At 39.6% G+C, this 144179-nt stretch overlaps 1 protein-coding gene across 1 annotated transcript; it reads left to right on the top strand.

Annotated features, from left to right (window-relative positions):
- The first annotated feature begins 47027 nt into the window (after window positions 1-47027).
- Window positions 47028-130748, top strand: LOC128617568 (cadherin-12). The gene is made up of 11 exons (XM_053640751.1): window positions 47028-47279; window positions 65599-65893; window positions 75218-75337; window positions 80384-80551; window positions 86156-86343; window positions 105584-105837; window positions 110977-111113; window positions 116015-116136; window positions 119073-119190; window positions 125877-126128; window positions 129378-130748. The coding sequence occupies exons 1-11, from the start codon at window positions 47028-47030 to the stop codon at window positions 129899-129901; spliced, it is 2430 nt and encodes an 809-aa protein (XP_053496726.1). The 3' UTR covers window positions 129902-130748.
- Window positions 130749-144179: the final 13431 nt, after the last annotated feature.

The raw sequence follows: 144179 nt of genomic DNA, 5'->3' as shown, positions 1-144179 counted from the left end.
ATCTAGTGGCCACATTCACAAGTTCATATGGAGCCATGCATAAGCAATGCATGTGCAAAACAAACGTAAGCTATTGCACACGTAATAATGTCCATAAAGTATTTGCATCCTCCAGGTTATATTGAGATTTGTGAAGATTTAATAGTATGGAAACCATTCTGTGTATGTATCCATGAATCACTTGTACAACCTCCAGCCACTAGATAAATCCCCTCAGAAAATCTCTTGTGACTACCGAATGTCCTTTCAACCAGACAGCTATCATTGTAGTGATCCTGGCTCAACACGCCAGTGGCATTTATCAGAAGAGCCGCAAAGCTAAAGGACTCCCCTGAGGAATAATTGAGGAGAGAAACAGAAGTGATGGCTTTCTAACCTTAAACATAACCCAGATAGCCCCCATTGGAACAGAACAGATTCCCTGTCAGACAGGTGAATGACTTGGTTTACGGACAGTATGGGAGATAAAAGACAAGAAGCGACAATGTATAATAGTGTTGAGGTGGGCTTCAAGTCTGAGCTTTTCATTTCCTCTCTACTGTACCTCTCTTTCTCCTATACACAGATTTTTTTTTTTTTATTTCTCCTGTGCTGTCTGACTCAGACTTAGTCTTACAGAGTTCACAACTTTGTTTCTATCTCTGAATGCTGGATAATGACAAATGGATTAAGGACACACTTGGAAGGAGTGAGTCGACTGGACAAATATAATGTAAGAAAGACGATGTTGATTCATGATGGTCAGAATGTAGACCGAGGGGCGGTGACAAGAAGTACAGAAAAGTTTGATGAGGGGAGAGTATGAAGACTCCGCTTCTAGATATTTGTAGCAAAAATACAAGACCTTGAAGAAGTCCTTCAAATGTCAATAGTCTGTGGAAGATTCTGAAGAAAGAATTATTCCTGACCCTTAGTATGTGACATACATGTGATGTTTTCAGATGAATGCGTGTGAACAAACGATTTTGTCTATTGATTTGGAAGAAAGGCTATCAAACACATGAACAGAAAATCAATATCAATGTTTTATCTGGCATTTTTAAGTATAGAAGTATGTATGGCAGTATAGAAGACCCATACTGTTTTATAAATGCTAAAAAAATATATTTGAAAAGCCTTCCCAAACATGTATGTCCTAGAATTTAATCTTAGGTATCTGCCTTTGTAAAGTATAACTCTAAAATTGTACGATTTTCCTCACCCACCTCCATCATATTCCTGCAAATTATTAGTCTTAATATTTATAATGTACTGCTGAATATCACCAAGAATTTTAAGTCATATTCATCTGAGCAGTATGTGGATTTCATTTTATTATGTAGCTGAAGAAAAGAGGTTTCTGAAATTCTGAAGTCATTACCCAGTCCAGTGAGTCATGATTTTCAATTGTAGGGTCATACTTGCACCATCAAACATTTTACAGCAAAACAGTATTAACTGAGCAAATACTAGGGCTCACAGTACTGGGCACAGAGCCCACAGTAATTTGGCTTTCATTCAGCTATGTTTATTTAATTATGGCAAGATTTAAACCCTATTTGTGTAAGATATAGTAATGTGCATACAACTATCTTCTTGTCTCTTGGCAGACAATATATAAGGGCTTTCACTCTTGTACTCCCACAGTATCAAGTCTGAATTACAAACATCAAGATGGACAGAGAGAAAAGGAGAAAAAAGACAGACAGATAATAAATTGCACTTACTATTCAGTAGTAAATTATATGTACACTTCTCCAAGTCCAATGGTTAATAATGTGTCTAACAATGCCTAACAGTAATACTTCCTTTTAAAATATTACAAGAGAAAGATGCATCTGGGGAACTAGACATAACCTGCCAACACATTTTTTCTTCTCTCTTATCTCACTGTTTGCCCTCTTCCTCCTCCACCTGGCTTATAGCTCTTGGTCCTTGGATAAGTATTATTCAATCTTACCAGGCTATATTACATGATTGCAGCTTTTTCTAGGTAGGGTGAATAGTGAGGTGGATCTGGATGTGATCCATGATGTGCAACAGTTCTGTCACCTTTCTGGGCTTCTATACTCAGTTTGTCCTGTAGAATTTTCTCCATCATTCTCCTCAAGTCATTATTCTCATTCTTTGTCCTATTCACCTGGAAAGGTTACAATACTGTTCCATTTCACAAATTCATTCCTGAGTTTAAAAACTGCCCATTCTACCCTGGAGGACCTGGGCTCTGATTGGCTTTATTATTTCACACAGATTATGGAAGGAGATTATGAATCTGAATCATTCTTTAAGAATTTATTGGATTAGAAAGATGTATCTTCAATATATTGTGACCTTAGTATTATAAGGTTATATCTACTATTCATTATTAATTCATATAGAACCTTATAATTCTTAGGAAACCGTATTGCATGAATGGTTTAGATTATTTTTATGAATTGATTAGGTTAAATCACCAGTATTTTTTTTTTCCAGATCTTGAAAAATCCAACACTCCAATAAAAACGGTGAATAATGCTTAGAAATACTCTAACACTTTAACACCTTTAACATCTTGGCACATAGTCAAGCATACTAGATTTGAAAAGCTCTAGAGTGCACTAAAAAGTCTCTTTTGTGTATGAATCTTTTCAGGCTAATTTAAGTGTCTATTGTGGCACTATAGTAATATGAGCAGTGTGATGAGTGGCATGTGCAGCAGGTAACTAGGTCTCAACATCCTGTCCACACCTTGTCAGCTCTGACCCAAAATCCATTCCAACATCACTGTTGTCTTGTCACAAACCTTCTAGCTCAAGAGCGAAAAACTCTCATTCCCATAAGTCCTCTTAAGCAAGGACACAGGTACCCTTCTTGCTTATCTAAGCTTATGGCTCTCATAAAAAAGAAAAGCAGAAAAAGAGGCACTGAGTAGATAGCACAATCATCATCTGTTTCTTTCTCAATTATTCAGAAAGCTGACAATTTACCATAAAATGACCCATCTTCACACAGCACTCCTCTAAATCACAATGACTGCAAAGGACATCTTCTGTCTTGCATTGTACTTTGAGTAAACAACTTCAAGTAAGAATCATCCCCCACATACTGCCACTGCTTCCTTTATAAACCATGAACCTAACGAAGAGACAAAGTGCTGTACTCCTACCATAAAAAAGGAATAAGAAATCATCCTGACACAGCCATGCACCTTGAGCCTGAAGAGACAGGGAATAGTGAGAAGAGAGTTTCTGAAGGTCATTGCGTGCCAGCCACTTCCTTAGCCGTAATCACCCAGGGCCAAGATAAATTTGAAAGGGTTGCTATAGGTGGAGGTTAATCCATTTGGTTCGGTGGGAAATAGGTGGCAGAGAAGTGTGAATGGTGTGTGATAGTTCAGAGTGAGAATTGTAAAAGTGAAATTCATGAAAGCCAACAGAGGCTGTAACTGAAGTGAGAATTCTATGTTAATTCTCCATGTAAAAAAAAGGCCAATAAAGAACATACCTGCCTCTTTTGGCATCTATCTTAAGATCATCTTGATGTCAGAATTTTTTGCCCTTTTTTCTGCCTTTGCTAGTCAGGGGATTTTAATGTGTGCTCTGTTGCTGATGATACACTGCAGGTGAAGGAAAAAAGTCATTATTCTCCTGGTACACATTCAGACTTTTCTTCTCCATCAAACATGGGTCAGAGAGAAAGCAAGGAAGCACAAGCAAGCAAACAAACAACCAAAACAAACAAACAAGTAAATAAATAAATAAGTCCATGCCCTGTGATTGATTGGCACCCCATCCAGGGTGCACCCCACCTTTTGCCCCATGCTCCCTGGGATAGGCTCCACGGTCTCCGCAACCCACTAGGGTAAGCGGTACAGAAAATGGATGGATGGATAAATAAGTCCACATTCCTATCTGATGGTGAAGAGTTTATTTATTTGTCTGGATCAATGCATACACCAACATAAAAAAAATTCTCTTAGGCTCATTTATGTCCACTCTTCATCCTAACTTGGAATTCTCTGAAATAGGTAAATAGAGTTCATGCACGTGACGTCGCGGTAGGCGGAACTCTCCGTGGTCACGCCAACTGAATGACAAAAAGACTGAGTGGCAGCATTGGTGTACAGCATGAATTCTGCGAAAACACAGATAAACACATCTAAAATGGGAAAAAGCTGTTGTGCGATCGACTATGCTAAGAGATTTAACAAGAATTCAGAGCTGTCTTTTTACAGCGTGCCAAAAAACCATTCACTTATTTTTTATTAAGTTAAGCAGTGTAAGTGTAAGTTGTTTTGGTATTCATTTTGTACAATGATGAATAATTTGCTACATATTTCTTTTTAAATGCTGCCTATTTCCACTGATGAATAATGGGGGCTCATTCATTCTCTGACTGTGTTTTACCTTCACAAATATATAACGTTAGTAAGTGGAAGCAGTGTTTGCTACAGACAAATTAGGACTAGCTAACTTACGGTTTACCAGATAAAATTATGTATTAAAATAAAAAAAAATTGTACATACCTGTCCACATACTGTCACACATCGTGACGGAGCAGAGATAAGGCGGATGCAAGTGCAGGATAACAGTTGTTTATTTAAAGAGACAGGCAGGCAGACAAATCCTAAACGTGATCCAAAACGTAATCCATAAACATGCAAGAGGTCAGGCGATTGGCAAACAGGCATACATGGGGCAAGGCAGGAATCTAGGTCGTTAAACAAAACAAGACACGAACTAAGGCGAGGGACTGGGAGCGGATAATCCAGCGCGAACTAACTTATGACTATGACTATGACGCGAACTAAACTAACGCTAAACATTTACTTACGACTTATTAATCTTCCGCGTTGTGTGCTGGGAAGCGCGCGGTATATATGCGGATATGATTAGCGTGTAAACTGCTATCAGCTGGGAGCAATACAGACCCACGTGAATTCCCAGCCAATGACGGAACAGGGAGGAGACATGACAAACATAAACAAAACACACGTGTCCCAATGTCACTACGGTCGACAGCGGAAAAGCAGGTGCTCGCGCATTTGCGCTTAGAGCACACTGCTTCAAGGGGGAATCGTGACAGAACCCCCCCCAAGGGCACTCCTCCCGGAGTGCCATGAGTCATCCCACTTCATTGGCGGCCCCAGCCCCCCGGGCTGAATGTCCCAAGCAGAGACATGAAACTGCACGGTGTTCTTGGCGACGTAGGGAAGCAGAGTGAAGACCTCAGCTGGACAGGGAGGCTGAGCGACGACCTCAGCTGGACAGGGGGGCTGAGCGACGACCTCAGCTGGACAGGGGGGCAGAGCGACGACCTCAGCTGGACGGGGGGCAGAGCGACGACCTCAGCTGGACAGGGGGGCAGAGCGACGACCTCAGCTGGGCATGAGGGCAGAGCGACGTCCTCGGCGGAGCAGGGAAACAGAGCACTGTACTCGGCGGAGCAGGGAAACAGAGCACTGTACTCGGCGGAGCAGGGAAGCAGGGCGACGTCCTCGTCGGAGCAGGGAAACAGAGCACTGTACTCGGCAGAGCAGGGAAACAGAGCACTGTACTCGGTGGAGCAAGGAAGCAGGGTGACGTCCTCGTCGGAGCATGAAAGCGGAGTGACGTCCCCAGCTGAACTGGGAGGCAGAGCGAAGTCCCCTGTAAGGCCAGGGAGAGGAGCGTGGGTTTCCTCAAAGCAGAAGGGGGGAAAGCTATTTGCCATGGAGCAGGGGGACTGAGCGACGACCTCAGCTGAACAGGCGGGCTGAGCGACGACCTCAGCTGAACAGGCGGGCTGAGCGACGACCTCAGCTGAACAGGCGGGCTGAGCGACGACCTCAGCTGAACAGGCGGGCTGAGCGACGACCTCAGCTGAACAGGCGGGCTGAGCGACGACCTCAGCTGAACAGGCGGGCTGAGCGACGACCTCAGCTGAACAGGGAGGCTGAGCGACGTCCACAGCTGAGCAGGGAGGCTGAGCGACGTCCACAGCTGAGCAGGGAGGCTGAGCGACGTCCACAGCTGAACAGGGAGGCTGAGCGACGTCCACAGCTGAGCAGGGAGGCTGAGCGACGTCCACAGCTGAGCAGGGAGGCTGAGCGACGTCCACAGCTGAGCAGGGAGGCTGAGCGACGTCCACAGCTGAACAGGGAGGCTGAGCGACGTCCACAGCTGAACAGGGAGGCTGAGCGACGTCCACAGCTGAACAAGGAGGCTGAGCGACGTCCACAGCTGCACAGGGAGGCTGACCGACGTCCACAGCTGCACAGGGAGACTGAGGCTCTGAGGTCACTAGGTGAACAGACTGGGGCGTGAGCGGAGCTCGGCGGTGCGTGGCAGCAGACTGGGGCGTGAGCGGAGCTCGGCGGTGCGTGTCAGCAGACTGGGGCGTGAGCGGAGCTCGGCGGTGCGTGTCAGCAGACTGGGGCGTGAGCGGAGCTCGGCGTTGCGTGTCAGCAGACTGTGGCGTGAGCAGAGCTTGGCGGTGTGTGTCAGCAGACTGTGGCATGCGCAGAGCTTGGCGGTGCGTGTCAGTGGGTTGAACTGGGGCAACCGGGTCGGTAGACTTGGGCGTGAGCAGCATTTGGTCCTTAGGCTGAGATATTAGCAGAGCTTGGGCCTCTGAGCCTGGAGGCTTGGCTTGGGCGTCAGAGCCTGGAGGCTTGGCTTGGGCGTCAGAGCCTGGAGGCTTGGCTTGGGCGTCAGGGACGTGAGACTTGACCTGGACCTTCCTGACTGGAGGCTGGACCTGGAGCTCAGGGACTGGAGGGTGGACCTGGAGCTCAGGGACTGGAGGGTGGACCTGGAGCTCAGGGACTGGAGGGTGGACCTGGAGCTCAGGGACTGGAGGCTGGACCTGGAGCTCAGGGACTGGAGGCTGGACCTGGAGCTCAGGGACTGGAGGCTGGACCTGGTTCTCAGGGACTGGAGGCTTGACTTGGATCTCAGGGACTGGAGGCTTGACTTGGAGCTCAGGGACTGGAGGCTGGACCTGGATCTCAGGGACTGGAGGCTTGACTTGGATCTCAGGGAATGGAGGCTGGACCTGGAGCTCAGGGACTGGAGGCTGGACCTGGAGCTCAGGGACTGGAGGCTGGACCTGGAGCTCAGGGACTGGAGGCTGGACCTGGAGCTCAGGGACGTGAGACTTGACTTGGAGCTCAGGGACGTGAGACTTGACTTGGATCTCAGGGACGTGAGACTTGACTTGGATCTCAGGGACGTGAGACTTGACTTGGATATCAGGGACGTGAGACTTGACTTGGACTTGGACCTTTTGTTGGAGCTCGGCGGGTGAGCCCACCTCGTGGGGCTCAGGTTCAAGCTCTGAGGTCACCCTGTCGGTCCCGGGCTGGGTCTCTGCATGGGCTCTCCGGTGGAGTTTCTTATGCTCCCGCCAGCTGCTCTTGAAGCATTCCTGAGAGCAGAAGAAAGCTTCCTGGAGGCCCAGCTTCCTGCAAGTGGGACATTGAAGCGGAGTCTCTCTCCCGCAGCCCTTGGTCATACATCTCGGGGATTTCGCCCCCGTGTTGACCGGAAACTGAAGTGGATCGCTGGTTACTGCCCTGTCCATCTCCTCATAATAGAGGTTGAATGGTGGGTCCACCTGGGGCTGTCCATTGACTCTCCACCCCAGTAAATCAAGACCACGAAGTTGTCCAGGCTGTGAAAACTCCTCCATAAACAGCTCTGTAAACTGAGTTACATCATGGAGGGCTGGCGACCCAGCACTCACCAGTAGCTCCGCCCAGTCACGGGCCGGGCCGCAAAACCTGGACACCAGGAACCCGATCCACTCTCTCTTAGTAGGCTTGGGAACCGCCAAGCTGCAGAAATACTCCTGGCAGCTGAAGAGAAACTCCAGCAGGTAGCTCCCCAATCCCGCTGTCTCTGGCGGCAATTCAATGGCGTACCTTTGGGGAAATTGCACGCATGAAAAATGCGGCCAGTAATCCGAGCGTTCCCCGATGCGGTATTGTCCTACGATTTTCCTGGTTGCTGTGGCGTGCCTTCTCTCTAGTCCTCCTGCTGCATCCATGTTAAGGCGGAAGATTCTATCCTATGACTATGACGCGAACTAAACTAACGCTAAACATTTACTTACAACTTATTAATCTTCCGCGTTGTGTGCTGGGAAGCGCATGGTATATATGCGGACATGATTAGCGTGTAAACTGCTATCAGCTGGGAGCAATACAGACCCATGTGAATTCCCAGCCAATGACGGAACAGGGAGGAGACATGACAAACATAAACAAAACACACGTGTCCCAATGTCACTACGGTCGACAGTGGAAAAGCAGGTGCTCGCGCATTTGCGCTTAGAGCACACTGCTTCAAGGGGGAATCGTGACACATACAACCAGAAAGTTTATTGGTGTTATTGTCACTTTCATTTCTCCAAAAAATCTCACCTTGAAGTATTTCCAAGCATCAAGGCTCTTGTACATCTTCAAGCTTCAGGTGTCGGGGAAAACCGATTTCTGGCCACATGCCAACGTCAATGGACCACAGGTTCTTGGGCAAGTTGTAAGGGTCACTGTCAAGTCCAACTGCCTTTAATTTAAGCTGATAATTGTTAGTTATACTATTTTTTTTTGCAGATTCCCCTATTAAAACCAGCCATTTTGCTGGATGTTTTGCCACTCGGTCTGGCCAATGGAGGGTGTTCCGGCGAAAAAGTGACGTCAATGCGTACGCTCTATACAATATTGAAAGAGCATGAAAGAATGACAAACTGACTGAGTTCTGTTTCAGAACAACAAATCAATGAAGCAAAAGATTTTCTATATTCTATACAGCCATCAATCATTATACAGAGAGAATACAGCAAACAAAATACTGCTGCTCATATTTAGGCTGTGAGTTGGGTGGCTTGTGTTTGTGGAGGTAATCAATGCATGAGCCAATCAATTAGTCAACACTTGTACAAAGAAATTCACATGGAAAGACTGCAAAAGGCTTGGGTCTTCACATTGCTTGTTACTATACAGCCAATGGGGTTCATGCTCAAATTCAATTTAAAACTAACCAGCCAATTAATGATGATAAGGAATAAAGCAAAACATTATTAAGCAATATTTCATTGAGGCAGTAAGAACCATCAATAAGAAATTGCTCTAATTTTACCAAATTCGCAATATGCATACTATAAGGTTGCTTTTCGCTGACTTTAACCATAATAGCAAATAATCTCAAGCTGAAAATCCTATATTTTTCAACTAGAAAATGAATCCTTAAAGTAAAGGGAAATATATGACTGAGGAAATGTGTAAATGAATGTTAAACTAGCCAGCCTGACTTGGTACAGCAGGAAAAAAGTGAGGGATAAGATATTTAAGATATTATATCCAATATAGACATTAACAATCATACATAGACAATAGAACAGATGAAATACAGCTGTACATATTTAGTCTGAGCTGGGTGGCTGGTGGTAATGGTTCAGTAATGGTAATGGCCTAGTTCAGTACCGTGAAATTGTCTATGCTTTCATTCCATTATTGTATCAGGATATATACAGTGGGGGAAATTAGTATTGAAGGCATCAACATTTTTTTCAGTAAATATATTTCCAATGAGGCTATTCACATGAAATGTTCACTAGACTTTGGTATTAACTCAAGAAATCCACACGTATAAAGAAATCTAAACATTAAAGTCCATAAATGAAATTATGTGTAATAATGACAAAGAAAAAAATTATTGAACACGCTAACTGAAGTTTATTTAATACTTAGTTGAGAAGCTTTTGTTTGTAATGACAGCTTCAAGGTGCTTCCTGTGTGAAGAAATTTATCGGCTGCAGTATTCAGGTGTGATTTTTGGCTCATTCTTCTAAACATTGTCTTTAAATCTTGTTCAATTGGATTCAAGTCAGGTGATTGACTGGACCATTCTAACACCTTGATTTTTTTCTTTGAAACCAATTGAGAGTGTCCCTTGCAGTATGCTTTCGATCGCTGTCCTGCTGGAAGGTCCACCCATGTCTCATCTTCATCATCCTGGTGGATGGCAGCAGATTCTTCTCAAGTATCTCCCGGTAAAGGGCTCCATTCATCGTTCCTTCATTTATATGAAGTCTGCGAGTACCATGTGATGGAAAACATCCCCACACCATGATGCTTCCACCTCCAAACTTCACTGTCGGTATAGTGTTTTAAGGGTGATGTGCAGTGCTATTTCTTCTCCACACATGGTGTGTAGTATAACAGCTAAAAAGATCAATGTTGCTCTCATCTGACCAGGCTACACTATCCCAGTATTTCATAGGCTTGTCCAAATGAGTTGTAGCAAACTTTAAACGAGCTTCGACATGCCTTCTCTTTAGTAATGGAGTTTTGCGAGGTGAGCGTGCATAGGGGCCATGGCGGTGGAGAGCATTGCCTATTGTTTTCTCTGTGACTGTGGTACCTGCTGCCTCCAATTGATTCTGGAGCTCTTTCTGAGTGGTCCTTGGCTCTTGCGCTACTCTTCTGACTATTCTTCTGACTTCCTGGTCAGAAATCTTGCAAGGAGCTCCTGTGCATGGCCGGTTGATGATGGAGTGATTTTGCTTCAACTTGTGGATATTGGCCCCAATGGTGCTTACTGGAAGATTCTGTTTTTTTTTTAAATATGCCTGTATCCGATTCCATCAATATGTTTTGCAACAATAAGGTTGTGAAGGTCTTGGGAGAGCTCTTTGCTTTTACCCATCATGAGATGTTTCTTGTGTGACACCTTGGTAATGAAAAGCCTTTTCATAGACCATCAATGTACTAACCCAGCTCATATTAATTTGCACAGATAGGAGGTATAATTATTTTCTAAGTACTTACAGATTTCAGCTGGTTCCTTGCCTTGGAGAGATTCCTTTTTTATTAGCGAGTTCCATACTTTTTCCTGTGTCATTCCACTTTACACATTATTACACAAACTTTATTTATGGACTTTAATGTTGTGAATTCTTTATATTTGCATTTGCAGTATTAACTTGAGTTAAAACTGATGTCTGGTGAAAAGTTCATGTGAATAACCTCACTGGAAATATATTCACTGAAAAAAAATGTTGATGGGTTCAATACTTAATTCCCCCACCTTGTATATAACTAACAATTATATATATATGCATGTGTGTGTGTGTGTGTGTGTGTGTGTGTGTGTGTGTGTATATATATATATATATATATATATATATATATGCAAATGTAGATTGTGGTTTTATAACAAAAGAAAAGAATATTGGGACAGGCAAACGATTCCAAAAGCCAAGGCAATATTAAGAATGGCTAGGGAACGGGGTACATGTTCTATGGCCCCTTTGTCCAAGAGGGATTTTACTTCCTGCACTAATGTCGGGTTCTGCTCTGTGCTGACTACTGTGGTGAGCACACCTCTGAACCTGGGGGGGATCGAGCTCTGAACTGGACCTGGTAACCCTTTTCTATGGTAGACAGAACCCATGGAGACACATTTGGCAGTAGTTTCCTCGCTGCCAGATGGTCTTTTAGCGACATTATCTTTTTCATATTCTGTTGGAGGTAAAGCATCAGATTTTCATTTCCCTGTGAGAAGACTGAAAACTAGGGGAGGTCTTGGGGGCTATCTGCCCTAACAATCTCATGTCCCCTGATATGTCCCTCCATGGCCCATCAGGATCGCTCCTTCTTTCTCTGCTTGGCCTTTATGATCATTGTCAGATCAGGCCTGTTAGCAGGCTGCGACTGCAGCTGCCCAGGACCCCTGGCTCTCTGTGGGGGGAGGCAGGCTACCACACTTGCCTTCTGTGCCTCCCTCGCACTAGCGCTGGCCTGTGCTCCACCCATGGATGCCTGGGCGAACTTCACACGATGGGGAATGTACTGGTTGACCACCGCCATTTGCTGTTTTGCTTCACGAAACCTCTCGTGATGGCATTAACCATGCTGCCGAAGGGGCATGGTTGAACAGGGACGTCCAGCAAGGAGACCTTATTTTTGTCCCCCATAGATGAGCCATAGGTGCCTGTCCACCGCAACCAAGCTACCCACTGAACGGCCAATATGATGCCAAATCCATGGCACGGTGCAGCTCTGCCACTGCTTCAGGCCCAGTTTCCTCCCCAGTGTTGAGCACACTCAGCAGGTCTGCTTAGTAGGCCTGTAACACTGCCATTGTATGCAGTGACCCACAAGTGAGACTCGCTGCTGCATAGGCCTTGCCTGCCAACTCCAAGGTGGCCTTACATGGCTTGGAAGGCAAAACCGACCCCCCTAAATTACCTGCTGTCAATGGAGAGAGGTAGCTCGCAAGCGCCTCCACCACCTTCAGCATACTGAAAAAAATGTTGAGGTGTTCAATACTTATTTCCCCCACTGTGAATATATATATATATATCAGAATGAGCTTTAGAGAGTTCAGAAAGTGGGTTACTCCCTGCTGTCATGTTATTACAGAGGGGGAGAGACATTTGCTTGCTTTCTCTCCAACAAAATGTGGAAAGTTAATGTTAAAGACCATCTGGCAGCGTGGAAACTAGTTCCTTGGAAACTACATCTCCATTGGTTCTGTCCTAGAAAGGTCTTCCAGGTCCAGTTCATAGCTCGACCCCCATCCACCCAGCTCACAACAATAGTCAGCACAATGCAGAGCCTGATGTTAGCCTGGGAAGTAGATCTCTCTTGGACAAAGGAGACATAGAACATGTACCTCTTTCTCTGAGGGAGGGGGCTTTACAGCCATTAATGCCTGGTCCACTGGTTCTGTCCAAAAAGGTCAGAGCTGAATGCCATTGTGAATGCCGATTGCTCTGCTCCCACAGGTGCTAGCGAGAGTTTGCCAAGATCGTGCTACACCTGCTGCTAGTAGCACCGAATTGGCCTGCTCAAATTTGCTTCTCTGAGATAATATATCCGAGAAACAAATAATGTTGTCTCCAAATGATATAGTCTCAAGCCAGAAGGCTGATTTATCACCCTCATCCAGAACTAGGAAACTGTGAGTCTGGCACCTTAGGGGCACCAGCTCATAGATTCTAGTCCCTCAACCGAGGTTGTAGATACCATGTTTAACGCTAAGAACGTCAGTGAGACCCAGTAAACTGCACAGTGGTGGCAGTCCTGGAGTTATTACAGGAACGTTTCTTGGCAAGGTTGGCTTCTTCTACAATTAGGGTCTATGTGGCCACCATTTCAGCTAGTCATGTCCCTATTGATAGAGCCTCTGTGACAGGCCATACCTTTAGTATGACAGAGTGGGTATACTCATTCCCACAACGTGAAGCTCACGCAATGTTGAGTTCCCTTTGAAAGGGAACATCTGGGTTATACATGTAACCCTGTTCCCTGAGAAGGGAATGAGGCATTGTGTAGCTTTGTCATACTGGGGTATGCCTGTAAATTGTGTCTGCGCTTCAGACAGAGAGACGCTGAGGATGTGGTTTACAGGTACTGTTTTATCGTCACGAGACGTGTGTTATGCCACATCACCTGATCACAACAGGCCTATAAATAGGCATGATTTTACCAGACTTCAGATGCCAAACGTGAGGGCGCTTCCCACAGTGTCTCGTTCCACAGTCTTGTTCCCTTCTCAGGAAACAGGGTTACATGCGTAACCCAGACGTTTTTGTGTTTATGTGGGTTTCCTCTGGGTTCTCAGGTTTCCTCTCATTATCCAAAGCCTGCAGATTATGTGGATTGGCTATGCTAATTTGCCCATAGGTGTGAATGTGTGTGTGCATGGTCCTCTGCAATGAACAGTTGAATTCTTCTGCCTTGTGCCGTGTTACCAAGTGGGTCTGGATCCAACACAACCCTGACCAGGATAAAGCAGTTAGTGGTTGCTGTAGTAATTTGATTAAAAGTAACAGTAACTAAATATATTATATATTTTGGTCAAAACACTAAGACTAAAACTAAATAAACAAATTATCTGTTAAAATGAACAATGGCAAAGCCAGTCCAATTTTCCTGTAAAATTGAGTATCAACCTTTGGGTGTAATATAATACATAAATACCATACTGTATATTGCAAGCAAAATTATATTGCAACTAGCTTTCACCATAAATGACCCCAAAGTAGTAATGTAATACATGTGATTAATGTCTCTGTAACTCCTGTGTCTCTTACACATTTTCAGGCAGTGCTACTTATATTTTAATCTTGCACACATCTACACAAAGAAAGCCCATTTCCATTTCTCCTTGGGCTGAATCAGTGCTGCTGGTTTTATAAGAAGTAGAGCTCTGCTCCTTGCCACAATTCGGTATAACATTACAGTACAGGAAAGAAGGAAACAGGGGAGGGTAGAGAGTATAGGTCTCTGTATGTCATCCCAGGGGTGTTTGGATGAATGTATTCATGAATGTTGCAGAAGTTGCTGGTATGCATGTCATTATCCCTTGATCGTAGTGGTGGTGGTGGTGTGTGTGTGTATGTGTGTGTGTGTGTGTGTATGTCTGTGTAGTTTCTGGTATACCTACACTATGGCTTCTGCCACCAGTGTTGCCCCATTTTTCACACACAGTCACACACTGAGAACTATTATTATAATAATGCAAAGCAATGACTACTATGAAGCATCATGAACACTAAAGTAACCAAAATGATTCAGTAGTCAAACTGAGAAAGAACAAATATAGTTTAGCTAAACAGGTAAAAAAAAATAAATAAAATGTGGCAAAAATCACATGGGGAATCACTGTTGTGTGTGTGTGTGTGTGTGTGTGTGCGCGTGTGTGTGTTTGAGAGACTGAGACAGAGAGATTCTTTTCCATTCCATTTTTTTTTCCATTTTTAATCAATGCCTTTTCATCAATCCGCAATAATTATCACATATGCACACATCATACACACGTAAGAGAGCGTGCTAACAATTAGAATTTTACAAGACAGATTCCAATTTTTCATCTAATTGTTCCATTGAAGAGTGAACTTGGTTTACTGTTTAGCATCTATGGCAGCTATTAAAATGACCTGCACACCATGGTATCATTGCCAAATGTAGCTGTGAGAAATCTTAATCATTTTGGAATATTATTTGGAATAAACCTTAGATAGATTTAGTATGAGCTGTAAATGCATTAGGTATGCTTATATACTATGTAATAAACATTAAAAATGTATAGTATAGATTTTCTCATTTGTGGTGTGAAAGTGAACCTACCTTCTAATTTCAAGATTATTTTTAGCAAGATAGATTTCACTTACTTTTTTATACAACACTGTGAGAGCATCTTTGTGTACTTCACTGCCATTATTTGAGAGTTTCCTTTCTTACTAAGTCATACCTGAGTGAAGATGTCTTAATAGAGCTGAGATATCAGAATAGAACTTTGCCAAAAAGCCTTTTAACGCTATTGTAAGAATTCCAACTGAGCTACTCGATATTTCAATAGGACTCTCTGAAGTGAAGAATGTAGCAAAAAGGATGAGAGAGATATTGACCTTCTCTGAATAACAGAATGCAGGACTCACCAAAATGCAGATTAACACAAGCTAAAATCAATGGTGGGAAGAAGAACCCGGCTCTTGTCTGAATTGTGACATAGACAACACATAGAAGTGGGAAAAGTGTGGCCTCTTTTCCCAAGCATCCACCTTCAGTACAAAGGCTTCTGAGAAATGGAATCACTTCAGTAGGACTCCCCACATTGCAAAATATGCAAATTTGTAGCAATACACAAATCCCACATGATGTGAAAACTGTCAATCAAATAAATGAGTTTCCTCCAAAGAGTTCACATATGACGGGCTGTGTCCAGAACTGTCATGAATGTTCATGTTAAACAATTTAAAGGCAAAACCCCAGGTCTCTCTGCACCTGTCCTCAGCCCCAGACTGGGCTTTATGATTTTCTCCTTCTGTAATATGCCTGACTAATTTCACTACGCGCCTGATAATTAACTGACCTTCATGCTGGCATATCAAAGTATGCAAACTGTAAAAGTATGTATTTTTCTAAATGCATCTGACCTACTTCCCATTCAAAAGGACACCATCATTTTTAATCAGGAAAATGTCATTGCAAGTATTACAAATAATCTCATATTTGACAGGGATCTTGAAAGGCCAATTCATTGACAAAGGCATTTTCATGGTTATTAAGGGATTTGCATGGGTCTTGGAGTTCTCTCTGTGTGATTAAGGTAGTTATGTCATATTATCGCCTGAATTATTTTGGCTTTAATAAGTAGCAGTATGATTACAATTGAATGGCCTCAGGCTAATGTGCTACTTGATTATTGTACTTAGAGGACCGAGGGGGGGGGATGACCCAAAGTGTCTTCAGTTTGCATATATTTCCATATCACAGGAAATCAATTACCTTGCAATAATTTTGAGATGCAAAGCATTAAACTATATATTGGATGTGCCAGGAAAAAAGAAATAGATATGGCATATATGAATTCCTGTAGTGCTAGCAGTGTTAGAAACTTAGTAGTAAAGGAAGTGAAAATGCTCAAAAAATGAGCTATGGTTAATGGAGCAGAGACATCAGAATTGATACCATTTCATTATTTTGCAACTGAGCAAATTGAGAGCTGTGATGCACACTAATCAGTTCTTAGTTATTAAACAAATAATAAGATAAACAGCAGTCCAGGAAGCACACCTTAAGGAGCCTTGATTTGCCAGATATCGAGTATCATTAAAGAGCATGACTGTTATCTTGGGGCAGGTTTTAATGGATGAAATGTAAGAAGAACTTCCTGTTAATTGAAAACACAATCCCCACAAAACCATGATGCTTGCTGTCACCTCTGCGGCAAGGTTGTATTTCAGTAGTCAGTAGTGTACAGTATGTATCACACATCTGCTCAGTCAAATTGAAGCAGCCAAGCTGAGCCATAAATATTCACAATGTGACAATAAGTCACTTCCCCAAGCCAAAAGGTCTTAAACACTGATGTCTCATTCCCATACATAGACACATACTTAATGGATAATGAGCTATCATCTAAGCAAATATGTCCAATGACCAGACAAACAAATTAAATTGGTTTAAATTGTCTGTATTTATAAACAGCTCTCTTGGCAACATAATTTCATAGCAGATTTACACTAATTTTAATTATAGACTAGTGTTTGATGACGATTATCGATAGTTTTTTTTCTTGGTAAGTTATCTGGAACCAATCAAACATGAGCAGGGAAAACATAAACTTCTGCCTACAGGAATTTAATTAGTACATAAAGGATGGGGTAGGATGCCATTACTTTGTTTGTGATGCTCACATTTCAATACAATAACATGAAACTAATTCAGAAACATCCTCCCTGCCTTCCTTTCGGTCAATATCAGTATGCTTAACAGCCTATAAAGCACAAGAGAAAATATTTGTTGTTCCAATGTCTGTTCAAGTTACATAAAGGAAATTTCATTAGAAGGAGGGATAGAGGGATATTTCAAGAACATAAAATCAGATGTTAGAGAAAAATATAAATACAGATGGCAGATATACAGGTGGTTGACTCCCTATCTCAAAATAGCAACACTTTACTTAGCTTGAAGAAAGAAAAAAGTCTAAGTATGTGCTTATGGATCTGCTGTGTATATGACCCTAAATATAACATGGTTCTATGAGATTCAGAAATACAGTATATGTTCACAACTGTCCACTTAATGTTTGTCTTCCTTTTCTCTTGCCATTTTACCTAGGTTCACCTCTGTCTACACATTTACACATACCACATCCAGCCACATTAAGTCTTCTATGATTCACTGCTTGGCACAGACCTACTTACTAAAGTGGCCACTTAGATATAACTTGTGAATTATGTATTTAAATTGATCAATAAAATGGGTTTGTGTTAAGTGTACAGACATGCATGATTTGAAATATAATGTAACCTGGATGAATTTACAGTATGCTGTATCTGTCTATGTCATCAATGACAGGCGAAGAGCTAAAAGCATGATCAGTTGACAAGGTCTGTGGTACAGTATAAGGACAGTTCATAGATGAATTAATATGGATTGATTTCAGTACTTGGACCTGCTGGTAAGTCCAGTAGAGTATAGCTAAAAGATATGCTTGGGTAGATTTTAGAGCCATAATACACTGGGCCCCAATTTTTATGCATTAGTGTCCCTTGGGCCCTAGGAAAATATATCTTTACTGGATCTGTGAGGTGGTAATGCTACCCACTGCACCACCATGCCTCATGCACCATGTTTGTGACAGAAGATCATACAGCATCATCATTTTTTTATCATAAAAATCAGGAAACCAATTTCTTGCACAGCTCAATCCATGTTTCTAGTGCTTGTCCAAAGTACCATTTCTTTGAAAAAAGATGACTATTTAAAATATTTGAGAGAGAGACAGGGAGAGAGAGAGAGAGAGAGAGAGAGAGAGAGAGAGAGAGAGAAGCTTGCCAAGGTCTATTTTCAAATCAAACCTATGTTTAACAACCAGTGGAAAATGGCTGATTCATGCTCATCCCAAATTCCCTGCAAATCCAAGGTCAACTGGTCCACTTTAGGCTCACTGGGTGTGTGAGACCAACTATTTAATGCAATCAGGAGTGAATGCAACTGTCCTTGCATATAGAGTACTCAAGGACAGAGCTGGTGCAACAAGGATCTATTTGGTTCAAAGCATCAAAACTTTCTTTCATTGTCAATATTTAAGTTAGTGCCTGGATAAGTTATAGCGTTTTAGTACATTATAAAAAAAAAAAATCAGCTTTGTGTTTAATTTTTGAAATGAATATTTAAAAAAATATATAAACATGAGGGAAAATTATATTTAACAAACACAAACACAGTCAAATGATCAACAAACTGTTTTGGTGTTATAGGTATCCACTGAGCTTAGTTCTCCATTACAGTACACACAAGCTTCATATAAATATACAATCAACATTTTAATTAAAACAGAAAGTCCTCGTTTGAATAACCAACTAACCATATTTTCCAAGAAACCAGATTATTTTTGTAATTTTTTTAAAACAAAAGATGAAAAGGTTAAAAAATAAAGACAATTTTCCAGCCTTCATTGCTCATATTTTCCAAGGGTGCCAATATTAGTTGAGGGAACTGTATACTACCCAGGCTGTGAAGAACCTGCACGCGTGATAGCTCAATACGGACAAAACTCATTCAAATATGCTTACAACACAACAGAAAATTAGTAGAATAAGTAGTAAATTTTGTCATAAAATACACACAATTACAGAAGTTGTCATAGAGGACAGACTATTATAGAAGTTAACTGAGTTATATAAATTATAAAGTTTCATTTATATATACAGTGAGGGGAAAAAAGTATTTGATCCCCTGCTGATTTTGTACGTTTGCCCACTGACAAAGAAATGATCATTCTATAATTTTAATGGTAGATTTATTTGAACAGTGAGAGACAGAATGACAACAACAACAACAAAAAAAATCCAGAAAAACACACGTCAAAAATGTTATAAATTGATTTGCATTTTAATGAGGGAAATATGTATTTGACCCCTCTGCAAAACATGACTTAGTACTTGGTGGCAAAACCCTTGTTGGCAATCACACAGGTCAGACGTTTCTTGTAGTTGTTTACCAGGTTTGCACACATCTCAGGAGGGATTTTGTCCCACTCCTCTTTGCAGATCTTCTCCAAGTCATTAAGGTTTCGAGGCTGATGTTTGGCAACTCGAACCTTCAGCTCCCTCCACAGATTTTGTATGGGATTAAGGTCTGGAGACTGGCTAGGCCACTCCAGGACCTTAATGTGTTTCTTCTTGAGCTACTCCTTTGTTGCCTTGGCCGTGTGTTTTGGGTCATTGTCATGCTGGAATACCCATCCACGACCCATTTTCAATGCCCTGGCTGAGGGAAGGAGGTTCTCACCCAAGATTTGACGATACTTGGCCCCGTCCATCGTCCCTTTGATGCGGTGAAGTTGTCCTGTCCCCTTAGCAGAAAAACACCCCCAAAGCATAATGTTTCCACCTCCATGTTTGACGGTGGGGATGGTGTTCTTGGGGTCATAGGCAGCATTCCTCCTCCTCCAAACACGGCGAGTTGAGTTGATGCCAAAGAGCTCCATTTTGGTCTCATCTGACCACAACACTTTCACCCAGTTGTCCTCTGAATCATTCAGATGTTCATTGGGAAACTTCAGACGGGCATGTATATGTGCTTTCTTGAGCAGGGGGACCTTGCGGGCGCTGCAGGATTTCAGTCCTTCACGGCGTAGTGTGTTACCAATTGTTTTCTTGGTGACTATGGTCCCAGCTGCCTTGAGATCATTGACAAGATCCTCCCGTGTAGTTCTGGGCTGATTCCTCACTGTTCTCATGATCATTGCAACTCCACGAGGTGAGATCTTGCATGGAGCCCCAGGCCGAGGGAGATTGACAGTTCTTTTGTGTTTCTTCCATTTGCGAATAATCGCACCAACTGTTGTCACCTTCTCACCAAGCTGCTTGGCAATGGTCTTGTAGCCCATTCCAGACTTGTGTAGGTCTACAATCTTGTCCCTGACATCCTTGGAGAGCTCTTTGGTCTTGGCCATGGTGGAGAGTTTGGAATCTGATTGATTGATTGCTTCTGTGGACAGGTGTCTTTTATACGGGTAACAAGGTGAGATTAGGAGCACTCCCTTTAAGAGTGTGCTCCTAATCTCAGCTCGTTACCTGTATAACAGACACCTGGGAGCCAGAAATCTTTCTGATTGAGAGGGGGTCAAATACTTATTTCCCTCATTAAAATGCAAATCAATTTATAACATTTTTGACATGCGTTTTTCTGGATTTTCTTGTTGTTATTCTGTCTCTCACTGTTCAAATAAATCTACCATTAAAATTATAGACCGATCATTTCTTTGTCAGTGGGCAAACGTACAAAATCAGCAGGGGATCAAATACTTTTTTCCCTCACTGTATATATATAAAAAATATTCTGCAAAAAATGCAAGTCATCCATTGCTCACTTCATAGTATGCCACATTTTCATTTCAGCCTTCAAAGCTGGTCTGAACTGGAAAAGAATGACTGAAGAAAGTAAAATTGGTTGATGAAATATGGTATAAATTTTTATATGGTGACTATCACACGGCGCAGGTGACAAATCTTCAGTGACATATTACTGGGCAGAAAAAGTACTCTTATCATAAGCTGACATCTCTGGCCACCACTGTGTTGGTAGTCTAGTTGAATCCTTGAAGAAAATTATTTATTAATGGCATATTGTGCTATAGACATTTCCACAGTCCTGCTCGTGTTCCGAATGAGTGGAAACATTTACAAGAACCAGACTGTGGGTTTAAGGATCCTTAGAGCCTGTTTGTTTTCTTTACTTTAGAATATATGGTATTTTAAACACTATAAGAGTTGAATTATTAAAGGAAATTAAAAACATAAATAAGAACTATGAGGTTTGTCTCTGGAAAAAAATACAATATAGTATTGGTGTGTGTTATTAAAAAAAAAATCTATGGTGGAATTAAAATGTGTTCAGTTCCCTTTGGAAACTCAATGTTGCGAGAGCTTCATGCTGTGGGAATGCCTCTGTGCGTGATCGTTATCTGACGTCTGTATAAAATCACACCAAATTATGACGCCTGTAAACCACGTCATCAGCTTCGAGCTACCTCTCTCTATTGACAGCAGCAAAATTAGGGGGTCCAGCTTTGCTATTCAAGCCATGTAAAACCTCGGCGTTGGTTGGCAAAGCCTATGCGGCAGTGGGTCTTGCTTGTGGGTCTCTGCATACAATGGCAGTGTTGCAGGCCTACCAGGCAGACCTGCTGAATTGTGAGGGAGGCTAGTAGCACCTTATTGACCAGCTCAAATATGGTTCTCTGAGATAATATCTCTGCTGGACAGTACTCCCTGGGGGATTCCCCTTCACCGGGATCTATTGTCTCAAACCAGAGGGCTGATTTATCACCCTCAGCCAGAACTATGGAAACTGTGAGTCTGGCCCGTGAGGGGCAACAGTTCATAGATTCTCGTCTCTCAACTGAGATTGTAGAGACCATGCTAAATGCTAGAGCAACTTCTTGTATTGTCGTGTGAGGAATGTCAGTTAGACCCAGTAAACTGTGCAATAGCTACAGTCCTGGAGTTCTTACAGGAACGTTTCTCAACAGGGTTGGCTCCTTCTACAATTAGGGTATACATAGCCACCATTTTGGCCAGCCACACCCCTATAGATGGCGCCTCTGTGAGGCAACATCCTCTAACTTCAAGGTTTAGAAAGGTCAGAAAGGTCCCAGGAAAGTCCTCAGAGGGCTGAGGAGAATCTACAGACCACACATACATTCCTGGGACCTTTCTGTGGTCCTGGAAGGTCTGCCACATGCCCCATTTGAGCCTTTAGAGTCAACTTCGGAGAAGTTTCTGACCCTAAAGGTAGCTCTTTTTGCTGGCCATGACATCTCTGTTGCCCCTTCCTGCCTTGACTTTGTCTCTGGATTAGCCAAGGCCTCCCTATATCCTTGGCCATATTATTTCCTAAGTGCCGACGTCTGCTTCCCAGCCAGAAGTGTTGCAGGCTTTCTGCCCTCCTCCATTCCTAACACCAGAATGAGAAAGATTGCACCTACTGTGTTCAGTACAGGCTCTTTGTACTTGCGTTCACCAATCCGGCCAGCGGTATAAGTCAGAGCAGTTGCTGGTCTGCTTGGCAGTGACAGTAGTGGTGATGCTGTATCAAAGCAGCACATCTCTATTTGTATAGTGGAAGCAATGTCTATTGCTTATGAGGTGCTTGGTCTTGTTACATCTCTGGGCATTTGTTACCCAGATGAGGATGGGTTCCCGTCTGAGTCTGGTTCCTTTCAAGCTCATCCTCATATCATCTTAGGGAGTTTTTCCTTGCCACCATCACCACCGGCTTGCTGAATAGGGATAAATTCACACACTTAAAATCTGTATCCTGTGTTTATATGTTTCTGTAAAGCTGCTTTGAGACAATGTCCATTGTTAAAAGCGCTATACAAAAAAATAATAATTTAATTGAAAAAGGGCTCATTTCACTAGGGGTGTTACCTCCTCAAAGGCTTTATCTAAGGCGTACACTTACAGGATGTGTGTGCTGCGGCAAGGTGGTCTACGTCGCACACATTCATTCGGCATTACAGTTTGATTTAGGATCTTGAAGTGACCCACAGACACAGACCTTTTTGGACAGACCAAATCCTCAGCATGACGGAGTGGGTATATTCATTCCCACAGCATGAAGCTCATGCAATGTTGAGTTCCCTTTGAAAGGGACCATTTGGGTTATGCATGTAACCCTGTTCCCTGAGAAGGGAACGAGGTGTTGCGTAGCTTTGTCATACTGGGGTATGCATGTAATTGTGTCTTTGCTTCAGACAAAGAGAAGCTGATGACGTGGTTTACAGGTACCATTTTATAGTCACTTGATACGCAAAATGCCATGTCACCTGACCACAGCAAGCCATAAATTGGCATGATTTTACACAGACTTCAGATACCAGTCACGCGCAGAGGCATTCCCACAGTGTAAAGCTCATGCAACGTCTCGTTCCCTTCTCAGGGAACAGGGTTACATGCGGTAACCCAGACGTTACTCTGAGACCAATACTGCATGGTTATTACTGTTTGTAGGTTATAGAACACATTATGGTCTGTAAATAATGAAAGTTCAGTTTGGCTCTTGGAGATTCATTATCCCTTAGTGGAGACTTATTTTCTTTGTGGTGAAATTAAATCTTGCTTCTACCAAATGTAGTAAATATGTACATAATTTTTCCACCACTGCTTATCTTGCTTGACACAATATGCTATATTTTATCCGTTTTCAGTACTGTTAAGCTATCATTCATTTGTGGTAAAATGGTAAATCCATTTTGGAGTTTAAATAATTAATCAGGCCTTTCTCTAAGTTAAAATTCCACTCATTATTTATTCATAATGCTTATTGGACCATATCACATATAGAACACTACATAATTGCTCCTGGAGTTGCTAAAAGTGTTTACTTTGAATGGATTATATAAATTACAAAATAAACAATGTTCAAATGACTGGAATTTTTTCCCTTGTATTAAGTCTAGTCATACAGCAATTGTGTTAAACAGTGTACTTAATCAAAATTTGCTCATTTAATGGAAAAAAATCACATTTTTGTGCTTGTCTGCATCAACTCTTCCACTATTAATACAGTTAAAGAGAAAATACAAAATGTGTGTGTGAGTGCGTGTGTGTGTGTGTGTGTGTGTGTGTAAGTGGTTCAGCTGGAATTGAATGCTGTCTCATCTATTTTCAAACAGGTTCATATCAGTTCATATCAGTTGCTTAGGCTTGCACCATATATCTTAACTTAGAATTCATTCACATATATAGTGCATTGATGTTGTTGTTTCCAGGATTGTTCATGTTTCTGTTATGCTGTATTGATTCCATCCTACTTTGATCTAACAAATATTAAAGTTTATCTGGTGCAGAAGCACCACCTTAGGCAGTGTAGTATTCATTAAACTTTAATATTACATAGTGCAAAGTCAACCACCACAGTTGTGTTTTCAGCGTTGCTCGCTTCCCATTTTAAGTCACATTTGCTCCTGAAACTAACACACCATCTGGGCTTTAAGTAGCCATATAGATAGCATGCTTGCAAAAAAATTATGTTATAGAAGCAATGCAGAACCATAGAATGGGCAGCGTTCTTAAGAGTGAACACTGTCATATAATGGAGGCACTATTATAGCAAACAGCACAAGCAAAGCACTTAGCTTGTGGCATCACGAGTGAGTTCAAAATGTGCTAATTGGGCTCTCTCCCTGATACCCCTCTAATATGAATGTCCTAATGCAAATGAGACATGAATAATTGATCTAAATATAAATATTGGTGAATATCTTGCAAGTGTACTGTATGTGTGCATGTGCTTCCAGGTTGCCTGTAAAATACTATAAAAGACTCTGAATCAGTTAAACAATCCAAAGTTCAGACTGATACTACCTTATTTTTTATTCTACATAATAAATATTATGGTAGAAAGAAAACTGTGAATGTGAAATGACCAATACATTATCAAATACTGGAGATAAGTCAAATCCATATATGCTTATAACAGAGTGCTGTTGAATTCTTGAATCTGAGTGTTCAGAAGGTTTTGATTAATTTTCTATTAATCACCAGCTCAAACAGTAGTGCTGACTGCAAGGCAAATCACAGATTTATGTTACTGGGCTCATTTAATGCATTTCTATAGCAGTGACTTACACAGGGACATTTAAGGCAGGCGCTCCAGATAAACACGAGTGCTTAAAGATAAATATGTGTGTGTAATTGTTTATATGGTGTATTGATATTGTAAGGAGACAATCATTTGAAATGAGTCTCCAGTGTCTGTACTTTAAAACTGTCAGAAGTAAAGCAAATTGCTATGGTAAGAGGAATAAACCACTTTAGTGCTATTACAAGGAAAGAATCAACTTCATAATAGTAACAGTAACTCCACTTCATATTGGAAACACATCACAATGCCCAAATCATTAATTATTTGCTCATAACCGCATAGCCTGAAGTATTTAGTCTACAAAATACTTTGTAGAGTCTACATTTGAACCAACTGGAAAGAACAGGCTGTATTTTATTATTTATAAAAAACAAACAGAGAAAATGGATTGGGACGATAATTATAATTCAGAAATACATTATTTAAAGCTTAGGTTTTATGTGTTTGACAAATACTTGTATGAAACTGAAACTGAGCTGAAAAACCCACATATTTTATTTAAATGTAAAGAGATGCGCTTCCGACCACACAGTGCATTCTTTTCTTATAACTACTGCCTGATAACAGACCAGTTACTATGGTTCTGTGTGTGTTATGTTTTGGTATTGCTGCTTTTTTGTCAACTGAGAATTTAGCCTTTTAGTATACAGTGCCCTCCACTAATATTGGCACCATTGGTAAATATGAGCAAAGAAGGCTGTGAAAAATTGTCTTTATTGTTTAACCTTTTGATCTTTTGTTTAAAAAAAATCACAGAAATACTCTGCTCTAATGAATATCAAACAACACAGGTTTTTCAAAAATATCTTTGTTAAATATAGTACAATAGCACAAGCATTGAAAATACCCATTCTACCATCAGGGCAATAATTTAGAAGTTCCAGTCTTCTGGAAATGTTATGAATCAACCTGGAATCGGACACGTGTCTATATTGTCTCTATGCACTGTGAAGAGGATGTTTCAAGTGGCCAAAAAATCTCCAAGGATCACAGCTGGAGAATTGCAGAAGTGAGTTGCATCTTCGGGTCAGAAAGTCTCCAAAACTACAATCCGAAGTCACCTACATCACCACAGGTTGTTTGGAAGGATTTTCTAGAAAAAAGCCTCTACTCTCATCCAAAAACAAACTCAAGCATCTTCACTTTGCCAGACACTACTGCACCTTCAAATGGGATTGGGTTCTATGGTTAGATGAAACCAAAATAGAGCTTTTTGGCAATAAACACCAGAGGTGGTTTTGGTGCACACAGAGAGGTAGCCATATGAAAAAGTACCTAATGCCCACGGTTAAATATGGTGGTGGCTCTTTAAGGCCAAAGGACTTGGGCATTTTGTTAGGATACATCGTATCATGGACTCTATCAAATATAAACAGATATTAAATGAAAACCTGACTGCCCCTGCCAGAAAGCTTAAAACGGGCCATGGTTGGAACTTACAGCATTACAATTATCCAAAACAAGCATCAATATTAACCTGAAAAATGGTTTACTGACCACAAAATCAAGGTCCTGCTATGGCCATCCCAGTCCCCTGACTTGAAACCCATGGAAAACCTGTGGGGTGAACTGAATAGGAGAGTCCACCAGCATGGACCTCTAAATTTTAAGGATCTGGAGAGAATCTGTATGGAAGAATGATCTCGGATCCCTTGCCATGTATTCTCCAACCTCATCAGGCATTATAGGAGAATACTCCTATAGAGCTGTTATCTTGGCAAAGAGAGGTAGCACAAAGTAGTGACTAAAAGGGTGCCAATAATTGTTGCACACTTATATTTAACAAATATATATATATTTTTGATATGCCTGTGTTTTGTTTGCAATTGTTTGATATCCATGAGAGTAGAGTATTTTTGTGATTTTTTTAACAAAAGATCAAAAGGTTAAACAATTTTAAATAAGACAATTTTACACAGACTTTTTTTCTCATATTTAGCAAGGGTGCAAATATTAGTGGACAGCACTGTATATTCATAGCAAAGGTTAGATAAGCACACTACTACCATTCTCTGCATTAGGGATCTATCTCTGAAGACCAACTGAGTGTGTATGTGTTGGGAGGGATGTGTGGGTGGCACTCATACTATCAGGTGAGCAATGGAAAGATTGAGGGGTAGGCCAGCTGGAAGGAGAAAGGATGGACCCTTTTAGTGTGAAATGCCCATATCAGCACTATGCGAGAGCCTTCGCTGGCCAATATGAAATGCCAACATAGACAGGAACATGAGCATCAAGCAGACATCACATTTTTCAGCCTGACAAATGATACAAAGCAGTGAAGAACAAGAAACATGGCCAGAATTCCTGCAGTTAGATACGTTCGGGAGCCCTGCAGGCATCTTTTATTACAAGAAAGGAAGCAAGGTGCTGTTCTAGAAGATCAATATTCTGCCAGTGTTATGTGTCCACAAACTGTGTCCCATCACTGTGACTCCCTGCTCTTAAGTCATAACATCAATACTAACCATGTTTTAAACCTATTATGTGGTATTAACACTCACACACCTGCACACAAACACATATGCACAATAAGAATCATCCATATCCCAGAGGATGATTTCATAGATTGTGTCTCCTGCAAACCTTGTTTATGTAAAGGTGCATCTCATCATAAATGTTGCACTCATTTAACACTGGCCCTGGTCTCTAACTGGAAGTACTTCAACCGAATTCCACTGGCCCCATTTTAACACAACAGGCCACCTTCAGCCTTTATTGAATTTCTACAAAACAATAAAAGAAAGGAGGAGAGCAAAAAAAAAAAAAAAAAAAAAGCATCACTGGTATCTAATATCCACGAGCTGCTTCCAGACATCTTGGTTTAAATGGATAGTCAGTATTTGCATTTAGATTAGAGTTGAAATAAATGAGCCAGCGAATCTTGTGGCACTAAAACACACTACTATGCTTATTCACCTAATCAAAAAATGCAACTTAAACATTTGAACAGAATATATGTACAATATATAACAATTTGCTTTGCAGAAGTACATGGAAGCAATACGAGTATGCATTTCTTCAGCATATTGATGGAATAGTGGCAGTGAAAATGAGTGTAATTATATTAAGAGAAGATGAAGAAAATGTTCCAGAAAATTAGATATTTATTACCTGTAGAAATTAGATGGAATCATTTTAATGACCCTTAATATTCTCTTATAACTTCTCATTTTGGTGTCCTTCAAAGTGCATAATACAGCAGTTCACTGTGATTGAAACTAAGGGATTTGCAATATTCTCACCAGTACTTTAATGTAAGAAAAAGCAATAGACACCGACAATGACAATAAAAATTTACAATTAGCTTTACAATGTGACAAAAAGTTAGTTACTAACTAAACAGGATTTATTTAGAACTAAAACTGATAATGATGTTTGGTTGTGTGTTAGGAGACATTTACACATAACTGATACATAATTGCTGATAAATTACTCTTTCTCGCAATACACTGGCAATCACATTAAGATGGTGAAGTGGAAATTGACTTATTGAACATTTTCAATCGGTATAAACAAATGAATTTTGTTTATACCGATTGAAAATGTTCGATAAGTCGATTTCCATTCTGTCATCTTAATGGTGGAATTACAGGGTTGCTATTCCTTTGCTGGGCAAACAATTCACACCTATCCACAATTACATTGGTACAGAGATAAAAGGGACAGCACAACTAAAGCATTTTTGATAGTAAAACACTGTATACAACTGCCATAACAAAATTATAAAATTTTAAACTTGTAGGCTAGGTAAACAAAACAAAACAAAAAAGGAAATACTTAAGAAAACCACAAAGTCATAAAGTGCTGAGTGTCTTCTTTCATATGATCCATTAATCACTACTGTACACAGGCACCCCCAAAACAAGCAGAAATTCCATATTTTGGCCTCTGGTTAAAAAAAAAAAAAAAGTTAAACAGTGAATTTTAAGATCAACAGCTGTTAACAAACCACATTTTAACAAAAAAAAATTGCTAAAACAACCTTTTAATTGTTTATTTCTATCACATAGTAACTTAAAAGTATAAAACAACAGATTATCTATTATTAAATTTCACTTACCTACATGCACAAACTTTTAACAACAAAGCTAAATATGACTACACACCTTATCTCAAAGTCCTAAGTGCCAATCACCCACATGTCAGATAGCATCAGGGCACAGGCATCAAATGATTAAGATGCTCCCCTCTTTCTTCTTCGCCACCTCCTCCTCTAAAACTGCTCCACGAATAACACTACTGTTACGTTGAGCACTATTCAAGACGTATCATTAAGAGCTCTCAAATCAGTGCTCTGATGCCTTCATTTACTGCTGTAGCTTGAAAGTACAATTCAATCAACTTCTGTATCAGTTCCCTATGTATTAGCTTGCCCCCGCCAAATACCCTCCTGCCCCAATTATCATGAAAATGGAACCGGATCCGACTGAGACTTCAGTAGAAATGCAGGGTTTCTGACTAACACATTCATGTGTGTGTATTTTATGTTTGACAATGTAAGTTGAAGTAATAAGACAGATATATAGTAACATCACCAGGGTTTATCTTAATCACAGAAACAGAATGTCCTGTAAGAAGTGAAATACTTATGATTAACTGTGTCAGCTGACACACCACCATCATTAGTCAAGTGCTCAAAAAGCTACAGTGTGGTCTCCTTGAACATTTTTCCCAATCAACTACTTCATCTAATTCCTCTAAAGTGCTTTGAACGATATGGGAACTGACAATCGGTCAACACCTGAGGGCTATAAATTTAAAGCATTATAAAAAAGAAACGTCTGTGATCAGGCATGATTAATTGGAATGTTGTCTTTCCCTATCTGACAGGTTATGTGTGAATTTTAACCCAGCCTGACAAGTTTACCCAAGCTTCACATTTTGCCATTTACTAGTGTCCAATTATTCGCCAAACCAGTTACTGTTACTGTTACTCCTGCATAATAATGTCATTGTAATTGTTTATGAACTGTGTTCTTCACAGCAAGCAAATGGACTTGTTAAAATCACAGCTAATTAACAAAGTGGTCACATTGATAACTGGACCAAAAACAAGACCAAACATTTATTTATTTATTTACGTATCCATCCATCCATGCATATTCTGTACCGCTTATCCTACACAGGGTTGCAGGGAGCCTGGAGCCTATCTCAGGGGACTCAGGGCACAAGGCAGGGGACCCCCTGGACCATCGCAGGGCTCAATCACACACACACACTCACACACTCATTCACACACCCATTCGCACACTATAGACAATTTAGAAATGCCCATTTAGGGTTGGAAGGAAGGAAACCGGAGTACCTGGAGGAAACCCTTGAAGCACAGGGAGAACATGCATGAACATGAACTCCATGCACACAGGGCAGAGGTGGGCATCAAATCCCCAGCCCTGAAGGTACAAGGTATTACGTCACCATGCCCCCTATTTATTTATTCCTTTATTTATGTTTTATAAATGAAAATTAGTTGAAGTAATAATCATATTCTTATTTTTATACATGAAAAGATTGTTTCCTTTATTTTTGGTGGCAGCAGCAGTATTTCAAAATTGTGAATTATTGTCTAAACTTACCAAAACATTTTAACTCATTTTGAAAATAAAACTAAAATAAATCTCAATATTTTTTTTGATAAAATTTTTATTTATATTGAATATTTACTCTTTCCAAACTCCCAAATAATAGATTTAAAGAAACATTCATGATTGGTTAATAGTAGATGCTTGATCCCATATTCAGACACTCATCATTTTACTCTACCTTCCATTTACACAAGGAATGGGAGTGATGTAGCTAACTGAGAGTGTTTGTTTGTTGGATAGTATGTATAACGTGTATGTTTAACAAGAATAGCAGTTGTTGTGTACTATAAGTATTAATTTATGAAATGATGCATCATTTGAACAGCTATCTATGTTAGCTATCATACTAACAAAGCTAGTTACCTGCTGACAAAGCAAGATAATTTAGTTTCCTGCTAAACAGGTTTGCACTAGATAAGATTAATAAGGACACATTATTTGCATAGCCCTAACATAAGCTGTCAAAAGAATAAGAATTTTGAGGTAATAAGTCAGAATTTTGAGGTAACTTCTTAGTATTTTGAAATAATGTCAGAGGTTTGAGATAATAATTCAGAACTTTGAGACTGTCACGAATCGTGACGTCAGGAAGATAGGACGGATGCAAGTGCAGTTGGAACAGTTTTATTTAAGAGAGACACAGGCAGGTAAATCCAAAAACGTGATCCAAAAACGTAATCCAAAACATGCAAGAGGTCAGGTGATCGGCAAACAGGCATAAACTGGGCAAGGCAGGAAACTATGTCGTGGTCACGGAAAACAGGGTCGCGATACAAAACATGAAACATAAGCTATGGCTATGAACTGGGAGCGGAGAAACCAGTGTGAACTAAACAAACGAATCTAAACATGAAACGTGACATGAACTATGACTATGGTTATCTGTCGTAAGGAATCTAAACTAATCTACTATACTGTACTATATCTATAGTTAATCTAATTTAATATTCCGTGCCGTATGCTGGGAGGCACGCGGTATATATACAAACATAATCAGCCTCGTAATGGCTGACGGCTGAAGGCAATTTGGACACACGTGACACAATAGCCAATGATGGAACAGGGAGGAGACATAACAAAACATAACAAATGCACGTGTCCAAATGTCACAAATGTCAGAAACGAAAAAGTAGGTGTTCACGCACCTTGCACGGCAGCATGCATTCACATGCTCTTCAGCATGCTGCTTAAAGGGGAAGTCGTGACAGAACCCCCCCCAAGGGCACTCCTCCAGGAGTGCCATGAAACATCCATCTCCATTGGCGGCCCCGGCCCCCTGGGCAGAATGTCCCAAGCAGAGCCAGGAGACCGCACGGCATTCTTGGTGAAACAAAAAAACAGAGCGACGTACACGGCAGAGCAGGGAAGCAGAGCGACGTCCTCGGCGGAGCAGGGAAGCAGAGCGACATCCTCGGCGGAGCAGGAAAGCAGAGCAACGTCCTGGGTGGAGCAGGAAAGCAGAGCGACGTCCTGGGCGGAACAGGAAAGCAGAGCGATGTTCTCGGCTGAACAGGAAAGCATAGTGACGTCCTCAGCAGAACAGGAAAGCAGAGCGACATCCTCGGCGGAGCAGGAAAGCAGAGTGACATGCTCCGCTGAACAGGAAAGCAGAGCGACGTCCTCAGCTGAACAGGAAGGCAAAGTGACGTGCACAGCCGAGCAGGAAGGCAGAGCAACGTCCTCCGTGGAGCAGGAAAACAGAGCGCTGTACTCAGCAGAGCAGGAAGGCAGAGCGACAAAATCAGCTGAACAGGAAGGCAGAGTGACGTCCTCCGCTGAACAGGAAAGCAGAGCAATGTTCTCAGCAGAGCAGGAAAGTGGAGCGATGTCCTCGGCAGAACAGGAAAGCAGAGCGACATCCTCGGCGGAGCAGGAAGGCAGATTGACGTCCTCGGCGGAGCAGGGAAACAGAGCGACTTACTCAGCAGTGCAGGAAAGCGGAGAGATGTCCTCAGCTGAACAGGAAAGCAGAGCGACGTACTCAGCAGAGCCTGCAGGCTGAATTTGGTTGTCTGTTTCAGCAAACTCAGGTGTGAGCAGAACTTGGTCGAACAAGTTTTCTGACTCTGGCGTGAGCATAACTTGGTTGGTCAGATCAGCAGACATAGCCAGGAGTAGAGCTTGGTTGTCTGTTTCAGCAAACTTGGGTGTGAGCATAACGTGGTCGGCCGTGTTGGCAGACTCGGGCTTGAGCTGAACGTGGTCGGCCGTGTCGGCAGACTCGGGCTTGAGCAGAACTTGGTCGGCCGTGTCGGTAGACTCGGGCTTGAGCAGAACGTGGTCAGCCGTGTCGGTAGACTCGGGCTTGAGCAGAACGTGGTCAGCCGTGTCGGTAGACTCGGGCTTGAGCAGAACTTGGTCGGTCGTGTTAACAGACACTTGGGACAGTAACTGGGCTTTACAGTGGATCTGTGGAGCTGAGACCCCCCCCAAGCCCCCCCCCCCCCCCCCCCCCCAAGCCTCAGGCTGGAGCTCTGGTGCTGGGGCCTCCCTGTTGACCTCTAGCTGGAGCTCGGCAAGTGAGCCCACCTCGTGGGTCTCAGGTTCGAGCTCTGAGGTCGCCAGGTTAACCTCCGGCTGGGGCTCTGCATGAGTTTGCCTGTAGTAGTGGGTAAACGGTTCTAGCTTGACCCTCACCTCCGGACTCCCGAACCGCATCATGAACTCCCCCACAAACTGTTCTACACTGTCCAGGTTCCTACAGTGCTTATCCAGTAGGAGCTGCACCCACTGATGGGCCGGTCCAAAGAACCGGGACCACATGAATCGGAGCCATTGCTTCTCCTCTGGCTTCGGGTCAAACAGGCTGGAGAAATAGAACTGACAGTCTACTAGAAAATATTCCGGGGATCCAAAAATCCGTCAAATGGATCAGGAAGCTCCATAAATGTCCCTTGTGGGAATTGGATTGAGTCCATAGTGGGGACGGTTGTCGTTGACTTCCGGGTTCTGCATTTTCTCCGTTCTCCTGCTGCATCCATGTTTTGGCGGAATATTCTGTCACGTTTCGTGACGTAACTGAGATAGGACAGATGCAAACGCAGTTGGAACAGTTTTATTTAAGAGAGACACAGGCAGGTAAATCCAAAACATGCAAGAGGTCAGGCGATCGGCAAACAGGCATAAACTGGGCAAGGCAGGAAATTATGTCGTGGTCACGGAAAACAGGGTCAAGATACAAAACATGAAACATAAGCTATGACTATGAACTGGAGGCGGAGAAACCAGCGTGAACTAAACAAACGAATCTAAACATGAAACATGACATGAACAATGACTATGGTTATCTATTGTAAGGAATCTAAACTAATCTACTATACTGTACTATATCTATATTTAATCTAATCTAATATTCCGCGCCGTGTGCATGTTTTATATATATACAAACATAATCAGCCTTGTAATGGCTGACGGCTGAGGGCAATTTGGACACACGTGACACAATAGCCAATGATGGAACTGGGAGGAGACATAACAAAACATAACAAATGCACGTGTCCAAATGTCACAAATGTCAAAAATGAAAAAGCAGGTGCTTGCGCACCTTGCACGGCAGCGTGCATTCACATGCTCTTCAGCACTCTGTTTAAAGGGGAAGTCATGACAGAGACAAGTCACAATATTGAATTAAGTCAGAATTTTGAGATGTCAGAATTTTTGGAGTAATGTCAGGATTTTGTAATAATAAGTCAGAATTTTTAGATAATAAGTCATCATTTAAAAATGATTATGATCACATTATTTGCATAGCCCTAACGTCATCTGTCAGAAAAATAGGAATTTTGAGATAATTCAGAACTTTGAGACAAGTCAAGATATTGAATTAAGTCAGACTATTGAGATAAGTCAGATAAGTCATGTAAGATAATTAGTCAGAATCTTGAGATAAATCTTGAGTCAAAATTATGACATAATTCTGCTGAAAATAGAAAAGAAAAAGTGTTATGCATTTTTTCTGTTCTACCTACCAGAAATGTTCTTTCATAATATGGGGTATTATATGACTGACATTAAAATTGCCATAGTAGAATAGAGAGTAGAGCCATTTGCTTTTAAAAGTGTTTCCATTAGGCAACATGTCGTAAAATAGCACAATGGTCATTTATTTAGAGAATAATCCCATGAGGGACTGGTTGCTTTTAACACAGCCTAATGAAGCATTTCATTTAACAATAAGGAAATGTAGCAAATGAGAGAATTAGATAGGCAAGTGATTTATTGAGCCAGAAGTCTTCATTTCCTTCTTGCTAATGATTTCAGCAAGGGCCATATCACTCAAAGCTCGGTGGAAAATGTTAAAACTCGAATCATGATTTGGTGTGAAATATTAATATCTGTTGATAAAAGTTGTTGTAAAAGATCAGAACTTCAGTTGCCTTTGTTCAAAGTTTGTAAATCTAGTGCATACCTTCAAAGCACAAGTTCCACATAGAAGTGTCATATCATCAGCAGATTTTAATTGAAAGAGACATTTTGAAAGTTGCATTTTTTTTCTCTTGCTGCTGCATTAAGATGCTTCCAGTGCTGCCTATAAACTAATAACTTCATTTCCATATTCCAAGCCTGACTGGATACCTTATACGCCACAAAAATCACACTAGAATGCATGATTAGGTGCTGTATTCAAATTTTGTCTTCTCCTGTGCTTACTATTCTTCAATAAATAAAAAAGTAAATTAAACAGACATATATATATATATATATATATATATATATATATATATATATATATATATAGATAGATAGATAGATAGATAGATAGATATCGATATAGATATAGATATAGATAGATAGATAGTGAGAGAGAGAGATACATACATACATACATACATACATACATACAAAAAGTCCACCATATATCAATGCGTTTACTATTTTCCACAATGTAAGTTCAAGAATAAAGTCTCTTGTAAGAAGCTAGATAGTCCAAGTTGCAGAGCTCAGCACTTACTTAAAGGTTGTTCTTTTGTTTCACTTCCTCTGCTTTCCTTCTTTTTGTAAAAACATCCACAGCAGGAACTCTGAATCCACACATACTCCTCAAATGCTTTCAGAGTGACTTAACACACTCCCACACACACTTTTTTCCCCATATGGTGAATCCTGAAAAAGGTCTAGTCTTAAAAAATACTGACATATGACAAAGAAGAAAATACATAATTCAGATGACAAGAGTACTTTTTGAGCAGTCAAATAATTCTACTTGCACATAATCACCACGTTTGATTCATGCTTTGTCTGTTGCATCATAAGAGCTTGGTTTTCTGGCAGCAGAGCCAGATGAGTTCCCATCGGGGCTTGTAGGCTTAGAACTCATATACCCTCTTCTCTGCCTTAGGCGTTTTTTTGTCTGTGAGTTACTACTGGCTAACACAGGGGTAAAGGAGAGTTCACGTTCATTCACTTACAGACTTTTACTGTCGTTCAGTAGGCCAAGTGACTGAGAATTGAGAGTGAAAAAAGAAAGAAAAAGGAACAGATAAATATAGGGATATTTGTTGAAATCATTAAGAATCTTTAATGAATGACATAATTAATCTGCTTCTCAGTTTCCACCAGACTGTATTTGTAACCACATTTCAAAGAGCATTTGCATAATTTTAGTGGAAAGAGCATGTAATCAAATTTGGATGTGAATATTCCATCCATCCATCTTCTATACCACTTTATCCTTTTCAGGGTCACAGGGAAACCTGGAGCCTATCCCAGGGAGCAGATCTGAATATTCATGTTCAATAATGTCTATAGCTACCCCATATAAAATGGAAAAGTTTGTTTGACTTTTTCTTGTTCTGCTGGCATGACCTCAATGTCTGGCTTCATCTACTCCAAAATGGAAACTTAAATAAAGTTTATTTAAGTTAAACTTCAGTTTACAAAGACCCAATTTACAACTAACTTTGCAGCTCAATTTACATCTAACTTTGACTACATGATTGTAGAGAATATCACAATTTTTTTGGTGATTTGTCACTGCTGCCAAAAGTGTAAAACATTCAATCTGTACTTGAAAAGTCACACTAAAAATCACACAGAGAGTTTGACTGGTTGACAGTAAAAAAAAATAAATAAAAAGAACTGTTATTGCTTTTTTTCCCAAATATGTCACAATAATATGAGTTAAGATGGTTAACACTGACAACAGTATATGCCACTTGAAAAATCAATTGTCATTTTGACATTCAGAGGACTAAATCACCAATTTCACATGTTATCACCATGTGGGTTTTCTCCAAGTTCTCTGGTTACCAAGAACATGCTTGTAGGTTGACTGCCTCAATGTTTGTGTATGTGTGTGTGTGTGCATGTGTGTGCATGTGTGTGTGCATGATGCCCTGAAATGGACTGCCGTCCCATCCAATGTTCCTCAGTTAGGCTTCAGATCCTCCATCATGCTGAAAATGAATGACTGAATGGAATGTTAAAAAGTCAACAACAACAACAACAAAAAACACTTTGCATTCATTTTGAAATGTGCCATGGAACATTCTACAGTTATGCAAGAAAATGGGGGGGGGTGTCTTGAGGGGGGATAACAATAGGAAGATAACAATATACACATAAGTAGAGCAAAGTGTGGATTCATGGATACCATTTTAAAATCCAAATCTTTATCTAGAACATTGGTCATTATAAGTAGCAAAAAGGAATAATTAGTATAAGCAACAGCCATTTGCAGCTATTGTAGGAGGCATGTTGTTTAATTTCATTTTAATTTTCATTTGGTTCTCTCTGGGGATCAATTCCCTTCTAATAAAACAGTGTTAATACTGCAATACTTTAATGACAGTGCTATGACGCAGAAAGGTAAATACAATCAGTGTATGTAACCATTTAGCAAATATAGCCAAACATGCCTTTTCACATATGGAGACAGTGCTTCTGAGCCATTTTGAGAGTCATTTTGATTGCTTAAAGCTAGACTCCACGGAAACTTGCCAGCCTGTGTGCATCTGTTTCAGTGTTTAGTCTCTTTATAAACAGATGCACAACAGAACTGTAAAACTCAAAATCCATTTACCAAAACCTATATTTCATTGTTGTTAGACAAAATGCAATTCAGGGAAGTAAACCTTCCCTGAAGTAAATAACTGTATGCTTTACTTTAAATGATGATATACGGGTAGAAGACTTGTCCATTTAAAATTATTTTATTATCTTTTTTCATCAGGCCTCATAGCTGTGGAATAAAATATGCCTGAGCATGAGCCAAAAAAATCTGACAAAGTGTGTTGCAATATAAAATTTGCTAGGTGTGAACTGCAATGGTTAAATGAAAAGCTCAAGAGGATCTGGGATGTCTTCAGGGTAATCTTGGGAGAGCCTCTGTCCTAAGACTGGCACTGCCAGGGTGAAAGTAAAATCCACAGGGATGTAACTGTGAGAACCTTTGTGTGGGTTGTTCCTCTGAGGAAACAGTGTCCCTGCAGGGCCACAACCACTCTCAGAAACTATTTACCCACCCATCTTTTATTCATGAGTCTGCACTTGATTATTTATTAAGCTTGGTCCGGTCCACACTTGCTGTTAGTCTGATTTAGTTCCTTTCTATTTAATATTCCTTTGCATTCCTGTCCTCATGTATAGTACTTCTTTCATTCTTTCTTTCTTTCTTTCTTTTACAAACACTGAATCCACTCTGAAACGCTAAAATACTCCTATTACCTATTATTATTTTCTTTTGTTTGCTGATGTTAAGGTTGAGGTTTACTGTAGGTGTAGTAGGGCTGCACGATTATGGCTAAAATGATAATCCCGATTATTTTGAGCAATATTGAGATCTTGATTATTTTAGGGACAATATTTTTATTGCACTTTCACATTTAAAAAAACAGACCGCTGCTTTCACCTCCATGTTGTGCTATATTCCTGCTAATGTACAAAACTTTGGATGAAATTAGACTGATCCTTAAAGTACATCATCTCTTAGAAGCAAAATATAAATAAAATTGTACCCAAAATATAGGATAAGTAAAAAATAAAAATGCCATCAGCCAAATGAAAATATACATCAAATATAACAATATGCAACCAAATGAAAACAGTTCAGGCGTATGCAGAAAAGGTAATAATGTTTGCAGGAGGAGAGACGCAGACAAATCACCCAATAGAGCGGTACAGGGATGACGTCATTTTGTACCGAAACCCGGAAGTATCGTCACACCGGTTCCCTCGACAATAACCCAATAGGATTTTCACACAGACTTTTGAATTATCGCAAAAAAAACAAGCTCTGTGATCAACAAAAATTTACAACACTAACACGTTCTGTCCATCAAGATCATTTGCACAAATCAACACAACGCTTATGAAGTTTGAAGCCTAAATACAATCGCCAGAAATAAACATCTAACCGTACGCTATAAACGAACGACACCACGGTCGCTCGACTTCAACGTCACCATCACCGAGCTTCCCAAAACTTCTCGAAACTTTATTTAAAACATTTTCCACAATACAGATTTCTCTGTGGATGAATCTTCATCAACGTTTTTTTGGGGTGGAATTGTGAGAACCAGTTTCAGGGCTCTACGGTAATTATTTACAATTACAAAATTACAAAAATTTAGGAGCACGGTTGAAGTTTAGTTTATTATTATTATTATTATTATTATTATTTATTTTTTTAGAGATGGTAATGTTAATGTGCCACAATATAACACACAAATAGCATGAGAAAACTTGAGCTTGTCAATTATGACAGAATTTAGGAACATAGTGTGAGCCATGACACATTAATTTACCTTCTGATAAACTAGATTTTATATTTTCAGTTAATTTTACAGACTGTATGCAAAAAAAAAAAAAAAACCAACAACCATTGACCCGTTCCACATTGTAAACAAATACAATAAACATCAATGTTCAGTGTTTGAAGTCTGCTTCTCTTAAATATATTTAAAGTTACACTATTAGACATTTTCCAGTCTCATGATTCTGGGCTGGAGTCAGTTCTCGAACCGCTCTGCGAATATTGTGTATATATCTGAATAATCTCATATAGGATGTGATTGGGTAAGTTCATTTACCTGTCAGATGCAAAGCGATTTAGTTTTAATGGTGTTCATTAGAGATGCACCGATCAGGATTTTACAGCCGAAACCGATCCAGATACTAATCTTTTTGTTTAAGCTGTAATCAGGAGGTCTGTCATAAACAGTTAAATGTAAGCTCTCTGCTCATGGTCACTGTTAATTGAATTAAAATAATAGCAATGAGAAATACTGAGCATAAAATATTTATTTTTAAATATCTTAAACAATAAAGAGTCCTAATTAAAAGTAGACTAACACAAAAATTATACATATTAGAAAAAAGGCTAATAGCTTTCTAATGAAATAGCGAGCTAAGCTTAATGTCAAATTGATATTAAATGCAACCCATAGTAATTAAACATCATTTAATTTCTCATTTTATTTATATTTTATGAAGTTATTATAATATCTTTTTATATATTAAATGATTTATTTATAACTAAGCACATTTTCTGTCTTTACATTTTAGTAGTTTTTTTTAATATTTTTTTTATCAGTTGTTCCTTTTAGATCGGTTTCCCATTACAGTGTGGGGGGATTAAATCAGAACATGGAAACTGGAGTTGAATTTTCCAGTGATATCTGGCAACCCTGAGTTTAAATTAAGTCAATGCTCTAGTAGAGTTGGTGTAGGAGGAGAGCGGCAGTGTACTGTATGTTTACAGACCGAACAGTTGCTACTCTTGATTATGATTGGTGAGGAATTATTTAATAAAGAAGTTTGAATTAAACCCACCTTGTTGCGTTAGCATTATTATTAATTTACTCCTCCCGACGCCACTGTGTCTACACGAGCAGGTCACAGTTTGTGAGATTGGGAAGTTGAGAGAAGCAGATGATGTTTTGAGTTACTTGTCATCATAATGGCTTCTCTGCAGTATTTACACACTTGTTTGTTTGATGATATGATGAAAAGCAGTGTGAAAGTAACTGTTGCGCGGTGTAGATGCACTTTGGACTTCCTGTAGTTTTTATTCCGATTGTATTATACAACTCCGAACAGGTCACTCACACCGGTGCGAATAAATATTTATTCACAGTCGCACAAAGTACTTTTCAGTCGTAAATGCGAGTGAAATGGTCGCACTGTAGAGCCCTGAGTTTATCTGCAAAGTTTTTTCCTGTTCGGCATGATGAGGTTTAATGTCCCCGACAACCTCTGTAGTGTCATGATTTCCGAAGCAAAGCTAGCAGCTCGAGCGCTAAAATATTAACACTGTTTCCGGGTTTTGGCACTACAAAATGATGTGATCCCTGCGCCGCTGTATGCTGATTGGCTGTAAGTGTAGGAAGCGCTTGATTTGATCTGCAGCGAAGTTTTCTATGAGCGGAGGACGAACTTTAAACGGCAATACCACAGTCGATCATGTTCATTTAATCGTGGGCAGTGAAAATCGTAATCGCGATCGATATTCGATTAATTGTGCAGCCCTAAGGTGTAGGCATAAAATATGTTAGCTGCATTAATAAATATATATACATATATATATATCACACGGTTGCTTAGTGGTTAGCATGTTCACCTCACACCTCCAGGGTTGGGGGTTTGATTCCCGACATGTCCAAAGCAAAGACATGCATGGTAGGCTGATTGCCATGTCCAAAGTGTATGAATGGATGTGTGAATGTGTATTTGAATATGCCCTGTAATGGATTGGCACCCTGTCCAGGGTGTACTCCGCCTTGTGCCCCATGCTCCCTGGGATAGGCTCCAGGTTCCAATGTGACCCTGTAGGATAAGCGGTATAGAAAATGGATTCATGGATGTGTGTGTATATATATATATATATATATATATATATATACACACACACACACACACACACACACACACACACACACACACACATATATATATATATATATATATATATATATATATATATATATATATATATATATATATATAATTAATTAATTAGTTTTAAAAAGTCTGTTTTCTTCAACCAGCTATGAACAGCCACAAATATTTTCTCTCCTCTTGATGCAAAATTCTAAGTAGATCTTTCAACCAGATTAATCTCATCCTTCTTACCTTACTTCCCTGCAATCTCAACTGCTTATCTGTTAATCAAGTTTATGACAGGCCTGACAACGAATAACTTCCATATCCCTTTTAATCTGAGCTGGCAGCTTGGCAAGCCATATGCTTGCTGATTATTGAAGCTGATGAGTTGAGGGAACACAATACCAATGCTGGCACAATGCTCAGGGAATGCTGTCAGGCCACAGCTTCACATTATCAGAGGGCGACGTGTGGGTCAATGCAGCATACACTGACTCTGACATATGCTAATGAACCCCTCTCATCAGGTATTCAGTGCAATATATGCCCAGAAAAAAAAGACCATCAGACTGTTCAACACTGTCAGGAAACTATGGAAGAAGTAATGCTGCATTATATCAGAGTGGGAAAAACACTGACCCTCACCATCACACAGATGACCTATGCAATGACAACTTGTCTCGATTATGTATGCAGGTTAGGAGAGATGGGTGGAGGCTGATGAGTTTTGACTTTTAAGTAGCACTTGTGGGAATAAATGAAACAAGATATGCTGCGTAACCTTGATAATCTCTCGAGTCTGTGTTCCATGTGAATGAAATTAACCAAAGACAATGGTGTCAATGAGATTCTATAATCAAATTTGTTTACTGATGGTGTATATTATTACTCCAGTTGGGAGGTAAATGAGAACTTGAATATTAAACATACAACTCCAATTCCAACAAAGTTGGGGCAGTATGAAAAATGAAAAAAAAAAAAAAGGGTCATTTACAAATTCAATTTCACCCTCTACTATATTCAAAACACATTATTAACATATTATTTGATGTTTTACATTGTGAGTTTAATTTATTTTTGAAAATATACACTCATTTCAAATTTCAACTTGTTTCAAACAAGTTGGGACTGTCGACTGTCTAACATCACCTTTTCTTTTAATTACACTTATTAAGTGTTTGGGCACGGAAGACACCGGTTGGTTTCCTCTTTTTCTCGGAAAACACAACTGTTTTGTCCAAAAACTATTTGAAATATTGACTTGTCGGACCACAAAACACGATTCCACTGTGCTACTGTCCATCTCAGATGAGACCCAGCCCAGACAAGTTGGCGGCGCTTCTGGACAGTGTTGATGTCTGCTTTGCAAAGTAAAGCCTTTAACTTAATGTGGATGTAGTGGCGTATGGTGTTGTCTGACAAAGGTTTATGAGAGTATTCCCGATCCCATGTCAGGATACCCATTACAGAATCATGACTTTTTAAGACATTGATGTCTGAGGGATCAGAGATCACACACATTCAGACGTGGGTTTTGTCCTTGCCCTTTACGCACAGAGATTTGACAGATTTCTTGAATCTTTTGATTATATTGAGCACTGTAGAAGGTGAAATTTCAAAATAAATGTTTATCTTCAAAAAATTATGCAGTTGATTAGGTAAAATCAAATACCTTGTCTTGATGCATTTTGGTTTAAATACAAGTCAAAGTACATTTACAAATCACTCCTTTTTGTTTTTATTTTTATTTCCCATGCTTTCTTATTATTTTCCATACTTTTTCCATTTTATTTACTTTCCATACTTGTTTTTATGTGCATTTTCCATACAACTTTTCAGGAATTTGTATTATTGGAATTTGTATTATCATATTAACTGTTTAAATCAAGAAGTAAAATCAACCACAGTTCCATTATATACTGATCACTCCATTGACATCAAAAAGTCAAAAAGTCTACCTGCAATTTGAATTTGGCCTACTTGAAATAGTAGTGAACTTAGTGAATGACAACATAATTTAGAGAATGATCCTCAAATTAACACTTGAGAAGTTTCCAGTATTGCTGGGGTGATGAGCACTCTTAGATTAAGCCTCCTCAAAAATAAAGGGGAAACATCATATGCAATTGTGCTATTTCAGACTGACATTGAACAAATCAGCAACAGTGGCAGAAGAGACAGAATTGTACTGAGTAGATCAATCTTTCTGTCTGGAACAGTTCTTCACAGCTGCCAGTCTTAGACTCAACAATTCGTCCTGCTTCACGTTACTGATTCATGCAAATCATCTAATTATTTCCTTCACAAGTTCAGTCATTACATACTAAATGTCCAGATGTGGAGTAATAAATAATTCTGATACTGAGACACTCTGGTTCCAAACATGGTATTACCATTTGAATTACATTTGTTCAATTGGCTGATGTTTGCATCCAAAGAACCATAGAAATTATGTGTTTTTCAACATGCATTTGAAAATATAGATTGAGAACATACAACTGATAAGTTGAGGGTTTAGGGTCTTGATTGAGGATCCAGTAGTGGTGGTGCTCCTTGGATTTGAACTCATGACCTTCTGATCAGTAGCCAAAAAGCCTTATTTCCTGAGTCAATACTTATCACTGTGAGCACTGACCATTTTAACTGCTTCATACTTAACTGAAAATTAATCCATTTGAAAAGTGACACTTTTTTCTTTCTTTTTCCAATTATTTGTGTAGCCTGCAGATTAAAGTACTATAGCAACAGAGCCTATGTATTGTCATGACAAGCCAAGGGTACTGGTAGAGCCCTTATTTTGCTCTTTAGAAACTCTGTTAGCTACTATTTTTACCACTGCCCATTGAAATTTCACTGTTATGGAACTTGGAAGCCTTCCTATTTAATTGAGCGAACATCAGAACATGTGATTTACTCAGATGGCAGGGTAAATGTAATAAGATATATATTTCACCATCATTGGTGGAGTGAGATGAGTTCAGGTCATCTCCATCTATAATGAAGAGACATGGCATCGACATTTCTGACAAACCCACCCTCTCCCCCAAATGTCATTTGATAGACATTGTAAATATGAGCTTTCATTTCCATTTTGCCCAGTTAATGGAATATAGCATTATAGTTTGACCTGTGGGTTACCTTTTTATATTCAGGTGTAAGTGGTTATACAGTCAGTGTTATTCAGTGTGCTGTGAATAAATAGAATGGCTCTGAATTGCACTGAACCACAGAAGCTTTATGGTATGTTATCACAAGACATGCTAAGTCAAAGAGCAAAAGCACTGAATGGAATTCTGGGACAGAAACAATGTTATTGCCATTTTAAAAAACTGCTTACTGAAATCTAGTTCATGTTTTTATAAATAAATACAGTCATTGGTTTTGTTGCTGTATTGTTATTACCTAGTTATGGGAGCCAGAGTTCATGTGCTGGCACCAGTAACTAGATATTTTGTCACATCATTTTAGGGTGTATATAAGGGTGTATAGGGTATATAGGGTATAGTAGAGTGTATATAATTCAGTAATGCTGTCAAATATTTTATGGAATGATTTCTTGTTCATTGAAACTGCTGCATAAATTAGGTTCCTAATCTTTGCCGATTATAAACGTTCTTTATAAGGCTATTTGATATTGCTTGGCTGGAGCTTCCAGAAATCCAAGGTCAGATACACTTTTTGTGTCTACCTCTAAACCTGCAGGGATTTTTTTTTATAGCTTGGCATGTTTTGGAGGGCAGCTGAATTTGGGCCTCTGCAGGCCACTTTCTTAAATGCCAGCATCTCCAGCTATTGTGGTCTATTTGGGTTTCCTGGCAAGGCCATGTCAATGTGGGTGAACACTGCCAAATCAAGCACCATGCTGGAGCAGGTGCTCAACACAGGCTCAACAGAGGCCACCTGATAAGCACATTGACCCAGGCATGAAGAGCCAACGATCAATCATGCAGCCAATGAAACGAACGGGAGAAGTGTGGAGCACTGAGGCATAACAAAGCAATATTAGATTGGCATCTGGACAAGGTTGGAGGTGTGAGACGAGTAACTTTCACTGGTGGAAAATAACAAAACAGCACTGGAACTCACTAATGAGATTTAGTGAAAAGCTTCTTTACTGATTTGTTACCTGTGTTCATTTGCATTTTTACAAAAATGAATCAGAAGTCTCTTGGATAATATAACCTCACTCTACATTTGGAAATAAACATGTGTATACTGTATGTAATTGCACACAACTGTAAATGTATAAACATTTATATACCCCTATATGAACAGTAATGTGATGGTTGGGATGGGTTTAGCAGGTATAGCTTTACTAAGAATTTAATTGATATGCATTTAAAAGAAAATATTTGTATAGAGTTTTTTTTAGTAATTTTGTATGTGGCCAATAATAATATCAAGTTCATAAATTAGATTAGGTTGTTAATTTTGCAGATATGTATGTTGTAAATACATATTAACATGTTCACATCATGTTTGGGGAAATGTACAGCTGTTCCTTTGCTTATTTTTTCCCTCAACTCTTTTGACAACAGGTAATGAAGAAAGGATCTTTATTTTGGAACTAGCAGAATTTAAAACGTCTTATGTATTTTGTGAACGCTTATATGATATTTTTGATCTGTACTTCTCATAACTAGCATGTCACATTTCGGTTCTGTCTGACAAGGCCCAATTTTGACTTTGTTTATTTCTCTGTAATATAGTACTAAAGAAATTTGTCATTTTAGATATATTTTTTATGTATTTTAAGAAGAAAGCTATTTGACATATAATGATGTATATTCATTTTTAAAGCAACCTGGTGTGTAGTAAACAGGATCTGTCTGATCAAATCTCCTTATTTCCATTGATAGGCCTATGGTGCATCTAGAAAATTACTTTACAGCCGATGATGCTCAGCTGTATTTTATAACTGGGTGAGAATCCTGATGCATCAATTCTTTAAACTGATATCTATGACAACCAGTGACTTAAAATTAAGATGAAAGGAACACAGATTATTCCAGGACTGATGCAGTCATTTTGTGCTTTTTCTTATCACTATGTCATAAACGCTGGAGATACTGATAAAACCTGTCAATCACTAATATTTAATCATAAATTCTCTATCCTGAGGTGATAGGAATATACCCATTCAACTATATTTCAAAGCGAATAAACTTATCTAGGGTTGACATTGTTTTAAACTGTACAAGAGAAGAGTTGAATGTAAACAGTAGCTCTTCCACTGACTTTCAGTCACATCAATGCCATAACTCATTTATTTTTGTTTTATTGCAGGTGATGATTTCACAATCTGTTAACTGACTCACCAGCACTAAGACGAAGACTTGAGGAACACCAGGATTTTGGTTCATACCTGGTACCTTCTTCACTCTCCTCTCTAATTATCATTCATACACTTCATTGTTCAGCCATCCTCCTGTGCCCTGGCTCTCTCATTTTCACCTCCTACTCTTCTTCGGACTTTAAAAGAAGGACTGTTCCAGACTGCCCAATGCTGAAGAGCAACATTCTGCTGCTGTTCCTGTGCTTGCTGTTTGAGAAGAGCTCGCCTGCTCCTCTCCATTCTGTACAACCCGCTCAGAACCAGAGCCGACTGGGACTCAGTTGGCCCCACAGATCCATGTCTACAGCACGAAACAGAGGAGAGAATGGAAGCTTCCAGAGGGTTAAGAGGGGATGGGTATGGAACCAGTTCTTTGTTCTGGAGGAGTACATGGGATCTGACCCTCAGTATGTGGGCAAGGTAAGGAAAGATGCTATTTCTGAAATATCAAGTTGGGCTTGGATGGGGCTCCAGTAAAGTAGTAGTAAAGTGTTTCACTTTACATTTCCATTCCTGTTTCTCTCCAAAGGCTTTATACAGTTCAACAGTCATCAAGCATGGAAGTGACTATTTAACTGAATAATACCTTTAGAGAGGAAAAGGAAAGAAAAAGTGTAAGACAATGCAAAAAGGCAAAAAAAACAAAACAAAAAAACAAACAAAAAAAAAGCTGTATCCTGAGAGAGGTAGAATGACAGCCAGGCTGTAGAGTAGTAGAGGTTAATAGAGAGACAGATACACAAAGAAACACTATCTTCTCTGTTAATCACAGAAACATGTCACTTCCAGTTTCTAAAGAGTGATTATTTTAAATACAGACATTGTGTGTATGGGTGTGTGTGCATGTATTATTTTGTATTAATATTCTGGAAGCATAAAGACCAAAATCAATACATATGCTGGCTTCTTGACGACAATTTCACACTGACCTTGCATTATCATAGGGATGTTCCCTTGGGCTTTCTGGTGGGTGAACAAAAAATTTGCTCTTATATATATCTATATATATGAAGTCAGTGACTGCCGTTGACCCTAAACAGAGGGTGGGCATGTTTATAATTTTGATAGTAAAGAAAGGCATAGGCAGATTTAAACCAATAATCTGATTAGCTGTTAAAATGTCATCTCAAGCCTCTCACTTCCATCTATTCGTGAACCATATGGATATAGTGACTTGCATAATTATTCACCCCCCTTGAACTTTTCCACATTTTGAAATGTTACAACCTGTAAATGAAATAGACCTTATTGGGGCTATACACGCACTATCCATTTTATTAGGGATACCTGTACACTTGCACATTTGTGTAATTATCTAATCAGCCAAGCCCATGAGATCAGTAGTTTCTGAAACACTCAAACCAGCCCATCTGGCACCAACAACCATGCCATGGTTAAAGTCACATAGATCACACTTTTCCCCCATTCTGATGTTTGATGTGACCATGAGCTGAATTTCTTTATCTGTATCTGCATGATTTTATGCATTGTGCTGCTGCCACATGATTGGCTGATTAGATAACCACATGCATGTGCAGGTGTACAAGTGTTCCTTTTAAATTGATCAGTGAGTGTATGTCATGAATATACACAAACTTCCCTATAATACTGAGGGGAGGGGGATTATTATTTACCAAAGTACTGACCTCTGAAAATTACAAAAATGTATTCACCCTGTTGCCCTGCAGAGATTGTTACAATTGGCAGAACAAAACAGAAAAAAAGGTTTATAAGTAAACCTTGATATTTTTTTTTTGATAACTTTAAATTGTTTTGATATCTCTCTGCTTGTCATGATGTTGTTTGTTTCTGGATGTTTCTCATCAAAATCTGTTTTAGTTTACCTGTCAATCTCTAACTTAGTTTCACAGCAATAGGGGGTGTTTATACTTAATACTGCAGTAACGCTGTTTATGCTTTTTATTTGTAATTGATTTTTCAAACTACAATTGTTCTACTTCAGTGCCAGGGTGTAACACTACAAAATGTCTTCTGGGTCAAAAACTTCTGGGTGGATAAATTTTGTTCAGGGCACAGTATATGGCACGATATACAATATGTGAACTTTATAATATTACTTGTTCTGCCTGGCTTGTGGTCACTGTGGTCATCTTTAAAAAAGGAAAAAAGGAAACATCTAAGGAGGCTTACAAGTACTAACAGTATAATTTGGAGTGCTGTGGCTTTCCCAAGAATAATAGTTCCTCTGGCAGGTTTGCCCCTGTGCCACAGCAATCACTGTGAACACATGCCACTGTTTATGGCCAACTCTGTGACTGTGTGAAAGCAGTGGAAGGAGGACCGTTTTCTTTTTTATCCAAGTCACTTAATCCTAAGCCTTGGCCAGGATTTCATGGTAATGGACAGATTCCGGGCCATATACAAGAGAAAAAGAAATTCAGTCTCTGAGCCCTGTTTAAGACATCATAAATCATCTGTGGAAATTCCTGCCAATATAAGTAAAAACAAGTGAGAAGAGGATTTGGAACTCCAGAATGTACATGAGCATTCTCACAAGACACTGTGGTTACTACGGTAAGGTCTTGTGTAAATATATTAAGTATATTTCTTGAATAAAGTACCTCTGTGGAATGGTGGAAGGAGTAAAGCATACTGAACATGTTTATGACTAATTCATCATAACTTAATAAGAGCAACGCCAGTTGTCTTGCCAGGAACATAAGTGGAGAAAGCTGGCCATTATTCCCAATAATGACACTGCCATTGTGTAAATGATGTAATTTTTCTTCTCCTTTTGTATGCATTAAAACCCGCAATCATTGCCTTGACATAAGTGATAGCCTTGGCAATTAATATTTAACATTATAAAATAATGTCTTAGTGGCACTTTGCCTTTGAATGAATAGTTATGTACATATATGTTAACACCATTTGTTATCCATTTATTTAAACTTTTTCACATTACAGTGTGGTAATCTAATTCACCTTGTAAAAAACAACTGAGGTTAAATCCCTGGCTATAAATTTAAAATCTGGGACTTTATATAATTCCTTCTCCTGATAGTTGATCTTAAAAATGTATTATTAATCTACATACTGATTGTAGATTTGTTTCTTCTTTGTAGCTGCCACACACGTCTGCAAAGCTTTTTAGTTAAAACATTGCAAAGCATGCATTTGTTTCTCTGCTAATCACTTTTTCTAAATTCTTATACACACACATTTACTCTGCTATTTATTAATGTCTAATAATTCCAGTTTGAGTGCTGTATCTGCTTCAGGCAATACTCAGGGCAAGGTGGGCTGACAACAAATCAGCAAAATCTGTCACACCACCAAAGTTGATAATTGTGATGAGAAGTTCACTTTTTTCATGATTATTTATAAGCTTATCCAAATTCATATAATGCTGTATTCTGTTGTATATTAATTTCATATACAATAATCAATACTTTTTTTTATTAACATTTTGCTCTCAGCGTTGCTGGCTTCAAATTTACCATCAGGAATGTCATCTGAAATGTATTCATCAATCAATCAGTCGATCAATCAAAATAATGTTCTTTCCCAAGTATTTTTTACATGACAAACTAATGCTTAATTACACATTTTTAAGCCCCATGCCCCAGTGTTCAGTTTTCACACTGACAGCTTCAGGCAATGTGACACAACTAAGCTTGGCTTAATGCAACTGAGAATACAAGATTCAAATAATATGGAATGGTTTATGGGCTTTTTATATATATATTTTTTTTCTCCCATTGTAAAATGTTCTCCTTGTTTAAAGGTCCCACACATTCATTTCCAGTCCCAGCCAGTGATGCTTAACAAATAAGGCTGTGGACTGTCTGATGTACCTAAATAGAATGGCTCTGTGTTTACTGTGCAAATAGCCAAAAGCAATCATGAAAAGCAAAATTTAAATTTATTCAATTTATCACCAACACATTATTGAGTTTATACAAAAGCATTTCAATACTTCTGACAGAATGGTGATAATCATCATATAGAAGGTTAATATGATAGTAAGTTGTATATGATTTATTTTTTTTCTTGTGGGACTGGGTTGTGATGGTTTACCCTATGAGGTAGACACAAATCACACTCATTTAATCTAGCATGACGTATACCTATACTACTTGTTCACCAGTAATCACCAACCAAATCCCAAATAACCTTCAGAGAACCTCATACTACTTTCAGGTGTAGCATCATGTGATAAATTGATACACGTTCATTCATGCCATGCAAAGCTGTTCAGTGGAAATTCATTAACAGACAACTTTCCTGTGTCTGACAAACAAACAAACAAACAAAAATAAAACTATCTGCTTGAGTCAAAGACCCAACACATTCTTGGTTCACACTAAGCCACCTTTTTACCTGAAGATTTATTGATAGAATATAATGTATATGTTATATAATGTTATATAGTATGTCATAAGTATTAAACTTCGAATGTTGACATTAATGTATTATTTGTAATAGCCTTTTTTAAAACTGAGACATTTCTGCATATTTGCCTGTTTTACTCCCCTTACTTTGCTCTCTCTGGTCAAGGATTGAGTAAATAGTAACGACAGTTTGCATTTCCTTGTACCTAATATCAAGAAAGATGATTTTCACTCTGCTAAAGTATACTTTTTATCCATTAGTCCTTGTTCTTCACCTCTAAGCAAGGATGTGGAAAATGTGAATCTGGGCCTGTCATAATCTGCCATATTAACATGCTGATGGTCCATATGATGTTCTATATATATTTTAATTTGTTCACAATTTCTCACTGTCAGGTCTACCAAGCTGAGACAGCATGCAAATAAACCCTGACAACATAGACATGAAAGAGACAAAAAAAGGAGAATGCAATCTAAAGACACAAACAATAACTGAATCCAATGGACCAATAGCCTAATTATTGCTTAATAAGTAAATATTACTTTTTCAATTATTATTATATATATTACTTATGAGTTTTTGCCACTACTTTTGTCATTATTTACATGAGTCCATGAGTTCATGCATGCTGAGAGTTTAAATCTGGGAAAGTGAATAGATGACAGTGTTTATAGGTGGCTTTAGATATTTTGGATTAATAAATGCAAACTTTGGCAACATTTGTTTACTCCTCCATGAGACACTGAGCAAGCGGTGGGAAAAGTGCTCTCATGGCATGTTTCCCCATCAGGGTGTCAAAGGAGTAAACACAGTAGAAAAAGTAATATGTGCTTTGCTTTTATTCAACCTTCTTTTAGCCTTGCGATATTATTGTGCTCACACTTTTGAACCATTGTGACATAAAACAACCATTTCTCTCATGTCCATTTTCTTCAACATTTTGCATGGTCTTTTAGTGTGACAATCTCCCCCATTAAAATACTGTGTTCCATATCTGAGCTACAAGCCATAAGCAGACGTCTTAAAAATAAATATAGGCTGTCAGGATGAATAACTAAAGACTGTCCAGTACATTTTATCACAAGCTCATGATAGTCCATGAATAACATAAATAACAGTTTAACCATGGAACAACTTTAACTTTAATCATCCTTCAACAGAAATGGATCCACAACAAGAATGCCCTAATGCCTATGTATCGTATTCAGAGTTTATGACTAAGAACAGCTTGCATGTTCTTTACATCAGAAAAAAATTGATTAAAATGTGGACTAAAAACAAGATAGTTTTATTTTCCCTTTGCTGTCATCTGCAATGATGAAAAAACCCATAAAAATAAACAAATAGAAAGACTAAAGCTATGCTATAACAGTAAATGACATGATGAAAAGCATTCAAATAAACATCTAATAGGAGGTTAGTATATTACCAATATAATGCTGCATTGAATAACTCTGTCATGTATCAAGAAGGGAACTCTGAACTTCATTTCTCAGCAGCCACTGCACCATACTACATCATTGTCACATGACCACCTGCACCTGTATCACGTTTGTTTAACGAGCACTCCTATATATAGCCACTGTTTGTACTGCTTCCTCGTCTTACATATCGTCTATCTATGCTTTTGTCCACACTTCCATGTTTAGTTTTTGCCACAGTATTTTGCCTCGTGTTATTGTGTCTTTGTATTTTGTTTGCTTGTTTGTTTGTTTGTTAAATGTTAGAAGATCTGCGCTTGCTTCCATATCCATCTTTGTAACGTGACAGAAGGTAAGACCTAAAACTCGGAAACAGCAGATGAACATCTTCACTCTGCCACCTGTGTTCGTGGACAACTATGCTATGCTACGCCAACAGGAGGAGGAGTACCAAGCTGCGCTACGTAAGCAGCAGGAAGACATGGAGGAGTCCCGGTACAAGTGGGAGCCTGTTAACTGGGCTGGTACCATTATGGATCTAGTCCAGCAAACGGAGTCAGCAGAGAACGTAAGTCAGCCTCCATGCTCGTTTGAGAATGCCGCTCAGCCTTTCGGATCAGCTGAGGACGTCGCTCAGTTGCCCTTTTTGGCTGAAGATGTTGCTCCGTGTCCCGACATACCCAAGTGCTCCCCTCTGTTTGCCAACCCCACTCACAACGCTGCTTTGCTGGCCTGCGCCGCTGAGAAACTCACCCGCTGAGGGCATCGCTTGGCTTTACCGCTCCGCTGAGGAAGGCACTCCACTTTTCTGCCCGGCTGAGGACACCACTCAGCCTTTCTGTTCAGCTGAGGACGCCACTCAGCCTTCTTGCACGGCTGAGGACATTGCTCTGCCTTCCTGCTCGGCTGAGGACGTCACTCTGCCTTCCTGCTTGGCTAAGGATGTCGCTCTGCCTTCCTGCTCAGCTGAGGACGTCGCTCTGCCTTCCTGTTCGGCTGAGGACGTCGCTCTGCCTTACTGCTCGGCTGAGATTGTCGCTCTGCCATCCTGCTTCACTGAGGACGTCGCTCTGCCTCCATGTTCCGCTGAAGATGTCGTTCCTCTTCTTTGCTGTGCACTGTATGTCACTCCCCCTTACTGCTCCACGGAGGGCATCGTTTCCTCCTCGTGCTTCGTGGAGAGCATCATCCCTCCCTTTGGCCTCGCGGAGAACCTCGCTCCCCTCTCTCTCCTCGCGGAGAACCTTATTCCCCTCTATGGCCTCGCGGAAATCTTGGAGCTTCCCTCGGGCCTCGAGGAGAACCTCACTCCCCTCTCCTGTCCTGCTGAGGAAGTTGTCCCGCTGTCCTGCCCCGCAGAGGACGCCGCTCCGCTTACCTGTTCCGCTGAGGACACCGCTCTGCTTACCTGTTCCGCTGAGGACGCCGCTCTGCTTACCTGTTCCGCTGAGGACGCCGCTCTGCTTACCTGTTCCGCTGAGGACGCCGCTCTGCTTACCTCTTCCGCTGAGGATGTTGCGTTGCTTACTTTCTCCGCTGAGGACGCCACTCAGTCTCCTGGATCAGCTGGGGACATTTTCCCCAGGGGGCCAGGGCCGCTGAGGGAGGGAGTGCATTTTGGGTGCTACGGGAGAAGCGCCCTGGGGGGCACTGTTTGTACTGCTTCCTCTTCTTACGTATCATCTATCTATGCTTTTGTCCACGCTTCCATGTTTAATTTTTGCTACAGTATTTTGCCTCGTATTATTGTGTCTTTGTATTTTGTTTGTTTGTTTATTAAATGTTAGAAGATCTGCGTTACACTCTAGCTATAAATATCATATGGCGTTCACTCTCGTTATTCGACAGGTTTTAGGATATGATCTAGCACATTTTGTCACAAGTTCCCCTTTAAGCAGCGCGCTGTGGAGCATGTGAGCGCATGTGCACGAGCAGGTGCACAAGCACCTGCTTTTCCCTTGTGGACAATTGTGACATTTCCACACATGCATTTGTTTATGTTTCTGTCATGTCTCCTCCCCATTCTGTCATTGGTTGTAGTTTTACGTGTGTCTGAATTGCCCTCAGCCGTCAGCCATTACAACGCTGATTATCTCCGCATATATACCGCGCGCCTCCCAGCACACAACGCGGAATATTGAATGAGTTATAGTAGATTAGTTTAGAGTCCTTACGATAGATAACCACAGTCAGTCCATAGTTTCATGTTTTATGTTTCATGTTTAGATTCATAGTCATAGTTCATGTCATGTTTCATGTTTAGTTTCATTTGTTAAGTTCACACTGGTTTCTCCACTACCAGTTACTCGCTGTTGTTTATGTTTCATGTTTGGTATATCGACCCTGTATCCCGTGACCACGACTTTGATTCCTGCCTTGCCTCGTTTATGCCTGTTTGCCGATCGTCTGAACTTTGCATGTTACTGGATTACGTTTTTGGATCACGTTCTGGATTTACCTGCCTGTGTGTCTCTCAATAAAACTGTTCACACTGCGCTTGCATCCTACCTTATCACGATACGTGACACATTTTGCATGATGAACTAGAAATACAGCAACAGAAAACTTAATGCATGGGTGTAATATGCTGTATCAACTCAACTTTATGTATTTATTTATTTATGTTAATGTGGAGTTCATAATTTTATTGACAAACTGTTAGGTTTCGAGATGTCTCAGATCAAGATGCTGACTCCTTTGAACTTTACAGGGACAAAGAAGTTCATTTAAAATATTGCCTTTGAATACCATTAATTTTTTAAGACTGTATTTACAGACCAAAACAAAAATTTCACCAGGGCTTTGTGTACATCAAACTGTCAGTGGTTCAGTGGCACTAGACTTGATGCTGCACCTCAGTCAGTCAACCAAAGCTTAGCTAACTTTAAATGTTCAGAATGAGATTAAACTATTTATTTTATCTTATGCGCAAACCTAATTACGCACAACAGTTTCTTAAGATAATAGTAATGAGAAGCAATATTAATTTACTCAACTGCACTAACTAACACCTAACACATGAAAAAAGTTGCTTACTGTACTATATGTCACATGAAAATTTGGTACCATCTTCAGCCTGACAGCAAGGCAACTGATTAAAATAAAACACATTTCCCGGAAATTATATATGGATAACTTAAATGCAACGTAGTCTACTTTTATCCATGTGGTATTTCTGGAACTAGAGGAAATGAATGTACATTATGGTCCTGTGAATTGTGTAAGTAGTGAATCTCATCTGCATACATGTGCAAAGGGGACTCTAAAGGCAAATGATTCCTCACTGTTCATGAAGTAACATGCAAAGCAATGTTTACAAAGTGTTACAATTGTGTTAAAAAATTGTTTTGCTCTAGTGTAACATATGTGTAAAATTTTTATGAATAACCTTTGAATATTGCTTTGCAACCACTTCATTTACTGGACAGCAAATGGCACATGACAATAACAAAATATTGTCACATACGAGGCAACAGGGCAAAGTCAGGTCATTTCTGTCCAATCAAATATGGAGAGTTTATTTTTATATATATATATATATATATATATATATATATATATATATATATATATATATATATATTAGATAGATAGATAGATAGATAGATAGATAGATAGATATAGAGAGAGAGAGAGACAGAGAGATGCACAGATGTATTGGCCAATAATAGTTAGTTATTATAATAGATAGTTCAGAAACATCTGATGATCAGGGGTGATTATATCCTGTCAATCAAAAGAGGTCTCGTGTATGGAATGGTGACAAAACCGCACCGCTAAAATTTTACACCGGACGCTGCAGCAGTGAATCGGGAGTTTCGGCGTAGAGTCAAAATTGTTGGTTTTTGCTGCGCTGCTTGAGCTGCTCGCACTGAATTAACGCGCCAGTACACCGTTGAAAGATTTAAATGAAGATGAGTTGACAAAAAAGTATATATTGCACAGAAAAATATATTTGTAGAGTAGTATGTTTCATATCCAGTTAATGTTAGTATTTAAAAAAGTTTGTAATATATATTACCAATTTGATATTCAATGATAAAGTAGAAATGCTTTTGTTTGTGGTGAGTGAATGTGAGCCTAACAGGAGAATTTAGTTGATGTGTTAATTGAGTAATGTGTTTTCTGTTTATGAGACCAGTTACTGTGAAATGGCGAGAATAAAGTTTTTATTTGAATTTTTTTCAGAATTGTGGAATTAATTAGGCTATTATTAATTTAAAAGAAGGTACAAAAGGCAGAACTATCGGCATCGGCCGATATCACTTTGAATAATCGGTTATCGGTATTGGCTAAGAAATTTAGTACCGCTGCGTCTCTAATATATATATATATATATATATATATATATATATATATATATATATATATATATATATATATATATAATATATATATATATATATATATATAAAATGACATAGTGATTAGGATAGTGAAAAAGGCTACATCATGAATTTTAATATAAACGTTCACGAATATCCTATAAAGTGTTTATGTATGGTTTTATAAATTTGTTATAACTTTCTTATAAAGTATTACTGCAGACTGCTTTTTTTTGTGTGAGTGAGTGAGTGATTGAGTGAGAGAGAGAGAGAGAGAGAGATGAATTAATGTATATTGGACACCAGGAAACACAACCCTACACGTTCAAAATATATCATGTGAACTGATGTCTGTATGTGTCTTTCTCTTGATATTTATCACTCTGTGATCTCTCCATATTTGTTTATTGAATAAAAATTATTTTTTAAATATTTTTTTAAAAACTCGTATCAGAAAGGTCACTTTTTAAAATACAGTAGTCAATAAGACTTTTGTTGGAAAGGCCACTCCTCTGTCCCAGTACAGCATGTTTACTTGAGCACAACCTTACCACCAATTGTGCATACATTTTTTTCTCCCCTATTGCATCCATCTTGTCTTCCATGCTCATTTCTAAAGGCTCTGTAATTTACGCAGCCAGAGACACTTGTCATTAACATCCTGTGTCTTTTCAGCATCAGCTAAATCATGCAACACCACACTTGTAATAGGAACCTTGTCATGTAATGGAGGTGCAGACAGAAGCAAGTGCAGGTATGGCAGTTTAATGAAACAACAACAAATCCAAAGGATAAGGCAGAAGACAATAATCATGAACAGGCAGAGGTCAGGCAAACAGCACAAACAGGGCAGGGCAAAGAGACAATATTGTAAATGTAAGCAAAGTCAAAATACCAGAATAAACAGACACGATATAAGGCCTGGGAAGGTAAGTGTATCTAAGTGTATCTTGTAAGTACTAAGTGTCTCTTATATGTATGGTGTGATTATGAGTGTAATTGGGAACAGGTGTATCTGATTAGAACTCCAGAGAAGGTGAATGTATGTGTGTGTGTGTGTGTGTGTGTGTGTGTGTGTGTGTGTGTGTGTGGGAAGTGTAGTCCTCTTCAGCCATGTTTGTAGTTGTTGGTGTATTCTGGGAAATGGAGTTGCTGGTTTGCTGTGACATGACAAGCCTTTACATTTCATTCAAGGTTTTGTAAAATATATATAAGCAAGTAGTATATATGTGCCAGTATATTTCTTCCAGAGAATTCCCAAAATCTTACATACAGCAGCTTTAATATATCACTAAACATGAGTAAATGTATTGATTAACTTATTTAAAAGTAAATATTACAAAGGTTGGCAGTGATTCTCAACTGGAGTCCTGAGGATCTTGCAAGGAGTCTTTGCTCTTGCTCCCAGCACACCTGATCCAGCTCACAAAGTGCTTCTCATCTTATTATAAACATGATAAATGTTGGAACAGAGGAAGCTTGAAACTGTACAAGGTGTGCTATTTGACTTTAAAAATATATTATATTATTTATATTATTAAATGATAATATATACACACACACACACACACACACACACACAATATAGCCAGTAGTTTATACCCGTATTTAATCATTAGTATCTAATTAGTGGGTTATGTAGTAATTGTTTATAATTTATTACCAAAGCTTATAATTACAATTATATCTTTTATACTGTTGTCCTGTATAAAAGGTATTTAGTTCATACCAAAGAAAGTGTGATATCTAGGTGTGATTTAAAGTATTATGCAAAGGTAAATGCATGACACACTCCATAACCAAATGACCTACAAACTAACCAACCCATTAACTTGCGTAATACAATCACAGCTTCTATTCCATGCTAATTGGGCACAAATGACCAGAGAGAGAAATCTCTCAACTGACCTACACGATAATCAAGGTTACTGTGCCCATAGAAAGCCCGCAAAGCACATCACAATTATCCACTCGCTATTGCTCATGAAGCATGTCCAAAGCATTAGGTGAGATTGTGACTGTCATGGCCAAGTGCATGCTTCACCCTGCTGAGCTTTGAGCTGTTGACCACTCTGTTTTCCATGTGCAATGACCCTTAGATATGGATAGCATTATAAAGCCTGACCTAACATTGTGACTGCAAGTGCCATTACTGCTAAAGCCAGCTTGATACTCACACAAACAAGTAAATGAGTCAACACTAATAGATTTTAATTTATTTAATAGGCTGTGATTTGGCATAAGGTTTTCCTCACTGAACACTGATAAATTATAATATGCTCATAAAATATAACAGTTGCATCATTAGGGTCAAATCAGTCAACAGTGAAGTTTTATTCTTGCAATGTTAATATACAACTGCCATACAAACAACAATACTTACTGTGATATTTAAAGTCGAAGAATAGTCAAAGGCCACACACATTTGATATTTTCACTATTCTGTTGCATTTAGACTTGAAGCCAAACTAATTTTGGAGCTGCAGATGTGGAGTTGTTTGTAAGGATTACCCTGCCTCCAATTATGCATCTGACTTGCCAATAATCCAGTGAGCCATTATAATACGTTTAGGGAGCTGAAGACATTTACAATGGTAATGTATGTTGATGATGGAGCATGGAGCACACTGAAAAGATTATATTAAAACCTAAAGGATAATGATGTCATTTATCTGCAATGCCAATATAATATTTTTCTCCCCACATTTTGGATTGACCTACTATGTCTAACAATGGGATTTCTGCTTGAACTGCACTTCAGCATGTTACAGAACTGCTAATGCTTCAATCAGTATCACTTATCAGCCTTCTCCAAAACTCTGACACAAGAATTTAGAGCAAGGTGAATAGTGTTATGTGGCTAATGGTGGATTTTTATCTCTTTCCGTCTATTTTTCTCCTTCATTGTTATTAATGCAACCAGTGATCCTTAAAATAGACAGAGTAGCTAGATACCCAATATGTCACTTTTTAAATCGTTTCAGATATTGTGACATTAATTATAAACATTTGCTAATTAATGGGTAGCATTTTGCATGTTGGCAGACAGCCATCAATATTCTTGATCAGGGAATTAATTAGGCTGGTATCTAGCTGGATCTGTCAAACTAATAGATTGACAACATGGATCAATAAATATGAGCAATGTTTCCCTAAGACTTAAACTATTAAAATATTTTATGGCATGTCCAAAGAGAAATGTACCAAGGCATACATTTAAAGAGTAAAAATATCAGCATACTGTCAACTGAAATACACAAGCAAGATCTATAAAACTCCCACTTCACTAGTTAAATACTTGGTACTGCTCTTATTTTATTGGCATGCCCTTCTCATCTCTGCCACTTTTCATTTTTGAATGTTATTTTGGCTGCAGGATTCAATTCTGTAGGACAGCTTATTCCATATTTCTTGTTGGACACAGTGCATAGAAAATCAGTGTGATGCAATTCATGAAAAATGTTTTTTAAAGTTAGGAAAAAATGGGCCTCAATTATCATTTTATGTTTTCTAGGCCATATTGAACAAAAAAGTTCCACCAGATTTACAAAAGTTTTGGTAATGCTGCTTTTCTTTGTACTCAAGTGTGTATTTTGATAGGTGCCAAACAGCCATAAATAACAAAGTATGTTCACAGGACAGCTGATTTACATTTAATGATGCCCAAAAAATCCATAAAAGGCAAAGCTGAATAGGACAAAATGACAACTAAATGGTGAAATAACACCAAGGCTGTGCTAAATCTTCCAGTGATGCAGCTCGGCAATTACTGCATGTCAGCTATCACAGACAAACACTAACACTTCCTCCTTTCATGCCAAATATACGGTTGAAGCATATCAGTCGAGGTTCACATAACTGAGCCTCCTTATTTTTTAGATAATTTTAACAAAGATAAAATTAACAAAGATAATTTTCCTGAAAAGTTACTGATATTTTCTGAGATGAACACATTTGTATCAGAAACCTCTCCCAGATGCACCCCAGCTATTCAACGTATTTCATACTTTCTACAGCTAGCACATGTTATTCCACGCAAAAGACCATTCTGTGTGTGCTAGTAATGGACTTTAGAAAATATTGGATAGCAATTAGAAATACCAAGGCTGAGATAACAACAAAAAAAAAATGTTTGAAAATGGCTTACAGACCACATAGTTTTGTATTAACCAGGATTTTGTCAGCAAGCAATCTGGACTTTTGATATGTAAAGTTATTATTATACAAAAATCTGAAGAAACTGGCAAATTTGAGGGAAGGCATAAAGGGACAAAAAGAAAATCAGTCAAATGTTTGCTCAGCTTCTGGCATAGAAAGCTTCAAAATCAATTCTTTGATACTATGAAGTTTTCTTAAAAATAGTTGTAGAGGAGGTTGTTACAGCTAAGAATTTCCTTCTAGTAAGGTAACACTTCAGAGTTTATAAAACGGTAAATGGTCTGCACTTACAGTGAGGGGAAAAAAGTATTTGATCCCCTGCTGATTTTGTACTATTGCCCACTGACAAAGAAATGATCATTCTATAATTTTAATGGTAGATTTATTTGAACAGTGAGAGACAGAATAACAACAACAACAAAAAAATCCAGAAAAACGCATGTCAAAAATGTTATAAATTGATTTGCATTTTAATGAGGGAAATATGTATTTGACCCCTCTGCAAAACATGACTTAGTACTTGGTGGCAAAACCCTTGTTGGCAATCACACAGGTCAGACGTTTCTTGTAGTTGGCCACCAGGTTTGCACACATCTCAGGAGGGATTTTGTCCCACTCCTCTTTGCAGATCTTCTCCAAGTCATTAAGGTTTCGAGGCTGACGTTTGGCAACTCGAACCTTCAGCTCCCTCCACAGATTTTCTATGGGATTAAGGTCTGGAGACTGGCTAGGCCACTCCAGGACCTTAATGTGCTTCTTCTTGAGCCACTCCTTTGTTGCCTTGGTCATGTGTTTTGGGTCATTGTTATGCTGGAATACCCATCCACAACCCATTTTCAATGCCCTGGCTGAGGGAAGGAGGTTCCCACCCAAGATTTGATGGTACATGGCCCCGTCCATCGTCCCTTTGATGCGGTGAAGTTGTCCTGTCCTCTTAGCAGAAAAACACCCCCAAAGCATAATGTTTCCACCTCCATGTTTGACAGTGGGGATGGTGTTCTTGGGGTCATAGGCAGCATTCCTCCTCCTCCAAACACGGCGAGCTGAGTTGATGCCAAAGAGCTCCATTTTGGTCTCATCTGACCACAACACTTTCACCCAGTTGTCCTCTGAATCATTCAGATGTTCATTGGCAAACTTCAGACGGGCATGTATATGTGCTTTCTTGAGCAGGGGGACCTTGCGGGCGCTGCAGAATTTCAGTCCTTCACGGCGTAGTGTGTTACCAATTGTTTTATTGGTGACTATGGTCCCAGCTGCCTTGAGATCATTGACAAGATCCTCCCGTGTAGTTCTGGGCTGATTCCTCACTGTTCTCATGATCATTGCAACACCACGAGGTGAGATCTTCATGGAGCCCCAGGCTGAGGGAGATTGACAGTTCTTTTGTCTTTCTTCCATTTGCGAATAATCGCACCAACTGTTGTCACCTTCTCACCAAGCTGCTTGGTAATGGTCTTGTAGCCTATTCCAGACTTGTGTAGGTCTACAATCTTGTCCCTGACATCCTTGGAGAGCTCTTTGGTCTTGGCCATGGTGGAGAGTTTGGAATCTGATTGATTGATTGCTTCTGTGGACAGGTGTCTTTTATACAGGTAACAAGCTGAGATTAGGAGCACTCCCTTTAAGAGTGTGCTCCTAATCTCAGCTCGTTACCTGTATAAAAGACACCTGGGAGCCAGAAATCTTTCTGATTGAGAGGGGGTCAAATACTTATTTCCCTCATTAAAATGCAAATCAATTTATAACATTTTTGACATGCGTTTTTCTGATTTTTTTGTTATTTTGTTGTTATTCTGTCTCTCACTGTTCAAATAAATCCACCATTAAAATTATAGACTGATAATTTCTTTGTCAGTGGGCAAACGTACAAAATCAGCAGGGGATCAAATACTTTTTTCCCTCACTGTATATAGCACGATTCTAACCTTAGCAGCGCTTTACACGGTTTCTCAGGCACCCATTCAGACACACACTCACACACCAATGGTTGTAGAGCTGCCATGCAAGGCGCTAGCTTGCCATTGGGAGCAACTTGGGGGTTCAGTGTCTTGCCCAAGGACAATTTGGCATGTGGAGACATGTGGGCCAAAAATCGAACCGCCATCCCTATGATTAGTGGACAACCTGCTCTACCACCTGAGCTGCAGCTGCCCTATAAGTTTTGCCAAATAGCTTAAAGCATGGTCCTAGATGTAAGTAACCCAAATATAAGATTTTTAATCTATAATAATCACAAATATATAATTATATCAGAAGAAGAAGTGTTGAGAATCAGAATGATGCTTGACTGCTGTGTCTGAGCATCATGTACAGTAGGTGGCGCTATCTTTGATAAATTATCTGCTTTTAATGTGATAACAATTGAAACATGCTCTGAACTACTTCCTTTGTAACATTCTATGATTGGTAGTCCTATGCATTTTTTTTTTTTTTACCTATCGTGCAGTATAGCAATCTAGCTATCTATTTTTCAAAGACTATAGAATACATGAGATTTGACCTGGTTTGAACTATTTGACCTGGTCCCTTTAAAGGCATACATAGAGAAAATGTAGTATTGATTCGACCAGTACACTGCTGTCACCTTGCCCATTACTCAAAGGTAATTTAAATCTTTAAATTTAAAGCTGTTCCCCAGATCTGAAGTCAACATATCTTTCTGCATGGAGTGAGTGTATCAGCTTTCTCATAGTATTCCAACATGTCCCATTCCATGTACTGAAGTGTTTCACACTTTCAAATGCCCATGTGCTCATAATGGGACTTATTATTTCTGCATCTCATTACGTTCCCCCAGTTCCCCAGGCATCACAATGCAGTGCACTAATTGTTGCTGTTATAAGAAGGGCAAAGGATTTGATGTGCGAATTCCAGCACCTGTCTGCTTCCCCACAATGCACCCAGGCAAACAGATGCTGTCTAAAGGGATAGGAGTTTGATCCAATGCAAATTAAACAACAACAATTTCCTATCCAGTCGAGCTGTAAATGTGAGTGCTTATTATCTCAGAAAGTGAATGGCAAATTGCATGTGTGTTTTATTTTGTACAACACACACACACACACACACACACACACACACAGTTTACCTCTCACAATTGAGTCTTACTGCTCTCTTGCCCTCTCCCTTTCCCTGCCTCCCCTTTTCCAGTCTGTGTGTTTCAACAGTTCTCTTCTACTATTGTATTGAGTTTGCATGATAATAACTTGATTATTTCCTACTTTTAGTACTTTATGCCTGTTGTATGTCCTCACACTACCTTCCTTTGTGTTAATTCTTGTGCAAAAACTGAGAAAGATGTATTACTGATGAGAGTACCCTGACCATTTGGCCAAAATGCCTGCCCTTAGTTCATTTCTTTTCTTACACTTCTGGACTTTTTTTTTTTTTTCAATTCATTGTTAAGAAATATATGGAAATAGGAATAAAAAAAGGTTGTGAATATGAGCCTGCAACTACTGATGTGCTTATTCCCTGTACTCCGTAAGACCCAGCAGATGAGGAAACATTAAATAGAGCACTCTAGTGCTATTCCCTCATTAATGAATCTCTTTACACCATCGATTACTATTGTTAGCCTAGTGGAATTTTTAATTAGTATCACTTGACTTTTCCGCTACAATTTAATGAAAAAAAGTGCCATTTTCTGTCTGAAACACCTATTTTCTTTAAATATCTGCAATTGTTCAAATCCAAAGTGGAGACAACTGCAGGATTATTCCTTCTGTATTACCATCTAACTGGCCACACAGATTTTAATAAAATGCTCATAATATCAATATGAGTATAATTAAAAGGATTTAAATAGTGAAATGAATAGTTATACAGCAGAACCATACTTTAAAGTAAATGTACATACAATCAGCGAAAACTGAATTTCTATTATTCCAACATATGATCAATATCATAGTATGTTATTGTCTTTCAACAATCCTTGTGTTTGGACATTTGCACTGTAAGTAATCTAGTTGAATTACTGACATAACTCAGAATATGTAATATCAGAAGCACAAGGTATCAATGTCTTATGTTTAAACAAATGGAGGTGAGGGAGGTGGTGTAATAAGTGAGTAACTCTGAGTGAACATTTTATCCTTTTGGCTAAAAAACATCTATTGAAGAACAAAAGGAAAAGAAATCTCAAGCACAGACAGAATGAGGACACATGAACTTACCATTCAGATAACTCAGAATGATCTCATCATCAAAGTCAAAAACAAAATGAAAGGAAAAAAAAATATTTTTGTGTATATTTTATTTTAATTCTGCCTGCAATACTCCAACTGAGCTATGTGCAAAATTTTATGAAAAATCACATTCTGAGACTGAATATAAAATGTTTTATCCCCTAAACAACATACTGTTTTCATTAACTGACTTCATTAATGTCCAATGAATCACACAAAGAATAGACACATACACTGTTACTATAATGATCAGTAATCTCACTAACTTTTTCTATATTTCCGTTCTTAGCTGCACACAGATTTGGACAAAGGAGACAGTGAGGTGAAATACACTCTCTCAGGAGAGGGGGCCGGAACCATCTTCACCATTGATCAGACCACTGGAGACATCCATGCCTTACGCAGTCTGGACAGGGAGGAAAAGCCTTATTACACACTTCGAGCACAGGCTGTGGACATCAACACCAACCGGCCCCTGGAGCCAGAGTCTGAGTTCATCATCAAGGTTCAGGATATCAATGACAATGAGCCAAAATTTCTGGAGGGCCCTTATACAGCTAGCGTCCCTGAGATGTCACCTGTGGGTAAGTACATTCTAATACTAGTTTGACTTTGCAAATATGTTCATTAAGAAAGATTCAGAAGAACATGTGATTATATTCAATTCTTGGAGGATTGTATACAAAATGTCATTCTTTTATATTCCAAAATAGGCAAGGAGGCTGGGATAGAAAATGTAATTTTGTTGTATTCTTGGATTTTCATTGTCAAGGTCTTCCAAACTCCCATACTACATAATAACATATGTGATTCATCATACAATACTGCTTATATTATGTGAGGTGTAATAAACATTTAAACTTAATCAAGATCACACTCCTGAAAAAGTCGCCTCTTCTTTATCTTTTATCAGGAGAGGCTACAGGGTAATACTCTATTTTTCTTGAATTAATATGTGATCAGACTAACATACTAGTGTATTAGCTTGGGAAAAACAGCAGTGGCTTCAGTCAGCAGCAGTCAGCAGATAGAAGATTCCCCAAATCTTAAATCCTAGTGTATGGGAGCACTTTGGATTCCCACCAAGTAACAATGCTGTTGGCCAGTGAGTGGTGGACCAAACATTACAATGTGATGAATCCACAAAGTAAGCATACCATACATTGATGCAAATACAAACAAATCCACACATCTGTGCTGAAATCACCCTTTTGTTTCAGTCAGTAGAACTAGTACAAAACAAACATACACGTCTCTTTGCTTTAAGCAACTTTTTTTTTTCCAGCTGATTCAATCTGGGTTAAAAAATCACCACAGTGATTAGGAAGTTATTGCAATTATGAGACTCTAATTGGAAGTGGATAAGAATTCAAAAACATATATCAGGCTCCATAGATCTACCTGATTTTTAGAGCACAGCTAGCTAACAGCAGAATAGGAAATAAAAATCTCTTCAGAGTCTCCCCCTTGAGAGTCACACCAGTGAAAGCTTGGCTAGAGTGTAAATGTTTTCAAAGCCATCTTTAGTTTTGTTACATTCTAATTCACAGCTTTTGTTTTGCTATATGCTGCTAAAAATCTGAATGGATTGCTCACATTGTGTCATTATTAGGTTTCATTTGTACTTTTATAATGTGGAATACTTTAATCGATTGAAAATGGAAACCTTAATCTCTACTCGATGACGTGATTAAATGTCTTTGGGTAACTTCCTATTTTATTTCCATTCAGATCGGCCATGTCAGTGTTTTTCTCCATCATCTTCTGAGAAAATTATAGGTCAATTACCTGTTTTTCACCAAACTGAGTGGTTGTCTGTTAATTTATTCCAGTCCAGATGCATTTTTTCCATGATTGTCTATGCAGACTTTGCCTCATGTTGGGGAAAAAAAAAGATTGATGACTGATGCTTCTTGCCATATTTAATCTGCGCATCTAGTTAAAAAATAAACAAGAGTAGACAAAAGTGCCGAAGTTGCTTACCCAAGACAAAATAGATTTCTTTGTAGAACAGGCAGTGCTGATTGTCAGAACCCGTCTTCATGTTGTGTTTCAAGCTTTCACATACTTTCTCTTCAACTTTTCAATATGCTCTTTACACTTGATCCAGTCAAATCAAATTGCAGATGGACAGACACAAATCACAAAGACTTGACTCCCATACTTTATGATTATGAATTGTGTTTTCAAATTGTTGCTGGAACCTTGGTCAGCCCAAAATTGAAATAAAACTCCAGTGTCTCTTCTCGACTCCAGTACCACTTGGCTGTCATGTTGTGAAAGGAGCATGATCGTATGACCATGTGACTCAAACATCCAGGTTCATAGACAATACAACACAATAGAAACCTGTGCCTCCCGTGCTAATTTTATTGCTGTCTTAATATGAGAGTTTTATCACTGAGGAGCTGTGTAAAATATATTTTTAGAGACATCCCCCTGATAAACTAATCCGATCTGAATATGGCTAATGACACATATTCAGGCAAAGTTTATTTTTCCGGTATCAAAAATGTATCTTCTCGAGACACCACCATATCATATCAAATTTTAATTATGTTTATCATTGTGCCCCTATAAATTATGTTACAGAAAGAAAACAAAAATCAAATTTAGTCAAAACTTTTTTTCCCCATTGTTTTGGCTTATTGCCAGAATTTAGCTGCATTGACATGCGGCGGGTTTTTGCAGGCCATTTCAAATTTTAACCACTCAAGTCCCCACTCATGAAACATTTGTTCTTGACCCCTGAGTCTTATTAAACTTGTTTATCCAGGTGCTGTCTTTTGTAAAATGCTCTTGAGAAGGCGCTGTAGTATTTATGGTTGGTTTAACCATTTGAAAAGCTCCACTGTAGATCAAAGCACTGACCCACTTCCATGGGTTTGTTACTTTAAGTCACATACTGCATATGCTCTTTGGATATATAGGCATGCACATGACAGAGGTCTGTGATTAATTATATTTGTAAATGTTAAAACCCTTCACTGTTTTGTACAATTTTCCACTACATACACTGGATTCTGTATGTGTATTACTCACCATAATTTAGACCTACAGGGGCTACTGCGACATAGACTTGTCACCTTGAATATAATGTTTAATATGAATTTATGCAAACCACACAATTACACTAATCTTTTGATTCAGACAGGATTTTTCACTAAAGTCTACAGTGACTTGAAACTGCTTCAAAGGGGATTTGAAATTGCTATTTCACCATGTGTCTGTAATTACAATTTTCAAAAAATATCAGAAAGAATGCAAACAACTATGTCAAAATTAATAAAGCAGGCAGTAGTTACTGATGTATTATCTTAAACCAATCCTTTCAAGCCTTTTTAAACACACTGTAAAGTGTAACACAAAGGTTGTAAACCAGCAGTGGTTGTTTTTTAGTCCTCTCTCTCACTTTCATTCTGTGCCATGATTTAGTGTATGCAATCTCTTACAGCTAGCTTGTGAATCAGGCATTTATGGAGTGTAATTAAGTTTGGGATAATTCTGCTTGACTGCCCTTGGTTAAAGGGAGTGACAGCATAGTACATTATCACTCTTAAAGTCAGGTCCTGGTGTTATTGGCAAACAGCCATCTTTACTCTAACTTTAATTAAAGTTAGCAGGTATTCTGTCATTTGAGAGAGTTATGGATATGAGAGTGCAAGGAAACAAATAAGGAAGGAAGTAAATAAGAAAGTACCATTAAGTACCCTCAGGATATGTGAATATTGTTGCTGTAATAGGCTTTTCATTTTGTGACCTTATTATTATATTATAAGGTTCTATGTGGTTTATGAATGAATGGGAGAACCTTACAATTCTAAGTTCACAGTTTATTGAACATACAGGAAACCAATTTATAAAGCCATACTGTTCACATTTATTTATTTATTTCTGTACTTATTCATTCTTTTTAGTGACAACAGGTTCTTCATGGCACAAATGCAAAAAATCGTATAAATAAAAGGAGCACTATGGTTTTTTTTTTTATACTGCCAATGGCAAACAACAGCTCAAGTACATCCACATGTCACTGTTTGAGCATAATACCCAGTGTGCCCTGCATTGATCTGAGCCACTCTTCATGCTTTTCCCTTTGAGAATGAGATATCAAGGTAATTCACTCTGAGATTGCCTTTCTCTTGATCTGAATGGCAGCAAAAATTTATGAAACCCTTTTAACAGAAAGACAAATTCAAATGTCTTCTAGTCAATTCTAACCCAGTATGAGTTTATGTGCACTTCATTATAATTGGCCTAGCTGGACGACTCTGCATATAGAATTTTAAAGCAGCTGCTATAACAGATGCATAGTTTTGACAATATTATAGATGAGTGCAGGATTTCAACTGTATTTTATAAATGGGGGTTTGTTGTCTCATGAAGCAAATGTGATGCTTTTAGTAAGAACTTTAATTAAAAAAAACACACTGTTTAGTTTAACAATGGTAATTTCTCCATGTGAACCAGTCATCAAATTTTCTTTGAGATGAATATAGGCTGGGGCATAGCTATCATTTCAGATGTGGTGGGAGGCAGGTGGGGCGGCGGCGGGGGGGCACAGAATGTCAAGGGTATTCTTTTTTGACCTTTATCTAATTGACAGGTTTATTTCTTCTAGCTCTTAATTGGCTTAATATGCAATTTATGATTCTGTACTTGCATGTTATATTGTATATTGCACTATATTATTTAAATATTGCAAATTGGGTTTAGTGTACATTGTATTACATATAAATAGCACACAGTATTTAATATACATACTTGTATATTCACACACTACCTTATTCTATTCTATTCAACAGTTCAGAAAATAAATAAGTCACTAAAACCACACTGTTGCAAAGTGACTGTAATTGAACTAAACTAACAAACATGCCACTGTAAGGAGACCTTATATCAGTACAATAACATCTTATATCAACAGTAAAATAAACCATTATGTAACAAGCAATGCTGCCTGATCCAGACATATGTATTCCACGCAAATCCAAATTCAGGACTGTGGGTAGGCTAATATTACCATCAAATCTTGCTAATTATTAGCCAGTGGTAATAGGCAGTGTTTAAAAAGAAATATGTAGCAACTTAATCATCATTCTGCACCACATACAATGCCACATGCTAAAAGAACTTACACTGCTTGACTTAGTAAAAAAAAAAAAAAAGGAGTGAATGGTTTTTTGCCACTTTGAGCTCACTGCAACCTCTGAGCGCTCAGCGCAGGTTTGAGCATGAGTGTGACATGAGTGACCAATTGTCATGGCAACTCCAGGTTACGTAAAGACTTATAGACACATATAGAAATCAAAAATACACAAATTGGCTATGGCCAGCGAAAAAGTGCAGGCAGCAAATTTACTTTTATTTAAAAGTGTGGGGGACAAATTTACATTTTATTAAAAGTGCAGGGACATGTCCCCCATGGATTCTACACCCCTGAATATAGGCCACATATCTGGGCCACAAGTCTGGCCCACATCTGAATAGCCAGATCAACCCCATAATACAGCCACCCTTATACCAGAACATATCACATGGCTCATGTTTGTACAGCCAGAGCAACTCAGCAACACAGCCACATATCTGCCATATTAAAAGTTGATATAGCCACATTTGGGCCTTATGTAAAATGTTTATATGGTCATTCTGGCTCTTGGGTGGCAAACATATGACTGACACTCCAAAAGCCAGTGGCATTCTAAAAAAGCCTACTTGGTATATTAATGCTCAAGTACATGGTTTTATGATAACTAATGTGTTATATAATGTAAGTTAAGAGAATTGTAACATCCAACCGGGAGAGTCTCACTCCAGACCACCAGCAGGTGCCCTCCCTTGAGTTTTTCTGTTTCTGTTCAAACAGAAAGTTTGAACACAGACTTGCCATCCAAGCCATGAACGCAGACTTGCCATCCAAGCCATGTAAGACCACCTTGGCATTGGTGGGCAAGGCCTATGCAGCAGTGGGTCTCGCTTGTAGGTCTCTGCATACAATGGCAGTGTTGCAGGCCTACCACACAGACTTGCTGAGTGAGCTTGACATACGGTAACATTCAGCCAGTTCCTACCTTGTGGTGTCGAGTTCGCCTGGGCATCCACGAGTGGAACACAGGCCAGCACTAGTGCGAGGGAGCCAAAGAAGGCGTGTGTGGCGGCCTGCCTCCACCTGCAGAGAGCCAGGGGGACCGGGCAGCCACATTCGCAGCCTACTAATAGGCCTGATCTGAGAATGATCATAAGCAAGCAGACAAAGAAGAAGGGTTGCAGAAGGATGTATCAGGGGACGTGAGGTTGTTAGGGCAGTCAGCCCCCAGTAGTCAGCACAGAGCAGAGCCCGACATTAGTGCAGGAAGTAAGATCCCTCTTGGACAAAGGGCCATAGAACATGTACCCCGTTCCCTGAGGGAGGGAGATTTTTACAGCCATTATTTCCTGGTCCACAAAAAAGATGGGAGTATGCAGCCAATTTTAGATCTGTGTCATCTGAAACATACTCTTCAGACATACAGATTCAAGATGCTGATGCTCAAACTTATTGTTCCACAGATTCAGTGTGTGGACTGGTTTGTGACGATATATCTAAAAGATGCATATTTCCACATAGAAATATTTCCCTCTGACAGGAAGTTCCTGAGGTTCGCGTTTGGTGGCAACATATACCAATATCGGGTTCTTCCTTCACAAAGTGCATGGATGCTGTTCTGGCTCCCTTGCGACTCCAGGGCATCTGTGTACTACCTGGATGACTTGTTAATTCTAGCACGATCCAGGGAACTATTGATTCAACATTGAGATGTTGTTCTTGCCCACATGAGGGGCTTGGGGCTCAGGTTGAACCTCAAGAAAAGTATGCTTTCTCCAGTGCAGAGGACAACTTTTCTAGTGGTTATATGGGATTCTACTATGATAAGGGCATTTCTGTCCTCAACATGCGTAGGGCCAATCCTATCAACAATGAGCAAGATAAAGCGGGATCTGGGCATCCCCTCCAGTCTCTAAGAGAGACTGTTGGGGCTTATGGCAGCAGCAGCCAACGACATACCATTGCACCTCTTGCACATGAGACCGTTTCAGTGGTGGCTAAAAAGTCAGAGGTTTCATCCGAGAATGAAACTTATGAGAGTAATCAGTGTCACGTGGTGATGCCTATGTGCTCAGAGAATTTGGAGGTGTCCCCAGTTTCTAGCCTCGGGTCACACTGTAGGGGCATCTCCTTATCGCAAGACAGAAATAACACATGCCTCCCTCACGGGCTGGGGCATGGTCTTAGACGGCTGTCCTGCTCACTGTCTCAGGAGCGGCCCTCATCTGGAGTGGCATATAAAATTCCTAGAAATGTAGGCCATAGTTCTAGCACTGAAATTCTTTTTTCCTCAGTTAAGAGGTCACCGTGTGTTAGTTGTGAAGACAATTCAGCAGTGGTCTCATATATTAACTACCAGGGTGGGTTACATTCATGCCCCCTGTTCAGTCAGGCGCAGATAATTCTCTGGGCAGAGGGAAGGTTATTGTCAGTGAGTGCAATGTAAATTCCAGGTAACTGGAATGTGGGGCAGACATCCTGTTGGGGCAGGGGCTAAGACCTGGGGATTGAAGGCTCAATCCACAAGTGGTTGAGTCCATATGGTGGAGGTTCGGCCAAGCGGAAGTGTATGTGTTTGCCTCTGAGAAGACAACACGTTGCCTGCTGTGGTTCACCCTCACTCTTCCTGCACCACAAGGGCTGGACGCCATGCTGCACACGTGGCTGAGGTCAATTCTGTATGCTTTTCACCTGATTGCTCTGCTCCCACAAGTTCTTGCAAGAGTTTGCCAAGACAGTGTATGTCTGCTGCTAGTAGCACCTTATGGCCAGCTCGAGTATAGTTCTCATGCCCTATTGATGGAGACGCTTTGGGGCAACATTCTCTAACATCACGGTTTATGTGTGGTGTCAGGTGGCTGAGGGCCATCTGCATACCTTCCTGGGACCTTTCTATGCACCTGGAAGGTCTGTCATGTGCCCCATTTGAGCCCTTAGAGTCAGCCTCAGAGAAGCTTCTGAATCTAAAGGTAGCTCTTCTGCTGGCCCTGACATCTTTCAAGTGTGTAGGAGATCTACAAGCTCTCTCTGTGTTTCACTTCTTCCCCTCTCCCCTTGTGGGTCAATCACAATATCGTATCCCACAGCACCCTCAGGCTGTTTCTCATTGCAACAACATGACAAGGCTGTTCCAATTCATCCCAAAAGTTTTCAGTGGGTTTGAGGTCAGGGCTCTGTGCAGGTCCCTCAAGTTCTTCCACGCCAATGTTGGCAAACCATGTCTCATGGAGCTCACTTTGTGCACAGGGACAGTGTCATATTGGAACAGGTTTGGGTTAGATGGCTTCCAGTGAAGGAAAACCTTAATGCTTAGTGGCATTAAGGCCTAAATTAGGCCTACTAGCTAACTAGCAAGGTAAACCTGTTAGTTACCAAGCCAGTTTAACTGATTTTATAAATAAGTATTTTGCTGAGATAAAATAGGCATTGCAATGATTGAGCTCCTCTACCCAACAGTTTGGTAACCAGAACTGTCTTCTGTAGACCTTGGAAAGGGGTCTGATATGATAGTATGTGGTAGAAACAAATGTGTTTATTAACACTTTTCCAATTCTGACACCCAATAGCACAACACAACATTTTAGAAAACAAAATCTGGTTTGCTGTTAAAAATCACTATAGACTCCCACTATGATTTGCAACCAGGAGGCATGACTGACATCATGCCGTATCTCACTCAGGGTTCTATTTAGTAGGCAAATTCCTATATAAGTGAGCCATTGTTCTTCGAGAAACAGACTGGAAAGATATCCAAACAATTTTTAGGTCTATCTTCCTTCAAGCTTTTGTGCATACTTATAAATATGTTTCGAATTAAATAATCAAATCAGGTGTGTGACTGACTCTGGACTATATGAAATGGATACACTCTGGAAGAGGACATAACTATTCTATTATATGTTCTATTCTATTCTATTATATGTATTCTATTTTATTCATTTGTTCATCCATCCTCAGATGCTGATATATGTTGCTGCCTGTGAGAGATAATGTTTTTCATTATAATAATGTCCTTGTTGTGTGAAGTTAGTACTGTTTAATCTGCCATGACCTCACTGGTCTGTAATATTTATTTTATGTAGTCTTCTGTATTGCGCTTTTATATTCTGGTGTGTGTTGCCACATGGTGTGGGAGGAACACTATTTCATCGCATTGCATCTTTATGTATATCTATTGCAAGGGAATAAAAAAATTTACATATGAAGCCTGGTTGAAGTTTTAGTCAGTTGGTTCGTTAATATTTCTTTAATATCTAACCCAGGGCCCCTCCCACTTAAGTCTGTTGGAGTGGGCACTATACATGAAACAAATATTCATACTAATTAGTACTGCCAGACTCAATCTATTAATGTAAGGAGCGATGCATTTCAGTTAAGACCACGTTGGTGTTGAATTTCACCACTGCTTCTCTTATTAATTCTCCACCACATCCTAAATAAGATCATGGCCTTCCTCCAGCATCCCTACAGCACTGCTATGTTGTCAAACATGGCTGGCCTTTGTTAATTGGATTAAAGCCTAGATCTTGCTCAGCCAAACTTGTAATGGCATTGTTAACCACCTGCTAGCCACAGGTGCTGTGTTAATAAAGGCATAAGCCTATTAGTGTAAGCAGATTAGCTTGATGTATTTAAAAATATATAGCCTGCTGCTGAAAGAAAGGCACACATGTCCATATCTCTCTCAGATAAATCAAGTTCACCTTCAGCTATTAAAGGTAGAGAATAGTCGCACTTTCTTTAGGAATCAATTTGTAATAAAATGTAACAGGATACTATAAAGTAAACAGGACATGTATCAACACCCTGTGCCTTTTTGCAGGAACATATGTGACAAAAGTAACAGCAACAGATGCAGACGATCCCACGTATGGCAACAGTGCGAAAGTGGTGTACAGCATCCTGCATGGCCAACCATACTTCTCTGTAGAGCCTGAAACAGGTAAACTCTGTATTCCTTTACTAAATATCTGTATTTATTTAATAAATAAAGAAAGAAAATACTGAGGTATGTATAAATATCAAACTATATTATAATATACTTTATTTTTATTATTATTTTGAGCAGTAAATTAAAATATCAAAATAACAAAAAATATACATATATTTTTTTATTTAAATGCAAATTGTCTTTGCGTTTAAAAAGTCAAAAGGTAACAGAAATAAAGTACACTGTTGTGCAGTTTTTGAAAGAAATCATGTTCCAGGTAACATCAACAACCTTGATGAGGTTTTTTTTTTTTTTAATTATTATAAATGTGGTTTATTATTTAGCAGCTTTACAGAAATACAGATTTAGATTTAGATCACTAATAAGCAAGTCAGTCAACATGAGGAAAAAACCATGAGAGGAACCAGACTCAAAAAATATCCATCTGGATTACACCAGCGAGTGGGATTATACATCATTACAGTACATAGGTGTGGAAGAGTAAAGACAAACAGTGTGTTGAGAGGATGTTCAGTATGAGCATATTGTGAGTAAGAGTCATAAGATGACCACAGAACAGTCTTTATGATTACAGCAGCTGTTCTTTAGATACAAATCTACAGGATCCGTGTACGATCATCCACTGAAGCATTGCATGAGTCATTGGCATAAATGAGGTGCAAATCTTTAGAAAGGTCTATGACAGCATAACAGGAGGTAACACAGGCATGAGGGCACCCTGGAACATCAGCATCCTGCTGGGGGGACATCAGCATCCCAAAATGAGTGGGGTGGTGGCTGACAGCATCAAAACGTCCTGATTATCCATAATTGTATTTTCCTGAAACGTTAGATCTGCACCTTTACCTAAGAGTAAAGCAATTTAACATACTTTCTGATTAAGCAAATCAACCTGGAGACCCAAGATACATGCTGTGTCTGAGTCCTGAACACTAATTAAAAAGGCTGCTCCATATGGAAAAAAAATCTGTGTTATTCTATGTACTGATTAAGATCCTGCACTCAGATACTGTGGGGTGAGACCATTGAGTGCTTCATAGCTTATTAGTAGAATTTTCTAATGAATGAAAAATAATTCTGGGAGCCAAACTAGCATAGGTAGTAAAATATAGGTAATATGGACTCTAGCTGCTGCATTCTGGACTAACTGGAGCTTTATGCACCTATTTTAACATTCAGATATAATCCAGCCTAAATGTTAAGTGAGAACTTCTTTTCTGCATCACATTATAACATATTCATGTCTTAGCAATGTTTCTGCTATGTACACAAGCTTCAATAAAAAGACTGGAGTTAATAATCGCAGCACGTTCTTTCACTTCTGCACATGATTGAGCTGAAAGAGGATTTACATCAAAAGTTACTGCTTAATCATAAAACTTACTTCTATCTACTGGTGACCCTAGTAGATGTACTTCTGTCTTAGTTCTATTAAATTAGAAGTTAGTCAGGATCCAGTCTCTAATGTCTGTTACCCATTTCTGAACTTTAAGATTGTACCCGTCATCTGGTTTTGCTGACACGTGCAGCTGTGTGTCATCACCATAGCAGTGGAAGCTAATATCATGTGTCCAAATAATTGTACCCAGAGGTAACATATACAGAGAAAAAATAGCAGTGGCTAAAGACTAGAGACTTGTGAAACACCAACCTACTTTTGCATGCATGGAGTCATCCATTAATCAATAATATTTACAAGCTAAAGCAGTCAGTCAAATAAGAACTGAGCCAGGAATAAGCCATTCCCTAAACTGCAACAAAATGTTCTAGTTTATCTAGAAGAATATTGTGATTTATTTTATTAAATGCTGTGCTGAGATCAAATAAGATGTTTCTAACATTGACATAGTAATGCACAAAATGTAAATCAATATAAACATGTTTCATGTCTAAGACTCTTGCCCAGTACTGTATAATAACATACTTACAAGAGGTTAATAAAACATTTCTTTTTTTAAATCGGAAAATTTCCTGTCAGAATGAAGTCAATGCACAGGATGCAATTTAATTACAACACATCGACCCCATTAAACAAATGGTGAAAGGCTGCTTGATTTCATTACGTTGTGGCTGGTCTGAGCAATAGATTCACATCAGAGGCCAATTCTAAACTGTAACTCACTTTGAAAAGTGGGGAAGCAATAGATATCCTGTCAACTCAATAGCTTTAAAGATCAATGTCCATGTGAGCAGGTGCTACATTTCACATAGTCCAATAATCCAGTGAATACAAAGTTAGCTTCTCTATTTTATGCTGAAATAACTCAAATATTATTAAATAAACTGCAAATATGTTATATTAAAAATAAACGTAAAGGGTTTTTTTTTCCAAAGTGTATTAATTGATTCATTTTGAATTCAATAAAATATGACCTCCTACTATTCAAATGCTGTTAACTATGGCTTAAATCAAAAACATGGCATGCATCATTTGGATAAACAGCTGTAAATAATTGAGCACATATTCACTCATCACTGCTCTGACATTCCTAAAATCCCTTGGTTAGGATTCATTTAGACATCACTACCACTGGAACCACACAGAGCACTAATTCAATTTCTTGGGATTAAATTTCCTATGCAGCCCAGGGGGTTCATACTGTAACAGGAAGGACAAATCAACCTTCCTCATGTAATGCTATAACAAAATTGATAACTCTTGTACAGACCTACAGTATCTCATAAAAGTGAGTACACCCCTCACATTTTTGTAAATATTTGATAATATCTTTTCATGTGACAACACTGAAGAAATGACACTTTGCTACAATGTAAAGTAGTGAGTGTACAGCTTGTATAACAGTGTAAATTTGCTTTCCCCTCAAAATAACTCAACACACAGGCATTAATGTCTAAACCGCTGACAACAAAAGTGAGTACACCCCTAAGTGAAAATGTCCAAATTGGGCCCAAAGTGTCAATATTTTGTGTGGCCACCATTATTTTCCATCACTGCTTTAACCCTCTTGGGCATGGAGTTCACCAGAGCTTCACAGGTTTCCACTGGAGTCCTCTTCCACTCCTCCATGATGACATCACGGAGCTGGTGGATGTTAGAGACCTTGTGCTCCTCTACCTTCCGTCTGAGGATGCCCCACAGATGCTCAATAGGGTTTAGGTCTGGAGACATGCTTGGCCAGTCCAACACCTTCACCCTCAGCTTCTTTAGCAAGGCAGTGGTCGTCAGTGAAGGTGTGTTTGGGGTCGTTATCATGCTGGAATACTGCATACTGATCATGCTCTGCTTCAGTATGTCACAGTACATGTTGGTATTCAAGGTTCCCTCAATGAACTGTAGCTCCCCAGTGCCGGCAGCACTCATGCAGCCCCAGACCATGACACTCCCACCACCATGCTTGACTGTAGGCAAGGCACACTTGTCTTTGTACTCCTCACCTGGTTGCCGCCACACACGCTTGACACCATCTGAACCAAATAAGTTTATCTTGGTCTCATCAGACCACAGGACATGGTTCCAGTAATTCATGTCCTTAGTCTGCTTGTCTTCAGCAAACTGTTTGTGGGCTTTCTTTGCATCACCTTTAGAAGAGGCTTCCTTCTGGGACAACAGCCATGCAGACCAATTTGATGCAGTGTGCGGCGTATGGTCTGAGCACTGACAGGCTGACACCCCACCCCTTCAACCTCTGCAGCAATGCTGGCAGCACTCATACGTCTATTTCCCAAATACAACCTCTGCATATGACGCAGAGCAAGTGCACTCAACTTCTTTGGTCGACCATGGTGAGGCCTGTTCTGAGTGGAACCTGTCCTGTTAAACCGCTGTATGGTTCTGGCCACCGTGCTGCAGCTCAGTGTCAGGGTCTTGGCAATCTTCTTTTAGCCTAGGCCATCTTTATGTAGAGCAACAATTCTTTTTTTCAGATCCTCAGAGAGTTCTTTGCCATGAGGTGCCATGTTGAACTTCCAGTGACCAGTATGAGGGAGTGTGAGAGCGATGACACCAAATTTAACACACCTTCTCCCCATTCACAACGGAGACCATGTAACACTAACAAGTCACATGACACTGGGGAGGGAAAATGGCTAATTGGGCCCAATTTGGACATTTTTCACTTAGGGGTGTACTCACTTTTGTTGCCAGCGGTTTAGACATTAATGGCTGTGTGTTGAGTTAATTTGAGGGAACAGCAAATTTACACTGTTACACAAGCTGTACACTCACTACTTTACATTGTAGCAAAGTGTCATTTCTTCAGTGTTGTCACATGAAAAGATATAATCAAATATTTACAAAAATGTGAGGGGTGTACTCACTTTTGTGAGATACTGTACATCACACACAGCAATAGATATAAATAGAAAAGGAACAGATAAATAAGAGTGAAACTGAGAATGGGAGGAAGGTGGGATCAATCATTCAGCACTTCACATAGCTGTGTGCTTTGTAGAACCTGATGATAAGAGTGTCAAAAATGATGCCTTTCATGTTGCTCCATGGCACACAAACCCAAGAGATAAAGTGTGACATCGTTTTCCATATTACCTGATACCAGTGAATGAAACACCTCCATGACCCTTTTAACCACCCACCTCCATGTCTAATCTGACCTATGGGGTGCTTGCTTGATCTGTAAAAGCTTCCTCTGGCATTAGGCAAGCTTTTTGTACTGGGAAAAAAGTAAAATATAAAATCAATCTTTGTTCAGATACAAAGAATGAACTCCTTACCAAATGACCTCCATTTTTCAGAAAACCAAAACTGAAAAAAACCAGCCTTCTGGTGTGTAGAATTATTTCATGAGCACTTCTCAACTATAGCTGCCGTTGATTAAAATTTAAGACCAAATACAATGTGTGAGCCACTTTAGAAAAACACTTTAGAATATTGGTGAAACAATAATAATTTTGAATAATTATTGATTAATCCCATAAGATCATAGGATAATGATCCCATGTCTTGACATTGTTCCCTTATTCACCTCCTTCTTCCTGCACTTCCTGCAACCTGATATCCAAACTGATGCTGATTCTCTCCCTTTCTTGATTTATTTTTTTTTTTGTGTGTGTGTAAAGGGGTTATTAGAACTGCTCTACCTAAAATGGATCGTGAGGTAAAGGAGCTTTATCAGGTTCTTATCCAGGCAAAAGACATGGGGGGCCAATTGGGTGGTCTTGCAGGAACCGCAACCATCAACATCACCCTTAGTGACGTCAATGACAACCCACCCAGATTCTCTAAAAGTAAGGCACTTCATTATTATATTGCTCAATTGAAATGTAGCTATTTTCACAATGTAAAGAGATCTATAATGTGCTATAATCAGCAGATATTTGTGTGTGTGTGTGTATATATATATATATATATATATATATATATATATATATATATATATATATATATATATATATATAAAATATGTGTGTGTGTGTGTGTTTACATGTTTACGTGTTTACAGTATAAAGTAAAACTGAAACAAAAAATATGATTCATCTGCATTGTGCCCTGAAATGTAAATGTTAATTTGCAATAAATAGCCAAAAAGATAATACAAATACAGTGCAATTTCAGCACATGCAGTAACATTTTTTTGGTAAAACAGCTTTGTATTGCAGCATATCAGATTTTAAGGGTATTTTCAGGGTATTTTGACCTTTTTCAGGAGAACCATACTGTCATATCACAGCAAACCAGTGACTACATTTCCCATCCTGCACTGCTGCCTACAAACATGGCCGCCATGGACTGCAATTCCCAGAACACTCATATTCATTCTAATCACGCATACCTGCATCAAATTCGCAGCACTCACAACCACAGTATAAAGAGACTGTTTCAACACAATGACTTTGTGAAGTATTGAGTGTTATCACCATACCAAGCGTTTGTACCCCGTTCCTCATTTAGTTTCATGTTCATTGATCTTGTTTCTTGTTTCTCGTTCTCGTTTCTTGCCTTGCCTATTTATGCCTGTTTGCAGATCGCCTGACCCATTGCTTGTTTTTGACCACGCTATTGTCTCATGATTTGGATTTGTCTGCCTGCCTCTCTTTATTAAAAGCTCTTATCTGCACTTGCATCCTAACCTCCATTACATTAATAACGTGACACCTATAGGTTGCTTGATCTGTAAAAGCTTCATCTGGCATTGGGAAAAGTATTAGACAAGCTTTTTGTATTGAAAAAAAATATATAATAAAATATAAAAGCAACAATCTTTGTTCAGATGCAGAGAATGATCTCCTCAATGACCTCCATTTTTTCCAGAAAACCAAAACTCAAAAGATCAGCTTTCTGGTCTGTAGAACTATTTCTTGGGCACTTATCAAGTATTTAGTGCTGCTGATTTAATTTTTTCAAAGATCAATACAATAATATTGGATAATTATTTTGTATACATTTGGAATTACATTAGTAATCACTACCCTTTAATTCACTCTTTTCAGGAGACCATAAGTAAACAGTGAACTTACCATACACTTGTATTTAGTCAGCTATGCACTGCAGCTATTAGATATATTACAAGGTCTAGACTAGATTGTAGATATGGCATTTTAAATTGTAGTGCAACGTTATTGTGTTTAACTACTAAACTATCAGCCTGTACTGCCAGTGAATCATCATGCTCCTCACATTAATAACAATTTGCTGATATAATCTATACTGTGGGTGGCATGAACGCACAGTAGATAGCATTGCTGCATCAGAGCTTTGATACTGAACTCAGGGTACTGTCACGTTACTGTTATTGTGGATTTCCTCCAAACTCCCAAACCACGCTGATAGAAGTCTTGGCTACAAAGTGTGAATGTGTGCAAATGTGTGTGGGCATGTTGTCCTGCGATGAACTGCATTGCATCAAGTGTTCCAGGGATAGGCAAAGAATCCATAGTAAGCATGACCAGGATAAACTTCATATCAATTCACATAACTATATAATACAAAGTCAGTCAACTAGAAAAAGTTGTAGCTCAGAGGTAGCCCAAACATTTCACAGCACATACAGTGTCTTCATGTATATTAGTATGGACTTTACAGTGCACTCCATTTGTTACGCCACGGCAAACTCGCGACCGCAATACTCAGAGGGCGGCGCCGCTTACGGACATGGCAGACGGGGACTACACTTCCCAGCCATGCCCGCACTCAAGTTCACCTGAGTATTGATCACCAACACCTGTGCGGCTGACGAAGTTATAAAAGGCCTCGTTAAGCGTCGCGCCATCGCGAAGTAAACGCTTAGTTCTTGTGACTTAGTGATATTACCAAGCCTTAGAGTTATTCTAGTTTTTCCCGGTATTTGGACTTTCCAGCCTGTTATCTACGGTTACGATTCCTTGCTTTATCCCTGTTGGATTGTTTGCTGATATTCGTCTGTTTTCTGCCATTCATCTCACGTTGCTCCTGCACTCGCCACCCTGCCCGTCTGCGCTTGTCTCCAGCATTTAGCGTGACAGATTAATTCGCCGAAACAGGGAAGTAGCAGGAGATTACCTGGTCGGGAGAATGATTTATTACTGGGACTTCCCGACTCCAGAGGAGTTCTACGCTTGGCAGTGGAAGCAGCAGATTGCGCTAAAAATACAGCAGGAGGAGCTCCAGATGAAGCAGCGGCAGGCTGAGGTGGATCAGGTACTCCACAACCTGGAGGCGCTTAGCCCCCGTCCCGTAGCGCCGAACAGTGCTCCACCTTCCTGCCCTGCTGAGAACCCAGTCACCCCGCCCAGTCCGGAACCGAAGGCTGGTCTTGAACTTTTTTTGGGGGGGGCAACGGCGACATCAGAGCTCCAGCTTGAGGCCTACGGGAGGTCTCAGCTGTGGAGCTCCTGCCTGAGGTCAGCATGGCAACCTCAGAGCTCCAGCTTGAGGCCTACGGGGAGGCCTCAGCTGTGGAGCGCCTGCAAGCCGAGGAGGCTGTCCCGCTGTCCAGCCCAGCAGAGGAGGCTGTCGCGCTGCCCTGCCCAGCTGAGGAGGCTGTCGCGCTGTCCTGCCCAGCCAAGGAGGCTGTTGCGCTGTCCCGCTGCCCTGCCCAGCCGAGGCAGCTGTCCCGCTGCCCTGCCCAGCCGAGGAGGCTGTCCAGCCCAGCCGAGGAGGCTGTCCCGCTGCCCTGCCCAGCCGAGGAGGCTGTCCCGCTGTCCGGCCCAGCCGAGGAGGCTGTCCTGCTGTCCAGTCCTGCTGGGGATGTCGTCCAGCGTTCCAGTGCTGCTGGGGGCGTCATCCAGCATTCCAGTGCTGCTGGGGGTGTTGTCCAGCATTACAGTCCCACCGAGGATGGCGCCCCGACTTTCAATCCCACCGGGGGTGGTTCCCCGTCTGTCTGTTGTCTGGCGAAGGCCGCCTCGTTTTCAGACACAGCAAGAGACATCTCACACAGGGGGCCCAGGACCCCCGTTGGAGGGGGGTTGTGTTACGCCTTGGCCGGCAGATGGCACTTCGGCGTGGCTTCTGAGTGCGCGCGTGCACGTGACTGAACTGGGTGAAATGGACACATGCCTTTTGTTTTGGCTTTGTTCCCTTCCTGTTTCGGTATTGGTTTATGTTTGAGGATGTCTTTAATTTGCCCCAGCTGTCTATGCTTTAGTTTGATTGTGTTTGTTATTTAAACCCCTCGTGTGGCTGCGCACTTCGCGCAGTATTTACGTTTGTAATGTTTAACGAGTATTGGTATATGGTCACATTAGTAGCATGTATGTGTAGCATGCTAGCGGTCGTAGCTTCGTGTTTGTTCTCGTGCAATGCCTAGACTGTAGTCTCATGGTTAATCTAGTTAATCTTATTCAGTATAGACCGCGCTCCCTGTGTTTGGTTTGTTTGCTTATGAATAAAGACAGCGCTCCTGCGCCTACTTCCTGTTAACCGTCTCGTGTCGTTACACCATTAATATTTCACCCTTGGTAAATATGAGCAAAGAAGGCTGTGAAAATTCTCTTTATTGTTTAACCTTTTGATCTTATGTTAAAAAAAAAAAAAATCACAAAAATACTCAGCTCTCGTCAGGCTTGGGGAGTAACGCAATACATGTAATGGCATTATGTAATCGAGATACAAAAAACTGGTAACTGTAATCTATTACCATTATGTCAAAAAAGAAAGTAATCTGATTACAGGTACATTTCGTAAAAAATGGTAATACTATTAGGATTACAATTTTTTTTTAAATTTAAAACCAAATATTATTTTGTCACAATATAGACAGCTGCTTGATTGTAGTTCTGGTTCTCTCTTACCAGTCGTGGCTCACATGAGCAACCTCCTGGTGCATGCGCTAAATAAATTTTGTGCAAAGTTAATTTTGTTAGGATACATGGCATCATGGTCTCTATCAAATATCGACAGATATTAAATGAAAACTTGACTGCCTCTGCCAAAAAGCTTAAAATGGGCCATGGTTGGATCTTCTAGCAGGACAATGATCCAAAACATACATCAAAATCAACACGAAAATGGTTTACTGACCACAGAATCAGGGTCCTGCCATGGCCATACCAGTCACCTGACTTGAAACCCATAGAAAACCTGTGGGTTGAACTTAAGAGGACAGTCCACCAGCATGGACCTCAAAATTTGAAGGATCTGGAGAGATTCTGTATGGAGGAATGGTCTTGCCATGTATTCTCCAACCTCATCAGGCATTATAGAAGAAGACTCAGGGCTGTTATCTTGGCAAAGGGAGGTAACAAGTATTTACTAAAAGGGTGTCAATAATTGTTGCACACCTATATTTAACAAAAAATGTTTTTGGATAAACCTGTGTTTTGTTTGCAATTGTTTGATATCCATGAGAGCAGAGTATTTTTGTGATTTTATTTTTTGACAAAATATCAAAAGGTTAAATAATAGAGGCAATTTTTCACAGCCTTCTTTGCTCATGTTTACCAAGGCTGCCAATATTAGTGGAGAACCCTGTATAGTGATATATTGGAAGTGTATATTTGTGTAATTAGGTCAGGAGAGAATGCTCTGACACTCACTGCATGTTGGACTCTGTTCTTTGTGGATTTTTTTTCTCACCCTGTTTGTCTCATTCAGTTCATTTCTAATTTTTCTAATGACTTTGCAATTAGCTGAGGTGTTTTTTTTTCCCTCCAAAGTGGCCACTGAGAATTAACTTCAGCTAATCTGTACTGTCAGTGGTGACTCCAGAAACTTTTAAGTGGGGTATCCAGAAAGGGTCAGGGGAAACCTTGGCATGGCAAACCACAAGTGTATCATAGCTAAAATTCAGTTAAATTTTTGTATTAAAGAATGTCTGCTTAAAAGAATGTATTGTTTTTACAAGACATAAAGTATAAACTACTCAATGTAAAGCTTAATTGATTCTTTTGGAAATATGATTTATCACCACTATAATACTTTATGTTAATACTGAACAACTGTCTTAGCATAATTTGCCAATTTAGCCTCAAATGCATATTTGTTTATAGATTTGGAAAATTCTTTTTTTTAAAGGGGAGACTCACCGTTAAAAAGTAAATTGCATTCTGAACGGTGTACTGTTTCACCAAAGTGCAAATATTCTAATCAATAATTAAATGTTAAAGCATATCATGTGCATTTTCATTACAACAGAGTACTAAAAGCTTCCTATGTGAATAATTGGTTTATCCTATTTAAATTTCATGAGCCATCCCTTCCCCACCCCCTGAAGTCATCACTGAGTACTGCACATGTCTTTTTTCTTTGTACAAATAGTCTCATTATAGCAAACCCTGAACATGTAAAAGATTAACATTGATCTCTATTTTGCATGAATTTACCCAAATATTATTTTACGTAAGTAAAGTCTAAATAAACCCAACTAAAGGCGTAAATTAATGAGAAGGCTAATCATGTTTTTCCTACATCAGATACATTCCACTTGCGTGTGCCTGAGTCTTCAGCGGTGGGCTCTTCTGTGGGCCGAATCAAAGCCCATGACCTGGATATTGGCAAGAACGCTGAGGTGGAATATAACATTGTCCCTGGAGATGGAGGAGCCATGTTTGACATCATCACCAATGAGCACAACCAGGAAGGCATCATTATTCTCAGACAGGTAAGACTTAATTTCTGACACACAATGACATGCATATTGTGCATGCTTTCACACACACACACACACACACACACACACACACACACACACACACACACACACAGGTGTTAAACACATTTTTGCCTGAAACATATTAAGATACATTTCTAATTAATATGTTTGAGCATAATCATGTAATCCCATTTTTTCCACAATCAATTAATGTCCCTAATCCCACACTATTTTTGAGCTTGTTCAGCTTTTTAAATTATACTTGCAAGAAGCTGTTGTGCATGCCTTATTTTGTCTCCTACACTACACTGAATTTAGTTGATATTTTATGTACAAATATTGAAGTACAGATATTAATGTGTATTACTGTACATACAAAACCATGTTATTTTATTTAAATGTTTTAGAACAATATAAATATATTGCATTCTGTGTACAGTATGTGGTCTTTCATAGACATTTGAATGTGCTGTTGCTTAGCATTCTGAAAGGTTATCTAATTAGTGTAAGACATAAATATGTTTAATAGACAGTGTCTCTAACTTGTTTCATGCAGATTTCTGAAGTTCTTTAAAAGCCAACAAGAGCTAATTTAAACTTTTTTGTTTAAGACTAATAAGACTATTAAGGGCTATAAAAGTACAATTACTTGTTTGTTAAATTGGGTGTACATTTTCTTCAGCTAAGTGTACAAATTAACCAAAATATGGACACAATTTACTAACTGGAAAACTAATTCAACAGTTAGTCAATATCAACAGCAAATGCAGTGCTTTTCACACCTGCCTATAATCATGACACTTTCTGTCACTGTTGATATAAAACTTATTATGCTACTTTTATTTCATCATGAAAAACTTTACTATCTTATTGGATGGTGGCCAACTAATGTGACAATGATTGTGATGATTAGTATGCTTTCCACATCCTGGTTATGACAGTTTGATTTAATATATTCACAACATATTGCTGTAAAAGTAACTCTATTAGATGTTTGATTGTATCTTTGCCTTCTTATCACTTGCATGTTATCACATTAACCTAAACCGTATTTTTTTTGTTTTTTGGATTAAGTGCACTTAAATTGGAATATGGCCCTATTAGCAATTTAAAATATATACTGTATATAATATACATTTCTTCAACCAAGTAATGCAGATATCACATGTTTATAGAAGATGGTGAGGACCACACAAGTGTTATTTAGGCCCTGATAAATAAAAACATAGAACTGAAGGAGGCTGTAATTTCTTTTTCCCATGACTGTATATTTGGCCTGTGCTTTCTTCTTACTGGTTCCAGCATGCTGTCACGTATCGTGACGTAACGGAGATAAGGTAGGATGCAAGCGCAGTGTGAACAGTTTTATTGAGAGACACACAGGCAGGTAAATCCAGAACGTGATCCAAAAACGTAATCCAGTAACATGCAAAATTCAGACGATCGGCAAACAGGCATAAACGAGGCAAGGCAGGAATCAAAATCGTGGTCACGGGATACAGGGTCGATATACCAAACATGAAACATAAACAACAGCGAGGGACTGGTAGCAGAGAAACCAGCATGAACTTAACAAACGAACCTAAACATGAAACATGACATGAACTATGACTATGAATCTAAACATGAAACATGAAACATGAAACTATGGACTGACTGTGGTTATCTATCGTAAGGACTCTAAACTAATCTACTATAACTCATTCAATATTCCGCGTTGTGTGTTGGGAGGCGCGCGGTATATATGCGGAGATAATCAGCATTGTAATGGCTGACGGCTGAGGGCAATTCAGACACACGTGAAACTACAACCAATGACAGAACGGGGAGGAGACATGACAGAAACATAAACAAATGCATGTGTGGAAATGTCACGATTGTCCACAAGGGAAACGCGCGCTCACATGCTCCACAGCGTGCTACTTAAAGGGGAACTCCTGACAGAACCCCCCCCCCCCCAAGGGCACTCCTCCCGGAGTGCCATGAAACATCCATCTCCATTGGCGGCCCTGGCCCCCTGGGCAGAATGTCCCAAGCAGAGCCTGGAGACTGCACGGCGTCCTTGGCGAAACAAAAAAGTAGAGCGACGTACACGGCAGAGCAGGGAAGCACAGCGACGTCCTCAGCTGAACAGGTAGGCAGAGCGACGACCACAGATGGGCAGACAGGCTGAGCCACATCCTCAGCGGAGCATGAAAGTGGAGCGACATCCTCGGCGGAGCATGAAGGCAGAGCGATGACCACAGCCGGGCAGACAGGCTGAGCGAAGTCCTTGGCGGAGCATGAAGGCAGAGCGACGTCCTCGGCAGAGCAGGAAAGCAGAGCGACGTCCTCGGCTGAACAGGGAAACAGAGCGACGACCACAGCCAGGCATACAGGCTGAGTGAAGTCCTCGGCAGAGCATGAGGGCAGAGCGACGACCACAGCCGGGCAGGCAGGCTGAGCGACGTCCTCGGCGGAGCATGAGGGCAGAGCGACGACCACAGCCGGGCAGACAGGCTGAGCGAAGTCCTCGGCGGAGCATGAAGGCAGAGCGATGACCACAGCTGGGCAGGCAGGCTGAGCGACATCCTCGGCGGAGCATGAAGGCAGAGCGACGACCACAGCTGGGCAGGCAGGCTGAGCGACGTCCTCGGCAGAGCATGAAAGCAGAGCGCTGTACTCAGCTGAGCAGGGAAACAGGGCGACGTTCTCGTCGGAGCATGAAGGCGGAGCGACGTCCCCGGCTGAACAGGTAGGCAGAGCGACAACCACCTGGGCAGACAGGCTGAGCGAAGTCCTTGGCGGAGCATGAAGGCAGAGCGTGGGTCTCCGTGAGGCCAGGGAGAGGAGCGTGGGTCTCCGTGAGGCCAGGGAGAGGAGCGTGGGTCTCCGTGAGGCCCAGGAGAGGAGCGTGGGTCTCCTCGAGGCAGGAGGGGGGGAACGATGTTCGCCATGGAGCAGGAAGTCTGAGCGACGACCTCAGCCGAGCGGGGAGGCTGAGCGACGACCTCAGCCGAGCGGGGAGGCTGAGCGACGGCCACAGCCGAGCGGGGAGGCTGAGCGACGGCCACAGCCGAGCGGGGAGGCTGAGCGACGGCCACAGCCGAGCGGGGAGGCTGAGCGACGACCACAGCCGAGCGGGGAGGCTGAGCGACGTCCACAGCCGAGCGGGGAGGCTGAGCGACGTCCACAGCCGAGCGGGGAGGCTGAGCGACGTCCACAGCCGAGCGGGGAGGCTGAGCGACGTCCACAGCCGAGCGGGGAGGCTGAGCGACGTCCACAGCCGAGCGGGGAGGCTGAGCGACGTCCACAGCCGAGCGGGGAGGGTGAGCGACGTCCACAGCCGAACAGGGAGGCTGAGCGACGACCTCAACTGAACAGGGAGGCTGAGCGACGTCCACAGCTGAACAGGAAGACTGAGCGACGTCCACAGCTGAACAGGAAGGTTGCAGCTATGGAGTTGAGATCTCCTCGTAGATCTCAGGCTGGGGCTCTGAGGTCACCAGGTGAACCCTGGGCATGGGCAGAACTTGGGCGGCCGTGTCGGTAGACTCGGGCGTGAGCAGAACTTGGGCAGCCGTGTCGGTAGACTCGGGGTGTGAGCAGAACTTGGCTGTGCGTGTCGGCAGACTCGGGCGTGAGCAGAACCTGGGCGACCGGGTCAGTAGACTTGGGCGTGGGCTGAACCTGGGCGACCGGGTCGGTAGACTTGGGCGTGGGCTGAACCTAGGCGACCGGGTCGGTAGACTTGGGTGTGGGCTGAACCTGGGCGACCGGGTCGGTAGACTCTGGCGTGAACAGAACTTGGGCGGCCGGGTCGGTAGACTCTGGCGTGAACAGAACTTGGGCGGCCGTGTCGGTAGACTCGGGCGTGAGCAGAACTTGGCTGTGCGTGTCGGCAGACTCGGGCGTGAGCAGAACTAGGCTGTGCGTGTCGGCAGACTCGGGCGTGAGCAGAACTTGGCTGTGCGTGTCGGCAGACTCGGGCGTGAGCAGAACTTGGCTGTGCGTGTCGGCAGACTCGGGTGTGAGCAGAACTTGGCTGTGCGTGTCGGCAGACTCGGGCGTGAGCAGAACTTGGCTGTGCGTGTCGGCAGACTCGGGCGTGAGCAGAACTTGGGTGGTTGTGTCCGTAGTCTTGGGCGTGAGCAAAACTTGGGTAGTTGTGTCCGTAGTCTTGGGCGTGGGCTGAACCTGGGCGACCGGGTCGGTAGACTTGGGCGTGGGCTGAACTTGGGCGACCGGGTCGGTAGACTTGGGCGTGGGCTGAACTTGGGCGACCGGGTCGGTAGACTCGGGCTTGAGCAGAACGTGGTCGGCCGTGTCGTTAGACTTGGGCGTGGGCTGAACTTGGGCGACCGGGTCGGTAGACTCGGGCTTGAACAGAACGTGGTCGGCCGTGTCGTTAGACTTGGGCGTGGGCTGAACTTGGGCGACCGGGTCGGTAGACTCGGGCTTGAGCAGAACGTGGTCGGCCGTGTCGTTAGACTTGGGCGTGGGCTGAACTTGGGCGACCGGGTCGGTAGACTCGGGCTTGAGCAGAACGTGGTCGGCCGTGTCGTTAGACTTGGGCGTGGGCTGAACTTGGGCGACCGGGTCGGTAGACTCGGGCTTGAGCAGAACGTGGTCGGCCGTGTCGTTAGACTTGGGCGTGGGCTGAACTTGGGCGACCGGGTCGGTAGACTCGGGCTTGAACAGAACGTGGTCGGCCGTGTCGTTAGACTTGGGCGTGGGCTGAACTTGGGTGGTTGTGTCCGTAGTCTTGGGCGTGAGCAAAACTTGGGTAGTTGTGTCCGTAGTCTTGGGCGTGGGCTGAACCTGGGCGACCGGGTCGGTAGACTTGGGCGTGGGCTGAACTTGGGCGACCGGGTCGGTAGACTTGGGTGTGGGCTGAACTTGGGCGACCGGGTCGGTAGACTCGGGCTTGAGCAGAACGTGGTCGGCCGTGTCGTTAGACTTGGGCGTGGGCTGAACTTGGGCGACCGGGTCGGTAGACTCGGGCTTGAACAGAACGTGGTCGGCCGTGTCGTTAGACTTGGGCGTGGGCTGAACTTGGGCGACCGGGTCGGTAGACTCGGGCTTGAGCAGAACGTGGTCGGCCGTGTCGTTAGACTTGGGCGTGGGCTGAACTTGGGCGACCGGGTCGGTAGACTCGGGCTTGAGCAGAACGTGGTCAGCCGTGTCGTTAGACTTGGGCGTGGGCTGAACTTGGGCGACCGGGTCGGTAGACTCGGGCTTGAGCAGAACGTGGTCGGCCGTGTCGTTAGACTTGGGCGTGGGCTGAACTTGGGCGACCGGGTCGGTAGACTCGGGCTTGAACAGAACGTGGTCGGCCGTGTCGTTAGACTTGGGCGTGAGCAGAACTTGGTCGGCCATATCAGTAGACTTGGGTGTGACATCAGGAACTTGAGACTTGACTTGGACCTCAGGGACTTGAGACTTGACTTGGATTTCAGAGACTGGAGACTTGACTTGGACCTCAGGGACTTGAGACTTGACTTGGACTTGGACCTCAGGGACTTGAGATTTGACTTGGATTTCAGAGACTGGAGACTTGACTTGGACTCCAGAGACTAGAGACTTGACTTGGACTTGGACCTCCGGGACTTGAGACTTGACTTGGATTTCAGAGACTGGAGACTTGACTTGGACCTCAGGGACTTGGTTGTCCGTGTTAACATCAACTTGGTGGCTCATCCGCTCATAATGCATGTGGAATGGAAGATCAGCACTGTTCGCCACATTAACTCCCTTCAACAGCTCATCCAAGTTGTAGCTCTGCCCTGGTTCTCCAAACTCCCTCAGAAACAGGTCCGAAAACTGCCTACTGTCCTCCAGTACCCGGGGTCTCATGGCTGCTACTCGCTGTGCCCACTTGCGAGCTGAGCCAAAAAATCGGGACATCATGAACTTAATCCATTGTCTCTCCCTTGGCTTCTGGTCAAACAGGCTTGAGAAGTAACTCTGGCAGTCTATCATAAAATAGTCCGGATAACGAAAGAAGCCATCATACCAATTGGGAAGGTCCATGAAAGTCCATTGCGAGAACTGCATAGAATCCAAGGCGGGGATGATTGGCGTGGACCTCCGGGTTCTGCGTCCTCTTCGTTCTCGTGCTGCATCCATGATGGGCGGAATATTCTGCCACGTATCGTGACGTAACGGAGATAAGGTTGGATGCAAGCGCAGTGTGAACAGTTTTATTGAGAGACACACAGGCAGGTAAATCCAGAATGTGATCCAAAAACGTAATCCAGTAACATGCAAAATTCAGACGATCGGCAAACAGGCATAAACGAGGCAAGGCAGGAATCAAAGTCGTGGTCACGGGATACAGGGTCGATATACCAAACATGAAACATAAACAACAGCGAGGGACTGGTAGCGGAGAAACCAGCGTGAATTTAACAAACGAACCTAAACATGAAACATGACATGAACTATGACTATGAATCTAAACATGAAACTATGGACTGACTGTGGTTATCTATCGTAAGGACTCTAAACTAATCTACTATAACTCATTCAATATTCTGCGTTGTGTGCTGGGAGGCGCGCGGTATATATGCGGAGATAATCAGCGTTGTAATGGCTGACGGCTGAGGGCAATTCAGACACATGTGAAACTACAACCAATGACAGAACGGGGAGGAGACATGACAGAAACATAAACAAAAGCACGTGTGGAAATGTCACGATTGTCCACAAGGGAAAAGCAGGTGCTCGCGCACCTGCTCGTGCACGTGCGCTCACATGCTCCACAGCGTGCTGCTTAAAGGGGAACTCGTGACACATGCATACCTAGAACACATTGTTCTGTTTTATATCAGCTCAAATAGGGGGCTCAAATTAAACAGAAATATAATTATTGCTTAAATAAAATAATTATAATTAGAAATTCTATAAAATATCTGCATTAAATGTTGGTTGAAGAAAGTCACACGACTCAAAATCCCAAGAATAGTCATGTCACACACACACACACACACACACACACACACACACACACATACAGCTGCATATCTTGGGCATACCCTCCTGCCATTGAATCTTTCAAGTGATAAAATGCTTTGCTAGTGATTTCAAATTCCATTTGTCAACACAAAGCTATAAAAAAAATCACAAGGGAGATGAAAATTGGAAAAAAAATAAATAAATAAATAAACAATAATAAAAAATAAAGCTGGGAAAAGCTTGCATAAACAGCAGTCATCCACCCAGGAAACTCTATCCGAAAGTAAAAAGCAGACAGATTATTGTCAATTGTAAGCTCTAGTGCTGCATCTTCTTTCCTCCAGTCGCCTCAAGCCATAAAAGATCACATTTTCTTTTTCTTTGTCTTCCTCATAAAAATGTCTCATTTTTCACTGTTGAGAGCAGGTTGGATGACACTTACTGGCAGTGTGTACCTGGATGTGTCTCAGAAACATTTGTTTCCCTCCCACTGAAGAATATAACTAAGATATGAAACATATAGGAGTATAGGCGAGTTCTTTTTTTATACTTTCTCTCTCTTTTTTTTTCTCTCTCTCTCTCTCTCTCTCTCTCTCTCTCTCTCTCTCTCTCTCGCTGTCTCTCTATTCAGGTAACCGTGAAGGTTCCTATATATGCTTTGACCTCAAAAGAACATACCCATGTAGACTTACTCATAATTTGGTCATTTGTTTGTTTGCTCATAACATAACATAAGAGATGCTTCTTCAGGGTTGTTCTTGTTTTTTTTTTTTGTTTGTTTTTTTTAGAATGCTGTGCTTTCTAGATATTTTAGTATAGTGAATACTTATAATTGTCCCTTTTCATTTGTGTTCATTTAATAGGAGTGCTTATTAAATGCTGGACATAATGGCAAAGTTAATCCAGCAATTTCTATAGGGCTGTTAAACTAAAATCACACTGAAACCTAATACATGACATCACCATGTTAGAGTGACAATTCTATATTTACGTACAGAATCTTCTAGGGTTATGTAGAATATATTAGGAAAGAAATTGGGGATTTTTTTTGGTCATACTTACAGAATAAATATAATTTACAGTCACTCACATAGAGGTGTGTGTATATGTGTAGGTGTGTGTGCATACAGGTTAATACTGAGTCTATCATATAGGTTTATATATTTTCTAATTGAACAAAATTCAGGAACAGGTAAGAGAGAGAGAGAGAGGTGTGTGTGTGTGTGTGTGTGTGTGTGTGTGTTTGTAGACATTATTCATGTTTAAACCTATGCACAGTAAGCCTGCCAACTAAACCATAAAGCCTGAAAAAATTCATTAGATTTTACAACAGAATGGACTTTAACTAGGAGGCAGAAGCCGTGCAATTGGACTTCAAAAGAACACTAATGACACACTGGCTACTGTGCAGCATTTGACTTCCTTTTAAATGTGACACAGCAGTGCAAGTGACTGACACTGACAAATGAATGAGTCTTAGAAATTGAAACAATTAAAGATCAGAACAAAAACAATACACAAAAGAAAACACTGCATAATGCCTACATAGTAGTGACTACATACTGACTACACACTGAATGCATAAATTGTAAGAAACATAACAGTGAAGGACAGGTGAAAAGGCAGTACAACACACACACACACACACACATTTTCTGAGGTGTAAATTCACATAGAGTATAGTGTCCTTGTTGACTGTACAGAACAGAGCATAAGGCAGATGTCTTTCACACTTTTGATACTACACTTATCAAACATTGCTGTGTTGCATGTTCATTATGGGATTTGAGTGAACATTTTTTTCAGCTTACTGGATCTGTCACCATGATAGTATAAATGTGGTTATTTTTTCAGTGGAAGATTGGTAAGCATGTCTGATGTGTAATTAAAAATCACTGAGCTGTGGGGAATAGATCGTTTTCATAGTTCATGTATGCTTGGCTCACAGTGTATGTTTACCATATATGTTTAGTGATATATAAAACTGAATGTCTATACATTTAGTTACTCATCTTTAGTAACTGCTTTATCCTGGTCAGGGACACAGTGGATCAGAATCATATCCTAGGAACACTTGGCATGTGGCCGGAACACCCCTTGTATGGGATGCTAGTCCATCCAGAACCATGCACACACACATTTTTGCAATTTAGAGTAGCCAATCCATTTATAATTTTTTTTTTCCATATACAAAAACATCAACTTACTGACATGTTTTTGGGAGGTACAAGAAAACCGAAGGACCCTGAAGTAACTCATGTAGACACCGGGAGAATGATAGTTTGTACAGACTCAGGATTGAACCAGAGACCTTGGAGCTCACCAAACCACCTACATCTGTGCTGTGTTCAGCAATAGAGTGTGAGGGAAATGCTGCAGGAACAATGCAGTGCAGACTAAGTAGCATTGTGCTCCATAGGCCAACACTACAATATTCCCAAAATCCCCAAAAGTGTGTCAGACGATGATTAGTCATCAGAAATGAATCACTCTTTCCTCCCACTGGTTAGTACAAGTAATGAATAAGATGCAAGTCTACCTGTGTGTGTGTGTGTGTGTGTGTGTTAGCTAAATCCGGTTGTTTATAGTTCTTTAACATAAGGTTTAAAACCATTAACTCCAGTGAAAATTAGTCTAAATGAAAGGTAGAGTTTGGAATAGAGCACAATGAAGAAGTTTGCAGGGCAACAAACTGAACAAAAGCAAAATAGTTATTATATTTTGTCCAACCTTTAAAACCCTCTCAAACTCTAATTTCACTTTTCAAAGTCAGGTGTGGGCAAATAACCCTCTTATACTAATGGCCATCATTTGATCTCTCTCCATGTCACAGCCACTGTGAGCCATTCCATTCCTCTATTAAAAATGTCATTAATTTCCTGTTTGAACTGTAAATCTCTAGAGAACATGTTAACTGCTAACAGCTCTCCTGGTCTTGATGAGTTACATCCTTTAGTGCATAGGAAATGATTGAACAACGTCATGATGGGCTCAAGCACCCCAAGAAACAGTTGTGACAGCTAGAGGCACAATCAAAAAAGAGGAAATGAGGTGGTATGAATCACATGTCACTGGATATGTTGTTCTGTTAGGATCTATAGTGCTATTTTTTGTATAATGCTAATTTCCAGAATTATTTCAGGAGTGAACCATGCCACCTATAGTTAAGTTTTGGGAGCTGCCACTGTTGGACAAATGTTTGCCAGCAGTAACACATTTTTCTATAAACAAACCCACAAGCTTGAAGCAGAAAATGCAAAAAGCCTGAACAAACAGCAACAAAATAAGAAAACTAGGTATGCATTTATACTGCGTTCACAGCAACAAGAGGCTATTAGTTTGTTTTTCAGGTGTAAGAGATTTGTGCTTTTAAAAGTGAGGACAAAGGATGCAGACTGATATCTATGCAAAGCAATTAGACAACGTGTGAGATTACATTCTGATATTTGACTCTGAATATGGTAAAACAAACAAACAAACAAACAAAAAAAAACAGCAGGGAGTGTAAGTGCAAAATGTAATATCAGGGCATAGTTTTTGAAAGGAGATATTTCAAGTCTCAAAGTGATAAAACCTTGAACAATAAAAATGTGCCTGTGCATGTTTTGGCATATGTGACAGTGTATGTGTAATTACACATTTGACTGCTCATGTAGCTAATTCACTATTTAACACATTTTTTGAAAGCACAATTGTGTATTTAGCTCTATTTAGTACAACTGTTGCTATAATAGAGTAGCATCATATACACTACAGCTTCAGACAAGAAACAACACCATAATTTAACCCCTTATTAAAATCAGTGTATTAGATGCACTGCTGATCCAAGGATGACAGACTCTATGCTTATGTAAACCCTTCTGTGTAGAGGAATGAACATACTATTCACTTCCTTAAAACAAAGTACTGTACAATTGAAGATATTTTTGCGTAACAGTAGGCTTCAGCAAAGAAAGTCATTTAATGTTGGGCTTCTTTGTTCGTCCTATTTTACTCCCCAATCAGTCATGGTAATTTCCTATAGCATGCAGTGGGATGGAACAATATATTTTAAGATAAAAGCAATTATATAATTAATATAAAAAACTGCAAAATGCAGCAGTCCTTTAGTCTGTCCAGCTGTCTCACCTCCTCATATGTACACTCTGCTTAAACAGATCAGGCTCCAAAGCTTCAACTATCTTACGGCCATCAGCACCACCAGCTGAGCCAAGTCTCTGCCATACTGTAACTCGTTGAATAACAGCATTGCAATCTGGATATTTGATTCCAGTGTTTGCTGTCTCCACTACTTCTACATTGGATTTCTCATAAATATGACATTGAACGGCACTGTAAATTGGTGATTGAGGAAAGAAGTGCTTTTGGTTTTGGGTACAACAGTGAAACCTAACTGTTATCCCTTATGTTTCCTTTCATCCTATTTTTATGTTTGTAACTGCAAGTTCCCCCGTGATGCCAGAGTAGCATACAACTGCAAAATTGTCATGGGAATAATGAAAATGCCCTACCAACCAACAAATTAGCACAAAAAGCACAAAGCTCATCACAGATATTACACTATAACCATGTTTAATGTGTTTCAGTGTAGAGTTTTTCTTGAATCATTATTTATTATTGCACATTATTACATTTTAATAAATGGTACTTCACCAGTTAAACAATGAAAAGCAGACACTTGGTTTATGCTTCAAAGTCTAAGAAATGCTTCACTATGAGCATGAGCTTTCCAACTATTGTCTTGGATATTATATATATATCCTGCTCTTTCATTCAGTGCACTACATGAGTGTTTTTTGTATAGTTAAATTTGTATATTTGTAAAATATTGTAAATTTGATATATATATATATATATATATATATATATATATATATATATATATATATATATATATGTGATATAGCAGACACGTATATGCATATGCTGCCCACATGCAGTACTGCAACAAAGGTGCCAGTGATGCCCTGGGAACCTCCATAGGAAGCTGAGTGTGCTTCCACTTACGGCAGCCTTGTGCTTGTTTTTAATCCATTTGTTCATTCACTCTAGAGAGAATGTAAGAAAAAAGAAACCAAAAGAAAAAATAGAAAAACCGAAATGTGTCTGAGCTATTGTAATAGTGCACTCAATGCAAACAAATCCAGGCTGTATTAAAAATGCAGCATCCTTTTTTTGGTTTCCAAAAGAGGAAAACACCAGGGAGAAGCAGATGGGTCTCCACAATGTGAGCAGTCTTGTAAATAAAACAGCAAATGAACCAGGAGCTACACCCCAAGAAAAGACTAATAGACATGCTTTGGCAAGTAGATGACAAAAACAAGTTTTCATTGAACCCCATACCATTACGATTTTATTAATAACACATGCAGTGACTAAAGATGTATTATTACAAGATGAAGTGTTCTATCTGATGAACAGATGCTGCTGTAGACACTGACCACAAATGAATGAAATTTCTGAACAGCAACAGTTAGAGCGCCTTCAGAAAATTAACTCAGTTATGTTATTTATCACTGCTGTAACAGATGTAATTAATTCCAAATTGAGCACACTGTGTCTGCTATATACAGTATATCATTTTTTTTGACACTGACATTCAGTATTAGGGAAGAGTTTTTACTTACAATTGTAAGACGCCTATTTGTGACTTATTCATTATGCCTATATTCAAGTAGCTCACTTGTCTCTGTCCCAGAATTCATTCACTTTTGTTAGAAATATATTTGCGAAAAATAGTTTTCAGAGTTCCTTCTGTTTGTAAGACTGTGAGAAACCACTGGTATGGCCTGTGATACACCTGTAATGCCTGTTATAGTAACATCTTTCTTCAGAGAGTCTAAGACTGTTAAGAGTAGCACAATTTGGCAGTGTGAGACAGAAATGACACACACACTAATTCCTATACTCAGAATTGCAACTGAGTTCCTAAAAATGTTATCCTTTAAAAGAAATTATAGAATTATGACTAAATGATAGTAACCATATCCCATACCATAGTAATCATAAAACATCTTTAAATTGGTGATTGCCCTGTATGCACTTATCCGCAATTGCATAATGCATATCCAGTGATCTACTGTAACTATGTAAATCTTTAAAATTTCTAAGCTACCCTAACAGCTATAATACACACACAAAATAACTTACAATGGTTTGACATTGACGTTACATTTAACATTGAAGTAAATCATTGTTGAGGTACATTTGTACATGCTCTCCTCTATATACTCTATATATACTTGATGGTTTGAGTGGGCAAAAAATCTCCAAGGATCACAGCTGGAGAACTGCAGAAGTTATTTGCTTCTTGGGGTCAGAAAACTACAATCCGATGTCACTTACATCACCACAAGTTGTTTGGAAGGGTTTCAAGAAAAAAGCTTCTACTCTCATCCAAAAACAAACTCAAGCATCTACAGTTTGCCAGACACTACTGGACCTTCAAATGGGATTGGGTTCTATGGTCGGATGGTGGCTTTGGCACACACAGAGAGGTAGCCATATGGAAAAGTATATCATGCCCACAGTTAAATATGGTGGTGGCTCTTTAATGTCTTGTGGCAGTTTTTCTGCTAGAGGAACTGGACAATTTGTTAGGATACATGGCATCATGGACTCTATCAAATATCAACGGATATTAAATGAAAACCTGACTGCCTCTGCCAGAAAGCTTAAAATGGGCCGTGTTTGGATCTTCCAGCAGGACAATGATCCAAAACATGTATCAAAATCAACACAAAACTGGTTTACTGACCACAGAATCAAGGTCCTGACATGACCATCCCAGTTCCCTGACTTGAAACCCATAGAAAACCTTTGGGGTGAACTGAAGAGGAGAGTCCACCAGAGTGGACCTCAAAATTTGAAGGATCCGGAGAGATTCTGTATAGAGGAATGCTCTCAGAGCCTTGTCATGTATTCTCCAACCTCACCATATAAGAGACAACTCGGAGCTGTTACCTTGGCTAAAGGAGGTAGTACAAAGTATTGACTAAAAGGGAGCCATTAATTGTTGCACACCTATATTTAACAAATATTTTTCATTTATATATATATATATATATATATATATATATATATGTGTGTGTGTGTGTGTGTGTGTGTGTGTGTGTGTGTGTGTGTCTGTCTGTTTTCTTTGCAATTGTTTGATATCCATGAGAGCAGAGTATTTTTGTCCAGTATCAAAAGATCAACATTTTTCACAGCCTTCTTTGCTCATATTTACCAAGGGTGCCAATATTAGTGGAGGGCACTGTAGTTATATATTCAGTAGAACAAGTTATTATTATATTATTATTAACATCTAATTATATATTACTCAATAAACACCCATAAGCACTATAATAGGGAATAGCAGTTCATACAAGCTGATGTCAAAATATTCTGAAATGTAAGTAGACTATCTTTCAGTTAGATGGGGAGTACAAATTTATCTATACAAAAACACTCGTGTAGTGCACTGAATGAAAGAGCAGGATATCCTGAAATTGAGTAGATTTACACAGTGGGTTGTTGATGGAATTAAATGATCCATATTGACAGCCTGGGGACTGCAGTTCTGATAGGATTAAAGTCTTTAAACTGATATACTGTGCTGTTTATCATAAAATTTGTGATAATCTCATATTTGTGTCAGTAGGCAGGACCAAAAGATCACTTATTTTGCAATAAGCACATATGTACCTATGCAAAGATGATTCTTTGATTCAGGCCTTAGATGCACACTTATTAAATTTCCACAGCTGTGGTTGACGGGATGGGTTAAGATCTGTTGAATTTCTTTGCTGGCTTCTACACCAGGTGCAAAGAGAGATTCTACACCGGGTGCAAAGAGAGATCACATTATCATATCAAAGACATTTTGAGCGTGAAGTCCTGAATTCAAAGTGTTTCGCTTTGTTAAAGTTTGTGCAGTCTCTCTCTCTCTCTCTCTCTCTCTCACTCTCTACATACATACATACATAAGGTGTGAAAGGACTATGAATGAATAAATTAATCAATCATTTAGTGTAATGTCATTCACTACTTGTATTATGCCCAGTATATACAGTGTGTGAGACACCGGAAATGTGGGATTCCAAAAGATTATTTATTTGACCTGTCTGCTTAACCTTGATGAGACTACAATTTATCTAATTATTTATGTTGGCAATGACATACAGATGAAAAAAAAAAACGGTAAAAATACATTGTAATCTTCTTGAAAATAATTATACAAGTTTATGAAAAAATAGACTTTCGGTGCTAGATATGTACATATGTAAGGAGGCACAGTGCAAAACACATCTTGATGTACTTGCAGTACAACTAAAATCAACATGCAATTTACTAATGCTATAGATGCCAACTGCCTACTAAATACACTGTACGTGAAGCTCAAATTGTTGTTTAAAAGCTGAAATTATCAACTTCAGCGCTGTTAAAAAGCCTGGTACTAAAGAGAAAAACAAAGATTAATAAGGAAGATAATGTGCTAATGGATTAAGTTATTATTACATAAAGATTCTCATGCCAGTACAGGTAAACACACTGTGGATGGCATACTAATTGGTTGTAATGAAATAATGTACAGAATATAAATTTTATTTTGTATATAAAATATTGCAATTAAACTGAATTTTATTTGTCCTGTTGTTTACTGCGGCTTTGATAAAAGTCAGTCCTTTTTTAATGTGTTGAATTTCTTTGTTAAATGGTGTACTGTGTGTGTGCGTGTGTGTGTATATGTATATATATATATATATATATATATATATATATATATATATATATATATATATATATATATATATATATATAACATTTACATTTATTCACTTAGCAGATGCTTTTATCCAAAGCGACTTAGAAATGAGAAAATGTAAATATATATATATATATATATATATATATATATATATATATATATATATATATATATATAAAATTATTATGATTATTATTATTATTATTATTATTATTATTATTATATTATATGAATGACAAAATTACACACAAACCTAGCCACTGCCAATTGTCCATTGAACTAAATATGTAATTATCTGCACTTTCCATTTTCACACCTTTTTTTGAGCTGACTTCCTCCAAAATGCATATGTATAAAGGGGGGGAGAAGTGCACTGTGTGTGTTGCTTAAATTGCAAGTTAAGACTTGTATGCCATGTTTGTCCATAACACAGGCGTTTTGAACAAAATGCAGCCTCCTGTACTATCTACATATCTCTCTACAAAAAAATTAACTAGGTAATAGATGTGATGTGGGAAGTTCACTTGCTGAAAGGGCACTTGACACTCTTGCATTAGTAGCCCCTCACAACCCTCAGTAACTCAAGAGACTCTTCTGTCATTTAATCAGCTTTCGCGTCTACTGCTGAAAACTGGACATAAGGAGAATAGAGGATCTTCCTACCTCCCTTCCCACCATCATCCCCACAGCATATTGTTTTCCCAATTGCTCCTTAAGGCACCCCATCACCATCCATCCATCCATCCATCCTCTACCGCTTACTCCTTTTTCAGGGTCACGGGGAACCTGGAGCCTATCCCAGGGAGCATCGGGCACAAGGCAGGGTACACTCTGGACAGGGTGCCAATCCATCGCAGGGCACCCCATCACCAATCCAGAAAAATGTCCTTATGGCTTATTGGAATCTAATTCAGTAATGAGGGAATATTCATTCTGGACTGCCATATCGTTATAGTCAGAACATACTGATTGAGCAGTTTTTAGCACACTGCCAAGGAGGCATGTCGAATAATGTGATATTGCATCATGCTCCAAATTTTAAAAGTGGACAAGCCAGTGTACATTACATTGTAACAGTTCCAACTGTAGTTTTTACTTTGAAAATATGATTATCAGCACATTCCCAGATAATTCTCTGCTTTAAATTTCAATGATAAGGCACATTCCTCTCTGTTAGGGGGTAAAGTTGTTCATAAACTTTAAATGGAGTCCGTGAAACTCATTCTAAACTTTACATTTCAATGACAAAGCGCGCACACACACACGCATACACACACACACACACACACACACACACAAATGTTGCTTCAGCCAAAATAAAAGTCTGAGCAAGTTTTTATCTTATCTCCACAGCACCTTTTGTTGACATGTGGCTGATCCTCATATATGTGAGATCCAAAAGTTTGAGATCACATAGAAAATCTGGATTTTTTTTTTTTTTAATTTAGAGAAAGAGAAAGTTATAGCATTTTTAAATATTTAAAACAAAGAGTGAAAGTGTTCAAAATCTTGAATATTTATTATACAAGATTCCGCACTAGTTCTAGGTCCCTATTAAAATGTATGCAAGTTTGTGATATTGGCCATGTTAACTGCTTTGCACAAAAGGTCAAGTTTTCCTTTTTTTATCCATTCCATTAAACCACATGTTCAGACGACACTCCAGTGGATTTAATATATCATGAATAATCACATTTGAGCTGGCATGGACTCCAAAACCTTACAAACTGTTGGAGTCTAAGCCAGCTCAAATGTGTTGTCATTGTAGCGAAAGGGGAAACGGTAAATACTAAAAAACTCTGAGATTCAAATATAACTCAGGTTACTGCGAATTATATCATTTAATTAAATTACCAAATTATAAAAAAAAATTTAATACATTTTTAAATAAGTAAAATAGAAGCATTTTCACTAGTGGTGTCCGACCGTTGTACATAACTGTGTGTGTGTGTGTGTGTGTGTGTGTGTGTGTGTGTGTGTGTGTGTGTGGGGGTGGGTCGGTGGGTTCTTCTTTGAACTTTGTGATAATTGTTGGGGGATTTCTCAAATATGTCTGTTCCCCACCAAAGAAGGTTCACAGAAACAGTGAAATTGATGTCAAGAAATCCTATATTCTCAGGATGACCTTTGTAATCACAAGTTTGCTTGTTTCTACTTGTAGCCAAAGATATGAACCTCTCCTCCAGATGTCCAAGGGTCATTATCTTTTTTGTTTCCTAAACAAGTTCTTATTCTATCAACTAAAGTCATATTGGTTTTATTTATGATACAAATTCAGATGCAAAACAATGGATTATTTTACCCTGTTAACACTGATGAACATTGATTCATTGTCGTGAAATATTTGATAACAAGACAATAAGACAATCCTTTTCAAAAGTGCAAATAGGAATATGTTCTATAACATTTTTCAATGTGGACTTGGTCAGTGCAGTTGCTTTAACCTCACTGGTCATTAAGCAACTTGGGTGATTTTTAAGTGCACTTATTTTTGGTGAATCTAATTGGGAACACAATTAGCAACATTTTATTGTGAATAAAGAAAGAATGATAGAAATCTGAAATTAATAAAATAAGAACTAAAAATAACAACAGCAACAAAAAAATACAAAGGGATGGTTAGCACAGGCCACAAAAGCACTTTCAGTGCAGCTGAAATGAACAGTTTGATTATATTTTTCAATTTACAACTGCTGTAGCTCATCATGCTAACTAAATGTGTGAAGTGAATTGGTGCTGATGTGAAGTGGTAAAAATGATCACCCATAAAGCTGTTGAAAGGACTGGGACTAAAGTGAAAATGCAAGATCAGACACAAAGATAATGTGTTAATAAATAAAATAAATTAGGTTTTCAGTATATAACAACTATCATGACAGAACAAGTAGACAGTGTGGAAGGCATTTAAATGGCTAACATGTCATTTAAATACTAAGTGGTTTTAATGAAATGACAGTTCTTTACAGAATATGGAGGGTATGTCATATAAAATTGTTAATTATACTGCATTCCTTTTTTTCTTGTGGTCGACTGCAGTTTCCATAACATTTTAATAATTGGCAACAAAAGTCCAAATTAATGTGTTGAATTTATTTGTTTGCTGTGAGGAAGTTGATGATTGTATTCCTGATGTATGTGCTGTGACCAGGATTGCCAGATCTGATTGACAAACACAGCTCAATTGACAAGCAGTATTAAAAGACATACTTTTCTTAAATATTTTCACCAAGTTCCTAAAATGATCTTGTATTGTTAAATATTTTGGTGTGAATTAAAATTCCCTATGAAAATAAATGGAAGGAAATGAAAATAAAATACAGTATGCTGGCAGTTTAAATGTAGCTAATTTCTGACACACACGGCAAAACTGCCTATAATGCTTCAAGCAACACACTTAGCACTAATTTGCATGAAGTCAGTGTGTATCATGGAATCTGTGGCTTGAAACAGTAAATAGAACTTAGATATGTACTTTATACATTGATTAAACAAAGAAGGAGCAACGACTCTCCAGCATGAGTTATATGCTAGCTCATTTGTTACTTTGTTTCCTTCTCTCCACAGCCTCTGGACTATGAGACAAAGAAGGCCTATACCTTTACAGTGGAGGCATCAAACTCACACTTAGATCCACGGTTTCACAGTTTTGGTCCATTTAAAGACACAGCAACTGTCAAGATTAATGTTCTAGATGTGGATGAGCCTCCTGTCTTCAGTAAACCATCCTACACAATGGATGTTTATGAGGACACACCAGCAGGCACCATTATTGGAGCAGTGACTGCTCAGGATTTGGATGCAGGAAGTAGCCTGGTCAGGTGTGTATCTGGAAACCCACATACATTAGCTGCCAGAACATCTTTAGTGTGCTTGGCACAAATTCTTGAACTGTCCTGAAGAGATCAACACCGTTCTTCCAAAAGATATTCCCTTAAGTTGGTATTTTGATGGCGAGCACTGTTTATTATGTCACTCCATAATTTCCCAAAGTTGTTCAATTGAGTTGAGATCTGGTGACTAGGTAGGCCATAGCATATGATTTAAATCATTTTCATCCTCATTAATTAAATCAGTGAGCCCTTATGCCCTGTGAATGAAGACATTGCTATATTGGAAGAGACCACACCCATCTGAATGGAAATGGTTCATTGCAGATAAAGGTGATCAGTCAGAAGAACTTTATATTGATTTGTAAGGACTCTTCCCTCTAATGGGGAAAGTAGATCCAAGTAGATCCAAACCATGCCAGGAAAATTACCTAATAGCACAACATAAACATAACGGTTTTTCATTTAATTTATCACTCATCTGTATTTCTTTGTAGGTCACTACACTGCTCTTTTTTTCTGCACTCTAGGTTAATAGAATTTTTTTTTTCTCCCTTTATTCGTGACCACAGTATAAGTGCTATGTGATGGCTCTAATGTTCTGATGGCCAAACAAATATCTCCTGAACCAGGAGTTGCCTCACCATATACATTTACTTTTTTTCCATGTTGAATTATTTAGAAACCATTGGCATTGTTCTCTGGTGCTGCACTCACTCACCACTAGACAATGGCACTGAATGCACCCCTGTGTATGGAGCAGCTTTTAAAGTTATGCCTTAGAACTTTATACGGGAAGCATATTGCCTGAAAGAGGAAAATAGCAAAAGTATCCTTTGCTAACTTCAACACTATTCAACCCTTTTCTATTTCAGCTAGGAATTTTGAACAAAATTGAACATATAGTCTCCTCTGAAACTATTGGAATGACTGTAGACTGAAGGCATTTGGGGTTCAGATCAAAACATGAATTTGAGAAGAGAGTTAGAATTTCAGTTTATGTTTCCTAGTATTTATATGTAGATGTGTTAAATGACATAAAACATAGCACATTTTGTATCAGACTACCCAATTTGTAGGTGAGCAAAAATATTGGAGCATGTGACTGACAGGTGTTTATTGTTACCCAGGTGTGTCCTGTTAGATTGATTGTATAAACAATAAATATCTCTAAACATCTACTGTTGGTTTTACCCTTCAGTATCACCTGTGAAGACTGCATTTGTTATTAAAAAGCATAAGCAAGCATGAAGATCAGAGAGCTGTCTATGGGAGAAAAGCAAGCCATTTTGAAGCTAAGAAAAGATGGAAGGTCAATCAGAGGCATTGCCTAAACATTGGGCATAGCCAATACAACAATTTGTCCTGAAAAATAAAGAAACCACCGGTGTACTGAGCAACAGACAACGAATGGGTTTGCCAAGGAAAACAACAATAGCTGATGACAGAAACATTGTGAGAGCTGTGAAGAAAAACCCCACAAGTGAAGACTGAAGGGAGAAACCCCCAGAAACAAAGAACAACTGAAAAAAACATCATAAAAGAAGTAGCCAACAATTTGGTGATGTTAATGAGTTGCAGGCTTGATGTTTTTATTGCAAGCAAGGGATATGCTACCAAATATTAAGTGTTATTTACTTTAATTTACTTGAAGACTTATCTATTCCTATACTTTTACTCACTTAAAAATTGGGTGATCTGATATGTAATATTCTATGTTTTATGCTGATTAACACCTCTAGATGTAAATACCAGTAAATAAAAGTTGAAATTTTAAACTCTCGTCTCTTATGTATCTCATACACAAATGTCATCTGTGTACAGCACAAACAAATGAATTGGCCTTGCCGTTCCAATCAGTTCAGACGGGACTGTATTCATAGGAAAGATTTTCTAATTTTAATGCAGATTATGTTCTCTATGAAGATCTCCATCTCATGAGGATCATGTACACATTTCATATATGTATATTTATGTGTCTGTATGTATGTGTGTATATATATATATATATATATATATATATATATATATATATATATATATATATATATATATATATATATATATATATATATATATACCAATACCACTATACAGACATGCTTCATGTTTTGAGAAAACCTTATAAACAATTCATAACTTATTGTTCCCCATTAACTGGACATGTTATCAGCAAGCAAAATGTTGTGTTTCACTTCTATGCTAATGATATACAATTATGCATGTTAGTTTGGACAGATTCAACAGTGCAGCTATGCAAAATAGACATCTCTGATAAATACATGAAAGCTTGGATAAATTAAAACTTTCTTCTGAATTCTGGTAAATCAGAAGTTCTTAATATATCCACATTAATGTTGCTGATTAAATTTTAGAGCTTGGTTACCTATTCTGTGAAAGTAAAAGCTACAGTTTAGACTTTCATTTAAATGTTTTATCTGCCATTTGATTCCAATTTAAATTTCTTTCAGTCATAGAATCACTGTTACATACCCTTTGTTATAGATGAAAGCCACATATCAAGGTTGTCACAAGGGTTCATAACATTCCCTGATGGCACACCTTGCCAGATATTAATAGACAGCACTCATGAATATAAAGTACTTTACTGAGACTGATAATCACTAGAAAAGTTGATATTGCTCTCAAATCTCTCATTATTCTGATACGTCTCTCTATTGAGGTTGAGAATTACAAAGTGCAATAATTGTACTCTAGTGAGGATGAGAATCACCAAGAGGCTCAATATTGTATTCTTTTGACAATAAGGATCACTTGAACTGACCACTGAGCACATGGGCTGTGATGAAACAACATTCAGTCTGTCAAATCTGGAGAAGGTAGACACTAAACTCCAAGTCACTACAAAATTTCCACAAAAGACAGTCCTTAGTGCCATGCTGGAGTTAACCATTACTCATAATGATTGCCATTTAATGATAGAAGGAGCCTCCCGAGCTGTGTTCCAGTATGTTTTGCAAACACTTCCTTTACCCAGTAGGCTAACCTAAGTTTAGATAATGGAGCCCACTTATGTTGCTTCCCAAAGTATGCAAAAAGCTGGTCAGTAACATGTTAACTAACAATTACGTCCACATAATGATTGAGACCCCTCACTGTACAAATTCTGGCCTGAGCACATTGATTGATAGGATTCTGCACCATCAATCCCACCATCAAATCCCAGCACCACCAAGCTGCAACTGCAAAGCCGTTATCTGCTCAGTTGTATAAATAAAATAAAAATGTAAGTCGCTCTGGATAAATGCATCTGCCGTATGCCATAAATGTAAATGTAATCAATATGCTTGCTACAGTGTGACATTTGAACTCTGGTCCATAGTGTATGCAAATAAACAAAAGCCACTTTATACCTACTTTATATCTTCCATTGGTTTATATAGCAATCTGCTCAAACTACTTTGCACCAAATGTAGATCCTACTGTGGGATCACTGTTTTGCAGGTGTAGACAAAGAAAGAGTGGCTGTCCAGTATGTTGATGTCACCTCCCGACAGATTTTATGTCTAGGTTTCATTTATACATTTATACTCTGACGTCAAGACTCATTTTCCCACCCTCCATCAAGGTTTTGTTTATACCTTCCTCCAGCCTGGGAAAGCATCTTTTACAATTCCCTGCATCGCAATGAAAAACCATGCCATGGACCAATACCTCAGGGTGCTTGCGTGCAACTAAATTTCTCCCAAATTTCTCTGTCTGGGGATTAATAAAGTGTTATCTTATCTTATCTTATCTTGTCTTATCTTATCTTATCTTAGATAGTGACACCTATATTTCTAATAAGATTAAGAATAACATTCAGCTGACATTGAAAACAGTACATAGCTCAACATACCTAATTTCATTACTGGAGTTGCAATAATAACATTCTAGCCACACAGCACACATGCTGCTATATGCCAAACATCAAATTATGCCATATGTCTTGTCCTTGACAAGAACATCAAAAAGTAAAATATTAGAACTTCCATCACCTGCATCAGCACACTCTATATTGTGGTGCAGATTTAACAATAACAAGATTAGCATAAAAGTCCATGTATTAGAACACTTAGCATCATAAATCCACTTAATGGACAATAATAGGAAAGAGGACGAGTGTCATGTAAAGTGTATCTTTTATAGGCTACACACATGAATTGATGACTTTTTCCTAGTCCATTAGGAAAACTCCACTAAAAGTGAAGGAAACTACCATAGCGGTTTCAGAATGCAAGGAAATAGAACTAAAGCTTGTTGCTTATTCATTTAAGCAATATCCCATGAGCAAGAAGAGAGGTTATACTAAATATTGGCATGGCTGCGATTCGGCCATAGGGACAAGGCTGCCGGCTGAGTGCTGCAGATGTGCCAATATTCACTATAACAGTATGATTGCCAGTGCTATATTGCTTTTATACAACAGTTTTTTAAATAAGAAATTCATATCAAGTACAGTAAGTGACATTTCGGACAGAATATGGACAAATAATTAGTTAATTTTTGCTCCACGAATGCAAATAGAACCTAAAGAAGCCACACCCACAGATAGCCTGTCACCTAGATGACTAGCTAGCTAACATTGATTTATAAATTCTCGTTAACAGTGCATCTGGTGAAATAGACTTTCCTTTTTCCTTTTCATCTTCATCTGACAACCTTTCATAGTTTTAAAACTTCAGAACTTTTATATTTAAGTCTAAAGTTATACAGTACATTCATGAAAAATGTATTGTTTGCCATGTCCACTGAAGATGTCACTAACTTTACTGTATTGACAGTTTCAGTGGGACTGTTGATAGAATTGGAATTTTATACGACGAACACAGACAAGCGTAGTGATACAAACAGTGAAACATCCTAGGGGGGTTATACTATATACTGTAAGCACTCTTGGAATGCCGCTTGTCCAAATTAGTGGTACTGTTATACAAATTACTATGTAACATAATATTGCATCTCTCAGCCATAATCTTTTGGTAAAATTCATGGATTAAGTGTCTTTTTTTAATGCTGAAGCTGGAAATTATGGTTAAACATTACAGAACATTTATGTTTCTCAATAATGTGAATCCTACAGAACCCACAAGCTTTTTAGTAATTTAAAATTTTATTCTATCCCTATAGGTATTCTATTGACTGGAAAAGTGACCTAGATAGCTTCTTTGACATTGACCCTGTAATAGGTACCATCTCCACTAATGAGCTTCTGGACAGGGAGAGCAGAGTCCAACACAACCTTTCTGTTGTGGCAACCAAAGTTAGTAAGTATGCTTCAACATTTCCCAAATGGTCCTAAAAAGTAATTAATGATGAGCTGAAATAGTATGTCTCCCCTGAATGGTTTTCATTGTTCAAGTGTCTGTCTATTTGCTTTGACCTTATAGGTTTAACAACAGACTCATTTCCTTTCTACGACCTTCAGCCATTAGATGATTAAAGCTTTTTATTTTCCAATTTAATTAGTTATGCAAGGCAATATCTCCAAGATAGTCCTCCCAGACAGCTATTAAGTGTTAACTACAAAACAATTTTAATACCTTGCTTCATGTTTAGAAATTACAGTGCTAATTTGAGAAGCTGAGATGTTGTTTTAAGGCTAACAACATTATATACATTTTTAAAAATGCCATTTTACCAATTATGGATTCGTAAAGTAAGTCCTCTACCACTTTACTGACATCCACTCTTCAAGACCTCTCAGAAGACATGGAAGTCCTCCCTCTCGAAGCTCATGGTACTCAATCAAAATTACAAATGCTGCACTCCACATTCATTAACCAGAAATAGTCTAGTGAGTTCATTAAAAGTTAAGGTCTTATCACCATGGTAACAAGCATTGCTAACTGTCTCTCATGCTCATGCTGCTGATATGCTAATTACAGTTTGCTAATGCTAATTTGTAGAGTTGTTGGGAGACGAAGTAAGTCTGTAAAACTTTGGTTCTCTGTTGCAGTGAGACTTGTTCATTCAGTGTTGGAAGCTCACATTTATTAATATGCATTTCTTTCTTCTATCAATCTGTAGCAGACACTGATAGTGGGAGACTGAATGTTCCAGAATTAAATTGTAATCCCAGGCCTCAAAGGAATTACCACCAAATCAGCCAAACTTTACATCATCTTTACAAACTCCCAAAATGTACATTGATTTATAATAATAATAATAATAATAATAATAATAATAATTGTTGTTGTTGTTGTTGTTGTTAATAATAATAATAATAATAATAATAATAATAATAATAATAACAACAACAACAACAATTATTATTAAATAATAATAATAATAATAATAATAATAATTATTATTATTATTTTTTTTATTATTATTATTATTATTATCATGACATTTGTTAGAGTTATAGTTTCAATATCACAAACTTCAGTGTGCTTTACAAACTTGCAACGAAATACTCAAATGCTTAAACATTCATGAATGTCCCTACTCATGAAGAGTTCCCTCTGTCTCTCTCTCTCTCTCTCTCTCTCTCTCTCTATTGCTCTCTATCTCTTTCCTTCTCTCTCTCCCCCTGAGCCAGGTGCGGTCCCAGATGTTGCAGAATTAGAGGATATGAAATCAGAAATAATAATGCTGACAGTATTATATGAGTAGATGAGTCAGCACTGTGTCCTAAAATAGTGTACTTGTTGCTGGTAATGAGAACTATGCTCTTGAGATCTTCTTTCTGTTAATGCAGCAAATGTTTGGGCATTTGGCTGCATTACATTAATTAGAGGCTAGTCGGCTTGTGAATTTTTTTTTCTCCTGTAAAATGGGGCATGATCTCTAATATCACATTAGCACCAACATTTTGCAAATCTATTCCTACTCCAAACTATTTTCTTATATAGTGTAATTCATAAAAAACCTCAGCTGGACTGCAGCTCCAATAATAATGTGCAATGCTGTACATGTGTAGATGTATTTCTTAAGAACACTGCACCATCTAGTGGATAAAGAAATATAAATAAATTCAGTGTCAAAATAAAGTGCAGTGGTCTATTTGAAATCTAACTTGGTACATGTTTTTATCAAAAATAATGTTCTTCGTATCATTCATTTTGTTCATGTTTGTCACAGAGTAAAAACTTACTAGAGTAAAATCAAATCAAATTAAATTTAAACTCACATATCACAGTTAGATAGTGTGTTACATGGTGACAAATCCCATCAGAGCATGGTGCAAAACCTCTGCTCTTATTGTGGCATGTGTTCTTTGTTTGCATTCAGTCTTGTCTCCGCCTCCTAATTTTTCATTAATATGTCTCCCAGTTGTTTCTTGATTGTGCGAACCTGTTCTTTGTGCTGTTGCAAACTCTCACCTATTGTATTTGTGCATTTCTAAAGCTTGTCTTCTAGTCTTTTATAGATTCCTGTTATGGACTATAACAATGATTCTTGGAACACAAATGCAATGACAAGTTTATGCACTTGCATCATGCCTCTATGTTACAGATAGATAGCAAGTACTACACAAAAAATAATAAGACAGTCCATATGCAGTCAAACATCAAACAAGTTAAATATTTTTGATTAATTAGTTAGTGCATAATTATGATTATTATTTTCCCCCCAAAATAAATTTCTTGATATTTTGCTAAAACACATAGCCATCAGTGAATGGTTATACATCCACTGTAAATGAAAAACTGGTGACAAACTGCACCAATAACCTTTTATGTTGACAGCCTTTGTCTGGATCTCTGGCAGGCTCCTGGCAGTATGCTGACATTCAGCTTCACACCAGACACCACAGGCCATAGCTCTATTTAGTTAGAAGACAGAGAAGACATTTCAGTTGACAGGCTTATCATTTCACACAGCTGGACTTAAAATAACAATTTTGTGTAGTTAAATTCAGTGTAAAATTTCAATCAAATAAGCCAAACAGGAAACCTTTGAAAGGTTTCCCATTATAACTTAGTTTAGTTTGAATGGCATGGCTCCAAACTTTGGCAGATCTGACACAAAGAAGCTACGTCTACACAACCCCTAACACACCCATAAGCATGCACGTGCACATGTACATGTACACGTGCACACACACACACACACACACACACACACACACACACACACATACACACACTTCTACACATCTCTATATTGCAAGGAAGATTGCTTTTCTCCATCAAGGTCAGCCAAAGGTCTTGGTTGTATATGGGACCCCAGCGGGGATGTGTATAGATCTCTTTTCCTCTAAGCCATCCCAAGCTCATCACCACAAGCTCATATCACGGATCAAATCTATAAAAGTTCATTCCACACTGATGCCCCCACTGCACTGCACACACTGAATTCAAATGGCATCATGGCTGTAAGTAATCAGATTTAACACTGTAAGTCTGGTGGGTTCACTTTAACCCGGATTTACATGTGCTAGCCATGTTTTCACTTTTGTGACATTATTGCCTGCGGTCAACCTTTTAAAGATTCATTTTTTACGTGTTGCTATTAATCTTAAAGCTGTAGTAAAATCTATTAATTATTCAATAACTACTACAAGTAATAGTGAGAAAGATAGATGTCCTGGGGCGCACGGTGGCTTAGTGGTTAGCACGTTCGCCTCACACCGCCAGGGTCCGGGGCTCGATTCCCGCTGGGGCGTGTGTGTGGAGTTTGCATGTTCTCCCCGTGCTGCAGGGGTTTCCTCTGGGTACTCCGGTTTCCTCCCCCAGTCCAAAGACATGCATGGTAGGCTGATTGGTGTGTCTAAAAGTGTCCGTAGTGTATGAATGGGTGTGTGAGTGTGTATGTGATTGTGCCCTGTGATGGACTGGCACCCTGTCCAGGGTGTACTCCGCCTTGGGCTCCAGGGCTCCAGGTCCCCCTGCGACCCTGAAGAAGGAGTAAGCGGTAGAAGATGGATGGATGGATGGATAAGTGTCCTGGCAATTTAAGAATTAACTCGGTCTGACCAATTATATAGGTGTATATATTGAACATTTCAAGCCTAGAAGAAATTAAATTAATTTATAGGTATCAGTGCAATGTGGCTGGATTTTATTTTATTCATGTCAATTCCATGTTAACCTTTTGGGTCAGTAGTGTTGTACGTCTTGGAGTTCTGGCATGAAAACCTTCTGCGTTTAGTATGTGCCATACTGTGCTTACTGAAACCTCAGTGCCTGTTGCCACGAAGTATTGCTGCAGGTCTTTTGCAGTCACTCGAGGGTTTTTCACAACCTGCCACTCTCAGAAATCTGGTTGCAGCCATTGATAGCATGGCATACTCCTTTTGCTTTTTGTGGTATAATTAAAATAATAACAGGTTCAATGGGTTCACCACTAGATAGTTGAGGTACAGTATTTTATTTTCAGGTTGTCTGTCCATCCAAGATTCTCATTAGTGCAATATCTCAAGAACAAGTGGTCGAATGTTTTTATGATTCATATGTAATTATCATTGTAACCAACAGATGAACTGATTCGATTTTGGAATTGAGCCAAACAGGATCAAGGTCAAAGCAAGGTCAAATTTCTGACTTTTTTTTATTCAATAGCTCCTTTCTGTTTGAAGTATATTTTAAGGGTGTTTCAGGCATACAGATTAGTAACAAGAAGGACTAGACATACTGGCAGTGGAGGCATCCCAATTGATGCCATTGCTATTGAGTTCTACTTGTTACAGAATCCATAATCACCAAAATCTTAAGGTGTTTTAATGGTTTCCTGTTTCTCTTGCAAGTTACAGTATACAGTATAAATACAGTGTAAATACAGTGTAAGCCTCTATTGACCTTTTCTTAATATGACCACATGATGTCAGTATTATACAGTTGATGAATTCCTTTCCAGCCTTGGAAAACCATTTTCATTACACCAAGACTGTATGGTGTTTTAATGTGTTGTGTATCTTTTAATCGATTATACATTTATTATAATTTAAAATTATAATCCTCAATTCTTAAAGATCCTGGAGATTTTCATTATTTCTCTTCTTAAAAAACATTATATAGAGCTTGAAAACAGAGTGCTGCATTTATTTAAGCGTTAAGCAATCATACTTTATATAATAATACTTTGAGTAGAGTAGGAATATAATTTGTGCAGGACATATAAAGAAAAAGCTCAAAACTATCAGCACAATGTCTAAAGCACAGTGTCTGCGTGCTTTTTCTCCTTTTTATTTATTTATTTATTTATGTATTTATTTTTACAGATAACCCCATCCTAACCAGCAAAGTCGCAGTCACAATTCATGTGTTAGATGTTAACGAGTTTCCTCCAGAGTTGGCTATACCTTACGAGACCTATGTGTGTGAAGGTGCCAAAGTGGGACAGGTGAGTGTGTAGCAATATGTGGATAATTTTTTATTTCTCTGAAACACGCACACACAAAAAAAGCTTCAAAAATAGAAAAGCAAGAGGGCACAACAAGGTGTTGTGAGAAGATGCAAGTCAAAGAACAATTCTGGACTAATGAGCCATTTAAGATGATTTATGACACACTTTGCACACCACCACATTCATTAAAATTGCAGGGCAGGTGTGTGTGTGTGTGTGTGTGTGTGTGTCAGAGCTATAGTAGGAGACAAACAATGTAGGTATGATTGATGCCAGGTATTATTCTGTGTTTGTGTTAATTTGTGCAACTAGCTACTCAAAGATAAGGGGAAAAACATTTAGACTAATGGTATAATGAGAACAATGCAATCAAAACAAACACTTTGCATGAGTGACTTTTATATTTAGGATATGAAATTGCATAAACATTTATGAAGGTCTAACTATGACTTTTTTTCACATTTGGTGACTCTGGTGAGGGATTAGCTCTAGCTGGTTGGATTTCTGGGTATTTGACAAATTTGTGTAGTGCGCTGTGATGATGAACTACCTGGAAGTGATCAGGTGGTAGAGAAGCATGGGCTGACGGATGTTCGTGATGGGCTGGTCACGTGTGGCTAAGTGATGCATTAGCTCAGACCTAATCGCTTTGTTCAACATGCACCTGCAGTGTTCACAGCAGAGATGCAGCAGGTGCATGTAACAGCAGGGCAGTATGGTGCTGGAGCAGGCATGAGCAGTAGAGTATAAAACATGAGATATGAGTTGCTACTGCATGAGGAAGATTATGATAACTCAGGGAGTCAGGTATGAGTAGTCAGTCCTGTGGATATTTTGGCCAATCATTCAGAAATGAAAACACACACAGTGCTTACCTGGCCACAGACACAAAGAGTGACAATAAACCACCCTCAGATAAAGTAGCTTCAATTATACTCACTGATACCCATTTATTGTGAATATATACACACCAAGCTCCTGATCTCAATACCTATACTTTCGGGAAGTAACAAACATGAATACATTATTCAGAATTATCAGATACTATGTTCTAAATGAACATAAAAAACAGGGACTGGAGGTGTGCATCAGGACTAGTGTTGCGTGGGATGCCAACAAGAAAAGTTGCATAAGTAGGCACGAGCGAGCAGTCAGATATGAAGCTTCCGGGACAAATATTAACATGAACATGCTCACTCATTCGATATTTATTCACTCATTTGTTTTGTGTCAGAGATTTCCCTTTGCACTGACCACTGGCACAAGCAGCACACTCAACATCCCGCAGCTTGACAGTGTGTGCTTCCAGGTTGTCAAAGTGTGTTTACTTTTGATACATGTGTTTATTTTGGTTTCTCTCCTGTCTCCGGCCCTCTTATGTTATTGGTTCTTTCCTAATGTCGCGGCTATTTTGTGTTATGCCCTTTGATTTTGATTTTGTATATTTAAACCCCCATGTCTCTTTGTCCTGGTCGAAGTATTGTTTCTGTGTTTGGCCACCAGTACTCTACCGAGCTGTTCTGCCCTTTTTTTCTCATTTAATGGTTTTGATCTAGTTTTTGGTCTCATTTGTGATTCTCCTTAAAACCCTGTATTGCCTGTTTGCCGATCAACTGACTCTTGCCTGATTACTGTTTACAATATTGCCCATACCCAATCCCTATTTACATGATAAACTGCCTGATCAGGGTGCTTTAAATTACGTTAGTAGTGTGGGTATATTTTGGGAAATAGAACTAACTAAATACATATATCATGTGCAGGTACAAAGAAACTGACATTCTCCTGTAGAATTTCTGGTGCCATCCAGAACTTATGAGGCCATCAATAATGGCAAGCCATCCTGCACCTGAGGCATCACAGCAATCCTAAACAATGATACTGCCACCCACCATGCTTCACAGTTAGGATGAGGTTCTCCTGTTGGAATTCAGTGGTTGGTTTTTACCAGATATAATGCTTTTCATTTTAAACAAAAAGTTTCATTTTGGATAGGCTTCTGGCTTTTTCACTTGGTCTTGAGCAAACTTCAGAATGGCAGCAGTGTTCTTTTTGGAGAGTAGTGGCTTCCTCCTTGCTATCCTGCTATGCACACCATGCTTGTTCAGTGTTTGCCTGATGGTGAACATTGACATTGATCAGTGCAAGAGTCTTTACGTCATTAGATGTTACTACTGAGTTCTTTGTTACTTCCGTAATATTATTCACCACTCCCTTTGTAGTGATTTTTGCTGGATGACCACTACTTAGGAGAGTAACCGTGGTGCTCAATTTCCTCCATTTGTATATCATGAAATGGTGTAGGCCAAACTCTTTAGAAATTGTTTTGGCAACCTTTTCCAGCCTGTGAGCATTGATAACTCTTTTTCTGAAGTCCTCATGAATCTCCTTTAATCGAGGCATTGCACATTTTCATAAACTTGTGTGGTGAAGACCAGACATTGTGATGAAGCCCCAAGTTTAAACTCATGCCTGATTGCCTTCATTTTGTGTATTTGTATTTGTATGTGTATACTATTTATATGCTTAGTATATCTACTTATAGTTTTTCTTATAAAAAATATTTTAGGGAAAAAGTTTGATTAAAAAAAATGGTCCATCTTGTTCACCTTCATTGAACCCTTGACTGTATTTCATATGTTCTTACCTGACCCTATTAATGCTGATGAACTTCTGGTCTGGGCTAAAAAAAAGTCAGCCCTATGCTTGCTTCTTTATAATATTCTGTGTATTTTTGTTATGACAATTAGTGGTGCTGTTGCATTTGGTTTCACAAAAGTCCAAAATAATCTGCTTCAACATATCAACTGAAGTTGGGTGCCAAAAATTTAATTTTATATTGATGATGCACCACAGTAAATATTTTTTGAGAAATGTACTGAACAGCCACACTATAATTGATCTACTTTCAATAAATTGTCCTTTATCCTTAGGTGATTCAGATCTTCAGTGCAAAAGATGACGATATTCCTATGACAGAACACAATTTCTCCTTCAAATCATCACAGGAAGAGATGAAGATCAAGAATTTCACTATCAAAGATTTTGGAAGTGAGTTTCTCTCTCTCACACACAATCAGTCATGATTCTATCCTTCCGATGTCTCCATTCATGTCTGCATTAAATACATTAAACTCATAAAAAAATGTTTGAATATGTGTAAATAAACTCTTTTCATAGCTGTAAAGTTTTCCACGTTGTCAATGAACAACAAAATTATGTTGATGTGTTTTAAAATGAGAAAGGTAATTTTGCAAGTGTAGATGATATTTCTGTCAAGAAACCATCTTCATCCCAGTTGAGGCTGCTGTCTTGTAAACACAGCCTTTTACATTTTCATGATTACACCTCTGGCAAACCCGGCAGCTGATACACTCCTCTAGCACCAAGGCCATCTTCATTATGCATCAACCTGCTAGCTGTTACAGCCCTTATAAAACATTACAGTTGAACATTCCTACTGGTGTTGATGAGGTAAAAATAACAGGGTAGTCACAGTAAGTAATTCTGTGATTCAGATGTACAGAATAATCATCAACAATCAAGCGTAGTGTCTGAAATGTAAGGTCACATTCTTTATGTGTAAAAAGGAAAATGCGTTGTATTTCCAATTTTTGTATTTCCAAATTTCTACTTTGCAAGAAAACGTCTGGGTTATGCATGAAACCCTGTTTCCTGAGAAGTGAATGAGACGTTGCATGCGCTTCACGCTGTGGGAAGCACCCTCGCATGTGAGCGGTATCTAAATTCTATGTGAACTCATGCCTATTTATAAGCCTGTGAACCGTGTCCTCAGCTTCTATTACCTAAAGTGAAGGCGCAATTCACAGGCATGCCCCAGTATGACAAAGCTATGCAACATTCCCTTCTCAGGGAACAGGGTTACATGAGTAACCCAGACGTTCCCTTTCAAAGGGAACTCAACTATACATGAGCTTCATGCTGTGGGAATGAGAATACCCACTCCGTCATACTAAGGGCATGGCCTGTTAAAAAGATCCAAGCCTGAGGGTCACTGCAAGACACTCATGCTCGGGGTGTAATGTCCAGACTGTAATATCGAATAAATGTGTGCAGTGTAGACCACCCCACCATAGCACACACATCTTGTAAGGGTACCGGTTTGGATAAAGCCTTCGAGGAGGCAAGGAGCCTTCCCCCTTGTGGAATGAGCCCTTATGCCCAGAGGCGTAGTGAGACCATGCACCTCATAAGTGATAGCGATTGTTTCCACTACCTAATTAGAGATGTACAGCATCACCTCTACTGTCGCCGCCAAAGCAGACCAGCAACTGCTCTGACTTATGCCACTGGCCGGAGCAGTGAACGTAAGTACAGAAAGCCCTTACTTGACACAGTAGGTGCAATTTCTCTTGTTCCGGTATAAATAATGGAGGAGGGCGGAAAGCCTGAAACACTACCGGCTGGGCAGCAGATGTAGCACTTTAGTAAAATAATCTGGCCTAGGATTTAGGAAGGCATTGGCTAATCCAGAGGCAAAGTCAAGGCAGGAAGGGGCCACAGAGAAAGCTTGTAGATCTCCTACTCGCTTGAAAGATGTCAGGGTCAGCAGAAGAGCTACCTTTAGTGTCAGAACCTTCTCTGAGGCTGACTCTAAGGGCTCAAATGGGGCACGTGCAGACTTTTGAGGGCCACAGACATGTCCCAGGAAGGTATGGTGGTCTGCAAATGGGCCTCAGCCACCTGACCCAATGCATAAACCTTGATGTTAGAGAATGTTGCAACACTGAGACTCCATCAATAGGAATGTGGCTGGCCAAAATGGTGGCCACGTAGACCCTGATTGTAAACGGAGCCAACCATGCTGAGAAATGTCCTTGTAAGCACTCTAGAACTGTATCTATTGTGCAGTTTACTGGGTCTAGCTACCGTTCCTCACACCATAAGACAAAAAGTCACCAATTGATCACATTCAATTTTGTCATGGATGGTGCTCTAGCGTTCAACATGGTCTCTACAACCTCAGTTGAGAGATCAGAATCTATGAGCTGGTGAACCTCAGGGGCCAGACCCACAGTTTCCATAGTTCTAGCTGAGGGAGATAAATGAACCCTTTGGCTTGAGACAGTACATCCCAGCGAACGGGAATATCCCAGGGAGTGCCATCCTGCAGGGATATTATCTCTGAGAACCATATTCGAGCTGGCCAATAAGGGTCTACTAGCAGCAGGCATAGACAGTCTTGGCATACTCTCGCAAGAACGTGTGTGGGAGCACAGCAATCAGGGGAAAAGCGTTCAGACATGACTTCAGCCACGTGTGCCCCATGGCGTCCAGCCACAATGGTGAGGGTGAACCACAGTGGGCAATGTGTTGTCTCCTCGGAGGTGAACACATCCACTTCCGCTTGGCTGAACCTCCGCGATATGGACTCCACCAATTGTGCATGGAGCCCCCAATCCCTGGGCCTCAGCCCCTGCCTCGACAGGATGTCTGTCTCCACATTCTGGTTGCCCGGAATGTACATTGCACTCACTGACAAAAACTTTCCTTCTGCCCAGAGAAGAATTTGTTCTGCCTGCCTGAACAGGGAGCTTGAACATACCCCTCCCTGGTGGTTGACATATGAGACCACCACTGTGATGTCTGTCACAACTAACACATTGTGACCTCTCAGTTGAGGAAGAAAGAATTTCAGTGCTAGAAATACGGCCCGCATTTCTAGGCAATTTATATGCCACTCCATATGAAGGCCGATCCAACAGATGAAGGTGCGCCCCAGCCCATGAGGGAAGTAACTGTCATTACCTTCTTGTGATAAGGAGAAGCCCTGAGATTGTGACCAAAGGCTAGAAACCGGGGACACCTCCAAATTTTCAGAGCACGTAAGCAGTGCCGCTTGACACTGATTGATCTCAGGCTACTTTTCAGCCACCACTGAAACAGTCTCATGTGCAATAGGCCCAATGGGATGACGTTGGCTGCTGCTGCCATAAGCCCCAACAGCCTCTCAAAGAGACTGGAGGGGATGTACAGACCCAGCTTTATCTTGCTCAATGTTGATAGGATTGACCCTACGCATGTTGGGGATAGAAACGCCCTCATCAAAGTAGAATCCCATATAACCCGTAGAAAATTTGTACTCTGCACTGGAGAAAACATACTTTTCTTGGGGTTCAACCTGACCCTCAAGCTCCTCATGTGGGTGAGAACAACACCCTGATGTTGAATTGCCAGTTCCCTGGATCGTGCTAGAATTAACCAGTCATCCAGGTAGTTTTGTACACTGATGCCCTGGAGTCACAATGGAGCCAGAGTGGCATCCATGCACTTTGTGCTGGTGCAAGGGGATAAAGCTAGACTGAAGGGAAGAACCCGATATTGGTACGTGTTGCCTTCAAATGCAAACTTCAGGAACTTCCTGCGACTGGGCAATATTTCTATGTGGAAACATGTGTCTTTTAGATCTATTGTCACAATCCAGTCCTCAAACTGAATCTGTGGAACAATAGGTTTGAGCATCAGCATCTTGAACTTGTATGTCTAAAGAGTATGGTTCATATTGTAAAATTGGCTGAATACTTCCATCTTTTTTGTGTACTAGGAAAGATCACTTGTAAAAACCTCCCTCCCACAGGGAACAGGGTACAGTGAGGGAAAAAAGTATTTGATGCCCTGCTGATTTTGTACGTTTGCCCACTGACAAAGAAATGATCAGTCTATAATTTTAATGGTAGATTTATTTGAACAGTGAGAGACAGAATAACAACAAAAAAATCCAGAAAAACGCATGTCAAAAATGTTATAAATTGATTTGCATTTTAATGAGGGAAATAAGTATTTGACCCCCTCTCAATCAGAAAGATTTCTGGCTCCCAGGTGTCTTTTATACAGGTAATGAGCTGAGATTAGGAGCACACTCTTAAAGGGAGTGCTCCTAATCTCAGCTTGTTACCTGTATAAAAGACACCTGTCCACAGAACCAATCAATCAATCAGATTCCAAACTCTCCACCAAGGCCAAGACCAAAGAGCTCTCCAAGGATGTCAGGGACAAGATTGTAGACCTACACAAGTCTGGAATGGGCTACAAGACCATTGCCAATCAGCTTGGTGAGAAGGTGACAACAGTTGGTACGATTATTCGCAAATGGAAGAAAGACAAAAGAACTGTCAATCTCCCTCGGCCTGGGGCTCCATGCAAGATCTCACCTCGTGGAGTTGCAATGATCATGAGAACAGTGAGGAATCAGCCCAGAACTACACGGGAGGATCTTGTCAATGATCTCAAGGCAGCTGGGACCATAGTCACCAAGAAAACAATTGGTAACACACTACGCCGTGAAGGACTGAAATCCTGCAGCACCTGCAAGGTCCCCCTGCTCAAGAAAGCACATATACATGCCCGTCTGAAGTTTCCCAATGAACATCTGAATGATTGAGAGGACAACTGGGTGAAAGTGTTGTGGTCAGATGAGACCAAAATGGAGCTCTTTGGCATCAACTCAACTCGCCGTGTTTGGAGGAGGAGGAATGCTGCCTATGACCCCAAGAACACCATCCCCACCGTCAAACATGGAGGTGGAAACATTATGCTTTGGGGGTGTTTTTCTGCTAAGGGGACAGGACAACTTCACCGCATCAAAAGGACGATGAACGGGGCCATGTACCGTCAAATCTTGGGTGAGAACCTCCTTCCCTCGGCCAGGGCATTGAAAATGGGTCGTGGATGGGTATTCCAGCATGACAATGATCCAAAACACACGGCCAAGGCAACAAAGGAGTGGCTCAAGAAGAAGCACATTAAGGTCCTGGAGTGGCCTAGCCAGTCTCCAGACCTTAATCCCATACAAAATCTGTGGAGGGAGCTGAAGGTTCGAGTTGCCAAATGTCAGCCTCAAAACCTTAATGACTTGGAGAAGATCTGCAAAGAGGAGTGGGACAAAATCCCTCCTGAGATGTGTGCAAACCTGGTGGCCAACTACAAGAAACGTCTGACCTGTGTGATTGCCAACAAGGGTTTTGCCACCAAGTACTAAGTCATGTTTTGCAGAGGGGTCAAATACATATTTCCCTAATTAAAATGCAAATCAATTTATAACATTTTTGACATGTGTTTTTCTGGATTTTTTTGTTGTTGTTGTTATTCTGTCTCTCACTGTTCAAATAAATCTACCATTAAAATTATAGGATGATCATTTCTTTGTCAGTGGGCAAACGTACAAAATCAGCAGGGGATCAAATACTTTTTTCCCTCACTGTACATGTTCTATAGCCCCTTTGTCCAAAAGGGATCTTACTTCCTACGCTAACATTGGGCTCTGCTCTGTGCTGACTATTGTGGTAAATGGCACACTTATATAGCGCTTTCGCTGTGGTGAGCTGCTCTCTGTTTTTGCTGCAATGACTCCCCCTTCTGGCTCCTCAGAGGGTGGGTTGGCTTTCCATAGGAGTCGGGCAGCGAGCTCCAAAATCCAGCTGAGTGCCGGACTCGGAAGACATAGCAAGAGATAAAGCAGCACTTGTCTAAGTCTCCTCTTCCAGATCCGGATGCCCAGGTCTGCGAGGCTCTGAAACCCAACTCCCTTCGGCCAAAAAGAGAGCGAGCCATGAGCTGAGCTGCCTAATTGTGAAGTGCTCACAATTCACGCAGTCAGCCCCCTCAAGGGCTGCCGTGGCATGTTCCATCCCCAGATACTTCACACAGAAAGTGTGTCCATCCCCAGATGCGACACACTTCCTGAATTCTCTCTCACTCATACTTTTTTTTTCTTTTTTTTTTTTTAAAGGGACAGAAAAGTAAATAGATATTTTTTTGAAAAATAGAGAGGAAATGAAGAGTTCTTTTGTGAGTGTTCACACAAACGACCAACATGCAGTCTCGCTGAAGATAATAGGGCTGAGGACGTGGTTCACAGGTGCTGTTTTTATAGTCATGCGACGTGCAAAATTGCCACATCACCTGACCATGGCGTGATTTCACACAGACTTCAGATACCAGTCACACACGAGGGAGCTTCCCACAGCATGGAGCTCATGCAATGTTGAGTTCTCTTTGAAAGGGAACACATTATTTCATTTGCATGAATGTTATCCTAGTTTATCCTTTAATCTGAAATAAATTTCAAAAAGTTCTGAACATCCATAGTCATTTAGAACAGTAGGAGGATCTTAACTATGCATCCAACAAAGGGCAGCTAATCAGAAACATTTAACTGAAACAACCCAGTAAAAAATGTAGTTAGTGGGTAAGCTTAGAGTTGATCTAAGTACCTAAACACTGATTTCATATGGAAAAAAACAAACACCACTTCTCTGACTAAAAAAAAGTCAAGCAACTTATTACACTTTATATGAGTGTGTTGTGATCAACAGTGCTAGCAGTACAAAACACTTTCAGAATACTTTCAGAAAATGAAACAATATAGCTTGTGTCAATACTCCTAGATCAATTAAATTATTTTAGTAGTTACAATCACCTTAATTTAGAATCGATTTTGTTTCCACTATGCTCCTGCCAGTTTTCTCCCCATTATTTTAGATGTTCATACTCATCAGCATCTGTGTTGATGGGCAGGTAGGTTTTAATCTGCTGCAGTAGGCTCTATTTGAAGTGCTTTTCTAATGCTACAAAAGCTTTTGAAGACTGTTCTGAAGCATAAACCAGGCTTTACTCAATCAAATTCACCCAATTATTTCTTAAATTGTGTTTCTCAAACCACTGTTTGATAGGCACTTTTTTTAATATCCTATTTCTTCATTTCCATATCCACCCAGACAACACTGCAGGCATTGTAACCCTGCGCAGTGGCTTTTGGCGGCGTGCTCAGGAGATCTACCACCTTCCAGTAGTTATTGAGGACAGTGGTTACCCAGTACAGAGCAGCACTGGCACGCTGACCATCCGTGTGTGTGGCTGTGATTCTGACGGCTCCCTGCTGACCTGCAGTGCAGAGGCCATCTTCCTCCCTGTTGGTCTCAGTACCGGAGCACTTATAGCTATTCTGCTTTGCATTGTAATACTGCTAGGTGAGTGGACTGCTGGCTGTGACCAAATAGGGATGAAAACGAATCTCATAATTAACATGGACTTGAAATATATAAACAAAACATTGTGTGGGCATGCAGTACAATCATGTGATTATTTTATACATGGAGAATGTGGTAATATTAGGCTTGCAAAACCTAAATTTTTGGTGAAATTTTTTTCAGTTTTGTTCCATACATTATGGGTACTGAAATGAATCCAACAAATGGATTGCAGTGGCTACAGATACAACACAGATGATTTCAGTAATTAGGTTCATTTAATTGAGGACAAAATCATTAGTGCAGCCAGATGGAGGAGTGCAGATTTGGAACCCATCATGGTTATTAATCTAACAAAATGTATATATTGTATGCATCCAGTATACTCCTCTGATGATTGAAAAAAAAAAAAAGCATTACAAAACAGAGAACCCAATTTTGGAACTTAAACTGATATTTTGAAAACTCTTTTCCATTTTTAATTTTGCATAAATATTTCCTCTAATTTCATTCTCACTAGTTCAAAAATTAAGCCCTCTTAAAGTTCTGTGCTTCATGAGCTACAAGCCAACCTGGTCCTGGAAGACTTTTTGTTGAGTGGATCAAAATAAACAGACTTCTGGGGCTTTCCAAGCTCAGTTAATTAGAATGCACTTATTAATTAGGCAGTGGGATATCATCCATGGTGGCTTCTCTCTTAATCAGATTCATATAAAAAAAAAAGTCCCCACTAGCTAGATGGACTTAGTTATATCCCAGTCTAAATTACTCATCAAGAACTAAGCTCTAGGCTCTGTAGTGATTAACTAAACCACTGAGCATAAAGAATGAACGAGGGAGCCCTTATTGCCTCCTTACAATGACGATTTAAGTAGAATTGTTGGTCACTGAAGTAGGACTTTCTCAACAAGACAAGCTAATGACTCATCTTTCCCTAACTGGACCAGAGGTAAAGTAATAAAAAATGCATAATGACTTGTATAATGTCAGTTTTAGATATAAGTTTAGCATAGTACAGTAAATGCACAGGAAAGTATGGATAATTATGTAAAGGTAAACATCAATTATACACTAACTACACAGAGCAGCAGGAGTATAATCCAAATGGGACATGAACAGATAAGCAGGCTGAGTACAAATTACATGATCAAGCATGTAGCAGCATATAAAGTACACTGATAAAGCAAAACCTAACATCTGCAGGAACAGTCCTAAGATATCACTGCATAGTAAAGTGTTCATGCAAAATATAGCGATACTAATAGTCGTGAATATTGCCTATGCATCACCCCCTAATGGCTGATGTCAAAATGCAGCATTCAAAGTTGTAGTTATTTGATGATAATCCTTACAGTTTATTCTGCAGCTTTCACCAATCCCGCATCATAGAAAGCTCAGAGGTATACGGGACAACAGCTGTCAGTCCAACACTTTATAGTTAGTTTTTTCATGTCATGCTTCTATATTAGCTTTCATGTTTCCATAACTTTACCTTTTCCCACAAGTTTTATCCATTCCCTGTGTTGGCCCCATGTTTTATTTCCAAAGCTTGAGCACTGTAGTATTTATTTTTGCAGTTTCAAGAGAGATCAAATTGAACTGACAGAAAGAAACAGACAGCAAACTAAACCATGTTTAAGCCAAATTAATCCACAGTACACACTGTACTCAAAATAAGATGCTTTATGTTTTTGGAAACAAAATAGTTGACTAGTTTTATACCAAAGGGAAAAGAAAATCTTTGTCCATTACATACTAATTCCATTCTAATGATACACTTTTACATATCAATTAATTAATTACACATAATTTGAGGATGAAAAGATTAAAGTGGGTTTAAATTACGTAGGAGTATTTTTCAGTAGTATTTAATACAATAAGAGTATGTAATACAATATATGCAAAAAAAACAACAACAATGCTTGTCTAGCAGCTACAGCCAACTTACAGGTAGCTTCCAGTATTATTATTTTTTTTTCAATGTAATGGTGTAACGTGTACACATGTTATGTATGTCTGGCCAAACCTCCTTCTTTCCTTCCTCAGTGTTGCTGCAGCCTACACTCTTCCAAATCCACAGGCGATACTATCATCACTTGGCGATAGTTAGGGGGCATGATAAGACAATGGCATTTTACACATGATTTCATGAAGTCTTGCGGCTAAAAGATTATATGGAACATTGTATCATCATTGAACATGGATCCAGATCAAGATTCCAGTGCACTGTTGATAAAAGAATACCAGCACAGGTGTTAGGAGGATACAGGTAGGCCAGTGTGCCTCACTGCCTCCATGCCTGTGAGAATGAGACAGACCCCTAAGGCTCTTTTAGTCATATCCTTGTGATAGCCTGAATAACTCGTTGAGTAAACACACATGCACAGGAGAAGAGAAGGAATATGCAGGGAGAGACATGGTGGGCGACCTCCATTATAGGTGCTCTATTTGTCAGCCTGACCCACTTTCAGTTCTGCAGCAGCATCCATGACAGTCACAGTTAAAACTCTATACGACCAAGGAAAATGCATTATCAATTGCTCTCCTGTCTATCTGGAGCCAAATACACATACAAAAATAACCCCCTTAGAAACACACACACACACACACACACAGACACACACACACACAGATTAAGTGTTGTAATGTAGATGTGTAGCACTTGGGGGGGCTGTTGTTTCACAGCCATAATCTCTCAAATGAGAGGGCATAAACCACTGGGTTATTTTTATCTCTTGGTCCTGCTGGTGTCATGTTCTTCCCGCAAGTGTAATATTCCGCAAGTTTTCACTTTTATGAAATTTATGAACATTTGCCTCATCATAAACAGGCACTCTATACTGCCACACTCCTTTTCTTTTTCCCCACATTGAAGAAAATAACATCAGTCTGCACACACACACTGAGAAGACTACACTGCATTCATGAACATGCATATCTATATTTACCAGACTCTAGCTACAGGGCACTTTTTCTCTCTCAGTAAAATTTAAGTCAGACGGCTAGAAAGAGAAGGTTCTGCAGCACTTTAAAGGAGTCAGACAGAATGGATGAAGATTGCACATCCTGAGTAGACTTTGCAGGATTGAAGATGCTGCCATCTGTTAACCCATGAGGAAAGAATAAAAAAATGTTACTCTAAACCCTGAAAATCTGTCATTATTATTTTCCCTTTGAGTCAAAATTCTATTTCCTTTAAAATGGATGGCTGTTGGATTTTTGTGTTTACATGCTTCTGTCTCCCCGCAGTGATCGTAGTGCTGTACATGGGAGTCCGACGGCAGAAGAAAAAAGAAACGCTTATGACCTCCAAAGAAGACATCCGAGACAATGTTATCCACTATGATGATGAGGGTGGAGGTGAGGAAGACACACATGCCTTTGACATTAGCACTCTCCGAAACCCTAAAGCCATCAAGGACAACCTTTATCGGAGGGATGTTAAACCAGAGGCTGCCTCTGTTCCTCAGCCATTAGCCGCCTCACAGGACAGTGAAGACCTTCGGAAGTTCATCAGTCAGAGACTGCAGGCACATGACGGTGATAACTCTGCACCGCCCTATGACTCACTGGCCACCTACGCTTACGAGGGTGAAGGATCAGTGGCCGAAAGCCTGAGCGCCATAGAATCATTAAATTGTGAGACAGAAGAGGATTATGATTACCTACACGAGTGGGGACCTCGTTTCAAAACCCTTGCAGGGATCTTTGGAGAAAATGTGCAAAGCCAGACTGACATCACCTCCACAAGCACCACAGAAAACAAACATTGATGATGAACACAAATGCCAATTTGCAAGATGTTTATTTATTTACTTCACTTAATTCTTAATTCTTTTAATATTACCAGTTCTGTTTTTGTTTTTAATCCTTTTATTCTTCCTCAAGGTAATGTTGTGAGCTCTGGTTTGTCTCCATTCCCCATGCAACAAAACTACAATTCAAAAGAGTATTATTTTTGCTCATATTTACTTTTTGTTTTTCAGTGCTTAAGGAAAGACAAAAGTTAAAAAGGGAATGAAAACATCCTTAAAAAGTGCCTCAATAGATTTTTTTTCCCTTTGCTTTACCTCTGATTTTCATGCACACAAAACTACCCCTACACACTACTTCCCACACAAACACATGCCTTCCAGAAAAGCAAGACAGTGTTAAAGATGTCAAGTACTCAAGCTCCTCAAAAATAATGTTGAGACGGGCTTCACTAAGGATTACGGGAGGCAAATATAGACACGGTCCAAGTTTGGCCAAAGGTCATCTAAATGCTATTTATGATTATAATTATTTATTTGTGAGGCTGAAATGTTTTTCTTGTAGGATTTTTTGATGTATTTATCTCTATTTATCACAAACCCTTTTTGTTTCTTTTGAATACACTTGGGGATTTTTGTAATTATATGCTCCTCACATTAACATAGACATTGAAGTGTTGTGAGGAAATTGTAAAGACTTGTACATAATGTTAATTGTAAAGTCAGTTTAGGGCTAAACATGAGCTACTGTATTGAGTCATGTAACACGCTGTTTTCTTAAATAAACACCACTTACAAAAGCTATTTTATTTTAAATATATCTGATTTTGTGCAGGGTGGAACAGATGCTCACTGTGTGATTGTCTGTGTGGAGTCTCTGTGCCATTTCTGTGCATTTTTTTCTGTCTACTGTAGGTGTGGGTTTCCTATGGGTTCTCTGGTTTCCTTCCACTTCCCAAAATCATGATAATAGGTGGACTGTCTAAGTTATATTGCCCTGAGGTGTGAATGTGTGTGCATGGTGCCCTGCAATGGACTGGTGCCCCAAACAGGATGTATTCCCACCTGGCACCCAGTATTCACCAGATACACCATAACTCTGACAAAGTGGATAAAGTGAGTAGCCCATTTAGGTAGTCTAAGGTTTGGGTTTCATTCATCATTCTTTTATTCATCTTCAATAAGCACGTTATCCTGCTCAGGGTTGTGGCTGTGGATTGAATATGAACATCTACTGTATATTATCACACTAATTATTGTGCCATGGACTTGTTTATAGAAATATAAAACAAATCACATTATGGATGTAATAAGGAATTAAAACAAATACCAAGAAACGTACACAAAGCAACATTAGTAAAATGTAAAGCCACTCAGACTACACATTCATCTTAATGCATAATACCATCACAGCATGTTCAGCCTGCTCATGTTGGAAAGGGGAAATATTTTAAATCCAATCAGACATTTTATTCTAGTACATTAAATTAGCATGGATGTGCCATGGCTTGTTCATTTCTGTACATAGCTTTAGAAACCACTCAGACTTCATTTCACATAATAACTAAATTGTGCCAAAACCTAGAAGCATTGATGGACCAAAATAGAGACTGTGATTATGGTTTGCAACGGTTTTGTTTTTTCAAACGACAACAAAAAAACACACACAAAAAAAAACAATGAACAGCTATCAGTTGTTGAATAAAAACTAACTAACTAACTAACTAACAATAATAATAATAATAATAATAATAATAATAAACATTTATTTTTTACAATTCAGATTAATTAAAGTTAATAATAAACCATGTTGCAGAAAAGGAATGATGCTATAATATTTAGTGATTTGTGAAAATATCTATTGTCCTTATCGGGCATTTTCATTCAGTGTCCATAAATCTCTACCTGTTATGTGTTAATCTGTATCTCAAAGCACAATCTAGGTTTCTAGGTTCCACTTTAATGACTGTGGAAATGAGCTGTCATTACAAATGTGTTTAATGTGTTTATAAGATCAGGACATCAGGACAGAAAAATGACACTAAAGAAAATATTTCATAATTAAAATATTTTTAGCAATTAAAATGAGTTGAGTGTTTTGTCTATCGTGTAGTATTTTCCAAAATGTATGATCAGAAAAAGGTATTTATTTATTTGTTTGTTTATTTATTATAAAATACACTTGAAGATTTAAAAAAATATATATGACACCATAACTGAAGAACAGCAGAAACACATAGTTGCTTTATTTGTTGGACAGCTGCCTTTAGAGCCAATAATTTCAGTTCCTTCTTACTATGGCCATCATAGTGTGTGTGTGGGTGTGTGTGGGTGTGTGTGGGTGTGTGTGTGAAAGCATATTGTAATTCCAACATGTACAAAGTGCAGTACAGCCAGCCAGCAGAGGCACATCAGAGACCAGATGACAAAAAAGAACCTTGTTAAAAAAAGAACCTTGTTAAAATCTGCTTGCTTATTCCTGCCAATGTTAAAAATATGACTCAAGCATATCATCACACACACTCCAGCATATTGAGGTGAGTCTTATCATTGTCTCGGGGTGTCATCCAGACCAGGATGAGGGTGCTCATCGGCAGTATCACAGGGGAGAAGGAGGGAATAATGAGACTCTGAAAGTGGGCTCAATCTGCTGAATGTGCTTCTGCAATCTTGGCATGCATCTTATGCTGTTACTTCTGTAGGCTGAGGAGAGCCTGACATAGCTGTTCCTGCAGATGGACCAGTAGTAGTAAAATAGTAATTTCCCATCCTACATTACACATTTGTATTTAAAAAAAAAAAAAAAAAAAAAAAGCAACAAAAAACAATGAATCTACCACAATGAATCATACTTTGCTTTAATTATATTATACTATATGCCCAGAGTCAAACCAGAGGTATTGTTTTAAAATATCTTTTTAAGTTTATTGTCAAAAGTGACTTAAAAATAATGTTATCTGCAAGATACATAACACACTGTTTGAACTGCAAGCAGTGAAATATGCTATCTCACTTCTTCCTCAGCATTGTCACAGTTCTACCTCTAGAGTCTTTAGGTATTGACTGTCTATAGACGGTGCCACTGCAGTAAATTGAAAGAATGACAGCCTGATAGTTTGATGACAGTAATTACTGTCTTTTGCTGTAAAAATTTGGCAGTGGTTCATAGACATTGTGATGTTGTTCTGGGCTGTTTCTCAGGCAGTTTTAGCATTAATCAGCCTTGACTAATTTGGAAAAAATGAAACTCCTAACAAGTAACTCATAAAGAGAATAAAATCATTTAGATCTTTAATATGCATGCACGACTGAGAGGGAATACTCTAAAAATGTTTGTCATTTATAAGGTTGATAAGGTAGTCCAGGAGATGTTTCCCAATCTTTAACTGTCCAGTTTTAGTGAGCCTGTAACCATTGGAGCCTCAGATTCTAAAAGTGGAACCCGATGTGGTCTTTTCCTCAAGGTTTGTTGTGTTGTGTGTTCTGAGATGGTTTTAAAGAGTAGTTAATTAAGTTACAATAACCATCCTGCCAACTGGAATCAGTCTGGCCATTCTCCTCTCTCATCAACAAGGCATTGCCAGCAGCAGAACCTCTCCTTTTGATGTTTGATGTGAATATTAATTTTTAACAGTAACATTAATGTGCTTAGTGGTTAGCACATTTGCCGTGCACCTCCAGGGTTGGGGATTGGAATCCCACCTCCGCCCTGTGTGTGTGAAGTTTGCATGTTTTCCTGTGCTTCGGGGGTTTCCCTAGGTACTTTGGTTTCCTCCCCCAGTCCAAAGACATGCATTGTAGGCTGATTGGCATTTCCAAACTGTCACGAAATGGAGGCTGAGACGGAAGCAAGTGCAGGTTTGGCAGATTTAATAACAGCAAAGTCCAAGTATAAGGCAGAAATCTGTAGTCAAAAAACAGGCAAAACTAGGCAGGGCAGAGAATCGAAGTCAATAGGTTAAACAGAGGTCAAATCTCAAAATGGCAAACACGAAAACATGGCTTGGACAACAACAGAGACTAGGCAACTGAACGTATACTTCACAAAGTCTAAATGTTCACAAAGTCTCTTATATGCTGTGTTTGTGATTGTGTGTGAGATTGGGTGCAGGTATGTGTAATTAGAGTTCCGGAGAAGGTGAACGTGCGTGTGGGAAGTGTAGTCCATGGCGGCCATGTTTATAGGCCACAGTGCAGGATGGGAAATGGAATCACTGGTTTGCTGTAACATGACAGAACCCCCAGAACCAAGCCAACTTGGTTGGCTGTGTTAACAGACTCAAGCATGAGCAGAACGTGGTTGGTTGTGACATCAGACTTGGGCGTGAGCAAAGCTTGGTTATCCATGTCAGCAGATTCGGCCGTGAGCAGAACTTGGTCGTCCGTGTCAGCAGACTCGGGCGTGAGCAGAACTTGGTTGTCCATGTCAGCAGACTCGGGCATGAGCAGAACTTGGTCATCCATTTCAGCAGACTCTGGCGTGAGCAAAACTTGGTTGTCTGTGTCAGCAGACTCGGGCATGAGCAGAACTTGGTCGTCCATGTCAGCAGACTCAGCTGTGATCAGAATTTGGTTGGTCGTGATGTCGGTTTCAAGTGTGAGCAGAGCCTGGTTGGTCGTGATGTCGGCTTCAGGCATGAAGAGATCTTGGTTGCTTGTATTGACAGACTCTGGTGTGAGCATAGCTTGGATGGTCGTGACATTGGTTTCAGGCATCAGGTGAACTTGGCTGGTCATATCAACAGCCTCTGCCGTGAGCATAACCTGGATGGTCATGATGTCGGCTTCAGACGTAAGCAGAACCTGGTTGGTTGTGACGTCTGTTTCAGGCATGAGGAGATCCTGGTTGGTCATGTCAACAGACTCTGGCGTGAGCATAGCTTGGTTGGTCGTGACGTCCGTTTCAGGCATGAAGAGAACTTGGGTGGTTGTGGAGTCAGTTTCAGACTGGGACTTGGCGTGGGAGGTCACATCATCGACCTCGGACAGGAACTTGACTTTCTGCTGGAGCTCTGGAGATGAGACCGCCTCGTGGGTCTCAAGCTGGAGCTCTGGGGATGAGACCTCCTCGTGGGTCTCATGCTGGAGCTCTGGGGATGAGACTGCCTCGTGGGTCTCATGCTGGAGCGCTTGGGATGAGACCGCCTTGTGGGTCACAGATTGGAGCTCTGGAGATGAGGTTGCCATGTTGACCTCTGGCTGGAGCTCTGCAGGTGAGACCACCACGTTGACCTCCGGCTGGAGCTCAGTTAGTGAGACCTCCTCATAGTCTCATGTTGGAGCTCTGAGTAGTAGGTCACCCAGTTTGCCTGCTCATAATATTCAGTGAATGGAACACCAGGTTAATCTCTGAGGCAGGGCTGCCCCAAAAGATCCTCCAGGACTGCCCTGGATTCTGGACTGCCAAACATCATCATGAATAGTCTCACAAACTGAATTACGTTCTCCAGTCCCCTGGATCCCATGGCTGCTAGATGCTTTGCCCACTGGCAGTCTGAGTCAAAAAACTAGGACAACATGAACCTTATCCACTGCTGCTCACTGGGTTTGGGGTCCGCTAGGCTAGAAAAATAGATCTGGCAGTCCACAAGAAAATATTCAGGATCGCCAGACAAGCCATCATACTGCTCTGGGAGATCTACTACAGTCCACTGCGGAAACTGAATCGAATCCACGGTTGGGACGGATGGCGTGGTCTTCCTAGCATGACGTCTCCTCCGTTTTCCTGCTGCTTCCATGTTATTGGCAAAGTATTCTGTCATGAAATGGAGGCTGAGACGGAAGCAAGTGCAGGTTTGGCAGATTTAATAACAACAAAGTCCAAGTATAAGGCAGAAATCCGTAGTCAAAAGCCAGGCAGAGGTCAGGTGATCAGACAAACAGGCAAAACTAAGTAGGGCAGAGAATCGAAGTCAATAGAGTAAACAGAGGGGAAATCTCAGAATGGCAAATGTGAAAAAAAGGTTTGGACAACGACAGAGACTAGGCAGCTGAATGTATACTTCGCAAAGTCTCTTATATGCTGTGTGAGATTGTGTGAGATTGGGTGCCATTTTTCCAGAGAAGGTGAATGTGTGTGTGGGAAGTGTAGTCCATGGCGGCCATGTTTGTAGGCCGCAGTGCAGGATGGGAAATGTAGTCACAGGTTTACTGTGACATGACACAAACTGCTGGTAGTGTGTTCCTAATAATGTGGTCAGTGAGTTTTCAAATATGTATATATGTAATTAATAGTCACATTCAGCTTTATTTCTGATCCAGGAGCCTCTGCTCTTCTTCCCGATCACAATCCAATCCATAATTTACTTTGCTCATACTAAACTGAACTCTAAGGCTGCGTCAGTAGGCACTGTCAAAATATGCGATTTCAGATGCAGCCTAACACACCTGCTTCCGGTTTTCATGCACTTAATTAAGTGCCCACATATTCACATCTAAAATACAAGGAAATTAAATCATCATCATCATCATAAAAAAAAAATATTTCTAGTAGTTTTAATTAAAGCTATTTCATTCTTTATATAATGATGATCTGATAATGTGCAAATGCCAATCCAACAGAAAAAAAAGAACAAAAAATCTAACTCCCTCAGTTTCAACAAGTGTTGCTGTCCCAGTTCTTTGTTTCCATCATTTTTTGACTTCATCATTTCTGTTGTCTTCTTTCTCTTGCCTTCATTTGCTCTCATTTAGATGTGGCAGGCTTATATTCATCATGACAGTGCAAGACTTTGTGTAAGAGTGCACATTTGTATGCATCACTAGCAGTGGAGGAAATAGCTTGATTCTATAGGAAGTGGCAGCATTGATTTGCAGTGCTGACAGCATGGCATTATGGATAAGAGCATGTTTAAATGCCATCAGTGGAGTCACAGTTCACAAAGCTTAAAGAGTTTTCAGGTTTTTCAGACTGGGGGAGGAAACCGGAGTACCCAGAGGAAACCCCCGCAGCAGGGGGATAACATGCAAACTCCGCACACACAGGGCCACAGTGGGAATCAAACCCCCGACCCTGGAGGTGTGAGGCGAACGTGCTAACCACTAAGCCACCGTGCGTCCTGTTGTTATAATAATAATAATAATAATAATAATAATAATAATAATAATAATAATAATAATAATAATAATAATAATAATAATAATAATAATAATAATAATAATAATAATAACAACTACTATTGGTTTTGTTAGTTTTCTTCTTCCGCACTTGAGTCTATGACAGCCCATAGAACTGCTTAAGGGAACGTTTGGCATACAGATAGATTACAGTCTGATGTGTTAATACAGCAAAGTTGGAGTCTCTAACTCAATCCCTCTAGTGCCACTAACTGTCCAAAGTTGCACTCAAATTTATGTGAATAACTTTTTTTAGAAACAAAATTCTTATTTCCGCTGCTTCCTTGGCACAAGATGATTGCACCCTATGACGTAATTTTCTGTCATAAAAATTTTGAATTTTCTGAGAAACCTACTTTTTCGAACTCATCCTATGCCTTTTGTCTTCTATACCGCTTTGCATGAAAATTGGACTTAATCATCTAGACATACTTACGACAAAAATGTTATTCACAGAATTTTGACCATTTTCAAATGGTGCTTCAACAAATTCAATGGCGAGCATGCCAAAATGGATGTGAGGGTATATCTTCATAATGCATATGCATATCTCCATATGTATATGCATACAAAACTGATTATTTGGCATAGCCATCATGACTGCTCAGTTTTGGAACAGTGCCCCCTAGTGGTCATGATATGAAAAAGCATATTTTTGCTTATAAAGTCTGAACAGTTTGTCATAAAATCTTAAACATGTTTTTCATTAGATTCAATGGGGCATACCGAATCCAATAATGTGAAAAATTCCTATGTCTGCCTTTTTTGATGTCGGCCATTTTGAATTTAGTCTTGGCATGTCATTATGAAACTCGGCAAGTGCCTTTGGCATGATGCTCTGACAGGACTCAAAAAGTTTCGGGACAGCTCAACCTTGTGGTCAAAAATTATAATGCTATTTTAAAAATGCTAATAGCTATTGACTCCTTTTGTCTACTGCAGATGTGTCAAACTCAAGGCCCGCGGGCCACATCATTGCCGCGTCCATTGCGTCAGATTGATCAAGCGTCTGTTGATGTATAAAACCCTAGTTTCAAGTTAAGCTAGCCCTTAACAATGGCCAAGAGAAAAGTTGATTCTGAAAACAGAGAGTTTCAAAACCGGTGGGAGGCTGGGTAAATGTTTACTGACATTGCCGGTAAACCTGTGTGTCTTCTTTGTGGAGCTAATGTGGCTGTAATTAAGGAATATAATCTAAAACAGCACTATGAGACAAAACATCAGGACAAGTTGAAAAACCTGAATGCAGAGCAGAAGCTACAGAAGGTCGAAGAGTTGAAGAGGAATCTGACATCACAGCAGACGTTTTTCACCAAGGCAAAATCACAAAGTGAAGCTGCTATGAAAGCTTTATTGTGGCAGAGGAGATCAGCCTTGCCATTTACCGAGGGAGAGTTTCTGAAGAGTTGCATGATGAAAGTGTGCGACGTCTTGTGTCCAGACAAAAAGCAGGTGTTTGCAAATGTAAGCCTTAGCAGAAATACGGTTTGTGAGATGGCCACTGATTTGATAACACAGTAGATTGAAAGAGGCAAAGACTTTGTTGCATACTCCCTTGCTGTGGATGAAAGTACTGACATGACTGATATGCACAGCTGGCCATCTTCATTCGTGGAGTGGACTCCAGTTTGTGCGTTATAGAGGATATATTGGACATTAAATTGATGCACGGACAACGACAGGAAAAGACATTTGTGAAAACGTATGTCAAAGTGTAACCGATATGAAGCTGCCTTGGGACAAACTTGGACTTACAACAGATGGAGCACCAGCGGTGTGCGGTGAAAAAAAGTGGACTAGTGGGAAGGATGCAGTTAAAAATGCAGGAGGAGAACTGTACTGGTGAGTTGACAGCATATCATTGTATCATACACCAGAAATCGCTTTGCAGTAAAGTCCTAAAAATGGAACATGTAATGAGCACTGTAACGCAAACCGTAAACTTTATCAGAGCCAAAGGGTTAAATCACCGCCAATTTCAGTCTTTTATGAGGGAAATACATTCTAGGTTTGGCGACTTGCCTTATCACACAGAGGTGCGGTGGCTAAGTCGGGGAAAAGTTCTCAAAAGTGTTTTTGAGTTGGGCGAGGAAATGTGTCAGTTCTTGGACAGTAAAGGAAAAGACTCCACACTTCTGCGGGATGAAAAGTGGAAATGTGAGTTGGCATTTCTGGCTGACATAACTAGTCATCTCAGCGTCTTAAACCTTCAGCTCCAGGGACGGGACCGCATGATCACTGATATGTATGATGCAGTGAAGGCATTTCAAGTGAAGCTGCGCTTATGGGAGACACAAATGCACCAATGCAACTTGTCTCACTTTCCCTGTTGCCAAGTAATGTTGAACCAAGTCAGTGCCACGGTGTTCCCAAATGCACACTTTGCTGATAAACTGAAGGCACTTCGCACTGAGTTCGCACGGCGCTTTGGTGACTTTGAAGCACAGAAACGTAATTTCGAGCTGCTTCACTTGCTTCATTTGCCGTTGACGTGGAAACTGCACCTGTACAGATTCAGATGGAGCTGATAGAGCTGCAGTGTATTGGGACACTAAAGACAAAGTACGACACAGTTCACTCGCTTCATTCCTGATGCAATGTCCCACCTCCGTCTACATGCGGCTCGAACCTTGTGCATGTTTGGTAGCACATATCTGTGTGAGAAGCTGTTCTCTGTGATGAAGACTAACAAAACATCACACAGGAGTCGTCTCACTGATGAACACCAGCAGTCCATCCTGAGAATCTCACAACACAGAGCCTTACCCCAAACATAAACGAACTTGTTGCCCATAAAAGATGCCAAGCATCCAGCTCTAACAAAATGGCATAAGTGCAAAGAAAATGAAATGTTTTGATTTGTTATTATTTTAACTTTTACTTAAAAGCACAATTTTTATTTATATTTTCAGGTTTTTTTGCAGCATGTTCATATTTTGAATTTGTATAATTTTGACAGTAGATATTTTTTATGGAGAGCAATATTTTTTAAGTTATTTAAAGTTTATTTATTTTGGAATAATATTGTATACTGTCTGTTTCGATTCATATTTATGTTCAAAAAAGTTTTAGTCTGTTCAATAAATGTTTATCCTGTTCGGCCCGCGACCTAAAGTGTGATTTGAGTTTTGACGCCCTGTGCGATTGAGTTTGACACCCCGGTCTACTGTCATGAGACTGGTCCTGATAGATTCTGTGGTTCAGGCTGAGAACAAAGATACCAAATATATCATGGTCGAGCAAAATTCCTGTCTGCTATGTTTTGAAAACCTACTTTTCGAACTCCTCCTTGACCGTTTGTATGATTTCCACAAAAATTGGCCTGCATCATTTACATGCACTCACAACAAAAAGTTATTCACAGAATATTTTTAAACCATACAGCTTTTGAATGGCAATTCAACGAATTTGAAGAACGTGCAAAATTTAACTTGAAGCTGTATCTCCACAACGCTTTGAGGGATTGTGACGAAACTTGGTATGTGTCATCAACATTAGGCCCTGAGGTCACCTGCAGAGATTTGGCACACTGCCCCTACTGGTCAGGAGATAGCAAAAACAGCATTTTGGCTAATAACTCTAGAACATTTTCCTGCATGATAACCATCATGCCCCAATGTTACCTGAGCAGTTTCATAACAGCACCACATACTGGACAACATTTCTGAGAAATAGCTATTTCTAGTTATTTAAAAAAAAAAAAAAAATAAAAAAATTATGATTGGAAGTTTACTTTAACTAACTCCTCATACACTGTTCATCAGACTCTAACCAAAAACATGTCACAAAGCCTCTTTTGCTGCTCATGGTGCCGATAATTGGCTTGACCCTGGTATTGCTGCTTGCAGCTATATTTATTATTATTATTATTATTATTATTATTATTATTATTATTATTATTATTATTTATATTGAAAATTAATTGTGGAATAAAAATAGAGAATGGAATATAATATACAGTAACAGAAATCAATTAAAGCATTATAACAAAATGAGAAAACACTGTATACAACTGCCACAATAAAATTATAACATTTAAACCTAGTAGGCCATTTAAAAATAGAAAATCTTATGAAAAACTGAAAATTCTCAAAACCCTGATTATCTACTTTGATATGAGCCATTAATCACTACTGTCGAGTGTGACATCACAAATAAACTCAATGCTGAACACAGGCACCTCCAAAGCAGGTTGAAATTCCATTTTTGGGCCTCTGGTAAAAAGAGTTAAATGAAAAAGATGAGTTCAGTAATAACTTTCACATTTTAACTTTGACAATTCATGCCTACCTTAAATGAAAAATCTAAATTGTAATAAAGCTACAGTAACTCTTCAGTCTGCATTATTAAAACTGTAAAGCTTTTAAATTTCAAGCCAAAATATTTTTTATGCTAATGAAGCAGATGTGAATCATCTTAGCTAGATAAAGCACAGAGATTTAATTCTGCTGGGATATATCATGCTTTGTTTAAAACAGACATGGTGGATAATTTGTTTTGTGAAAAACTCATCTCATAAACCAAACAAAAGTTTGCTTATAATAGGCACAGCCATAATTTGGACATATTGTATACTATGTATTCAATTATGTTGATAAAAAAAAAAAAACCCTGAAAATTTAAATATAATGTTTTAAACACTTCCACTCATTATTTTTAACCATTATGATCAACACTTTATTGGGGTACACAAACTGGTCACAAATACCATAAGAGGTAAGTTTTAGACATTAAATTATATGGACTTTGTATTTGGAAACCTCCATATTGTTACTGTGTTAGCTTTTTTCTTAATTTTTATTTTTCTAACCCCCATTGAGTCAAACATATTCTATGTGAACTCTAAAGGAAGTTTTTACACAAGCTTTGAGGCAATCTGTTGTCAAACACCTGCTAACTCATGCAAGGAAGCATCTTCCAACAGGCGTCATTCTGTCAGAGCTTCCAAATTGGCTTAAGGGTCTTGTGCAGCTTCTTATCTAAAGCTTCAATAATGTTTTGGCTCCTCTTGGTGCTTCATTCAAATTCAGCTTGTCTCTGATCCCCCTCCCCCCTTTCTTTAAGGTTGTGTCAATACATGAAATGAACAATTCAGTGTTTCAACCTAGGGTAAAGAGAATAATATAAAGAAAAATAAATACAAACAAAAATACACCCAAATGCTATGCAAGCCTTTTAGCATGCCCTTAAATTATATCTTACCCTAGAGTCTGGTCATAACATAAGCTAATTAATTATCTTAAATTGCTAAATATTAAAAATAATACAAGCTAGATAAAATGCATAAGTTTTGTCAGTCAGCAGCAGCTGTTTGACATACTAAAGTTAATAGGTGATATGAATAATCAATTCGTATTCATATTAAACACTTACCAAATCAAGAAATCAGAAAGGCTAGTATAATGCCAACTGCAGGTACTTTATATTCAAATATGCCATAATATCATGTAACCTTTCTTGAAATAAATGAATGAGCAGTTTTACAGTATCACTGTTAGCTTCTTATTTATCAAATATTGGATGCTTCCAAATAAATATAAACATAACTGATCCAGTAATGTTCTCTATATTAAAAATAATATGTTTGATGACCATGTTTGATGCAACCATCTGGCTAATATCCAGAAAACAAACAAAAACAAACAAATAGCAAAAAAAAAAAAAAAAAAAACACTGGAAACTCATCTTGTGGTAATTTAATTGCTAGACACAAGAGTTTTATCTCAATGCTGATGTATAAAAAATGTTACTATAGTGGTCACCCAGTGAAAGACCTTGAAATGTTTAGACCTTGCAATTCTGTCACCTAGGTTAAACATGTATTTGAATGTGTTTGAATGAAATATTTAGGACCTGCAACTAGGAGATAGCATTGCTTGAATTCAATTAAATTCAATTCAATTTTATTTGTATAGCGCTTTTTACAATAGACATCGTCTCAAAGCAGCTTTACAGAAATATCAACACGGTATACAGATATTAAAGGTACGAATTTATCCCAACTGAGCAAGCCACTGAGTGGCGACGGTGGCAAGGAAAAACTCCCTAAGATGTTTTAAGAGGAAGAAACCTTGAGAGGAACCAGACTCAGAAGGGAACCCATCCTCATCTGGGTAACAACAGATAGTATGAAAATGTTCATTATGGATTTAAGTCTGTTTGGCCTTAGAAGCAGCCGTAGTCCCAGCAATCTGGAATTGGAGTGGATGAGAGCTCCATCCAGAGGTAGGAGATCCGAAACGGATCAGGCAGGTCCGGAGAGCAGAAAGGATCAGGATCTCTAGTATCTCCATAAAATTGTGTGTGGCTCGGCAGAAGGAGAGAGGGAAAGAAAAGATTATTAGGACTGTGCTTAGCGTAACAGAAAGTCTATTCAGGGTAGGCTTGAGTAAACAAATACGTTTTAAGCCTAGAAATAAACACTGTGAGTGTGTCTGAGTCCCGAACACTAATTGGAAGACTGTTCCATAACTGTGGGGCTCTATAAGAGAAAGCTCTTCACCCTGCTGTAGCCTTCGCTATTCGAGGTACCGTCAGATAGCCTGCATCTTTTGATCTAAGTAGGCATGGGGATCATAGAAAACCAAAAGGTCGCATAGATACTGTGGCAGGAGACCGTTTAGTGCTTTATAGTTTAATAATAGTATTTTATAATCAATGCGAGATTTCACTGGGAGCCAATACAGTGTTGATAAAATCGGGTTGATGTGGTCGTATCTTCTGGTTCTAGTTAGGACTCTAGCAGCTGCATTCTGGACTAACTGGAGTTTGTTTATGCTCCTACTGGAACATCCAGACAGTAAAGCATTACAGTAATCTAGTCTAGAGGTGATTTAAGCATGAACTAATATTTCTGCATCATGTAGTGACAATATATTTCTTATCTTAGAAATATTTCTGAGATGAAAGAAGGCTATCCTAGTAATATTATCTACATGAGCATTAAATGATAGACTGGAGTCAATTATCACACCAAGGTATTTTACTGCTGCACATGATGAAACAGATAGACCATCCAGAGTAACCATGTGATCAGAAAGCTTACTTCTAGCTACACGTGGTCCTAATAAAAGTATTTCTGTCTTATCAGAACTAAGTAAAAGGAAGTTAGTTAGCATCCAACGTCTAATGTCCTTTGCACATTCTTCAACTTTACTAAGCTGCTGTCTGTCCTCTGGCTTTG

Source organism: Ictalurus furcatus, chromosome 13, assembly GCF_023375685.1.
Source record: "Ictalurus furcatus strain D&B chromosome 13, Billie_1.0, whole genome shotgun sequence".
NCBI lineage: Eukaryota > Metazoa > Chordata > Actinopteri > Siluriformes > Ictaluridae > Ictalurus > Ictalurus furcatus.
Note: the sequence above shows the minus strand (reverse complement) of the source record. Positions and strands in the feature narration are given on the sequence as shown.

What these genes read in the sequence shown, in the direction of transcription:
- LOC128617568 (XM_053640751.1), top strand. Translation starts at nt 47,028, where the DNA reads ATGCTGAAGAGCAACATTCTGCTGCTGTTCCTGTGCTTGCTGTTTGAG. An exon ending in GCAGGAAGTAGCCTGGTCAG is followed by an intron (nt 105,838 to 110,976) that starts GTGTGTATCTGG and finishes CTATCCCTATAG; the next exon opens with GTATTCTATTGACTGGAAAA. An exon ending in TTGCATTGTAATACTGCTAG is followed by an intron (nt 126,129 to 129,377) that starts GTGAGTGGACTG and finishes GTCTCCCCGCAG; the next exon opens with TGATCGTAGTGCTGTACATG.